At 50.2% G+C, this 121165-nt stretch overlaps 1 protein-coding gene and 1 long non-coding RNA gene across 2 annotated transcripts; one reads left to right on the forward strand and one right to left on the reverse strand.

Moving 5' to 3' along the window:
• Positions 1-365: 365 nt before the first annotated feature.
• Positions 366-17414, forward strand: LOC123330951. Its single transcript, XR_006547301.1, has 4 exons — positions 366-503; positions 7498-7588; positions 16745-16877; positions 17277-17414. It is a non-coding gene; the product is annotated as an uncharacterized LOC123330951 (long non-coding RNA).
• On the reverse strand, positions 10164-61996 carry KBTBD12 (kelch repeat and BTB domain containing 12). The gene is made up of 6 exons (XM_006078840.4): positions 61852-61996; positions 50291-51472; positions 45386-45656; positions 42373-42523; positions 23290-23487; positions 10164-10991 (listed from the first exon to the last, which is right to left on the reverse strand). The coding sequence occupies exons 2-6, from the start codon at positions 51358-51360 to the stop codon at positions 10810-10812; spliced, it is 1872 nt and encodes a 623-aa protein (XP_006078902.1). The 5' UTR covers positions 51361-51472; positions 61852-61996; the 3' UTR covers positions 10164-10809.
• Positions 61997-121165: the final 59169 nt, after the last annotated feature.

Below are 121165 nucleotides of genomic sequence, written 5' to 3' on the forward strand. Positions count from 1 at the left end.
AGGGATACATAGTGGTGTTATATCCATGGTGTGATATATATATATATAGAGAGAGAGAGAGAGAGAGAGAGAGAGAGAGCGCGCGCGCGTGTGCGCGCGCGATTTCCCTGAAGTCAGGGGTTTAGAGTCTTCACTGTTACAAATCACACTGGGATGAATCTCTTCATGACCAAAATGTTGCCTACATACCCTCTTATTATTTCTTTGGAATAGAACTCCGAAGGTGGGAGTTTCTGGGAGGGTCAGCAGCAGCAAACATTTCTCAAGTCCTTGGCGTGTGTTGCGATGTTTCTTGAGGATGAGCCGCACCTGGTTTGACTCTGAAGCAGGTGATAATTTTAAACACGAAAGGCCCGTGTTCTCAGCTGGAATGGAAGAGGGCTGTGTGCGGGCCTCTCGGGATGCAGGCTGACCTGGCCTGCAGGACCGGCCATACCTTCTAGAATATCCTCACCCTGTCCCCACGGCCTCCCCCCGTTCCTGGCGCCTGTGGTTTTCTGCAGGTGGGTGTCCTCCTTACCTGGACAACGTTGCTCCCAAAAGGTTCCAGCCCACCGAAGCCCATCAGTGTTCCCAACACTTTCAAGCTGGTCCCCGGCCAGGGTCCTGCCCTGGGTGGTTGGAGCCCACAGAACGCGCGTGAGTCAGTTCAGAGGCAGAGGAAGCCTTTGCCTTAAGAAGGGAGAGGCGGCTCACGCCCCCAGAGCCCGCACCCCCTGGCCAGCCGTTCTCACGAGAGGGGGTCCGTGCCCCGCGTCTCTCGTGGCCCAAGGTGGTGCGGGGTCCGCGCGGTCGTTACACCAGGACCTCTGAGGTGACGGGTGCGAGGGCCCTGCATGCGGCTTCCTGCGGGCAGGTGAAACTGGGCTAAGCACAAAGGAGAAAAAAAAGTTGGAGCTTTTTAATTACCAGATCCTACTGGTATTTCCTGGGAGTTGGGCGGTTGCAGCGGGCTGAGGCCCAGGGAGTCCCTGACCCTCCGCTGACCCCCGAGCACAGGGGCTGCTTCCAGCACCTTCTGTGGGGACACTGGCCTGGCGTCTCAGGGGAGGGGGCGTCGGGCTCCGCTGGCCTCCCGATGGGGCTGGGGTGCAGGGGAGAGGTGCCCCGAGTGCGGGCTGGCTGAGCCTCCGGTCTGGGCGCTGCCCTGCCCTTGGGCCCCGAGAAGTGGGGCGGCCCTGGCCCTTCTGCACTGGCTTCAAGCAACAGGCACCGGGGGCTTCGGGGCGTATCTGCTGAGGGAGTCGGGCCCCCGGGGGCTGTAGGGCTGGCACTGGGCTCCAGGGGTCGGGTCAGGGGCCATGTCAGCTGCTCTGCCTTGCCCGTCTCTTCCCCGAGGCCAGTTTCCCCCCGGGAGGAGGTGGGGGCCACCGAGGGAAGTGGCTGAAGACCAGAGGGGCTGTGTCTGTTCTTGGGTGCAGGAGGGACTTGGACACAAGGGGGCCTGACGCCAGGCGCCCCGCGGCGTGAAAGGGTCGCCAAGTGCCAGCGGCTCCCAGTGGGTAGATCCAGACCCACGGGGCGGGGGGGTCACCTTCTATCTTCGAGACCTGCCGGGGTCTCAGTGCTCAACCCACTGTGTTGGAAGAGCGCCGTCGTCAGGATTCTGAGCTCAGACTTTGGAGTCAGAAGGCACAGCCTCCCGCCCAGGTCTCTGACGGGCCCTGGAACCAAGGGCGGTAGCCTAGCCCAAGTCGTGCTCACCTGAGCTGTGTCTGGCGCTAAGCACTCAGGGAGGGGAGCGTGTGAGGCACTCAGCACGCCGGGTGCTTCCTCAGGCGTCCATCGGTCAGTACTGCTGGCTCAGGAGTCGATGGAAAGGGGAATCAGGGTCACCCTCTTGCTTCACAAACCTCCTCCGCGTCTTGCTTCCTGCCGTGTTCATACAGAGTCCTTACTTTCCCAATTCCTGGAAATCTGAACCCACCTCACTGCTCTGTTGTGGTCCTCACGTCTGCATCCACTGCGACGTCCAGAGTGCCTTCCGGCCCAGCGTCCACTGCCAGGACGCCCAGTAACTGCCCTCCCACACTCCCAGGCGGCCCCATGCAGCCCACCCGCCACAGGCTTCTAGAGCTCACATGTCCTTCCCGGCATCTGTATCACTTGGGAGTAGGTCTGGCTGCCTGTTACAGAAAACCCCAAATAACAGCAGCTCGCACACTTGGTTTCTCTTGTCAGTTTCCAGGAGTCTGGAGGTAGCTGTCTTAGCGTGGCCGCCAGGCTCCGTGGTCTCAGAGGCCCAGGCCCCTTCTGTTACTGCCCAGTTGCCTGCAACACCTCATTGTCCAGCATAGCTGCTCAAGTGCCAGTCTTGCGTCTACATTCCCGCCAGCCAGCGTGACGGAGGAAGGGAGAGTTGCAGTCCTCCTTTTAAAGACCCTCTCCAGAAACTGCACACACAAACCGTCCAGGTAGCTCTCATAGGCCGGACTCCAGTCCCCCGTCACACAAGGGCGGCTGGGGCCCGCATCGCTGAGCCTAAGTAAGATACACGGCAGGAAAAGCATTCACATGCATTGAGACTCGGGTCACCACGTCCAGGACCAAGGCGGGGACCTCGGTGCCTCCACAGGCTCCTTGCGTGGTCCCAGTTTTGAGACCTCCCCCAGGTACATACTGTTCTAGCCTCTGCTGTCGTTGATGACTTCTGCACGTTCTGGAGCTCTGAGTGCACGGAAGCACTCAGCGTGGCCCCTTGTGTGTCTGGCTCGTTTCATTCACACACGTCTGTGAGAGCCGTCCGCGTCGCTGTGCGTGCAGTGATTTGCTCTTTTTAGAAAATGTATTTATTTTTGGCTGTGCTGGGCCTCTTGCTGTGCGCGCTTCCTCTCGCTGCGGCCGGCGGGGGTTACTATGGTCGCGTGCCGGCCTCATTGCAGTGGCTGTGCTCGTCTCGGGTCCCGGGCCCTGGAGCACAGGCTCCGCAGTCGTGGCCCACGGGCTGAGCTGCCCCGCCGCCTGTGGGATCGTCCCGGACCAGGGGTTGAGCTCGTGCCCGCTGCACTGGCAGGTGGATTCTTTTGCCACTGAGCCACCAGGGGAGCCCCCAAGGCTCACCTTTCTTCCTGGACAGCTGTGCAACGGGCGACGGAAGCATGCAGCCCCTCAGCCCCCACTGTAGTCAAGACACACAAGAGCTAGCTCCACGTGCCCCGTGGGCAGCGCCTCCTGCCCCGTCTCAGCTCCTGCCAACCACGGACGGGTTTTCTGTCCCCGCGGTTTTACCTCCACGGCTCCATATGAACACAGCCGTGCAGTGTGTGGGCTCTGCGACTGGCTCCTCCGGCTCGGCTGATACCCAATTCACCGAGTTGTTGGAGCCTGTCTGCAGAGCTTGCCTCTTCACAGCTTTGCAGACCCACCAGCCGCGTCCGAGAATTCCAGTTGCTCTGCAGCCTCACCAGCAGTTGCTCGTGTCGGGCTTTTAAAAAAATGTCCGTCTTTCTCATGCGGCGTCACCGTGTGTGTCTTACACGGGAGGACGTTGCTGCACGGTGTCGTGCTAGCTTCTGCTGTAGGACAGCGTGACGTGGCTGTACGTATCCACGTGCCCCTGCCTCGTGGGCCTCCCTGCCCGCCCCGCCCAGGTCATCACAGCACCGCAGTGAGCGCCCTGCGCTGCCCAGAGGCCTCCCACCAGCTGTCCGTCCCACGCACAATAGCGTGTACATGTCAGCGCTCCTCTCAGTTCGCCCCCTTCCCTACCCGTGTCCGCAAGTCCACCATCCACGTCTGTGTGTCTGTTCCTGCCCTGTAAGAAGGTGCGTTGGCACCGTTTGTCTAGATCCCACATAGATGTGTTACTATACGGCATTTGCTTTTCTCTCTCTGACGCACTTCACTCTGTACATGTGTGTGCGTTAGTCGCTCAGTCGTGTCCAAATCTTTATGACCCCATGGACTATAGCCCACCAGGCTCCTCTGCCCGCGGGATTCTCCAGGCAAGAGTACTGGAGTGGGTTGCCAGTTGCTTCTCCAGGGGATCTTCCCGACCCAGGGATCAAACCTGGGTCTTCCACGTTGCAGGCAGATTCCTTACCATCTGAGCCCCCAGGGAAGCCCCTCACTGTGTCTAACAGGCTCTAAGTTCTTACTGTGGTTCTAAATTGTATTTTCCTACTGACGCATTCTATTGAGCCTCTCTTCGTGTGCATATTTGCATTTGTAGATCTTTTTTGGGGGGGGGTTACCATCTTTTCAGGCATTTTGCCCGTTAACAAGATGGATTGTTTGGATTTTATTATTGAGTTTTGACAATTCTTTGTAAGTTCTAGCTAAACATCCTCTATTAGAAAAAGCAAGAGAGTTCAGAAAATCATCTACTTTTGCTTTATTCACTACGCCAAAGCCTTTGATGGTGTGGATCACAACAAATTGGAAAATTCTTCAAGAGATGGGAATATCGGACCACCTGACCTGTCTCCTGAGAAATCTGTATGCAGGTTAGGAAGCAACAGTTAGAACTGGACATGGAACAACAGACTGGTTCCAAATAGGAAAAGGAGTACATCAAGGCTGTATATTGTCACCCTGCTTATTTAACTTCTATGCAGAGTACATCATGAGAAACGCTGGACTGGAAGAAACACAAGCTGGAATCAAGATTGCCGGGAGAAATATCAATAACCTCAGATATGCAGATGACACCACCCTTATGGCAGAAAGTGAAGAGGAACTAAAGAGCCTCTTGATGAAGCGAAAGAGGAGAGTGAAAAAGTTGCTGTAAAACTCAACATTCAGAAAACTAAGATCATGGCATCTGGGCCCATTGCTTCATGGCAAATAGATGAGGAAACAATGGAAACAGTGGCAGATTATTTTGGGGGCTCCAAAGTCGCTGTAGATGGTGACTGCAGCCATGAAATTAAACGATGCTTGCTCCTTGGAAGGAGAGCTGTGAGCAACCACTCAGTGCCCTGTCCAGGCCTCCTGGTCGTTTCCCCAGATGTAGGGCTGCCTACAGGCAGCTCCTGGTTGAAATGTAAGACACTGTCGATACTTAGGAAAACACGTCTGGCTGTTCATCAGTGACCAGATGACTAGCGATTAAATGTCAAAATTAAAGGAATGACTTAGGGCTTAACCGTCAAATGTTCTTCATGTGACCTGTCCTGCATGCTTAATCACTCAGTCAAGTCCGACTCTTTGCGACCCCGTGGACTGTATCCCTCCAGGTTCCTCTGTCCATGGGATTCTTCAGACAGGAATACTGGACTGGGTTGCCGTGCCCTCCTCCAGGGGAACCTTGCTGACCCAGGAATTGAACCCGCATCTCCTGTGTCTTCTGCAATGCAGGCACATTCTTTATCCTCTGACCCAGGAATTCCATGCTTAAATATAAGCCTCAAAGAATTAAAAACAGACGTTCAAACAAAAGCTTGCACAGGAGTGTTCGTAGCAGCACTATTCACCATAGTCAAAAAGTGGCGGTAGCCCAGCGAGTAAGGAGGAGGTCAATAAAAATAGACAAATAGGAAGCTCCCTGGTGGTCCAGTGGCCCAGGTTCTGGGCTTCCACTCCAGAGGGCTTGGGTTTGACCCCTGGGCAGGGAGGTTCCACATGCGCTGGTGTGACTGAAAAAGATGAAGATAAAAGGTGGCCCGTTCTTTTGGCTGCAGCAGAAAGAAGTGAAGTGCTGACTTCCTCAGCGCAGCTGGGCCCTGGAAGCATGGTGCTCGGCGAAAGGAGCCAGTGCCCGGGGCGTGCTGTGCGAAGCGTCCAGAACAGGCCGCCCGTGGAGGCAGAGGTCAGGTCAGTGTTTGCCAGGGGCGGGGTGGGGATGCAGGAAGTGAAGGGCACCGGGAGGGTGTGGGGGTCTCTTTTTTCTAACGAGCCCAAGTAGGCTGGTTTCAGCTGCTGTCTGTGTGAGAGCACACAGGCGGAGCAGAGAGCTGTGGTCGGCATGAGGTCTGCCCACCCCAGCCTCGCAGTCCCAAGTGTCTTCTCCCCATTATTTCCTTCTCTCCTTGGGATTTCGTTTCAGGGTGATAAAAAAATGCCCCGCGCTTGGTGGTTGTGATGGTCGCACAGCTCTGAACACTGAATCACTGTGCATTTTCAGTAGGCGAGCGTTGCGATGTGTGAATTTAATCTCAATAAAACCGCTACAAAGCTGCACTGGCCTGTTTCTCTCTTCTGCTGATGATCCGCTCGACTCCTTCGCAGAGGCTTGTTTTTTTTCTTTCTTTGCTGGAAATTCAGCCTTTATGCCCACCAGCCTGGGCTCAGTGGAAGATGTTTCTGGAAGCCGGGGGTACAGTTTCCGGGCTGCCGCAGCCTAGCCGCGTCTTCCGTCTCTGGACCCTGAACAACTCCGACTCCTCCATCCCGCCCCTGCTCAGCTGTGCCCCCTGCTGGCCATCCCGGGAGCCGTTTGCATGTCCCTGCGGCCTCCCTCCCCAAGCTGAAGGGTGATGGAAAGACACGGAGCAGACTGATCGAGGTCTTGGCCCTCTGCTTGCTTGGCTGAGATGTAGGAATGGAATAAAACCTGCAGGGTGAGGGTGGAAGGAGGAAAGGGAACCGCAGGCGGGTGGTGGAGAGCTGAGTGGGGAGGCCCATTGCCCGTCTTGGGCAGGGCTGGGCTTTGGCCAGCAGAGCCACGGTCACACAACCCGTCCGGCTGCCGGCTGTAGGCCATGCCAGGTCTGCAGGGGACGCCAGGCCTGTATCCGGGTGGCTCAGGCCTGGTGGGCCTTCCTGGGGTCCCAGGGGATGGACAGGAGGGGCCAGGGGGACCCCCTCTCCCCGCAGGAGGGTCTGGGTAGGGGTGGGGTGAGCTGGAGGGCAGAGGCTGGGGTAGAGGGAGGCAGCTGCTCTGGAAAACGTGGTCTCGGGCCTTCTGGACTTCCCGACACAGAGCGTCTCGGCTGGGGTCACTAGCCTAGGTCCCTAGGTCCCTAGGGTGCATACCCCAAGTGATCTCTGTAACCCTACAGGCCTCAGTGCAAGAATTGCACTTTTAAAGGATGTGGAAAACACCTCCCCCCCCCTCAACAGAAACCAGCAAAGACTGTGTAACTCAGACCATCTAGCCCACAAAGCCTGAAATATTTGCCATTCAGCTCTTGACGCAGAAAGTTTGCTCATTACTGCTGTAAACCCTGAAGTGTGGGGACCATCCCGCCCACTGAGTGCTTCCTTAGGTTCCCGCCTCCTCTGCCCGATTGTCCTAGAAAGGCTGGTCTTCCAGGTGTAAAGGGAAGTGAGCTCAGGTTGGAGAGAAGGAAAGACGCGTGTGCCCCGTGGGGACCTGTCCTGGACACAGACAGGAGGTTGTAAGTTCGCTGAAAAGGAGCCTCTGTGTCGGGACGCGCCTGTCGTTGCTGGCTGCCCTTGGAGGTGGCCCACGTGGTGGGGGCGTGGGTCAGCTACCGCACTCGCCCCCCCCCGCCCCCAGCCTCGAAGCCTCTGTGTCCACCTTGCCCCCTGCCTGGCTCATCGCAGGCCCCGTACGACTCCCTGGAGGACCGACTCCCTCACTTCTCTCGATAGGGTCAGTCGGAGCGTCTCCCTGACACCAACATGAACAAGTGCAACAAGTTGAGTGACCAGGCCACACGCTGACCAGTGGGCGCCAGGCCAGGTTAGTCCAAGGAGCTCTCGCTGTGTGGGTCTCACTCCAAACAACGTTCGAGAAATGCTGTAACCAAACGATTACAAAATGTATCATAAGAGTAGAAGTATAGAGAACAGGGTAAGAGATGCCATGGAAACCCTGATGCTGGGGAAGACTGAAGGCGGGAGGAGATGGGGATGACAGAGGGTGAGACGGCTGGATGGCATCACCAACTTGACGGACAGGAGTTTGGGTAAACTCCGGGAGTTGGTGATGGACAGGGAGGCCTGGCATGCTGCAGTCCATGGGTCTCAAAGAGTCAGACATGACTGAGCGAATGAACTGACCTGAAACACCCAACACAGATATTACCCCGAGTCGTGTGGCGTGGATCAGAGCCACTGAGGCCCGGGAACGCTCGGAAGGCCCTGAGCCTGCAGAGCCGCCCCTGCGTCATGTACCCCTCCCTCCGGGCCGCCAGCCAGGTCCCAGAGTCCCCCCACCAGACTGTTTCTCTTCCACTTCACGCTGCCTGTGTCTGAGTCGCGCAGGGCGCCCCTGTGTGTTTCCAGCCCGACCACGTGGTGTTGCGCGGCTTCTGGTTTGCTGCCTGTCTGCCCTCGGCGCTGTATTTCCGAGGTTCGCCCCTGCAGACGCGTGCCTGCTCTCATCTGTTTCACTTCTGTGGGGTTTGCAAGCAGGACTGTGCCTGGACGCTCGTGCATTCTCCTGTTCTGGGTGCTGGGTCACCTCCTGACCCCACATCCCAGAAACCCTGCTGTCAGCGTGAGCTCAGGCCACGGCGGCTGCCCGGCCCGCCTGCACGTCCACCACGAGGGGCCAGCCTGGCGCCCCCGGGGGCTGCCTCGCTGCGGCCCGCACGGGCGTGAAGCGGCCCCTCCTCCCGGGTGGACTTGCTGTTCCTTTGGAGCATCCTTGAATCCTCCTTGGATTCATCCGCTGAATCCAAGCGAATGAGCTCCTTTTCCTGGTTTCCTGGCCCATCCAGGCTCCCTTTCTGTGAAGCCTGCTCATCCCTTTCCCTGTTCTCCCAGGTTTGTTTTTTTTTTTTGCTCATCCCCCGTGCGGGCTGTCTCCCCGGGGGCCCGAGCTGCTCCTGAGCGCAGCCGTCCAGGCGGTGTCCTCAGAGGTGGCCCCCCGGCCCTCCGAGATGGGGCGCGTCCCAGCGTCCCCGCTCCGGCTGCGGCCTCGCTGTGGGAACGCCGCCAGGGGGAGCAGCTGCTCCACTGACCGCGCGTCCCCGCCGCGCAGGGCTCCAGGACCCGCCGGCCCAGCCCGGGAGGGCGCAGCGCGGGCGGGCGCCCCAGGAGCGGCCGCCAGGAGAGCACGCGGAGCCGGCCCGCCCAGCCCGGCCACGCCCTTCCCGAGCGGGGCCTGGGCACAGGCTGCCCTTTCTGTCCACCTGCCCATGGGAGGAGCCCCCCAGGACCCCCTACCATGGGCTGCACCCCCCAGCCTGGGCTGCACACCCCACTCCCCCCCTTAGTTAGGGTCATTTTGCTCCAGGAAGCGAGTCACTCACACGACGGCTCAGGGGTAGTGCCAACCTCCTTCTTTGAGTCCCGAGGCCCTTGTTAGAGCCAACTGGAGGTCGCCCCGCAGGCGAGGGGGTCTGTCCCTCACTGTCCCGGAGACCTCATTCCTAGACTCCGAGGGTCAAGGCTGCGCCCCCGCCCCCCTCTGGGCACTGGCCGCAGCAGCCGCTCATCTCAGGGACGCGCAGTCTCTGCGGCTCCTGTCTCTCCCTCTGCTCCTTGGGGTCTTCTGTGATTGGTTCCATCTCCTCTGGGGCTTTGACTGCCCTGGGGACGGGACCACATCCTGTCCTTGGCCACCCACCCATGTCCTGGGCTCTGGGCCTGTCTCCTGATGTCCCTGAAGATGGTCCTCCCTGACTCTGATTCCCGCCCGGGGAGTGCTGAGCACCCCTCTTCAAATGAAAGCTACCCTAAATTGCAGTAGGAGAAACAAAATGAGCGCAACGTTTTATCCATGAGATCTTATTTAATGACTCATTTTACAGCACTTGCTCACCATAAAGTCAGTCAGTGAGAACCATGATGCTTCAGCGCCTGGATCACTACCCCCAGCCCCACCCTGTGCCCCCTGCTCAGCCCCAAACCATCCTGTCTCACACGGAAGAGAACCAGCAACGGTCCCGGTTTTATGAACACCCCCACCCCCACCCCAGCACGCAATGGGACAGCCTTCAACTCGGGTGAGAACGGGGCAGACAGGGAAACACTTGAGGCTGGGTTGCTAACTCTATCAGCAAGGGGAGGTTGTCGCTGCTGTTCAGCCTCTAGGTCGGGTCTTGCTCTCTGCGGCCCCAGGGACTGCAGAGCTCCAGGCTCCTCCATCCTCCACTGTCTCCCAGAGTTCACAGTCACGTCTAGATCCCACCACTCCATCCTAAAGGAAATTGACTGTGAATATTCCTTGGAAGGACTGATGCTGAAGCTGAAGCTCCAATCCTTTGGCCACCTGATGTGAAGAACCGACTCATTGGAAAAGACCCTGATGCTGGGAAAGATGGAAGGTGGGAGGGCAAGGGGACGACAGAGGATGAGATGGTTGGATGGCATCACCGGCTCGATGGACATGAGCCTGAGCAAACTCCGGGAGTTGGTGATGGACAGGGAGGCCTGGCGTGCTGCAGGCCACGGGCTCGCAAAGAGTCGGACACGGCTGAGCAACTGAACACCAACGCCACAGGCACAGAGCTCTGCACCAAAGCTGCCTCTGTCTACGCTGGTCTCCCCTGGGGAAGTTAGAGGGGATCCACTGGCTGTTCCTGCTTAAGTAAGAGTGTTGTGCACGTGAAACTCTTGGGAAATTGGTGAAGGATAGCGACCAGAATGCACTCTTTGCATGCAGTGGGCTTCCAGAAGCAGAGATGACGAGTGAAATAGACGGGTGTCCAAGGGCTGCTCAAACAACATTCCTAAATTATATTTTGAGAGAAGGCTGTTTTCCAATGCTGCTCAACTGTGACTCAAGTGGGCAGCTCCGTCCTTACCCTCCAACCTTGGGGAAGACATTGCAAAGGCTGGGTCCCCTCTGTCTGCATAACCCACATCCCCTGCAGCGCCCAGCACCCGCTGCTCTGCTTGGGGGCCACTATGCATGCACACGCACGTCCCAGGTGACGGATGCACATGTGGACCCCCCATGCCCAGTGCCTCCTCCGCAGACAGCACGGGAGGCCCCCCCGGGTGACGCTGACCTCAGCGCCCCCCGCCCTCCTCCACCAGATCCGATGGCGGGGGGATGAGGTCGCGGGGGTTCATCCTGGCCACCAGGCAGACGTCGTAGCTGTCGTGCATGAGGACGTCGACGGCCACGACGTTCCACTGGTTCTCCCAGGGGTCCAGCTCCAGGATCTCCTTGCAGATAACCTCGTGGCGATCTGAAAAGCAACAGAAGGGCGGCACTGAACCCAGAGGCCATCGTCGCCGTTTCGCAGCTTCCGCTAGAAGGCGCCGCGCTCCAGAAGTCGGCTAACATCGTGAACATCGCACCGCGGAAGACACGGTGCTTCTGACATTTCAGGAATGAAGAAAGGCCGCGTGACACCTCACATTCAGGCGTTCCTCAGACAGGCGATGACTGAGTTGTACACGCACTGTGGAATGGTCCCCACAGTCAAGCTTTTCACACACGCCTCACCCCACATGGTCCCTCTGTGTGTTGAGAACACTTAGCAAATCTCAGGTACACAATGCAGTCTTGTTTTCTGGTTGTTGTTTTCTGCCAAACAGCTTCTAGGATCTTAGTTCCCTGACCAGAGATTGAACCTGGGCCGCAGCTGGGATAGCCCAAGTCCTGACCACTGGACAGCCAGGGGGCTCCCAGTACCGTCAGCTGCAGTCCCCCGCCAGGCCTAAGATCCCAGAATGCCCTCAGCTTGGAGCTGAGGTCTGGACCTTCCGACCAGCATCTCCTCGTCTGCCCTGCCCACCCTCCCCGAGTCCCCGGCACTCCCGTCTCCACTGTCTGCTTCTGTGAGTTTGGTTATTCTGGAGTCCGCGTCTCACTGAGACCACATGGGGATGGCGTTTCGGTCTGGATTGTCCCGCTTAGCACCATGTCCCCCAGGTTCACCCTTGCGTGGAGTCACGAACGGCTCTTTGTGACCCAGTGACTATAGCCACCAGGCTCCTCTGTCCACGGGATTCTCCAGGCAAGAGTACTGGCTGCTGTTTCCTCCTTCAGGGGATCTTCCTGAGCCACTGAACTCATATTTCTGATCTGCTCTGTCTCCTTATTTTTGGATTATTTGAATTTCTCTCTCTCTCCTTTGCTTCCCTGGGTCTCTCTTGCGCTGCGCAGGCTTGCCTCTTTTGGAGCTTAGACTCCAGACCAGCGGGCTCAGCAGCTGCAGCTCATGGGCTTAGTTGCTCTGAGGCATATGGGATCTCAGTTCCCCGATCAGGGATCAAACCGGCGTCCCATGAACTGCAAGGCAGTTTCTCAGCCACTGGACCACCAGGGAAGTCCCTGGATTGCTTGAATATTTTAAATATCCCATTTTAATTTATCTTGAGATTTTAAGCCTCCTTATTTTTCTTTGTTAAAAAATTTTTTTTTATTAAGCATGTTCTTTCTACAGCTATTTTTTTAGTAGTTGTTCTAAGGATTGCAGTACCTTTGAACGGACTGTTTGCATTTATACCTCATCACGTAAGTGGAGCAGCAGGGAGCTCCCCTCACCGCATCTAGACTCTCAGCCTCTCCACCCCTTTCCACTTAATTGTCACGACAGGGAGATGGCCCTCTCTGTGTAACAGTAACCACACTGAGAACACGACCAGACAATGCTAAGTTTTCCAGTCAGCTGCCATTCTCGTGCGCAAGAACTGAAGAGGAGGACGCGTCGCCCATTGCGTTTAGCCCGGCCTCCCCCAGGCTCCTCTGTGTCTCTCTCCTCCAGGACGTCTTCTCAGCTACCGCGCTGCCCTTCGCTCAGAGGATTCTCCTCCTCTCTCTGTCTCTCTCTCTCTCTCTCTCTTTAAAGCAGGCTTGCTGGCAATGCATTGCCGGGAGCCGGCATATTGCATATTGAGTGCATATTGCATATTGAGTGCAGCACTTTCCACAGCATCATCTTTCAGGATCTGGAATAGCTCAACTGGAATTCTATCACTGCTGGGAGCCAGCGTGAGGAACTCCGCCCATGACAAAGGTCATGAGGAAGGAGGCTCGGCATACGCAAAGGCGGGATCGAGCCTCAGGAGTCCCCCTGGAAATTCTCGAGCATCTACCCCCAAAACCAGAGTCTGCCTACTTTCTGCTTTGTGCTTTCACCTACACCTCTGACTTTACGGGGGGCTGTCTCCCACTACCTCTCTCTGAAAAAAGAGTTAGCTTACAGCTCCAGTTAATAATTCTTGGATGTGACAGTGTTTCAACCTACAAACTCCTTTGGAAATCCTCTAGCCTGCCTGAATGGGTTTTTCCGGCCACATGTGATTGTTCAGAGCCTCCCAACTGTAAGAGGCAGGAGATGTTCTAAACTGCCTAAACACAGATTCCTTTGAGTAGTTAAAAGATTGATTAGAAATTGTATTGGTGAAGGGTTTTTCACTTGTTGGGCCAATGTTTGCTGCTAAGTCTCCATACTCCTTACCTACTGTGTCCTTGGCAGTGTATTGATTGATATAATGGGTGTATAGAAATGTAAAATGCAGCTTTGTCCAATGCTTTTTTGGTGCCTGACTTTGGAATAATCACCTTTAGAGAAAAATAAGTTCCTTAAAATGTTAACAGGCCTCCGGGCCAGAAGATGATGTCAATCACCTGAACTTTTGCATATGATAAGTTTGCAGGAAGAAAGCCTGGCTTGCTGCACGACTCTACCCCTTCCCCCATTATCCTCTATGCATAACTTAAGGTATAAAAACTACTTTGGAAAATAAAGTACGGGCCTTGTTCACTGAAACTTGGTCTCCCCATGTCGCTCTCTCTTTCAACTTCCGGCTGAGTCTCCATCTGGAGCGCGGAACCCGCCATGCTTGCTAATTATGCCTGGGCTTCTAAGATCCGACCGGGGAGGCCTCAGTGTCTCCTCTCCTTCGGGAGAACGGAAGGACGCCTGCGGCCTACGTAAGTGGTGCAAACTTCTTGTCTTGAAGTTTTATTGGTCTCCCGCGTAAACCAAGCTACTCAGCCTCTTTTCTCCACTGAATTTTCCTACTGAGCTATCCTTATTTCAGCCGCTTTTCTCCACTGAATTTCCTCACTGAGCTATCCTTATTCTATTACTCTTTGTATCCTTAATTAAAGTGTAATTAAGCAGTTGTTTCCTGACCCTCGCCTATGCCGTCTCTCCTTCGAATACCCTGGATTCTCTTACCTTACCTCCTCCTGAGACAGTTTGATCGTCATTTTGCCCTCAGTTCTGGAGGATGTTTGTGCTGGATTTGTAATTCCAGAGAGCTGGCAGTGTGTGTGTGTGTGTGTGTGTGTGTTTTCTCTGCTTAGATTTTGCTCCATTGGCTTCTGGTCTCTTTGGTTGGAGAAACCTACAGTCATTCTAATAATTTTTCCTTATATGTTCTCTTATTTTTCTCTGGCTCTTAAACATTCAGTTCAGTTCAGTCGCTCAGTCGTGTCCAACTATTTGCGACCCCGTGGACCGCAGCACGCCAGGCCTCCCTGTCCATCACCAACTCCCGGAGCTCACTCAAACTCATGTCCATCAAGTCGGTGATGCCATCCAGCCATCTCATCCTCTGTCGTCCCCTTCTCCTCCTGCCTTCAATCTTTCCCAGCATCAGGGTCTTTTCAAATGAGTCAGCTCTTCCCATCAGGTGGCCAAAGGATTGGAGTTTCAGCCTCAGCATCAGTCCTTCCAATGAATATTCAGGACTGATCTCCTTTAGGATGGACTGGTTGGATCTCCTTATAGTCCAAGGGACTCTCAGGAGTCTTCTCCGACACCACAGTCCAAAAGCATCCGTTCTTCGGCGCTCAGCCTTCTTCACAGTCCAGCTCTCACACTGTTATTGTCTCTTTTAAGGGAGTGGCTCAGCGGTTGCAGCGTGCTCACAGCACTGTCTCACCAGCACCACCATCTGGTTGGAGAGCGTTTCATCACCCCCAGAAGGCAACCCTGTCCCACTAGCTGTAGGTTCCTGTTCACGCCGTCCCCAGCCCCTGACATCCGATCTCCACCCGCTTGCCTTTTCTGGACATTTCGTATGAATGGACTCATCTGGGGTCTTCTGTGACTGCCATCCTTCCCCGAGCACAACGTTTTCAGGGTTCATTTACGCTGTAACCTGTGTCAGCCTCCATTCCTTTATCGCAAGGAACACTGGATGGATGGACCATGTTTTATTTGTCCATTTGCTAGTTTGTTAGTTGATAGACACTCAGGTTGGTCGGGTTTTGCTTGCTACAAACCCTGCAGCTCTGAACACTGGTGCCCGTTTTTGTGTGGACAGATGTGTTCATTTCTCCGGTGTATGTGCTTTGGAGGGGAATTGCTGCTGTCCATGGTGCTACAAAGAGTAACACACACACACACACACACACACACACACACACACACACACACACGATGTGACTCCAAAAACCTCAGGTTTCAAATTCCACAGAAGCTGCTCCATTTTACATTCCCACCAGCCATGTAGGAGGCTCCAATGTCTCCAATCCTTGTCAACACTTGTTATTATTTGTTTCTTTTCCTTACAATCACTCTAGTGGGTGTAAAGGATGATCTCACTGTGGTTTTCATTTGCATTTCCCTAGTGGCTGGTCATGTGACTCCTTGGCCATTCTTTATTTTCATTGGATACATTCAGGTCCTTTGTCAGTTTTTTTTAAAGAGTGTTACTAATAGTTTTCTTTGTATTATTAAGTTGTAAGACTTTTAACAGATTCACAATACAAGTTCCTTATTAGATATGTGATATTTTCTCCCATCCTGTGGGTTGCACTCTCTCTCTTGACATGGCCCTTTGGAGCACAGAAGTTAAAATTTGATGCACAATGCATCTATTTTTTCTTAGTCGTGCTTTAAGTTTATATAAGAAACCATTGCCTAATTCAGGAGGATCACAAAGATTTATGCCTATGTTTTCTTCTGAAAGTGTATAGTTTTTTCCTCTTGGGATTAGGTTTTTGATCCATTTTGAGTTCATTTCTGTGTCTGTGTGAGGTCCAAACTTCATTCATTTGCACATGAATGAATATCCAGTTATTGCATGTGGATAGCCAATTATTCCTGCACCATTTGCTGAAAAGGGGATCGTTTCCCCATTGAATTGTCTAGCACTGTTATTGGAAATAAATTGGCCATTAAAATAAGGGATCGTTTCTGGACTCTCAGATATATCCCCTCGATCTCCATGTCTATCATGGTGCCCGTCGTTGATTATTATATGCGTGAAGGAAGTTTTGAGATTAGGAAGTATGAATCTTCTTTGTTCTTTTACAAGATTGTTTTGAGTATTCTGAGTCTCTTGCATTTCCATGCAAATTTTAGGATCAGTTTGTCAATTTTTGTGTGTGGTGTCTTACCATTTATTTGGGTTTTCAATGTCTGTAATGATGTGCAGTTTTCATTGTATAAGTGCTGAGGTTTTTGGAGTCACATTGTATGTGTGTGTGTGTGTGTGTGTGTTACTTTTTGCAACCCTGTGTACTGAGGCCCGCCAGGCTCATCTGTCCTTGGAATTTTCCAGGCAAGAATACTGCAGTGGGTTGCCCTTCACTTCTCCGGGGTATCATCCCAACCCAGGGGTCAAACCCTTGTCTCCTACACTGCAGGCAGATTCGCTACTGTCTGAGCCACTAGAGAAGCCTCTTATTATTTCTGATACTATTATAAATGGAATTTTTTCTTTTTTAGTAATTTTTGGCTGTGCTTGGTTACAGCACTCGGGACCTTTAGTTGCGGCATGTGGGATCGAGTTCCCTGACCAGGGATCGAACCCAGGCCTCCTGCGCGTGGGAGCAGAGTCTGAGCCACCCGACCACCAGCAGTCCTGGAGTTGCTCTCTCGATGTTATTTTTGAGTAGTCGCTGTGAGCGTATGGAGATTGTGTTGATTTGTGTACATTCGTCTCCTGTCCTACAACCTTGATGAACTCGTGTTAGCTCGGGTGGCTTTTTTCTTTTGTGGATATTTACCTGTTTTCCTGCGTCTGTTCTCAGTTGCAGCACGTGGATCCTCTCTGCAGCAGGCTGGCTTCTCTGTGGTTGGCATGTGGGCTTAGTGGCCCCGTTGCTTGTGGGATCTTGGTTCCCCAACGATCAGGGATCGAACCCACCTCTCCTGCAGCACAAGGTGAGTCCCCAGGCGATAGAGCACTGGCCAGGTCCCTCTCAGAGCTTTTCTGGTGGGTCCCTTCAGGTTTTCCAAATAAAATACCATGTCCTAGGCAGTTACCTATTCCTCTCCAATCTGGATGCCTTTTATTTTTTTTCTTTCCTAACTGCCCTGATTAGTACAATGTTAACTAGAAGTGACGGGGGTGGGGGGACGTCTGTCTTGTTACTGATCTTGAGGGAGAGCTTTCAGTCTGGCCGTATGTCTGGTGCTTCCTGTGGAGTTTCATTGGGTTGTGCAAGTCCCCTTCTGTCCCCGTGTTTTGGGTGTTTATACCATGGAAGGTGTTGGATTTTGTCAAATTCTTTTTCTGACTCTCTGGAGATGATCAACCTGATTTTGTCCTTTCTTCTACAGATGCACTGATGGAATGTCACGTTGACTAATCTCTGTGAGCCGACTTCGGGCCTGGGGTAACTCCTGCTCGCTCACAGTGCGTGACTCTCTCTCCACATTGCTGCGTCCAGTCTGCCAGTCTTCATTGAGAACTTTGGCCTCCGTATTCACTCAAGGATAGTGGCCTGCAGTTTTCTTGCAATGTCTATGCAGTTTTGTTGTCAGGGAAATACTGGACTCATCAGAAGAGCTGGAAATGCTCCCTCCTCTCCTGTGTCCTGTGAGTCTGTGACGCACTGGTGCCATGAGCGCGGATCTTTCTGAATTGTAACCTTGGCCTCCTCAGCCTGTGCTGGAGGTGGACAACAGAGGCTGTGAGTCTGTCTGTTACCCGGGTGAGTCCCAGGACTCCAGGCAAGACCTGTGAAGAGTCTGAGACTCTGCTAGCGAGCTTGCTGCAGCTCCATGGATACCGGCAGACGGCCCGCAACTCCCGGGTCTGGAGGAAGGATCCAGTGCACCTGCATTTTAAAGCTGCCAGTAACTTGAGCCCCAAGCCCCACGGCAGCGCGCAGAGTGCCACCCGAACAGTCAGTGGGCTGCACTGTAGGAGGGGAGCCCCAAGCGCAGCCACTGGGAGCTTTTATAATGGCCCGTAAGCGTGACTGACTGCCCTTGCTGTGTTTAACTCTGTCTCCTGGCCCCCAGCTACGCTTTTTTTTTTTTAAGTATTTTATTTCTATGTGTTTGCCTGCCCTGGGCCTTAGCTGTATGTGGCACGTAGCATCATCAGTCTCCATTGCAGCCTGCAGGGTCTAGTTCCCTGACAAGGGATCGAACCTGGGCCCCCTGTACTGGGTGCTCAGAGTCTTAGCCACCCAGGGAAGCCCCCACTTCCTAGTCTTACTTGACTTGGACGCTTGTTTTTGGTGAAGGAAAACCTAATGAAAGGGAATGGGGGAGACAGATTTTGGGAGACACAGCGTGTCTCACGTCTGAAAACGTGCCCCCACTGGGCGGTTCGGCAGGTATGGCGGTGCGGGGAGAAGGTGACTCCCGGAGGCGTTTGAAGGCATTGGCCTCCCTTTCTTTTGGCCCCGGAGCCCTGCTTCCTAAGGGCGGCTCCTCTGATTCCCGACCCTTTCTACAAGACAAGCCCTTTCTCTCCGGGACTCTCGGGACCCTCCTGTGTCCCCGGCGTCCCGCGCTTGACTTCACGTCCGTTTCCTCCCGCTCCGCTGGGATGGCTGTTTCCTTTCATCGGGGGACTTCAGTTCCAGGAAACTCTCCTCATTTACTGCAGGGGTGTTTCATCCAACCATGGTCTCTATTTCTTTTCTCTCTCTTTTTTTTTTTTTACTAAAACGCCTATTATTCAAATATTGGACATCGCAGACATACTCTGCCTTCCCCTCATTTCCTCTCCAGGTGCTGAGATGTCCCTTCCACCCTGCACCCCAGGTTCTCTGCCGTAGATTTCTCTCCTATCGTGTTCGTAACCTCCAGGAGCCCTCTGGCACCGATGCACGCTCTCTGTCTTCTCTCCAAGGACGCGTCTCCTCCTGGTATAGCCTGTTTGCTCCAGCCTGTTTCTTCGTTTCTGTGTTTTGATTTCTCTCTGTTGTGTACACGCTTTCCGCAGAGGTCTGATGATTCCCAGCTGTTTGCTATCTGTAACAGAGGGACACCACAGAAGCCTTTTCTGTGCGGTTCTTTAGGGGGTGAGTTGCTTTCCCTTTCCGGGGGGGGGGGTGGTGGTGGTTGATCCCCAGGGGAGAATCGTCCATTCTCCTGACTAGAAGGTACAGCACACGTCTGGGAGCCAGAGAAGGAAGAAAGCTGATGTTCTTGAGGTTCGGGATGTAGCTGTTCTCTTAAGTTCCCTGTTTTTATCACTGATCACCTCTCCCACCCCGCCCCATCCTCGGCTTCTGTCTTTGTTGGGGTGTGGGAGGGCATGACTGGGGTCTCCTTCCTGCCTTCTGTCCCCATGTGATCAGCGTCAGCCCACTCCCTTTCCTGTAGTCACGTGTCCGCTCCCGGGGGTCTGAGGTTTGTGCTTCCTTTTCCTGTTGCCAGGTGAGCACTGAGCTCCTGTGTCTGGGCGGCTACTCATCCACCCACTTAAGTGCTTCCAACTCTGTATTGCCGTTGTCCCCTGTCCCCTTCTCTCTGTCTGACTGTGCTCATCCCACGTACTGTCCTTTTCAGGGAGTGTGGGAGAAAACAGAGGTGTCCCACCCACCATTTTAACCAAAACCCTATCACCGTATTTATTATACGCTCTGGTGTCCATCGAGCTGAGCTCAGTTGCTCAGGCACGTCCGCCCCTTGCGACCCCGTAGACTGCGGCCGCCACACTTCTCTGTCCGTGTCTCCTGCAATGGCAGGCGGGTTGTGTACCATGGAGCCACCAAAGAAGCCATAGAAATTTCTTGACTGTGGTTTTCTGAGTAAATACGTGGGACACGCGGGCTTGTGCTGAGTAAGAAGAGAAAATTCAGTGCCTGTGTTCAGGTCTGACCCTGAGATCCCTATTTCATCATGCGCATGCTATTGTATGAATACTTGTTCTGTTTTCCATAAACCCGTGACAACTCACTCATCCAGTCCCGGGCGGTCTACTGTCTTCAAAGCAAATAATTAAAATGGACTTTGAGAGCTTGCCTGGTAAATCCATTTCCCTCTGGCTAGAAGCATTATTAGTCCATTACTGTTCCAGGAGAAGAGGTTGGCTCAGACAGTCTTGAAAAACAGGATATCAATTCTCTAACTCAATATGATACAAAGGAAGATAAGACAAGGAACAAGATGAAGCAGTATATCTTCTGGATCCTTAGACACTGATTACCGGCCACTGCTCCGGAGGTCCCGAGCCTGCCCTGCGTCTTGCCTTCTGCTCCAGAGAAAGCCTGCAGCCAGAGGACAGAGGGCAGGGGTTCTGTGGTTTGTTCTTCCTTTTCCTGTTGCCCGGTTGGCGCTGAGCTCCGTCACTGCTGGAGGGGAGCCCTAGAGGTGGGGGTGGGGGGAGGTCGGGCACGTGGGCTCTCTCCTGCCCCTCCCAGGCCTCCCCACACTCGTGGCTCCAACGAGGACCCTGACAAGATCTCCTTGCCCTGCCAGGGTTCTCGCTACTGTGACAGGAACCGCCTTTATGTGAGTGTCTGATGGTTAATATAAAAGATATTTTGTTGTTCAGCCGGTGAGTCTTGTCTGACTCTGCGACCCCATGGAGTGCAGCACGCCAGGCTTCCCTGTCCATCACCATCTCCCAGAGTTTGCTCAAACTCATGTCTGTTGAGTCGGTGATGCCATCCAACCATCTCGTCCTCTGTCGTTCCCTTCTCCTCTTGCCCTCAATCTTTCCCAGCATTGGGGTTTTTTCCAATGAGTCAGCTCTTCGCATCAGGTGGCCAAAGTATAATAATAAAAGCTATTAGAACCATTAAAAATACATTTTGGAAAATTCTGTGAAGAACAAATAGAGGAAAATGGAAGCTTCTTATTATGGGGCCTTTCACTCATAAAAAACTAGTAAACATGTGCTTTTGGCGGACGTGGTTAGAGTTCCGTGCTCTCACCACCAGGGGCCCAGGTTTGATCCCTGGTTGGGGAACTAAGATCCCACAGCCCACGTGGCCAAGATGAAAGTAAATAAGTCGTAAGTAAAGCCCCTGTAGCCATTGTCCGGTTGTGAAAATACCCGCACATCACAGTGTTGTAAAATCTATTCTTGCCATTCCCAGCACCCGGTCCCCATTCAATTAAAAAAAACATCTGCTACGGTAGATTAACACACATTTCAGAGAGCGTATCATTTTCATCCATAAAACCTTCTACACAGTCTCTACTCGTTCATAACGTTTTTCCTTTTTCTTCCTCTCTTATGTAAAGCTACAGCGAGAAAAGTGAAACCGTTAGTGCCCTGGTTGTGTCCAACTCTCTGCGAACCCCCGGACTATATCCCACCAGGCTTCTCTGTTCATGGGATTTCCCAGGCAAGAATACTGGAGTGGGTTGCCATGCCTTCCTCCTGGGGACCAAACTTGGGTCTCCCGCATCGCAGGCAGATTCGTAACTGTCCCAGCCACCAGGGAAGCCCCTACCACACCGTTATCATCACAGCCTAACAAAACTGCCAGTTCTTTAATACTATCTAGTATTAGATGGTATTAATACTCCAGTCCATTTAACACTCCAGTCCATATTCAAATTCCTCAGATTATCTGAAAAAAACATCTTTCTGCAGAAGATTTGTTTGAATCAAGAGCCTAATAAGGCACACTTGTGTCGGGCTCACAGACCTCCAAAGCCTCTTAGTTGCTAATGGAAATTTTAACTTAAACATATTTATGCGCTTTCAACATGAGGGCAGGCGTGCCGCGGGCTCGGCTTTCTTCAGGGGCTCTGCCATTTTTATCTGGCGTGCGTCCAGAGTTGTGAGTGCTCCCGAGGCATGCTTTTCCTAGACCTGTCCTGGCCTCGAGCGTCCATTAGGGAGGTTAGAGTGGGACTTCTCGCCATTTGCAGTGTAAGTGCTTTCCACCTTAGTTACCAGGGCAACTAATCAAACTCTGGAGACAGCCGCTTATTAGATTTATGCATATTTAAGATTCTTCCTGTTGCATTAAAAGTTATAAATCCATACCGCAGATTGCAACAACGGAAGCAGTGACATTTATGGAGACTGAGTCTGGTGATGAATGCGTGGATTAGGTGTTATCGTAGAAGTGCTTTCACGCAATCTGTCGCGAGTGCCCGCTGTGCAGGAGTAAGACTTCTCTTCGGAGGACGGGCACCGCTGGCACCCAGCACTTCCGGTTACTCCTGTTCCGTGGGCTCCTCGTGTGCTTAAGCTCTACAGTCAGGCATCAGCCTTCCCTCCCCCAGTCCTCCTCCCCTCGTGTTCAACTCCTTCTCATGAGGCCGCCGTGTGCCAGGCACGTTACAGACCCGAGCCCACCCACCGAGGAGGGGGCAGCCCCCACCCCAGGGTGGAAGGCCCAAGGTCAGAGGTCACCGACTTTGAGTCAGTCTCCTGAGAGGGTGACACGCAGGAAGGCTGGGGGTCTCCAAACGGGGAAAACAGGCTGCAAGTGTCAGACACTTTTTCTCTTTTTCTCTCTCTCTAAAGTGGCAGGAGCCAATGAACTACAAGGGTTATGATTTTTCCCTTCCTGATACAAATTTAAAAAGGTTTCTCTTAAAATTCTGTGTCGTCATGACAACACCTGGCTCCACCTGAACGTTTCTCCACCCTTGAGCTAAGCAATGCGGTTTCCTTATGGAAATGTTTGTCTTAAGCTGTGTCAAGATATCTATGCATTTACCCTAGACTCTGCCTGCAAGTCGGTTCCGCCCAAGACTCAGAACCGACTCGACCAACCAGGATGTTTCAGTCATGCATTGGTCTCCTAATCTGTGCTAATGAAACAGTATATTTGCTTAGAAATCTGCCTTAAAGATTTCACGCCGATCATTTGATGGCCCGGGAAGACTCACCTGATGCCAAGGTTATCTCAGTGCATGTTGCGGGTGAGGGGCCTGGTGCCAGTCTCTGAGTTTGAGACACTCCCTTTCTCTAATTAGCGTTCACTTTCATGCATTGGAGAAGGAAATGGCAACCCACTCCAGTGTTCTTGCCTGGAGAATCCCAGGGACGGGGGAGCCTGGTGGGCTGCCTTCTGTGGGGTCGTGCAGAGTCGGACACAACTGAAGCGACTTAGCAGCAGCAGCAGCAGTAACTCTATAACATACAGCTAAGACCAGCAGCGGGGCACTCTTTCTGCCCTCTTCTGATGTCTGTGTCAGAAGCTTTCTCTATCTCTATTATACTGTAATAAAACTTTTATACACAAAAGCTCTGAGCGATCAAGCCGCGTCACTGGCCTCGGATTGAATTCCTTTCCTCCCGCGGCCAAGAATCCCGGCGTCTTTCACCGCTCAGCAGCAGCCTTTCAGCCCACCCCCCTCTTGGGATTGTCCGTAGGGTCGGTTAAGGGCGGTGCCACGGCATTTCCAGCCCCGTGGGTACCTGCTCCGTGGAAGCCCCCGCAGACATAGAGCTTCCCATCCACGGTGCCCGCGCTGGTGGAGTTGGAACGCAGCGCGAGCAGGGGCATGGGCATCGGGGGCCCCTCTCTCCAGAAGTCCCCGTCTGGGTTGTAGATCTCCACCACATCCAGGCACTTCCGGACCTGGCCCTTGTCCCGGCCGACGCAGCCGATCCCACCTGCGGAGGGGACACAGGACAGAGTGACTGGGGTGGGGCGTCCCCGTGGGCATGCCCCCTGCCTGCGTGGCCCGCACCCCAGGCTCATGGCCTGGGCATTCTCGTTCACTGGCGCTTCTCCCGGAGTGCTTTCTTTCTTTTTTAAAATTAATTATTTTAATGGAAGGATAATTGCTTTGCAGAATTTTGCTGTTTTCTGTCAAACTTCAACCTGAATCAGCCATAGGTCTACACACGTCCCCTCCCTGTTGAGCCTCCCTCCCATCCCACCCCTCCAGGTTGATACAGAGCCCCTGTTGGGGTTCCCTGAGAGATATAGCAAATTCCCGTTGGCTCTCTAGTTTACATACAGTGACGGAAGTCTCCACGTTACTCTCTCCACACATCTATCCTGAGATGCTTGCTAAGCAGTGGTGAGGCCCGCTGTGCACACCGCCAAGCCCAACCCCGTTGACCCCCAGTGCCTGTTGGTCTGTGCTCACGTGCGGGGCAGATGCACACTGGCTCTCAGGGACCCTCCCTTGAGAGGAAGACTTTGTCGTCTGAGTGTGAAGGTGGCCCAGTTCCGACATCTACTGTCCTGTGGTCGTTAGGATTCCATGGACCTGGCTATCGAGCAAACATCCTTTCCCCTCCCCATGGTCGCCAGTACATTTCTCCCTCTCCTCCTGTTTTTGTTGTATTTCTGGCAGCACTGACTCCTAGCTTGTGGGATCTTACCTCCCTGATGAGGGGTCGAAAGTCCCCCGTGCAATGCAAGGGCAGAGTCCTAACCACCGGGCCCCCTCTCCCTCTCTTCTCAAGGGGCAGCTATCTTCCCCCTCAGGGCAGGGCCAGCCTTTGGTGAAGTTTAGCTTTAGGGCTCAAAGGGAGGCCCCAAACCCGAATGCCCACTGTGTCTTCCGTTTTCCGTGACACGGTGCATTCAACAGGTGCTGTCTGTCTGCAGCGCGCTCGGGATGAGCTGGGAAAGGACTGAGGCGTGTTTCCTGCCGTTAGGAAGCGAAGGGGCGGAAAGCCACACGGACAAATAAACAGAGAGCAGACATCATGACAGGCACCTCACAGGAGACACGGTTACGCCCGGAAGTCCAGAGGCTGCAACAAGCCAACAGAAACCCCACGTACGTAACTATGACTCTGAGTCCCACCCTGCACCGGGCAGTGATGGCACAAGGGTTTCCACGGTGATAAGAAGCAGGAGCTTCCCCACAGGAGAGGCTGCAAGCGTCGGGCTGTCTCTCCCCCTCTGAAGCGCGGCTCCCGGGAAGCAGGTGAGGTCCCTGGAGGGGAAGGCACTCCTCTCATCGGTGACCTCGCTGCACGCAGACCCCATCGGACGACCTGCTCTGCACGGCCCATCAGAGTCGGAACGGTGCCAGCCTCGGCTACTCCGGAGGGTCCCGGAAGGGTCTCGGCAGTGGGGGGACTTGGCTCTGGTGTTTACAGCAACACCGAGACCAGCGTTGAGACCTCTTGGCTCTCACAGCCTCTGCCCAGAGCGTCGTGCCACTTAGAGACTAATCCCAGGACGCTTGGTGGCGTCTCTTCTGCCATTTAACCCCATGTCCACCCATGTGTGGCCAGCGGCCCTCCCCTCATTGTGTGGCCAGCGACACCCCTGCCCGTGTGCGGCCAGCGGCGCTCCCCGCTGTGTGTGGCTGGCGGCCCTCCCGCCTGTGTGCAGCCCTCCCGCCCGCCACTGTGCGGTTTTCAGTCTTCCTTCTTTCACTGTCGTTCAGTCACTCAGTCGTGTCCAACTCTCTGTGACCCCATGGACTGCAGCACGCCAGACCTCCCTGTCCTTCACCATCTCCTGAAGTTTGCTCAAACTCATGTCCATCGAGTCGGTGATACCATCCAACCATCTCATCCTCTGTCGCCCCCTTCTCCTCCCGCCTTCAATCTTGCCCACCATTGGGGTCTTTTCCAATGAGTCAGCTCTTTGCATCAGGTGGCCAAAGGATTGGAGCTTCCATATCAGTCCTTCCAATGACTATTCAGGGTTGATTTCCTTTAGGATGGACTTGTTGGATCTCCTTGCAGTCCAAGGGACTCTCAAGACTCTTCTCCAGCACAACAGTGTGAAAACACCAATTCTTCGGCACTCAGCTTTCCTCATGGTCCAGCTTTCACATCCGTACTCGTGTTGCAGTGCATGACACTTGGCCCTGAGTGAATGCGAGAGGACTGATGGGAATGGCTTGTTCTCACCCGGGTTGGGCCCACCTAGAGTAGAAGCGATGGAGGAGAGTGCGGGAGGAAGCCTTTTCTTCCCCATTTTGCTGATGGAGTTTGGCCCGTTTCCTGTCTCAGGACACATCCAGGGCTGAAGGCTGTAAGCACAGGAAGCTCTTAGCGCTTTCTCTCTTCTCCGCCTGGATAAATAATTTAGCCCATTACTATGCCAAGTCTGAGTGGCTGCACTTTCAAGGAGGGGCCACGCGGGCCTCAGTCAGCTGCGCTCTCTGACGCTCACAGACCCACTTTCCCCCTGGCGCTGGGGTGGCCAGAAGCTGCTTCGTCCAACAGATCAGGGAGTCTCTGTCCGAGTGGCAGGACGGCTTTAAGGAAGAGGCTTTGTCCGTAGCCGCTGACCCTGGCAACCACCCGTCAGGTAAGAACGAGACCACTTAGCTCCCTGCTCCCTGAGATGGGGAGGGCGGTTACCAGGCTGGTTTCTGTTGTTGATACGAGCACTTGTGATGATCGGTCAGTGGAGGCGAGCAGAGGGCATGCGAGTCGCTGGCCATCAGGCTGGCGCAGTCAGCAGCCAGCGCCCTGGATGTGATCAGAAGTTCACATAAAGCCCGACAGGGAAGCTCTCCCAGCATAATGTACAAGAAGCAGGGGGCTTGTGCTGGAGGTTTTGCTGGGATAATTAGAGTGCTTGTCACTTCCGTCTCCATGTGGCTAAGTGCCTTTAATGGTGCCGTTCAGCCCTTCACGTAGCTGTGCCTGCTGCTTGGCTGGCAGAGCTCACAGGCTCCACTCGCGTGACACGGGCTCTGCCTTTGCTTATGACGCACCCCGTCTCCCCTGGACGTGTCTCCCCTGGTGCGTCTCCGAACGCACCCCGTCTCCCCTGGACGTGTCTCCCCTGGTGCGTCTCCGAATGCACCCCGTCTCCCCTGGATGTGTCTCCCCTGGTGCATCTCCGAACGCACCCCGTCTCCCCTGGATGTGATTCCACCACCAAGCACACTCTCGGTGGCCCTCTAGTCCCAGCGACTTACTGAGCTTAACCTGAAAGTGGAGGCTGATTAGATAAACCATCCCACGAAAGCATGTCTTTATTAATGTCAGCGCCGGCACTAAGAGAGAAGGCTTTTGATCCTGCAATGGGATCAGAGCATCTTCAGAATTTCAATGAGCCGCCCCGGATCTCTCACTTCTGTGCCACCAGAGCCTGACTTGCCTGTATTCAGAAACAGGCACACAGAAGTTCTCTTCACAAGCCCTACGTCAGCAGACCTCTGGGGCAATATACAAACTGTAGTTCTTTTGGGGTGGGAGGGGGTAGATTACAGAAGAGGGTGCCTCTCTCTCCTCTTTTATTTCTACCAAGATGAAGATCTGCTCTTTGTGTGTTTGGTCATCATGGTCTTTCCCTGTTCGGAGATGAAATGTCTCCCCGCACAGAGTCTTGGCCAGGTGCTGGGGGCGGCAGAGCGTGGTCCTTCCCTGACTTCCGCTAGGACCTGCTGTCCACGGGGCCTTGACTGCAGTGTGGGGGTTGCTCCTGTGTCCCTCCCCCACAGGCTGCCATCAGGAGCTTATTCTGCCCCGCTCTGGGCTGGACCCCAAAGGAAGGGTGATTCTGGAGCACTTCTGACAAGCTCTCATAGTTGCTTCCATGGCTCAACAAGCCTTTTTTTTTTTTCGTTTAAAAAAAATTTATTTATTTGGTTGTTTTAGGTCTCAGTTGCAGCATGTGAGACCATGTTCCCTGATCAAGCATTGAACCCATGTCTCCTGCATTGGGAGCTAGGGGTCTTAGCCCCTGGATCTCCAGGGAAGTCCCTTAGCAAGCTTTAATAAATATATTCACCGCGGCCGGCTCCCATGGGCCTTGGAAAAAATCTGTGGGCTTTTGAAAACAGAAGATGAAAGTGCACGTGTCGGTTGCTCAGTCATGTCTGACTCTTTGTGACCGTAGCCTGCGAGGCTGCTCTGTCCATGGAAGTCTCCGGGCAGGAATCCTGGAGTGGGCTGCCATACCCTCTTCCAGGGCATCTTCCCCACCCAGGAACCGAACCCAGGTCGCCCCCATGGCAGACAGATTGTTTACTGTCTGAGCCACCAGGACAGCTTTGGGCAATATAATTTCTCTAAGTCTCAAATTTCTCATCTGTAAGTTTTGGATAATAATTTCAGTTTCGTAAAGCATTGCAAAGATTAACTTACACGTGAAGGAGGAGAGTGGTGAGGAGGAGCAGAAGTATGTTGCAAACCCAAGTATCCACCGCTAGGACAGGAGTTTGATTTCTTCCCATGCACCCGCGACAGCAAGCTGCCGGCTTGCAGCAGGTCCGGGGGGATGGCCATCCCTCCTCCGTGTCCCAGGACGCTGTGTTAGTAAGCCGGTGTTCACGGGAACCGCTGAGGTCTTCAGTTTGCTTGCTCTCAACTTAATTATCTGCATGTCTGTGATTAACGGCTTGCTGACTGAAGGGGCGAATCTCTTAAACGCTTCCTTCGAGTTTGGATGGAGGAGATCAGAGGCTGAAGGGCTGAGCGATAAGCTGAACCTCCGGGCAGGGAGACGGGCTCCCTGACACGGTGCATCAGGTCAAGCGTTTCGGGGGGTGGGAACTGTCAGGTGGCCCCACAGGAGACAGGCCGGAGAATCCTGTTGGGGGGGGGCGTCCGGGAGTGAGGCCGCCTCGGGTCGGGGTGGAGGGGCTGCTCTGACTCACGTGTGGGTGCGGTCTCTTCCCGACAATATAATGCCCGGGCGGCGTCATTCTCACTCAGGCTGCCTGCTGTCTTTCTTTATTCATATTTATTTATGTATGGCTGTGCTGGGTCTTCATTGCTGTGCATGGGTTTTGCTCTAGTTGTGTCCATGGGCTTCTCATCGCGGTGGCATCTCTCGGTGCAGGGCACAGGCTCTAGGGCGTGCGGGCTTCAGTAGCTGTGGCCCACGGGCTTAGTTGCCCCGTGGTTTATGGCATCTTCCCGGGTCAGGAATCAAACCTCTGTCCCCTGCACCGCATTGGCAGACAGATTCGTTGCCACTGAGCCACCAGGGAAGAGCTCTGCTTTTCTTCTGCTCTCATTTAGGAGTTCCAGATGTGAAGCCTGAACCCCAGAAGACATGACCTCACTTCTCATCCCTTGTTAGTTAACGCAGGGCTCTAATGGGTATTTTCAGAAAAGAAAAAAAGCCCTTCAGCACAGGGTGAAAGGCAGGGCCACCTGTCTGCACAAACTCCCCGGCCATGCCCAGGAGTGTCCGGCTCACCACCCGGGCAGCGTTGCTCTCTGTGTGGCACCCTGCTCACCCTCTGAGCCTGCCCGTCCATCAGCAGCCTGCTTGCTCTTCCAAACAGATGATCGGGGAAAATCGAATAAAAGAGCTGAAAGACCGAGTTCCACTGGTTGGCGCTCGACTCTGCTTGACTTTGGAGGGAAACTCAAGTGCGTGAAGTGTGTGACAGTTACCAAGTGGGAATGCAGACGGTTGACAGAAGTTCTGGCTCCAAGTCCCGGGCACCAAAGAAGCTGCAGCCTTATCTGTGGCTGATTCCGGACAACCGCTGGGCTTCCCTCCGGCCCAGGCCTGGGTGTCCGTGGGCCTCAGCGCGCCTTGCCCCTCTGCTCTTCCAGACGCTGACCCATCTCTGCGTCGTTTCTGCCCTGACCGTCCTCCCCAGCTCGTCCTGCAGGTCCCAGCAGGTCCAGGAGCTGAGCCCACAGTGGGGTGAAGGGAACACCTGCCAAGGTCAGAACCTTGAAACTGGCCTCCCGGCACCTCGCCATCCTCAGGCCGGAGCCCCCAGACGTCTCGGGTCTGTCCATCTCCCGGAGGCGTGCCTGGCTTTCAGCCATCCCTCTGCCCACTCCTCCCCTCCCTGCCTGTCTCCCTGGCCACCCTGTTCACGGCACCCTGTGCTCCAGGCTGGCTCAGCCTGGGCCCCGAACAGTGAGGAAGTTCCCCTCTGGGCCTCTGTGGAGGCTGGTCTCTGCCTGGACGGTCTCTCCTCCCCAGGAGGACAAATTCCCACTTCAAGGCTCAGCTCAACCATCACCCCAAAGAAAGGCGTTGTGTCTCTGCAGGCGGCCATCCCCTCCTGCGGGCGCCTGCTCCTCTCTGAACAGAGATCAAGGTTCCTATAAAGATGCTGCTCCTGTGTGTCTTTCTGGGCTGCAGGGTGGACAGCAGAAGGGTGTCTCGTTCACACCCGTGCACCCCATGCTCCTCACTGGGGCAGACAGTCGGGAACCAAAACTTAACTGAGTGCGTGCGTGGTCCAGCCCCTTCCCCACATCGTGGGTACCGTTTTCTTCTTCTACTCTTCTGTCAAAACACAAAGTGACGACTAGCTTTCTGGAACTGGTCAAGCCCTAAGTCCAAACAGCTGAACACTCACTTCCTGTCAGATTATAAACACGGTCTGCGTAAGGATACAGGACTCCCGGGGCAGATATGGAGCTTGTTGGTGTCTGCTGTGGGCTCACCTTTGCCCCCAGGTCTGCCTGCCTGAAGAGTCACTGACCTCCCCTAACTCGGGCTGGATGTACCCTGCAGGACACAGGCTGAGTTTATACTAATAACTCTGTCTGGCGAGCAAGCAAAGGTGCATTAATCAGATGTACTCCTCAGCTTGCAAACATAGACACACAGATGGAAAGTGTGAAGGCAGAGTATGCATCATTCTGTTCCCTGAGGTTCTTCTAAAGGGGGCTTGATAGTGCGTGGTGAATAATTACTGTAGAGAAGATCTCGTGGCTTCCCTGGTGGCCCAGTGGTTAGGACTCTAGCGCTTTCATAGCCGGGGCCCAGGTTTGATCCCTGATCAGTGAACTAAGATCCCACAAGCTATACAGAACAGCAAAATAAAAAGTCTTAATACATATGGCATATTGACCTTGTGTGTAAATAAAATCATTTATAGAAAGTGATAATTTGTGCTCATTCCTATATCTACCCAAGAAAGGGGAAAGGAAGGGAGTATCTAAAAAATTATCACATACATGAGTCAGGATAAACTAGTTGAAGATAATGCATTGTACTCAAAAATGACAGGATTTTAAAATAGATACCTTCTTCTTTAAAGCATTAAAAATTTTCCATTTCAACTCTTCATGCTGTTTTAAAACATATATTACATTACCCCTGCCTTAGTGAGCTGATGATACCAGAGTCAAGGTTTTCTTAAGGACTGAGAAGTGACTACACACTCTACTCCCACAGCATGCCCCAGACTCTGCTCCCACAGCGTGCCCCAGATGTAGATGGCTCTGTACACCAGGGCCGCGTGAAGACAGACCTGGACTTGCTTTGCTGAATGAATGCTTACTTTTGGTGTGGCTTTGAGCAATTTACCTCTTTTCATGAAAGTAAAGCATAGAAAGTGTACTGCCCAGGGTTTTGGCTGCACCCTTACGCTCCTCAGCAAACACAAACAAGTCAGAGACCCAGACAGCGTCCGCCAGACATCTCTCATCTGTTCTTGGTAGCGGCCTCATCCCTGTCCACCCGGGGCTTTCACACCGTAGCAGCTTCTGACATTCTCTGCTTTCAGCGTCAAAATCGCTGTGCACGTCTGGTTGGTTTTATATGTATATATAATTTCATGTATTTATTTTTGGCTGTGCTGGTCTTAGTTGCGGGGCAGGCTTTTCTCTAGTTGCGATTTCTCACTGCAGTGTCTTCTGCTGTTGCGGAGCATGGGATCCAGGGTGTGTGAGCTTCAGCAGTTGTTCCTCACCGGCTCAGTTGCTCCGAGGCCTGTGGGGTCTTCCCAGACCGGGGATCAGAGCTGTGTCTCCTGCACGGGCAGGCAGACTCTTCACCTCTGGGCCACCAGGGAAGCCCCTCCAGTTATCTTTAAGCAATCTGTATGTATATTTTGCACGTTTACTTCCTGTCTCTCCGAGGTGCTAGAGAACAAGTCTAAGGCCTTTGTGTGTGTGGTTTGTGTTTTTTTGTGCATAAAACTCAGTCTTGGGAAATTGAAGGCAAATAAGAAATACAGCATTACAATTATATATCGATCCCACAGAGTGCAAGTTCGCACTAATCGCCACACTGAAATGTGGAACTGCCGACTCTGGGTCTGTAGGAGATCAGTGATTAAAGTGACTAGAGCCGAGCTGTGACGTGAGTTCAGTTCAGTCGCTCAGTCACGTGGACTCTCTGCGGCCCCGTGGACTGCAGCACGCCAGTGAGAACCCCAGGCAAACTCTGCCCTCTGGGAGCCCTTGATTCTGGGCTCCCCAGTGAGGAGGCCAGGTAATCAAGGCGAAAGCCCTTCACAGGGTTCCCTGGAAAGACCTCTCATGGGTACTGACCGCAAAAACACGGCGAGCCCTTCTCTCTGGTTCAAAGCCATTTCGGCTGTTGTGTCTCTAAACTCAAGTCTGCTCTCAGAATAAAGGGGGCACTGGGACTCCCCACTGAAGTGCTTTGGCCGTTGAAAAGGCACCTCCTTTCCTTGTCCAGCATGAGCCTAAGAAGCGTACCTCTAGGCCCAAAAGATGCCCTGAGGACATGCAGACGCGGGGAGCTCTGAGCAGTGCCTGACCTGTGTTCCTGGGACACGTGCTGTGCAGGGGGGTCCCCTGTCCCTTCACCTCTGGTCTTTCCTAAACACCAGCCGGGGCGGCTCATGCACCAGAGGCTTAGTCAGTGTGGTGAGCATATAAAAACACCCTCCATGAACACGGCGTCTCCTCTTCCCTTCCTCACCAGCATCTGAACTTTGCCACATGCATCCCTGCAGGCATTCATACCAGAGTCGCCCAGCACTTCCCACAGACCAGACCCCAGGCCCCACTTCAGACCTGCCAGCCCAGAATTCGCCACAGGTCGGGGCCAGGAATCTGCCATTAATGAATAGCCTGGGTGATGTGAGACATGTTTATATTTTTTAAAACCTGCTTCAAGGGGACTTCCCTGGTGGCCCAGTGGTTAAGACTCTGTGCCTCCAATGCAGGGGGCACAGGTTCAAACCCTGGTGCAGAAACTAAGATTTCACATGCCGCTCGCTGCAGCAAAAAAAAAGTAAAAATAAATAAAAAAAAAAGTTTTTTAAAGCTTACTTTGCAAAACATTAAAAAAATACTGCCTCAAATTTTATCAAAACACATAAAATGGCAAAATCAGAACAATGATGAAGCTTGGTCCTCTCGTAATGTAATTCACCTCTGGTGAATTACTGCTCACTGACACGCGTTTACTGCAGCAACTGGAACCTTCCACGTAACCACCCCCATCGAGGGGTGCCATCACCCGGTGAGAACGACCCCACGGCCCCGTGGGGAGACTTGGTATTAGCTGGCTGCCTGGACAGGAAAGTGAAAAATCTGTGCTTTGCAAAATTCCCTACAACGCCTGGAACTCTGACGCTGTTTGAGGCTTTTTGCCCTGGTGGAGGAGCAGGAGAGAAAGGTCAGTTCCATCAACTGATGTTGGTGAGCACTGGTCACGAGGAGCAGCCAGGCCGGCGGCCAGAACAGGCACACCCAGACGAGCGGGGCAGCTCTCTGCCCCTGGGTGTCCGGGGAACTTGGCCAGAGTCCTGCTGAGAGCAGCACCTCCAATTCACACAAACCACCTCGAGGGGTGGGTCCTGCCAGACCCTGAAGGGTGCACTGGTCTAGACGCAGAGGCTTAAAAGCAGAGGCGAGAGAGGAAACCCAGCCGCAGAAGGGAGGCTTGTTTGGGGGTGACCCCCAGGGCCTGCGGTGTGGCGGACAGGGGTGTGGTCGAGTGGCTGCCGGGGCCGGCCCAGGACAGGTCTCAGCGTTTCCACAAATAGCTCTCCCGGCTCACTTTCTATATTTGACTTCGCCTGACCCATCAAGTTAAAGGAACTTCGGCATCCAATTTGGCTTTTTAAAAACACTTGAGGAAAACCCCAGGTGCATTTATAGTGAACTGTCATTGCAGAAGAAGCACGCTGCACTCAAAGCTGTGGCTGATACTATGGAATCTGAAGTTTGTCTCACAAAAACTGTTTTCAGAGAGAGAACCCTTGGTATCACATTCTGTCAGTATTTTATAACAGAGCATCAAGAGTTGGGTTTAATGAGGTGGAGCCCAGAAGGTTTTATCTTTCTCAGAACTTTACCACAAAGAGTGTACAGAGGACTTCTCTGGCAGTCCAGGGCTTAAGACGTCACCTTCCAATGCAGGGGGTGCAGGTGTGATCCCTGGTCGGGGGGCTAAGATCATGGCATCTGGTCCCATCACTTCATGGAAGTATAAGGGTAAAAAGTGGAAACAGTGACAGATTTTATTTTCTTGGGCTCCAAAATCACTGTGGATGGTGATTGCAGCCATGAAATTAAAAGATGCTTGCTCCTTGGAAGGAAAGCCATGACCAACCCAGAGAGCATATTATTCTGCTGACAAAGGTCCGTCTAGTCAAAGTTGTGGTTTTCCCAGTATTCATGTATGGATGTGAGAGTTGGACCATAAAGAAAGCTGAGCACTGAAGAATTGATGCTTTTGAGCTGTGGCGTTGGAGAAGACTCTTGAGAGTCCCTTGGACTGCAAGGAGATCCAACCAGTCCATCCTAAAGGAGATCAGTCCTGAATATTCATTGGAAGGACTGATGCTGAAGCTGAAACTCCAATTCTTTGGCCACCTGATGCGAAGAACTGACTCATTGGAAAAGACCCTGATGCTGGGAAAGACTGAAGGCAGGAGGAGAAGGGGACGACAGAGGATGAGATGGCTGGATGGCATCACCAACTCGATGGACATGAGTTTGAGTGAGCTCCGTGAGTTGGTGATGGACAGGGTTCTGTTAAGACACAGCCCCTCTTCCCTGCTCTTCCTGAGAACCGGCTGCCCAAGGGAGCTCTCAGGAAAAAGTCAGCGTGGAAATCAGCTCATTTAAAATACCTGGAGTTTGTAATAAGGGCATCATTGGCTCAGTGGTAAAGAATCTGCCTGCAATGCAGGAGATTCGGGTTTGATCCCTGGGTTGAGAAGATTCCCTGGAGGAGGAAAAGGCAACCCACTCCAATATTCTTGCCTGGAGAATCCCATGGACAGAGGAGCTGGGAGGGCTACCATCCTTGGGGTCGCAAAGAGTCGCACACGACTGAGCGTGCATGCACTTTACTCATAAGGCTCCCTGGAGACTATTTAAATTATTTTAAGTGCTCCAGAAAGTCATCCACCAGAAGAGCTTCCCTACTAAATACACATGCAAAGGCATGAACAGTGGAATCACTTCAGCAACAACCTAGACAGATGCTTTCCTGAATTGTTATTTTATTTTTAAACATTTATTTATTTATTTCGTTATGTCAGGTCTTAGTTGCAGCATATGGGATCCAGTTCCCTGACCAGGGATCGAACCCAGACCCCCTGCATTGGAGGTGCAGAGTCTTAGCCACTGGCCCACCAGGGAAGTGCCTGTATTTGTATGTTAAGAAGGAAATGAGTAGTTTTCCAGGAACAACCACCCAATAGCTTACTAATGCACTCTTTGCTAGTCTGTCGTAACTTCTGGGGTCATTTTCATCTAAATTCAAATTATTCATGGTGTCTGTCATGATGTGGTTTTCCAATATAGGCATTTTCACAATAAACATTTAGTGCAGATTTTAACTTAAATCTTTACAACGCGAATCAAACCTCCAGGGGCAGCATTAGCCAGAGAGAGCGCCCGGCAGTCTGACGTGTGCAGCTTTAGCTCCTACAGGAGGAATACGTCCCGGTCAGTATTCCCCCCATGCAGGGGCAGGCTGTGTGAATGGACACCGGGCCACTGCGCGTGTCCTCGAGGGGAGGGCAGGAGGAGAGTAGAAAGACTGGTCCTTTGACTCCAAAGGCCTGGGGACGGGTGATCCCAGCACCAGGACGCCCCCTCTGGGCTGCGAGGCCAGCGCGGAGACCTGCCGGGGCAGGAGCTGGAATACCTCATGCTTCTGAAGATGGGAAATAATCTGGGGCCATGTTAGGACACTACAGTGTAAGGGCACCCCCTGACACTTTTTTAAAAACACGTTTTTAATTGGTGGCTCAGAGAGTCAAGAATCCGCCTGCAATGCAGGAGACCTGGGTTCCATCCCTGGGTCAGGAAGATCCCCTGGAGAAGGCAATGGCCACCCGCTCCAGCATTCTTGCCTGGTGAGTCCCATGGACAGAGGAACCTGATGGGCTACAGTCCACGGGGTCGCCAAGAGTCAGACACGACTGAGCGAGTAACGCGCTGACACACACAGCTGTTTTGTTGTTGTTTTGTTGTGTTTGTTTTTGGTTGCTTTGTGAGGCACATGGATGTTAGTTCCCCAAGCAGGGACCAAACCCATGCCCCCTGCATGGGAAGTGAGAAGCCTTAACCATTGGACTGCGGAGGGAGCCCTCCCTCCCCAACTTATTTCACATGGTAATAATCACCATCTCTACTGTTTATTGGGCACCTGAACACACAGCACAGTGTTCATCTCTCTTAAGTGCCTCATTTTATGAACGAATAAAACAGACTCGGAGAAGTGAACCCACTTGCTGGAAATCATAAAGTGAAGTTGCTCAGTCGTGGTCGACTCTTTGCAACCCCATGGACTGCAGCCCACCAGGCTCCTCTGTCCATGGGACTCTCCAGGCAAGAATGCTGGAGTGGGTGGCCATTTCCTTCTCCAGGGGATCTTCCCGACCCAGGGATGGAACCCAGGTCTCCTGCATTGCAGGCAGACGCTTTACCACCTGAGCCACCGGGGAAAGCACAGGGTATTCATAACTTACAGGGTAGGGTCTATCTGCAGGAGGAACTTTGTTTCAGCCAAGAAGACACCTGGGGAGTTTTTGTACAGATGGGATTAACTCAGAAGACTTATAAAATCATAATACGGTGAAGGTGAGGCCGTTCGTCACACAGCCCAGACTGCCCCTTGTGACTACCTCTCTCCCTGCGGTAGTTGGATCCGAGGTTTCCCAGTCCCTGTGGCTCCAGGTGTATAACAGTCCCCCACACGTAACAGAGGCCAGACTGCGTGCCCAGAACACGGGTGCAAACCCTGAACAGAGGCAGAAGCGGGGCTGTGATGGGCATCGGAACTTTACTCTGCAAAACCTGGAGTCTGTGCTAAAAACACCTGGCCTACTGGCCCCAGAGGACGTTATCAGTACGGTCTGTGCGTCTGCACAACGGCGGACACGGGCAATGCAGGTAGGTTGTTTGCACAGTCTTGTATGGGCGGGGCGTGAGGCAGTGGGAAGTGAAGAAAGCCTAACGGCAGCGAAGAGCAAAGGAAGGACCATAGAGACGCGGCAGCCAGCAGAAGCCGTCCTTCGAACCCAGGGGGGACCGCACGCACACGCAGGGAGTGCGACTTTGGTGCTCATAATGACCGAGTCACTTTTAAAGTTACTTTAGCTTTGAAATAGGACAGATTTGGGTCTGAATCCTGATTTAATCACACTGGGTGATAAAAGTAAACACAGGCCTTCCCTTCCAGGCTGTTGTGAAAACTGAGACCGTGCGTGGAAACAGCACCTAGCGTTCAGTGATTCTTCGGTAACTATTACTTTCCCTCCAAGTAATTTCTCACGAGATAGAGAAGAATGTGATAACTTAACATTGGTATTTTCTAGTTAAAAATGTTGGCCAAAATTTGACACTTAAAGGTGCTGGCACGGGGACTTCCCTGGTGCTCCAGTGGCCGCATGTGCACCCGTGTGGCAAAACTCACCACACTATTGTAAAGTAATTACCCTCCATTAAAGTTGATTAATTTTTTAAAAAGAAAGGAACCAAGATTTCTCAGAGAATCTTACCATGTTTTGCATAAATATCATCTGAAAAATGAAATGGAAAACTTACATAAATACCACGGAAACACACATGAAAGAAAATAATCTCGAAAACTCTGAAAAACAAAGAATCCACCGTGCATTGCAGGGAATGCAGGTTCCATCCCTGGCCGGGGAACGAGGATCCCGCCTGTCGTGGGGCAGCTAAGCCCACGCGTTGTAACTACTGAGCCCCAATGCCACAACTAGAGTCCACGCACCTCAAACAAAAGATCCCAAACGACGAAGCTAAGACCCAACCAGCCAAATAAGTAAAATGGTCAAGATGCTGGTATCAGTTATCTGGAAAATGTAGCTATACAGACTCTCTCAATTTCCAACGCCAGGAAAAGTTTCTCCACTACTGCGAACTCAGACTGCAAAGCTGGACTGTCCACCCACTTAAAGGCAGTGTTCTCCTGTAAGTAAGATGATAAACCTTTTGCAGACAAAGGCCTTGTCCATGTGATCATCTAAGTGCTGCTGGACAAGTAACAATAATACAAAGATTCAAAATGCAAACACCCATTAAGGTGAGCCAGTAGGAGACTTTAAACACAGACTCGAGGAAACTTTCCGCTTTCCTGGATGCACCCAGGAGTTAAGGCACAGAAAACCTTGTCTTTTTTTGGTACCACACCCTGGTGGCTCGGCGGCAAAGAATCTGCCTGCCAACACAAGAGACCTGGGTTCGATCCTTGGGTCAGGAAGATCCCATGGAGAAGGAAATGGCAACCCTCTCCAATATTCTTGCTGGGAAAATACCATGGACAGAGGAGCCTGGCGGACTACAGTCCATGGAACTGCAGAGTCAGACACAACTTAGCGACTGAACAACAAACAACAATTCTTTTTGTAAATGGACTCTAATCTGAAAAACGAGTCTCAGAAAAAATGCACTGGAATGGAAGATTGCTGATTTAGATTTAATGTGGGATGAACATTTTCAGAGTTTCAGAAAGTAAACAGAACCGGACACACACCCGTTAGGGATCTTAAACCGAGGTTCTCCAGATGACCCCCAGAAGCATCTGGTCCGCGGACAATCCTTGAACTAAGAAGTGTGTGTTCAGTTGCTAAGTCATGTCTGACTCTGCGACACCATGGACTGCAGTACATCAGGCTTCTCTGTCCTTCACTATCTCCTGGAGCCTGCTCAAACTCATGTCCATTGAGTCGGTGATGCCATCCAACCATCTCATCCTCTGTCGTCCCCTTCTCCTCCCGCCTTCAATCTTTCCCAGCGTCAGGGTCTTTTCCAATGAGTCAGTTCTTCCCATCAGGTGGCCAAAGAATTGGAGCTTCAGCATCCATCCTTCCACTGAATATTCAGGGTTGATTTCCTTTAGGATTGACTGGTTGGATCTCCTTGTTGTCCTAGGGACTCTCAAGAGTCTTTTTCAGCAACACAGTTCGAAAGCAACAATTCTTTGGCGCTCAGCCTTCTTTATGGTTCAACTCTCACGTCCATACATGATTACTAGAAAAACCATAGCTTTGACTAGATGGACCTTTGTTGGCAAGGTGATATCTCTGCTTTGTTATACGCTATCTAGGTTTGTCATAGCTTTTCTTCCAAGGAGCAAACGTCTTTTAATTTCATGGCTGCCGTCACTGTCTGCAGTGATTTTGGAGTGCAGAAAATAAAGTCTGTCACTGTTTCTGTTTTTTCCCTCATCTATTTGCTATGAAGTGATGGGACTGCATGGAGATCCAACCAGTCCATTCTGAAGGAGATCAGCCCTGGGATTTCTTTGGAAGGAATGATGTTAAAGCTGAAACTCCAGTACTTTGGCCACCTAATGTGAAGAGTTGACTCATTGGAAAAGACTCTGATGCTGGGAGGGATTGGGGGCAGGAGGAGAAGGGGACGACAGAGGATGAGATGGCTGGATGGCATCACCGACTCGATGGATGTGAGTCTAAGTGAACTCCGGGAGATGATGATGGACAGGGAGGCCTGGCGTGCTGCGATTCATGGGGTCGAAAAGAGTTGGACACGACTGAGTGACTGAACTGAACTGAACTGATGGGACTGGATGCCATGATCTTTAGTTTTTTAAATGTTGAGTTTTAATCCAGCTTTTTCACTCTCTTCTTTCACCTTTATCAAAAGGCTCTTTAGTTCCTCTTCTCTTTCTGCCATTAGAGTGGTATCATCTGCATGTCTGAGATTGTTGATATTTCTCCCAGCGATCTTGATTCCAGCTTGTGATTCATCTGGCCTGGCATTTCACATGATGTACTCTGCACAGAAGTTAAATAAGCAGGGTGACAATATACAGAAGATGTACTCCTTTCCCAATTTTGAACGAGTCTGTTGTTCCACGTCTGGTTCTAACTGTCGCTTTTTTTCTAACTGTTGCATACAGGTTTCTCAGGAGGCAGGTAAAGAGGTCTGGTATTTCCATCTCTTTAAGAGTTTTCCACAGTTTGTTGTGATCCACATGGTCAAAAGCTTTAGCATAGTCAATGAAGCAGAAGTTTTTTCTGGAATTCCCTTGCTTTTTCTATGATCCAATGGATGTTGGCAATTTGATCTCTGGTTCCTCTGCCTTTTCAAAATCCTGTTTGTACATCTGAAAGTTCTTGCTTCATGTACTGTTGAAGCCTAGCTTGAAGGATGTTAAGGATTTCCTTGCTAGCACGTGAAATGAGCACAATTGTGCGGTAGTTTGAACATTCTTTGGCATTGACTTTGTTTGGGTTTGGAATGAAAACTGCCCTTTTCTAGTCCTGTGGCCACTGCTGAGTTTTCCAAATTTGCTGGCATGTTGAGTGCAGCGCTTTAACAGCATCTTCTTTTAGGATTTGAAGTAGGTCAGGTGGAATTCCATCACCTCCACTAGCTTTGTTTGTAGTGATGCTTCCTAAGGCCCACTTGATTTCACATTCCAGGACGTCTGGCTCTAGGTGAGTGATCACACCATCGTGGTTATCAAGGTAATTAAGACCTTTTTTGTACAGTTCTTCTGTGTATCCTTGTCATCTCTTCTTAATCTTGTCTACTTCTTTAGGTCCTTGCCATTTCTGTCATTTATTGTGCCCATCTTTGCGTGGAATGTTCTCTTGGTATTTCTGCTTTTCTTGAAGAGATCTCTAGTCTTTCCCATTCTATTCTTTTCCTCTTTCTTTGCACTGATCACTGAGGAAGGCTTTCTCATCCCTCCTTGCTATTCTCTGGAACTCTGCAGTCAGTCGGGTGTATCTTTCCCTTTCTCCTCTGCCTTTTGCTTCTCTTCTTTTCTCAGCTGTTTGTAAAAACTCCTCAGATTTCATTTTGCCTTCTTGCATTTCCTTTTCTTTGGGATAGTTTTGGTCACCACCTCCTGTACAATGTTAGGAGCCTCTGTCCATAGTTCTTCAGGCACTCTGTCTATCAGATCTAATCCCTAGAATCTATTAATCACTTTCACTGTATAATTGTAAGGGATGTGATTTAGGTCCTACTTGAATTGTCTAGTGGTTTTCCCTACTTTCTTCAGTTTAAGTCTGAATTTTGCAATACGGAGTTCATGATCTGAGCCGCAGTCAGCTCCACGTCTTGTTTTTGCTGACTGTATATATTCTTTAGCTGCAAAGAATATAATCAACCTGATTTCTGTATTGACCATCTGGTCCTTTCCATACAAGTTACAAAAACGACCCTGTTTTTACTTCACGTTTAGCTTAGTCGTGTTTTCACGCTGGGGAGGGGCTGGGAATCTCATTGCGCTTCCATCGACAATCACTTCTCTCCCACTTTCGACTGCCTCCAACTGCAATATAATCAGTAGATCGGCCCTGTGCTCCTTGAGCTCCATAGACATCAATCCCAGGAGACTGGTCCCAGGCTTGATGTTATCTCTACTGGGCGATGGCACTGCATGTGGTTATAACAAAAGCAACAAATGTATACCCAGAGGAAAAGCTTAATTATGGTCTCGAGTGAGCCTCCTAACCGAGGCAGTCGTGAATCACGTGCATAACGTTCTTGTGCTTAAAACCACACAACTATTAACGCTGCAGTGCTTTAATAATTTTCCTTCACGCTGTGCTCGCAGCCAAGAGATAATGGCTTCCGTTTAGATTTTAAGAAAAAGAAACTACTCAAAGCCTTGCTCTGCTTTCAGCCCATATTTCTTTTTTTTTTTTTTTTTTTTTTGCCATTTCTCTGTTACCCATTACTTTTGCCAGTTGGCCAGTATTGCAGAAGGGGTTGAAATAAAGAATCGGCATCATTTCACCAGTGCACTCAGCCTGTCTCAGCCCCTGTCTGCCCATGCTCATGGGAAGGCAGGCTGGCGTGACGTTAGGAGGAGGGAAGCAGCTTAGACGAGGGCTGGGAAGGACAGGGAGGCACCAAGGATGCTCTGGGGTCGCTCGGACCCACCTCAGTGGAAGGAACCAGCCTCTCACCAACCCCTATTGGCCAGCGCAAGACCACACACACTCATTCCAGAGATAAGGGGCAAATGCATTCAGAGAAAACATCATTTGATGACACCTTAGTGGAATTCTGGTGAGTGAGGCAAAGTGAAGAGGGCTGGCATACCTGTGGCATTTTTTCAACCCTCTACCTGTTTCTTTAATTAGTGCCGACAACCAGTTGGTTGTTAAAGCCTATGTTTTGATCCACGTAAGGTGGCCAAAGGCTTATTGCCTTTTCACAGCATTTTACCTGGTGGGTATATAATGATGTATCACTACTGGATTCCAGATGACTGAAAAATTCGATAAAAGTATTTTGCTTTCAACACGTCAGTGGACTTTCCTGTCATCTTATCTGACTGTGCTCTAGAAAATAAAAGACAGCTGGGGATAGTGGTGTGTGTAGCTGAACTGGGACGAGAGAAGGAAGAAGATCTCATTGTCATGGAGGCAAACTGCTGAGAAAAATAAAAGGAGGCATTTAGCTTCTCCTTACCCAGAACATAAATCTCACTGTTGACCACGGCTGTGCTGAACCGGTACTTCGAGTACTTCATGGGCGCCCGCTCCGTCCATTGGTCTTGGCTGGGGTCGTATCTCAACAGCTTGTTGCTCAATCGATCAGGTTCTTCGTCAGGAAGATCCATCTATATGAAATATGACAGCCGATATAATAACAGCCCATTTAGAGATCGTTGTGAGCACATGAGTGCAATTAATCAAAGCAGACAGCCAACAAGATAAATAGAGGTTAACTACAGTGACTTATATTCACAGACACACCAAATCCCAAGGCTTGGGATTATAAGTACCCTGTCAATAGCGGAGGGATTTATACTCTGTGCTAATGGGGCTAAGGTGTTGGTTTTAGCAAAGAACCTGTGATTTTAGCAGGGAGACAATACAGCGTTTTTTAAAAAATGAAGCATTGCAAAGCCTTAAAAAATCAAGCCAAGGTTTATTGAACACTATTTAAAGTGTAATTTTATTTTACCAAGCTTTATAGTGGTTGGTTAAATAATACTTGTGAAAAACTAACTTTAATAATTTATAAAGCGTTTTTCTTTATAACATTTTTATAATCGAAATACAGCAAAGCTAAAAAAACAATTGAGTGTTTTAGTAATGAGAGTATTTTTATACCACAGTATAGGAGTGGTTTGAATTTAATTTTAAAGATACATGGATTAATAGAAATTATTTGCAGTTATTTTTATGTATTTATTTTACATTTGTTGTTCAGTCGCTGAGTCATGTCCAGTTCTTTGTGATCCCATGGACTGTAGCCCACCAGGCTCCTCTGCCCATGGGATTTTCCAGGCAAGAATACTGCAATGGGTTGCCATTTCCTTCTCCAGGGGATCTTCCTGGATCAGGGATCAAACCCATGTGTCCTGCATTGGCAGGTGGATTCTTTACCACTGAGCCACCAGGGAAGCCCCATTTATTATGTATATATATAATAAATGTATATAAATATATATATAATAAATGTGTGTGTGTATATATATATATAATGAGTAGAAACATTAGAAGCTAAATACTCATAGATGTATGTGGCTTTCCCTACTCCTAAATTTCCAGCAACAACAGTAACAGACTTCAGGTAAAGCAATATTTTCTGTCTGCAACCTTTTAGGAACTTCTAAGACGTCAAGCTAAAGATGACCAAGTATCTTTTGCTTTTTGTTTTCGTGCAGGTGTTCAACACAGAAATAATTTCCTTGCTTATGAAAGTCATGCAGTTAGTTTTGGCTCAGGGTAATAATCACTATACGCAATCACAGCCCCAGACTATCTTGCAATTTAATGTATTGTATTCTGTACAGATTAGCAAAGGCTTTCATTATCCAGGAAATAGTCACATGTTCAAAGACATTATAAATTAGGAAATACTGACTTTATTGTTTTAATTTTCCTTATAATTTAAGTATTTAATCTCTACTTTAGTGTTAAAAAATCGAAGGAAAGCTTTTCTTTGGAGCATATTCATGCAAAATTAACTACGTAATAAATAGCTCTGAAAAAGCTTAATTACAAATACTCTGTCAGGTTTCAGCTACTAGCTGTGATTAAATCTAAGTTAATTTTCAATGCGTAGCATGAATTTACAACATGTATTAAATGTGGTTTAAAATTTTAAGAACAAGTGTGATACATCCTACAAGGCAGAATGGAAGCTCATGAAACGAGCAAAGAGACGCATCAGACAACTGAGGTGTCATGAAGCAAATCTGGAGAAAGGAGGACTCATACAGGCAAAAATAAAACTAGTCTATGTCGTGTGAAGCTCCAGTGCTTTGGCCACTTGATGCAAAGAGCTGACTCATTGGAAAAGACCCTGATGCTGGGAAAGACTGAGGGCAGGAGAAGAAGGAGGCAGAGGATGAGGTGGTTGGATGGCGTCACCGACTCAATGGACACGAGTTTGAGCAAGCTCTGGGAGACGGTGTAGGACAGGGAAGCCTGGCGTGCTGCAGCCCTTGGGGTCGCAAAGACTCAGACACGACTCAGCGACTAAACAACAACGCCAACGCCGTGGGGACAGGCAGTGAGCAGTGAGGTTAATCTTTTTACGAACACTGGATAGCCGGGGCAGCAGGCAGCTTGGTGAGGCTTCTGTGACAGCCCCAGGCGCTGGCGGGGCCACCAAAGCGCAGAGAAGCCGCCACTGTGGTCCCAGCCCCCGGGCTCCTCCATCCTGCAGCCCTGCCTCGCCGAACTCCAGTCTGGCCTCTGTCTCTCCCTCTGCTGATGCCCAGCAGAGACAGAGGGGCTTAAAATCACTGTGCCCTCTTGTGAAAATGGCTGGGACATCGCAGATAAGTATTTCAATTTCCTGGTTAGAGTGAGAAGCTTTATATGAAAAAAGACCAAAGAGTTACGTGCCCCCGGTCACACAGCTGCAGTGCAGACAGAACCGGGCCGGGGGTCCACTTCTCTGCCTCGAGCTGAGATGTTTCCCACACATAAGCCCTCAGCACAGGCCTCCTTCATCGTCTGCGAGAATGGGTGGGTTTTGAGGGACGCAGCACAAATACTGAGTGAAGTCAGGTGTAGAATAACGCACTTTAAAATTCATTCCCCTAAAAAATAAAATAAAATTCATTCCCCTAAACTGCTTTATCAGGCTTCCCAGGCGGCTCAGTGGTAAAGAACCTGCCTGCTAATGCAGGAGATGCGATTTGAATCCTGATCCAGGAAGACCCCCCTGGAGGAGGGAATGGCAACCCACTCCAGCGTTCTCGCCTGGGAAATCCCATGGACAGAGGAGCCTGGCGGGCTACGGTCCACGGGGTCGCAAAGAGTCGGGCTCGACTTAGTGACTAAACAACGACAGAGGCGCTGTCACGCTTTACAGTCTTCTGTTTAGTGTTCTATAACATAAAGAGCATGTTACCAGAAACGCGAGCCACCCTCTTTTAGTATTCAACGACTGCAACGTTTTTCAGCAGAGCAGCCAGGCTCAGCGCAGCCATACCACGTGGGCACACAGGAGCTCTCTCAACCTGAGGGGTCCAGCCTCCAATCACGTAGAGTTTATTGTTCACTGTGGCAACTGCGTGGCACGCCAGCTGCAGAGGAAGCGGAGACACCCTTTTCCAGGTGTCCCGTTCCACAGAGTACTTATCAACACAGTTTGTGATAAGATACTGGTTTTTAACTTTCATCTGCCCTCCTATCACATAGAGGTCGTTATGGATGGCGCCCAGAGCGTAGAGCTCTCGAAATTCTGCCGTGCATAACTTCTCCCAAAACTGGTTTCCTCTGTCGTGGTACCTGTGAATTAGCAGAGAGACAACCGGGATTAGATTCAACGTGAAAACAAGCTGCCAAAGAAACACAAGTTTCTTCTCCAAAAACAACATGATTTGGTTCTTCTAATCGGAGAGGAAGAAACATCAGTATAAGACAGTGATACGTGCTGGCATTTCATCGCTAAGTCGTGCCTGGAAAACCCCAGGAAAAATATGGCAAATAAGAAAAACAAAGGTTCTGTTTGGAAACAGGTGAAAAACTTACATGTGTTCTACACAGAGAACAGCTTCTGCGTATAGGGTACTCACTGCGCATCAGACGTTTGACAGCTGAACCTGTTACAGGCATTTTCCCCACTTGCTCTAGACCAACTCTTACATTCTTCCCCAGGATGACGTTTTACTTCAGGTTGGGCAGGGAAGTTGGACGATTGTTCTTTTCAACCCAAAGACTGCTCTTTCCCTTCAGGTTTGTCTGGCTGCTCACAAACTGAACGCCGACATTTATCAACCCTCAGGACAGCTGTCTTCTCAGTGATTTTAGGCAGGAAACCAGAGTTCCTAGCATTACAGACAATATTTTCACCACTGCCTTGAACTGTAGGGGATTCAGAGAAGGGAGGATCGCGTGTCTACAGGCGGGGGCTCCGGAAACAGACGGTGAACGTGCCAATAGGATGGAAAATTGGTTTTGGGGTCTGGGGGACCACCCTGGTGGCCCAGTGGTTAGGATTTCACCTTCCAACGCGGGGAGTGGGGGCTCCATCCCTGGTGGGGGAGCTAAGACCCCACACGCCTTAAACCAAAACAGAAAACAGTAACGACGTTGTACCAAACTCAAAAAAGACCTTAAGAACAGTCCACATTAAAAAAAAATCTTCAAAAGCTGAGTTTTCGTTTTTCTGAGACACGGTTTAAGAGGCCAAGAACAAAAATATATCCCCTGAAGGTTGGGAAGTACATGTTTGCCGGGCGACTTGGTAATCGATTTAGCCTTTCGCACTAAGGATGAGGAGCTGAAGCTCCCGGATGAAGCCGTAGAGCTCACTGTTTCGGACGTGTCACAAAGAAGGCAACGGTGGTGGGGAAGCACGCACCGTCCTCGCAGAGGCTGTCGGTCGGAAGACGACTGTCCTCAGCTGCTTGTCTACCGAAGCGTGAGAGACCAAAGAGATGGGAGGTGTACTTTTAAAACAGAAACAACCGACCACAGTGCGAATAATCCACTCCCACCTTTAAGTCAAGAAGAAGGGTGTCTGCGTGGAGGTCTGTGAACTACAGAGTGGAGGCGAACGGAAGAGTGTCTAAAGACGAACACTCAGGACGCGGGCGCGACACAGCGGAGATGCAGACACGCTCGCTCGCATCACGAGCCTCTGCTAGGCCCACACCGTTCCCGCCCTTTGTTGTGCCTATCTTTGCATGAAACGTTCCCTTGGTGAGATGGGAACACCAGACCACCTGACCTGCCTCCTGAGAAACCTGCATGCAGGTCAGGAAGCAACAGTTAGAACTGGACATGGAACAACGGACTGGTTCCAAATAGGGAAAGAAGTACGTCAAGGCTGTATATTGTCACCCTGCTTATTTAACTTATATGCAGAGTATATCATGAGAAACGCTGGGCTGGAAGAAGCACAAGCTGGAATCAAGATTGCCGGGAGAAATATCAATAACCTCAGATATGCAGATGACACCACCCTTATGGCAGAAAGTGAAGAGGAACTAAAGAGCCTCTTGATGAAAGTGAAAGAGGAGAGTGAAAAAGTTGGCTTAAAGCTCAACATTCAAAAAACAAAGATCATGGCATCTGGTCCCATCACTTCATGGGAAATAGATGGGGAAACAATGGAAACAGTGACAGACTTTATTTTCTTGGCCTCAAAATCACTGTGAACAGTGACTACAGCCATGAAATTAAGACACTTGCTCCTTAGAAGAAAAGCTATGATCAACATAGACAGTGTATTAAAAAGCAGAGACAGTTACTTTGCTAACAAAGGTCCATATAGTCAAGGCTATGGTTTTTCCAGTGGTCATGTATGGATGTGACAGTTTGACCATAAAGAAGGCTGAGCACCCAAGAACTGATGCTTTTGAACTGTGGTGCTAGAGAAGACTCTTGAGAGTCCCTTGGACTACAAGGCAATCCAACCAGTCCATCCTAAAGGAAATCAGTCCTGAATATTCACTGGAAGGACTGATGCTGAAGCTCCAGTACTCTGGTCACCTGATGCAAAGAACTGACCCACTGGAAAAGACCCTGATGCTGGGAAAGATTAAAGGCAAAGGAGAAGGGGATGATGTAGGATGAGACGGTTGGATGGCATCACCGACTCAATGGACATGAGTTTGAGCAAGCTCCGGGAGTTGGCAATGGACAGGGACACATGTCATGCTGCAGTCCATGGGGCTGCAGATTTGGACACCACTGATTGACTAAACAAAAACAACAGATCGCAAACCTGGCCCTGACGTGCCCTTAGGGAGCACTGTAAGACCCTAACGATGCGCACAGCACTGGGAACCTCCTTCAAGCCCCAAGCAATGCTTCTGACAATGACAAGGGCCCATGTAGTCAAAGCTCTGCTTTCTCCAGTAGGCATGCACAGGTGTGAGAGCTGCATGGTAAAGAAAGCTGAGCACCAAAGAATCAATGCTTTCCAACTGTGGTGTTAGGGAAGACTCTTGGGAGTCCCTGGACTGCAAGGGGATCCACCCAGTTAATCCTAAAAGAAATCAACCCTGAATATGCTGTTGAAGGACTGATGCTGAAGCTGAAGCTCAAATACTTTGGCCACCTGATGCAAAGAGCCAACTCATTAGAAAACAGGCAGGGGGAGAAAGAGGCAGCAGAGGATGAGACGGTTGGATACCATCAGTGACTCAGTGGACACGAGTGTGAGCAAGCTCCGGGAGTTGCTGAAGGACAGGGGAGCCTGGCGTGCTGCAGTCCACGGGGTCACAAGGAGACACGATGCAGCAACTGAGCAACGATAACAGCAAACGCTTCTGATTATCTCTCTATTCGCCTTGCTGACAGTTTCATCCCTGGGGGAAGTGAGGAGCGAAACTGAGGCTTCACTTCTGCCCAACGTGGGAGAGCCTGTGGGTCACACCAAACAGGGTCAGTTCAAGACAGAGAAGAAAAGGAACACAGGGTGGGTAGTTAGACGAATAGAGAGTGGGTTTTTGAAGACAGTTACAAGGCGAGACATTTAAGGATCAAAACACAGGCTTTGAGAGGACTGGAGATTGTGAAGTATGAACTCTGATGGCAGAATTGCACCTCTTTGAGGAAGAAAGCAGAGACCAAAACAACCTGAGGCTCCAAGGGGAAAAGCAACAGGAAGCGAGTGTCAGGGGCCCAGAGACTGCCCCAGGAGACCCAGGCTCCCTTCCCCCGGGGACCTGGGGTTCGAACCTGCCCCCACTCTGTCGCCGTGGGCAGAGGCCAGAGGGGCAGTCACTGCCTGGGGTTTCCATGCCTGCCCCCACTGCCGGGCAGAAGCGACACGCCTTCAATGCGTGCAGGTGAGGGGCGCCCGTTGGAGCCTGAAGCGGTCCTGCGACGCGAGGAGATGACAGCTAAAGAGAGCCCTCTCCTCTCTCTCTGTGCCCACTCTGCCATTGAGAAGCACTTCCCGAGGGAAGTCTGAGAACATCTGGCTCGAGGGCCCCGAGAGGGGATGGTGGGTGAGGAGAGCTCGAGGAACTGCCTGCACAGTTCTCATTCACCCAGGTCCGTCTCAGGGCTGAGTTCCTGCTGTCTCCACGCACAAGCCCTGGACAGACGCGACTGCTAAGCAGACACCCCTCTCCTCCTGCAGTCCTAGGTCGAAGCACTCTTTGGCTGCCCACGTTAGATGCTATTAGAGGTTTAGGAAGCGGGTGTTAGTCGCTCAGTTGTGTTCGACTCTTTCCGACCCCATGAACTGTAGCCCCTCAGGTTCCTCTGCCCGTGGGATTCTCCAGGCGAGAGTACTGGAGTGGGCTGCCACTTCCTTCTCCAAGAGGTTTGGAGAGACCCACTCATTAAGGGCACAGAATGAAAGCTGACAGGACGTACAGTACATTTTGGCCAAGAAACCAATCACTTCTTACTCTGAATTGTGAACTAGAAAGTGTCAGCACAAAGGAGTCACTGTTAGTAAACATTTCTTCTTGTTAAACGTTATATGCAGCTCTTCAAAAGCAAAGCGATTATAGCATATGGATAAACAGTGAAACCTGGATATAAACAGACAGGAATTGTAACATATACACACTTAACTCACACAGCTTCATCTATACCCTCTCAACAATGAAAGTGAAGTGAAAGTCGCTCAGTCGTGTCTGACTCTTGGCGACCCCATGGACCATACAGTCCATGGGACTCTCCAGGCCAGAATACTGGAGTGGGGAGCCTTTCCCTTCTCCAGGGGATCTTCCCAACCCGGGGATCAAACCCAGGTCTCCCACACCGCAGGTGGATTCTTAACAGTGAACGGGAGAGGGAAAAGAATGTGGATGCTTTCGTTATGAATGTTACCTCTATGTCAAATACATGATCGCGAGGTAATTCAGAACACATGTGATTTAAAACATGCTCTCCCAGCAGTAACGTCTGCTGCTGGTGTCAAAGCCAGATAATGGAAACAAATGCTGGGTACATACCTGTAGATCTCAATGTTCTTGCTCTTCTGTCTGGAGAGTTTAGAGGCGCTGGCCTCCCCAGCCACGATGAGACTGTTGTCTTCCATGACGACCCCGGTACACACGGTGCCCAAACCCTCCCCGTACTTGGGAGACGAGATGAAATAGGTCTTCCGCGACACAGGGTCATAGCAAAAGCTGGCGTCCCCGTAGTTCCTGTGTCTCGACCTGATCCCTGAAGCATTGGTGCCAATGCACAGCAGGAGACTGGTGGTCTCCATGCCGTAACGAAGATTCAGAGCGTGCGGCTGGGGCGTCTTGATGGCTTTGAACGCGTTCTGAATGAGGTCGATGCAGTTCGCGTCACACAGGAGCACCGTGTTCCTCCTCAGGGCTTGTCTCAGAAAGGAAGGGCTGACCAGTTGCAACCTAACCTGCTTCAAAAGCACCACGAGGTGCTCCGTGCGTCGGTCCGGGCGATGATTGACCCACCTCAGGACGAGGTCCAGAATGCTCTCCTCTCTGGACACGTTCAGGTCGTCCGACTGGATAAGCGTCAGGAGCTGGTGCACCTCCACTTCCAGGATCTCTTCGTGTAAGCTCACCTCGGCAAAGTGCCGGTACAAGTATTTCCTCGACTGATCGGCCAAGTCTTCAGCTCCAATCTGCTTTGCAAAATAGTAGATGCCGACACAGTTCGAGGCGTCCATGTGGGCCATCATGTGCTTCTGGCACGCCTGGAAGACGTCCTCCATCTGCATGAAGTAGGCGGCCATGGCCACCGTCTGCACGTTGGCGTTGCTGACCTCCAGAGCCGCGTGGTACATGTAGCGGAGTATCACCGCCACGCTTTCCGCCGTGATGTCGTGAAGCACCACCTCTCTCTGGGTGCACTCGAGGAGCCCGCACGTAAACATGGCTTTGAAATACGGACTAAAGGCAGCCAGGACCAGCCTGTGGCAGGGGAACGTCTCCCCTTCTGCGATGATCACGACATCAATCATCTCCGCTAAATCTTTCATGCTCTTAATTTTATTCAGTAAGTTCAAGCTGTGTTGGTATTTTTCTTTCCCCTCAGACTTGCACTCCATGGTGTCCTCTCCAATGTCTCCGAGTAGGTCTTCTTTAAACGTAGCTTGATTCTCGAGGGCCTGTTTTCATGTCTGATTACTCACCAAGCGACAGGGATGTCATGAAACATTCCTGAGGGGAAGGAAAGAGGCAGGTTTCTTCTAAGAAAGAGATTTTCTGACATTTAAACATGCAGCATTATTTATAAGCAAACACTCATTCCAAGCAGGGACTTTTTATATTAAGCCCACCACTGGGGGGGCCTCCCTGGTGGCTCAGCAGTGAAGAACCCAGCTGCCAAGCAGGAGACACGGGTTCAGTCCCTGGGTTGGGAAGATCCCCTGGAGGAGGAAATGGCAACCCACTCCAGGGTTCTTTACCAGGAAATCCCACAGACAGAGGAGCCTGGAGGGCTATAGTCCACAGGGTTGCAAAGAGTCAGACATGACTTAGTGACCAAACAACACCAAAAAAGACGACTACCGTGGTATCTAAAATCATGGCATTGGTTGTAAAAAAAGAAAAAGAAAAACCAATAAATTATTAACCACAAACAGTATTTCTCTAACTAATGGCAGAGATTTTTCTAGGAGGGCTGGAGAGAGCTTCCTGCCAAGGTGAATGAAGACAGAACAGATGGACACCTTTAAAAAAAACTAATTTTACTTGTCTATCTATGGTGCTGGGTCTCAGTTGCTGGGTGGCTCTCTCCAGCCGAGGGGCGGGGCCGCTTGCTCTCCGACCGTGGGGTGCAGGCTTCCCAGTCCAGGGGTCTCCCGTGCTGCACAGGCTCTAGGCGTGCACATGGGCTTCGTTCCCCACCAAGGCGTGTGGAATCTTCCCAGACCAGTGATTGAACCTGTGTCCCCTGCATTGGCAGGCAGACTCAACCACTGGACCAGCAGGGAGTCAAGATGGGCACCTTTTGTGTGTCCACTTCCTGTTACCAAATTCAGCTGACCCTCAGGTAGAGGACTGGCCTCATCAGGAGACAGTCTCTCTGTGGAGATGCAACCCCACCACCCCAAAGGTTACACGCGCCGTCCCCCCAAACGCACCCAGATGCAATCACGGCCAGTCTGCAAAATCACAAGGGGGCATGCAGGCTGGCTGGAAAAGCAGTCCACTAAAATTCTGCTCAGACTTTGCCGTGGAGTAAATACTTCAAAACAGGGCTTGGGAAAGCAAAGCACAGCCAAGCGTCTGTCGATGTGAGAACTCAGAGCACTTGAAACTTAGAATTAAATCGTCCTAAACTTACAAAACCCACAAGAGTCACCCCCTTTCTCTGACCCTCCCTTGGCTCTTCCCTATCTCCCAGAGGCAGAGGTGGAATTACTTCTTGCCTGAAAAGGCACAAGTCTAATTAAAAATTTCTTTAAGCTTGTCTCAGCTTCACCTTCCCCCGGGGAACGGAAGCTAATTAGCCATTTTGCTGTAAAGAAGGACATTCCCAGAGTCGAAACCCTGGATGGGAGGAGTGGATCTCAAGTCTCCGACACCCCGTCCAGGTGTAGCATGGCCAAGGTTTTACACCTCAAGAATTAACATCGATGGCAGAAAAGTCAGCGAGGAGCTGAGAAAGAAGGGGCGGTGATAATTTCAACATCGCGAAAGCAGAATCTGTCAGCTGTAACGGTTATAATAAACTTTCTAAATTTCTGTAATCCGGTAAAGCATTAGAAATCTCATCTGTCTCAATGAGACATGGCACGTTTTCGATGTTGAATTGAGGTTCATTTCAGGAAACAAGTGTTAAGCATGAAAGGAATGTTTAATGATATACTAGCAACTGTAAGACCTAAAAAACGACTGTGCTCAAGGGTGTGGAATCGTAGTGACTAGCCAGTCCTAGGATCCGTACACTCGAGATGAGAATACAGCCCTCCTTGACGGATTTTCTGGGAGTTGATGGCTCAGCCGGCTTCCCTGATGGCTTGGTGGTAAAGAGCCTCCCTGCCAATACACAAGACACAGGTTCGATCCCTGGGTCTGGAAGATCCCCTGGAGGAGAAAACGGCACCCCACTCCAGTCTTCTTTTCTGGGAAATCCCACGGACAGAGGAGCCTGGTGGGTTACAGCCCATGGGGTCGCAGAGAGTCAGCTATGACTTAGCGATTAAACAGCAATAAGGATAGAACAATGGCTCAGCTATATTTCAATAAGTTAAACTTCTTATGTAAGAGTTTTCAGGCTAAAAGTGAACCTTTGCTTTTTGCTTTGTGGTAGATTTTTACAAAGATAATCCAATTACGGGTAATTAGGCAGTCATTCGGAGAAGGCAATGGCACCCCACTCCAGTACTCTTGCCTGGAAAATCCCATGGACGGAGGAGTCTGGTGGGCCGCAGTCCATGGGGTCGCTAGGAGTCGGACACGCTGAGCGACTTCACTTTCACTTTTCACTTTCATGCATTGGAGAAGGAAATGGCAACCCGCTCCAGGATTCTTGCCTGGAGAATCCTAGGGACGGGGGAGCCTGGTGGGCTGCCGTCTATGGGGTCACACAGAGTAGGACACGACTGAAGCAACTTAGCAGCAGCAGGCAGTCATTATCTTTCTGAGCTCTCCTGCAACACATTTCGAGTGGTGTGAACCACATTATGTAGGCTTCTTTATACATAAACACATCAGTCAGCTTTACAGACGACAGCTGTTGCCTCAACCTAAAAACTGTAAAACCGGTTTTACAAGGAAATAAAGGTTTGAAGATTTCCATTCCGTGTGCTGATACATAAGACTTTCAGAGGGCACCTACCCCCGCAGTGCTAGCAGGCCACGAGCAAGCTTCCCGGTGGCATCACAGGATCTAACGCGATGCAGGCACTCCAGCCTCGCTAACTCCTAAAGCTTATCTGGATGATGCTGGAGGGAACGAGGCACTGGGGGCCCGGGCGCTACGACTGCAGCCCAGGGTTTCGTATCTTTCAGGCAGGAACCAAGCCACCCTTGTTGAACCTTTTGGCTTAGGACTAGTTTCATAAAAACAGAAGTGGCATTCGTTTCAAAGAGCTTAAAAACAGAATTCTTGGTCCCTGATGGACGGGTTTCCTGTTTTTAAACCTCTATCTTGTTTATTTACCATTTGGCTGCGCCACTGCGGAACATGGGTGCTTTGATCTTCAGGTGGCATGCGAAACCTTAGTTGCGACGTGTGGGATCCAGTTCGTGGCCTGGGGGTGGAACCGGGACCCCCTGCACTGGGACCGCTGAGTCTTACCACCAGACCAGTCTTCTTGATAAACACGTCACGGGTAACGTCTTACACGCAGCTCTGTACGCACAGTGCCGGCGTTCCCTCAGCACCCAGCCTGCCTCCCTTGGGGCAGGGCAGGTGGGAGTCCCCGCCAGCGGCCCTCGCCCTGAGGCTGCTTCAGGGCCGGCGGGACCCTGAGCCTGGCCTGAGCGCAGTGACCCTCAGCCTCTGGTGCAGTGGTCGGGGGCGTCCGCGTGCCACACAGATCAGGGGTCTGACCCTCTGCACTGTCTGCCCACAGCCGGCACAAGGATGGAGCCAGTACAGGAAAGGCGGCGGCGCTTCAGACGTGCCCCGTGTCTGGACGTCTCGGTTCAGGGGGAGATGCCGCTGCCTTCGACGTCTGGGCTTGAGCTGCTGGGTGCTGTTGCTGGCGCTCAGGAGGCCTCACCATCACAAGTGGCAACGCGTGAGCGTGCGACAACGTGGCATAAGGAATTGCAAATACATATTTTACAGTTTCACTCTGGGTATACCCTTACCTTCTCTGTTACTGTACTGTGGAGCAAAAGGACTGTGGAAATTTCCAATGTTGCTCATTTCTCCTTGATAGAAGGCGGAAAGCACTAAGTCAACTCTTTTGAATTTACCTCTGCACATTCAGTGACCACAGCATCTTATAACCAGAGGAACTGAGTCCTGAACCCAGACTCCAGAGCCTGCCCTCTTCATCAGCCCTCTAACGCAAGCACCCGACCAGAGCCGGAGAGGAAGCCTCAGGCTTCGTGGGGTTTCTGTCTGAGTTCAGCGCTGCCGCTGCAATGCAGGGCTTCAGTTCAGTTCAGTTCAGTCGCGTCCGACTCTTTGGGACCCTGTGAACCGCTGCACGCCAGGTCTCCCTGTCCATCACCAGCTCCCGGAGTCCACCCAAACCCATGTCCATCGAGTCAGTGATGCCATCCAGCCATCTCATCCTCTGTCGTCCCCTTCTCCTCCTGTCCCCAATCCCTCCCAGCATCAGAGTCTTTTCCAATGAGTCAACTCTTCGCATGAGGTGGCCAAAGTATTGGAGTTTCAGCTTCAACATCAGTCCCACCAATGAACACCCAGGACTGACCTCCTTTAGAATGGACTGCTTGGACCTCCTTGCAGTCCAAGGGACTCTCAAGAGTCTTCTCCAACAACACAGTTCAAAAGCATTAATTCTTAGGCTCTCAGCTTTCTTTATGGTCCAACTCTCACATCCATACATGACCACTGGAAAAACCGTAGCCTTGATTAGACAGACCTTTGTTGACAAAATAGTCTCTCTGCTTTTTAATATGCTGTCTAGGTTGGTCATACCTTTCCTTCTAAGGACTAAGCATCTTTTAATTTCACGGCTGCAATCACCATCTGCAGTGATTTTGGAGCCCAGAAAAATAAAGTCAGCTACTGTTTCCACTGTTTCCCCATCTATTTGCCATGAAGTGATGGGACCAGATGGAGAAGGCAATGGCACCCCACTCCAGTACTCTTGCCTGGAAAATCCCATGGGTGGAGGAGCCTGGTAGGCTGCAGTCCATGGGGTCGTGGAGAGTTGGACACGACTGAGCGACTTCACTTTCACTTTTCACTTTCACGCATTGGAGAACGCAATGGCAACCCACTCCAGTGTTCTTGCCTGGAGAATCCCAGGGACGGGGGAGCCTGATGGGCTGCCATCTATGGGGCTGCACAGAGTTGGACACGACTGAAGCAACTTAGCAGTAGCAGTAGCAGATGGGACCAGATGCCATGATCTTAGTTTTCTGAATGTTGAACTTTAGGCCAGCTTTTTCACTCTCCTCTTTCACCTTCATCAAGAGGCTCTTTAGTTCCTCTTCCCTTTCTGCCGGAAGGGTGGGGTCGTCTGCATACCTGGGGTTGCTGCAGGGGCAGCCACAGACACTGTGTGACAGATGAGCACCGCTCCGTGCCAGAAATAAATGTTTTACAGACACGGAAACTTACATTTCGTACATTTTCACATCATGAAATATTCTTCTTCTTTTGGTTTTAAAAAGCCATTTAAAATGATGACATTCATTCTGAGTTCATGGGCTACACAAAACGGGCAGCAGAACAACAAGCCTGCGCCTCTGTCGGAGGAAACCCGCCGCCCAGACCCTGCCTGGCGCCCGGTCTGCCAGCCTCTGCTTCAGTCCAGCTGGAGAGTTCGAGACGGGGAAGGCTCAGAGTCTTATTTTAAAAAGATCATCTGGTTATCTCCCTGAGATTCCTGAAGATAAATCAATTTTCTAAATAAGTGTTTGGATACAGTTTCTCTGCCCCAAACACTGGCTTCAACAACAGCAACAAATAATACTTTTCACATTCGGAAGAAGCATTTATGACTTTTTTAGATGAGCACATATATTTAAGTATCTGTTCCTTCTAACCGTGGGGCTTCCCAGGTGGCTCAGGCAGTAAAGCGTCTGCCTGCAATGGGGAAGACCTGGGTTCAATCCCTGGGTTGGGAAGATCCCCTGGAGAAGGAAGTGGAAACCCACTCCAGTGTTCTGGCCTGGAGAATCCCATGGATGGAGGAGCCTGGTGCGCTACCGTCCATGGGGTCACAAAGAGTCAAACACGGCTGAGCCACTTCACTGGTTCACTTTCCTTCCAACCACCTTTTATTTCACTCCTGAAAGCTACTCTAATTGCTATGGATTTACAGACCAAATGACTTTCCTGGTGAGACCCTGGAAAACGCTTGGGCAGTTAAATGCTTCAGTAAGCGTTCCTCGAGTTGTTTCTTGTATGCATAATCTGCATAGAAGACACTGGTATTGCAGACGGGGGCTTTAAAGTGAGGCAGTCCTGGGTCTGGGATTCCCTGGTGGCTCAGACGGTAAACAATCTGCATGCAGTGTGGGAGACCTGGGTTCGGTCCTTGGGTCGGGAAGAACCCCTGGAGAAGAGAACGGCAGCCCCCTGCAGTATTCATGCCTGGACAATTGCATGGACAGAGGAGCCTGGCAGGCTACAGTCCATGGGGTCGCAAAGTGTCGGGCATGACTGAGCGGCTCACCCCCCCAGTCCTGGGTCTCAGTCAAGACATTGCTGTCATCCTAGAACCATGGAACCTCTCTGCACGTCGGTTTCTGCATCAGGAAGATGCGGGCGCTGTATGTAAATAAAGTATTCACAGCTGGATCAGTCCTTTGGGCCAAGGTGCTCGTGGCGGGGTAGCAGTGTGCCTCAGAGGTGAGGAACATGGGCTTTCTCTTGGGTTCCTGAGACCTGGGTTCTGTGACCCTGCTGTGCCATTTACAACATGAGCAAGTTTCTTAGCCTCTTTCTAATTCCTGATCTGAGACTAGTGTTGAGAATTATATAAGAATAGTTGGAGAAATAAATAAGGCCATGCATCTCCCATATGTAATTTGCTTGGTGAAGCTGAATACACCTGTGCAAATAATTTTTGAACAATAAAAATGTTTGGGCTCCTAGACAAACTGCTTGTGGGCACAGACACGGCAGTGGGCACAGTTCTCAAGTGAAAGAACTGAGAGCAACTGTGCCTGGGGGTTGGGGCACAGAGGGCATTCTCCTTTCATCAGCAAAATAAAACTGTACAAATGTTCTCAATGATATCAATGGGAAGTTATTCTCTGCTCCGATTTATAGAAGACTGAATTGGTACACTCATATTAATAGTGCCCATAACAATGGGGAGAAATGAGTAGCAAAGATAAATATGTCACAAGAATAAAGCCTAATTACTCTGCAAATCCAACAGGCAGTTTCACCCACGTCCAGAATACTTAGTTTTAAGAAGTGGATTGCTATAAAGTTTAACGGGACATAAAGATGTTAATTTACTTAAACTGCTAGTGTTGTGCTTTTATGATGTTTAGTTTTATAATCTTTATATTAGCTTTAAAGTTGCTCAGTTTGGTTCAGTTGCTCAGTCGTGTCCAACTCTTTGCGACCTCATGGACCGCAGCACGCCAGGCCTCCCTGTCCATCACCAACTCCAGGAGTTTACTCAGACTCATGTCCATTGAGTTGGTGATGCCATCCAACCCTCTCTGAATAATGATTCATACGTGACCATGCCTCTATATTTTGCTGAAGTCAAAAGTAGTTTAAATTCATAGCAGCACTGTTTGAATTAGCAAAACTTTGGAAAGAGCCTAAATAGCCAATAACAGGAGAACAGATAGACTATAGCATATTCCCTCAAGAGAAAATTGTACGGTATTTAAAAAGAGCTTGTAGAAGCTGAAGAAAAGAATGAGCTAGGGCTATGTGTATTGTTCGTTATGCCTTTTTGCATGTCTTAAATATTGCATAAACTAAGTTTAAAATTAAAATTTGTATTAACATTAGAGAAACTTACAAACTTTGAAAATGTAACCTACATCGTAAACCACATTAGTGTATGTGTATAGAGAGAGACAGACAGACAGGACATATAGATACATCATGAATCTCCTTTCAAACCTGTCATGCTGTAGGCAACCTAACTTACGAGTCACTGGAAAATCCAAAAGCTTACACCCTACTTCTCCAGTCTGAATGAGAACTGCCTTGGGAGAAAGGCAGGAACAATGTCTTCCTACATCTGCTTTGGTGGGAAAAGAAGTTACTACATTCCCGAATTAGTGTATATATTTTTTTCCCCATAGACATGTTCAGTATGTGAGGAGGTTCTAATCTGAAATGATAAGAGTTGGTCAACAGCAAAGCCTTCAATTTTATTGATGAAAAAGACTGACGACCTAAGAAATTACGTGGTTAGGGTCCCAGATTCCAGCCTAAAACCCCTTTGAACAAATTTTGGTTGGCAAGCCCAGGAAGGTCAACGCGACCTCAGAAAGTGATGCCTGAGTTCCAGAGTTACCACACAGCCCTTCTGGGAGCTGGTGACTCTGTGCATGAAATCAGTCTCCCCACATTCACAGAAGTTATCTTGAGCCTATTTTCCCCAGCACCAGCACCAGCCAGGTATCAGAAGGCCCTCTCTGAGAGGGCCCTTCCAGCCCTGCCTGCCTCACGGCTGACTTGGCCTCCTTGTATTACCAGGCTCTTCGTGACGGTGAACCCCTGGCTGTTCCAGGGCGGTCAGCCTCACATGTTCTTCTCTGTGTCTGCAGCACCCTTCATCCACTTCTGCCTCAAAAAATGGACTGGCTCTTCAAAATTCAGCCCAGTCATCACTCTCAGTGAAGCCTTCAAGGCTCTTCCTTGCTTTTTACCTTGAGCACAGCAGTGACCGGGCTGTTGTTCAGTTCAGTTCAGTCGCTCAGTCGTGTCTGACTCTGTGACCCCATGGACTGCAGCACGCCAGGCCTCCCTGTCCATCACCAACTCCCGGAGTTTTCTCAAACCCATGTCCATTGAGTCGGTGATGCCATCCAACCATCTCATCCTGTTGTCCCCTTCTCCTCCTGCCCTCAATCTTTCCCAGCATTGGGGTCTTTTCTAATGAGTCAGCTCTTTGCATCAGGTGGCCAAAGTATTGGAGTTCCAGCTTCAGCATCAGTCCTTCCAATGAACACCCAGGACCGATCTTTAGGATGGACTGGTTGGATCTCCTTGCCGTCCAAGGGACTCTCAGGAGTCTTCTCCATCACAGTTCAAAAGCACTGCTGTTACTGCAATTTATTTATGTATCCACCCTCTTCCCTTTTCACTGGAGATCACAGTGATGGTAGGACTCCGATCTTAACCCTTCTGTATTCTTTTTAAAAAACATTATTTACTTATTTGGCTGTGCTGGGTCTTCGCTGCGGCATGTGAGATCTAGTTCCCTGTCCAGGGATCAAACCTGGGCCCCCTGCGTTGGGAGAGCAAACTCACAGCTACCGGGCCACCTGGGAAGTGTCTCCTTTTGTATTATTAACATCTGTCTGTGACATTGCCTGGCACAGAGGAGCTGCTCAACATGGTTTGTGCAATTAAATGAATGCTTTGCTTAGCCCTAAATGACAAGTTCATAGCTTTTATGCATGTTATTAACCAATATCTTGAAGATGTTTTCTTTCTATGTATAAAAGTGGCGCTTGATTCTCTAAGTTGCTATCCCTTTGTCCAAGGCAAGTAAATGTTGCAGAATCATTACCTTGATTTCCTTGCCTACAGCTTGACACACTCTGACATCCAGGTCTCCGGCCCTCAAAATCAGCCCCCAGTCACCGTGTGCTCAGGAATTTGGCCCCGGCCCCTCTTCTTAGGGACCTGAAGCCAGAGATAGCAGATTGGCAGCTCACAGACTTTTTTGGTAACTTGTCAACATGCAAAGCTGACATATTCCAGCATCCATTGAAAAAAAAGGAAGACAGCAACGGGGGCTTCTTAATTTGCATGGCAAGGCCCACTGGCAGGCCTTGGCAACCCCACCTCTCAGACCGCGCTTCCCTGGTGGCTCAGTGGTGAAGGATCTGCCTACAATGCATGAGACCCGGGTTCGATCCCTGGGTCGGGAAAATCCCCTGGAGAAGGGAATGGCGACCCACTTCAGTATTCTTGCCTGGAGAATCCCATGGACAGAGGAGCCTGGTGGGCTGCAGTCCACGGGTCACAAAGAGTCAGACACGACTAAGCGACTAACACACACACGCACACCTCGGAGACCACTAGCAGGCCTTGAGTAGCCCCCTCCTCAGAGGGGACATGCCTCCCCCGTTCCCCACGCCCCCATCTGGACCTGACCCCGCCCTCATTTCTAACTCCTCCGAGGCTGTGGCTTTTCTCGCCCCTATAGCCGTTACCTTCGTGGCCCCTGGCTTCCCCCACTAGTCTCCAACCTTATTGCTTTTCGGCATCACCGTCTTGTTCACAGCCTGGCAGAAATGGCTCCTGACCGGCCTGAGTGCAGGGAGACTCCCGGGGGTACTGACAACCCTGGATTTACTGCATGGTAATGAACCACACCAGGGCCTCAAGGCCGACCAGGAGGGAGATAAGCTAAAGACTCCTCTCCTTTGCTCCTTCCTTTGTGGCCTCTTTGCGTTCTCCTCGGAGCCTTTAGCTGGCCCAGAGCTCCTCAAGAATCCCCCCGGGGTCCGGGCGGGAGGGAGGCGCAGGGCGGTTAGAATATTCAATTTGCAGTGAGGACTCTGGCCGTGTGCTGTGCCAGGCACGTCCTCAGGTTCCAGGAGGAGCCCCGGGCCGGCAGGCGCCCCCGTCCCAGCGCTCACGGCCGGCGAGGAGGGCGCCCCAGGGCCGGGCGGGTCCCAGCGCAGGGCTGCGCGGGGCTGCCGCGCGCGCGGCGGAGGCGCAGGGCCGGAGGGACCCGGGACGCGCAGGTCGTTCCCCCGCCCCCAGGAGGGTCGCCGCTACTTACGGGGCTGCCCGGCTGGAGGCGCGGCCGCACTCGCTCCTCTGGGGCCGCGGCGATGGCGCCTGACCGGCCGGGCGCCTAACCAATATGGGCCGAGCCGGGGCGCCTATAAATAGACGCCGCGGGGAGGGCGCGCAGGGTCCTCGGGCAGGGAACCGACCTGGCAGCTCCGCGCGGACAGCTGCTCTCCCTCCGCGCCCGACCCGGAGCAGGCACCAAGCGCCGTCGTGCCTGCGTGTGTGCGTACACGCGTGTTGCTGGCCCGCGGGGGCCTCGTGTCCGAGCCTCATGGTGAGCACGGGAGGTCCCAGCCGTCGCCACACAGTCGTTTCTTGTCCTTTGTGGCTGTTCCGGCCTGACGCGCTGGGAGCCCTGCGGTCTGTCTCGGCACACGGTGCTCACCCTAGAGCCACACTGCAGCCAGGTGCCAGCACCTCCCCAGAGGCCACGAGCTCTGCCCTGTCCGCCTTGGCATGCTGGCCCTGCAGAGAGCTCATGGTCAGGGAGTGGGCACTGACGAGGGTGATGGTGGGCAGAGCTGGGGAGAGGCAGGAAGCAGGCGTCCTAACTGGCCTCTGCTCCTGGAGGCCCCGTGACCTTCTGTGAGAGCTCAGACTCTTGGGGGACAGCAGTCGTTGCTGTTCAGTCGCTCAGTCCTCTCCGACTCTTTGCGACCCCCTTGACAGCAGCCCGCCAGGCTTCTCTGTCTATGGGATTCTTCCAGGCAAGACTACTGGAGTGGGGTCACCATGCCCTCCTCCAGGGGATCTTCCCGACCCAGGGATCGAACCTGCAGTCTCCTGCATCGCAAGGAGATTCTTTACTGTCTGAGCCACCAGGAAAGCCCCAGGGACGCCCCGGGGACAGCAGACCTGCTGCTAAGGCGTCCAGCTCACACCCTTGTTACTAAAGAGCTGATGCTTGCAGATGCTGTGATAGCCACCCTGTTCCCCGAGTGGCCTTCTCCTGAGGAGGCAGGTGTCCTTAAAGGGGAGGGTGGAGGATTTAAGAGAATCACCGAAACGTATGCAGGACCATGTGATAAACAGATGACCAGCGCGACCTCAAAGAAGCATGAAGCGAGGCACCTGGAGTCGGTGCTCTGGGACACCTAGAGGGGTGGGCTGGGGAGGGAAGTCAGAGGGGGTTGAGGATGGGGGGGGCGACCCATGTATATCTGTGGCCGATTCATGTTGGTGTATGGCAAAAACCATCACAATGTAACTATCCTCCAATTAAAATTAATACATTAATTAAACATTAAAAAAATGCAGACTTCTCTCCCCACAGGTCTTGAATTCAGGCCACGGTCACCTCTCACTGCTGATACTGACCGTGTCGTGTCCTAAGCCAGAGAAAGGAACCACATGTCTTTTGGAGGCTCTCCCGCTGCAAGAACCTGTCATGTGGAGAAAGGAGTGCCGTCTGTCTGCTAAGCTTTGCCTTCCCACTCCTGGGGTGACGAGCCCTTAGACAGCCTGGCCTGGAGTGGCCGGGGCTGCACACAGCTTAATCTAATAGATGTGAGGGGGTTTGGAAAGGTCACGAACCTTCTAGAAGCCAAACTTCTCTCCACATCCCGAGATGATTTCATTTCTCCAGCAATGAGTTCCTCAGATCCTGAGTACACAAACAATCAAATCGCTTTTGAGGCAGAGTCCAACTTGTTTCTCAACAGACCTGACTAATTGTTACTGTCTGTGGGATTATTAAGCGACCGTTCAGTTCATTTCCGTTGCTCAGTCGTGTCTCTTTGCAACCATAGGAACTGCAGGACGCCAGGCCTTCCTGTCCATCACCAACTCCTGCAGTTCACTCAGACTCAGGTCCATTGAGTCAGTGATGCCATCCAACCATCTTATCCTCTGTCGTCCCCTTCTCCTCCTGCCCCCAATCTTTCCCAGCATCAGGGTCTTTTCCAATGAGTCAGTTCTTTGCATCAGGTGGCCAAAATATTGGAGCCTCAGCTTCAGCATCAGTCCTTCCAATGAACACCCAGGACTGATCTCCTTTAGGATGGACTGATTGGATCTCCTTGCAGTCCAAGGGACTCTCAAGAGTCTTCTCCAACACCACAGTTCAAAAGCATTCATTTCTTTGGCAAAAGAAAGCTAAGCGACTGTTAGTATCTTCCAGATGTGTGCATTAAGAAGTATCAGTTCGGGGACTTCCTGGGCACTCTGGGTTAAGAATCTGGAGACATGGGTTCGATCCTTGGTCGAGGAACTGAAATCCCACATGTGTACTAAGTTGCTTCAGTCGTGTCTGACTCTGTGTGACCCCATGGACTGTAGCCCATCAGGCTCCTCTAGGCAAGAACACTGGAGTGGGTTGGCATGCTCTCCTGCAGGGGATCTTCCTGACCCAGGCATCGAGTCCGCGTCTCTTGTGTCCCCTGCACTGGCCTGCGGGCTCTTCACCACACACCCGGGGCAGCTGAGCCCACATCACAGTTATCGAGTCCACATGCCACAGCTCGAGTTTGTGTAGCACGAAGAAAGTCTCGCGTGATGCAGTGAGATTCTGTGCGCTGCAACTAAGACTTGACCCAGACACATAAATAAGGCTCATTCTAAAAAAAAAGATGAGTGTAGTTGCTCCCACAGAGCGCTCCAGTGATAGTTCCCTAAGAAGGGAGAAGTCCGTTTCTCGTTCACATGCCTACCTGGGGAGGCTTCCCGGGCTCCGAAGGCAGCTCCAGCATCAGGGCCCTGGGGCCCCTCGCCTCCCTGGAGCATCGCCGTGGTCCATAGGCTCCAAGACGACTCACCACCACCTCCAGTGGGGGAGCAAGATGAAAAAAGGGAAGGGAAAGAAGTCCCTCCTTCAGGGACGCACTCAGGAACCATACCCCAGATACTGTTGGCCGTGACTTGGTCATGTGGTCAAACCTCGCCCCTGAGGGTGGACCCGGGCAGTCTGGTCTCCCTTGGGCGGCCGGCAGCTCTGTTATTTACACTCTGGTCCAGCCCGCAGTCTCTGCCCTCCACGTTCTCCATAGATCCATCAGTGTACACACGGTTTATTCTCCTCCGGGAAAGCCTGGCACCGCTCTGTCTTTGCCTTGGTTTCGGATTTAGGTTGTACATTTGTTGGCGTGCTCGTGAGGCTGATGGCACTTCTCCCCGGGGAGGCGAGGGCAGGGCTGTGTCTGTCTCTGCCCACCCTTATGGCCCAGAGCCTGGCACAGGGTCAGAACTGAGTACCAGTTGCAGAGTGAGTGGATGCCCTTAATAGGGGGATCTTCTCCCAGGAGGAGCCCAGGTGTCAGCGATTCTGTGCATCTGTCCCAGTGCGCGTCTCCGGCAGGGTGACCGACACCGCCCTGTGTGCCCAGGGCCGTCCCGCCCTGCTGTTGGCAGGTAGCGTTTAGCGCATGGCCTCATGGTCGTGGTTTGGGTCCGACGTGCTGCTGGGTGGTGGGCTTCTCTGGGCACAGAGTGGCCGCTCTCAGCCGTGTGTCCCCAGGGCGCCGCAGTGGCTGGCATGTAGCAGACCCTCCGCTGCAAGGACGGCCAGACGTGGAATTTTTCAAAAGCAGTCGGCTCTGCAGGGAACAGGGCTTTTGCTCTCCTGTTCTGTGTCCTCCCCCCACTGCTCACATGGCTCCTCTCCTGAAACGTTCTTCCATGCTCATGCCCCAGCCCTTTCCTTCCCCCTGCTGGCGCCCGCTGGCGGCAGAGACCCACACGCCACATTGCACGAGAAAGTGGTGTTGGGCAGCGCCCTGCCTCCCCAGTGACACCCCGAGATCTCGATTCCTCTCTAAACTCCCAGCTGAGCTCTGGATTTTGTCCTTCTCCATCACTGGGGCTAACTGGGCTTTGACACCGGAAAAGTAACGCCTCCCTTTACGTCTGTTCATTTGTCTAGTGGAGCTTCCCAGGTGGCGCTAGTGGTAAAGAACCTGCCTGCCAATGCAGGGGACTTAACGGATGTAGCTGTGATTCTCCCCGGGGAGGCGGGAAGACGCCCTTGAGCAGGGAATGGCAACCCACTGAAGTATTCTTGCATGAAGAATCCCAAGGACAGAGGAGACCCGGGGGGTAGAGTCCATAGGGCCGACATTTGTCTGGTCATTTAACAGACACTGGACTTCCCTGGTGCTGCAGCCGCAGGACCCGCCTGCCAGTGCAGAGGATGCAAGTTCAATCCCTGGTCCTGGAAGATCCCACCTGCAGAGCAACTAAGCCCTGGGGGCCACTGCTGCTGAAGCCCGCACGCCCAGAGCCTGTGCTCCGCAAAGAGAGGCTGCCGCAACGAAGAGAAACTCCCGCTCGCTGCGGCCAGAGGTAGCCCCGGGCAGCAACGAAGACCCTGCACACCATAAATAAAAATAAATACATAAATAAAGAAAAATGAATGATGTTCATTGAGCATCTATTCTGTGCCAGGCATAACTAGAGGCTAATAAACAGCTGTGAACAAAACAAGCTTCTTTCCTGGAAGAATATGCCCTGGTGAGGTGACAGTTAAATTCTCCTTTCTGCTTCTGCTTCCTTGGATGAGATGGTAGACACCACGAGATCAGAGATGAAGCCGCGTCAGGGAGAGAAGCCAAGGACAGGGACACACCCAAGCTGGGGGTGGAGATGGAGGGACAGGAGAAAATATTCTGAGAATCGAAGTGATGGAAACGGAATCTGGCTGCGGATGCCAGCCAGGAGGAAGTGCTGGGAGGAGGGTCGGGCTATGGGAAGAACTAAGAACCCAAGTCGGACCCCAGGACCTGGCGGAAACATCATGGGCACATGGTGGTCGTCTTGTGGCAGGTGGGGAGCGGAGGCCGGATAACAGAAGATGAGGATGCGCGGCATGGGGGCTGGGTGGCGGCAAGAACCGGCCGCAGCAGCCCAGGGCTTGGCACGGATGGGCACGCGCACCTCCCGTTTCTGCGGCGGCCCGGCAGGCGTGTGCGTCGTCCAGGGGCTCCTCCGCCCGTTGGCTGTTCAGACACCCGCCCTGTGGCGGCGGTGTTGAGTCGCGTCCGCTGGGGGTCCAACTCCAGCCAGAGGGACAGCGTGTGGGAGCGAGCACACAGCAGGTTTGGGGGGTCGGGGCTGGAGAAGGCACATCTCACGCTGGGAAGATGGAGGCCACGTGGTCACAGCTCGCTGAGAGGGAGGCTGGGAAACCGAGTCCAGCGCTGTGACCAAGAGGAAGGGAAGAGGATTTGCTGGACAGACGGCTGTGTCCGTCCCACACCAGCTGGACCCAGAGACACTGCGTGCTGACCAGCACTCGTGAAAGCGGACGTTCTCCCTCGAGACGTTCCAAAAGATGGAGTTCTGAACCTGTGTTAGAACAGCATGGGGAGTGCATTTCAGACCCAATATTTTTGGAGAATTAAAGGCTCTGATGATTCCTGCAGGAAAGATGATTCCTGCATTTCCTAACTGCGCTTGGCTTTGCGACCCTGGGCCTGTGCCGTGACTGTGGTCCGTGTGGCACACCTGGGAAACGCTGATGGGCAGAGGGGGAGCTCAGGGTAAATGAGGACGTGTTAGGGTAGGAGCTTTACTCTGTACAAAGGCACAAGCCAAGACACCCTTGCGAAGGGGAGGATCCACGTGTTAGAGGGGAGAGAGGCCTGCAGGATCGAGGCTGGAGAAGGGGGAGGAACAGAAGCCAACGTGGAGACAGGAGCCTGGCTGTCTTTGCCGGGTGCAGAGAAAGTGGCTCTTCCTGGAAAGTAAGTGTGAGGCCCTCCTGCTGATTGAGGGGTAGCTGGGGGTCTGCGAAGACACGCTCTAGAAGGAGGCCGTGGAGAACCTCTTCAAGGACTGCATGGCTGCACTTATCTGGAAGAGTGTGGAAACCTCCTAAGTATGTTTACTGAATTAGCACACAGTTGGATTTGTAAATGAGTAGCCCCCTGTCTCCAAAAGTGATTAAGATGACTGTGAAGAAGTGACGTTGGATCTTGCCTGCAGACCCTGTCTCCACCCGGCCAGCTCCAGCTCATGGGCGGTGTCTTGTTTAAAATATGCAAAACAGTATTATATATTCTAATAGGGTAAATGAAGAGGGTGTGTTGTGACAAAGAATCTGGTAAAGGGTCTATGAGAGTTTTTGTACTTCTATTAGAACTTTCCTGTAAGTTTGAAATTATATCAAAACGAACAGTTCTGGGGAGAATGGATGCATGTATGGCTGAGTCCCTTTGCTGTCCACCTGAAACTGTTGTAACATTGTTAATCGGCTATACTCTGATTTAAAATAAAAAGTTTAATAAAAAGAAAAAAGTCGTGGGATTTGCCTGGGGCTGCCTGAGGTCAGGGGGCTGACGTGGGCTTGCCGTTTGCACGAAGCCTTTGCCCGTTTCCCCATCTAACGCTCACGCCACCAGGAGTGCACTGAGTCTCAGGCTGGCCGGTGGTGAATGACCGGGGGGCACGTGGATATTTGAGGGAGCTGGCCTTGGACACCCCCGCCCCCGGTCCACGACTGCTTTACCAGCTGCCTCATCAACACTGAGATAGGGTCAGTGCGGGGCTAATCCGGTTAGGATGAGGTCATTAGGGTGGGCTCCCATCCAGCATGACTGGCATCCTTTTAAGGAGGAGGAATTTGGAGACAGACACCGCAGGAGACACCATGTGAATATGAAGACAGTGTCTGTAATGGGGAAGGACTAATCTGGCTCCGTGTTGGGTCTGTTTCTTTTAACCTTTGTTTTCTATCTCTTTGGCTAAAAGGTAATCGCTGAAGGGATGTTGCCTAGAAGCTTAAGTGATGCATCATGGCCCGTCTCTGGGAACCCTGCCTGGCCAGGAAATGAGCATTAGGCTAAAATTATGTAGTTTAGCTTAGAAAACATCCTTGCCAGCTGACTGACCGGTGAACGGCTACAGAAAGGGCGACATGAACCCTTCCCCCTTCATAAGGGCTGGAAGCAGGACTTTACTCCCTCCCCTTTTAAGTATAAAAGGCAGTGTTAGTCGCCCAGTCCTGTTCCGACTCTGTGATCACTGTGGACTGTAGCCCACCAGGCTCCTCTGTCCATGGGGTTCTCCAGGTAAGAATACTGGAGTGGGTTGCCATGCTCTCTTCCAGGAATTGAACCCGTGTATCCTACATTTCCTGCATCGGCAGGTGGATTCTTTACCACTGAGCCACCTGGGAAGCCCCTATGTCATAAACAGCTTTCTCCAAAACTTTGCCAAAATCAAGACACACTGGGCTGAGGACCATTTCTCTAATTTACTTTAGAAAAGGAAGTGAAGCTTGTTGCTGTTCACTCACTAAGTCATGTCCGACTCCTTGAGACCATGGACTGCAGCACGCCAGCCTTCCCTGTCCTTCACCATCTCCCGGAGCTTGTCCCAACGCATGTCCGTCGAGTCGATGATGCCATCCATCCATCTTGTCCTCAGTTGGCCCCTTCTTCTCCCACCTTCAATCTTTCCCCAAATCAGGGTCTTTTCCAATGAGTCGGCTCTTCGCATCAGGTGGCCAAAGTATTGGCGCTTTAGTAGCTTAAAAGGTGCTTAGTAGCCTAAGTAGCCTAAGTATTGTAGCCTCAGTCCTTCCAATGAACAGTCAGGGCTGATCTCCTTCAGGATGCGCTGGCTGGATCTCCTTGCAGTCCAAGCAGCTCTCAAGAGTCTCTCCACAGCACAGACTGACAGCATCAATACTTCGGACCATTTCTGTAATTTATTTTAGAAAAGAAAACAAAACTGGTTTGATCGAATTTGCATTTATTTATTTGCTTAGAGAGGGAAGCGCAAGTTGGCCACTAGAGAGCCTCACCACCCTTAAAAAGCACTTGTAATCTATCCAGCTGGGAAACACAGTCCAGAGGTTTGGCCAGGATCACTTCAAGGTGACAGTCTGTGCCGACGACAGCCAATTTCTGCGAGTCCTCAGGAGCTGTATCAGACCTGACTCCTGAGCAGGGCTGGTGGTCTCATCCCGCTGGCTTTCTACCTGGGGGACTGTTTCTGTTTTTCCTTTTATTTTGAGAGAACTTCAAGCATGCAAAACAGTCACGAGAACACTGCATTGCACTCTCGTTTACCTGTCACCTCTGTCCTGTTTACTTTCTCTCTGTCAAGACTTACACACACACACACTCAGACTCACACACACACTCACACACACACACACACACACACACTCACACACACGCACACACACACACTCTCACACACATGCTCACATGTGTTCTTTATCCCTGAGCCGCCAGGGAAGCCCCAAAATAAATACAATTATATATTTATATACATACAACTTGGGGCTTTCCCAGTGACTCAGTGGTAAAGAATCCGCCTGCAATACAGGAGCCGCAGGAGACTTGGGTTCAGTCTCTAGGTCGGGAGGATCCCCTGGAGGAGGGCATGGCAACCCACTCCAGTATTCTTGCCTGGGGAATCCCACGGACAGAGGAGCCTGGCGGACTACAGTCCACGGGGTTGCAAAGAGTCAGACACAACTGAGCAAGCAACTTAGCACACAGGCATATATAAATATATATTTTATATTTTTAATTTCACATATAGTTTTATTTTTTTTCTGAATATTTGGGAGGAAATTCCAGATATCCTTTGCCCCTAAACATTTGCTCATAGGATCCGAAGGACAGGATTTTATTTAACATCCACACCGTGATTATGAAAGTCAGGAAGTTTAACACCAATAATCAGTCGCAGTGAGAGGAGCGCTGCCGTCTCTTCCCTGCCCGGCGGAGGCTCTCCCACCGCTGTTTGAAAGGCCGCCCTGGTCGCACCCGGGCTGCCCGCCTGCCGCTGCATCACTCTCTGGGCTCCCTGTTCGCTCCACAGGGAGCCTCAGTCCACAGTCTGGCCTGGCTTTTCTTACCTGCTCATTCCTAACTGTTTTCTCTTTTGAAAATGTTGTTTATGGAAAATGTGTATGTGCGCGTAGTGAACTGGTCAAGGTGCCAAACAGATAAGCACAGCGCCCTTTGGACAAGCCTTGTCCTGAGCCCAGGGCCGTGTGCTCTTGGAGACAGACACACTCGTCTGCGCGGTTTTGTTAGGCAGGAAATCCTGCCCTGTTTTTATTTTCTGGGATCGTTACCAAAATTGAACATCTTTTCCTCTTGCCTGTTTGTAGGCCTTTTTCTTGTTCAACTTCTTTGTTTTTCCTTTTGTAAGTTTGCTTTATTATTGGTTTATTTGAGGTTTCAGACATAAATGCTATTAAATTACCTTTCCTGTAGGAAAAGCATGTTACAAATACGCTTTACAAACGTCCCCGCGCCCTCTCCTGTTGTCTTTCAGCGTTATGGACTTTTAAAAAGAGCTTTTCGTTCTTTACTGGGCTTTGCAACGTGATTAGAAATGTTTTTTCTGTCGCAAGATCATTTAAAATTGCATCAGGGTTTCTTGTGTGTTTATGGGTTTCTGTTTTAAAAATCTTGACATGCTAACCTGCTCGGGGTTTGTTTTGCTGTAACGAGCGATGTGGCATCGTGTTTATCTTGTGTTTTACTCAGTGTTGAGCTGGTTGTGCCAGTCCTGCCCTGAACGCTCGCTCTGCAGTGTCTGCTTGGAAATTCTGACTTTTTCCCGTACCACCTCTCCTTGCTTACTTCTGTGCATTTCTATGCTCTTTTTCTTCCTACCAGGAGATCTGTTTATCCTGTCTCAGTAGCATTCTGCTTTACCTCATGCAACTTTGTAGTGCTCCTTCTTCCTCTCTCACTGCCCCGTCCCATCCCCCGTCCCTCCCCCTCTCTCCTTCTCTTCATTTGGCTGTCCCAAGTCTCGGTCGTGACCTCGGTCATGACGCAGGACCTTTGATCTTTGCTGCATCACGTGAACTCGTCCTTGCAGCCTGTGACCTCTTGGTGCAGCATGTGGGATCTCATTCCCTGACCAGGGATTGAACCCAGGCCCCCTGCATTGGGAGCGTGGAGTCTTAGCCACTGGGCCACCAAGGAAGTCCCCGTGTCGCTCTTTAACTTGTTACGGAACCTGGTTTTTTGTTGGCTTGACAGGCAGCAAGTCAGATGCTGAGATACTGAGTTTTGCCGCAGAAAAACGGATTATTTGGAAGGCAGCAAGTGAGAACACGGGAGAACCAGTCTCAGATATGAGTCCCTGCAGGTGAGGGGTTCAGGACACTTATGAGTGGAGAATCTAGGGTGAGTGGAGAATCTAGGGTGATTGGAGATGCAGGGAGCAGTGGGAGAGGCAGGGAATGGAGGGGTCGTCAGCGGTCCCTGCAGGTGTAGCTGGGTTTCAGGCTTCTCCATGGGAATTGGTTCAGAAGGCAGCAGCGTCAGCATGATCCGAGGGTGGAGTTTTGATGTCAGACATCATCTGTCAAACACTCGCACAGGCCCAGTCGAGTGGTCTGTGACCTTGACCCGTTCGAACTGGGAAAGACCGGTTCCCTGTTCCTGAGAAACCACTGAAGCAGCTGTTGCTATAGAGACCCGAACGTTCAAGGTGTTACCTTTTGGGAGTCCTGCCAGCCTTCCCTAAGCTACGTGAGCCTTGTCTTTCGGGAGTCCTGCCATGCCTTCTCTAAGCTGTGTGAGCCTTGGAGGGGGAGCAGGTAGTCAAGGCAGGCTACAGGAGATGGTTTATTGAGCAATAATAGTAGGTTATAGTTTAAGCGATCTCACTGAGGACTGCTCTCTCTTTTCAAGCTCATGTTGGGATAAGTTTCTCTTGTTTTTCAATATCTCTTGACTACCATTATATAACTATTTTACTTCAATTTTAGAGTCATTTTGACAGGTTTCCAAGATAATCTCTTTGTAATTTTATTTAGAATTGCAAAAAGCTCCAACATGCTATTTTGGGAAAACCAAGTAATTTTGCAGTCCTGAGTATTCTAAGATCCAGACGTGCCTTTCCATCTGGGTGAGTTACCTGGTGTGTCACTGGGCAGGGGTACTTTTCTTTTGGCGGAAAATGCCTGGGTGTTGTCACTGGGGGCAGGCACTGCACGCATAAGCTAGGTCATGCTCCTTGGAGGAAATGTGCCTCCCAGCTGGCTCAGTGGTAAAGAATCCACCTGCCAATGCGGGAGAGGCAAGAGATACTGGTTCGATCTCTGGGTTGGGGAGATCCCTTGGAGGAGGAAATGGCAACCCACTCCAGTATTCTTGCCTGGAAAATTCCATGGACAGAGGAGCCTGGCGGGCCACAGTCCATGGGGCCGCAGAGGGTCGGACACGACTGAGTGCTCACACACAAACAAGGTGTTTTCTGTGTGTTTGGATGCCTGACTTTTTCCACACATGCAAGCTCAGGACCTAACCCGCCTGGGTCCACGATCATGTCCGCCATTCCAGTGACCTCTGGACGACCGGGGGAGGGGGGAGGGCTACAGGTGTTTTCATTCTTGTTTTTAATCTTTGTGTTTGTTTTAAAACGACCCTAAGCAGAGAACAGTTGAGAAAAACAGGGACCTGTCTGGATATCATTTACTCGCTGGTGTTCACGTGTAGCAGTTTGGGGTAGGGGTGGGAGCTGTAATTTACCACCATTGGCTCCATGGCGCCCTCTGGTCCGCAGGGAACTCACTGCAACTCTGTGGCTTCTGGGGACAGGTGTGCTGTGCTCTGTTGAACCTGTGCACGCCTGTCTTGCCCTAAGTCTATGCAGCAGCAACCAGGCTGTGAAACGCAGGATACAGCTTGTCGCCACCGTGAGTGAAAGGGTATCTTGTAACCTTAGCCTGTGCCAGCCCCTGAACCCCCCGAGCACTTCAGAGCTTTCCTTGTTAGTGTGGCTCCAGCCGCTGGTCCAAGACCCAGTGTCACGGCATGGATATCAGATTGTTGCCTCATAGGCCTGGGAGATTTGTTCCGCTCGAGAAGTGTTTTCACTAATTATTTCTGACCTGTTTTGTGGCTTCTTACCCATTCCTCCCCCATCCTTTCCAGCCCTTCCTGTGTGCCGCGGCCGTAAAAAGGGCCGCCAGGGTGGTCAGTTCAGGGCCAGGAAGGTGGAATAGAAATGTAACTGCCAGGGTGATTCAGTGCTGGGGAGGTCACTGAGAATGAGCAGAAACTCTGCAGCCGTTCCGTGGGCTGCTGTCAATCATGCCAATGCCCTAGGCACAAGAGGTTCTCAGCGTCCCGGGGCCAAGTTGGCCCAGGACAGGCGGTGCACTGCTCCCACCCTCAGAGCTTTACAATGTGCTCGTTAGTTAGCGTCTTACACGTGCCGAGGAGCGCCGCGGTGGAGCAGGCAGCTTCAGCCCTGCTGAGTGATGCAGCAACTGCGTTAGTGCAGGAACGCAGTTCTTCTGGGCTCCCCAGGTGGCTCGGTGGTAAAGAATCCCTGCCAGTGCTGGAGATTCAGGTTCGATCCCTGGGTTGGGAAGGTCCCCTGGAGGAGGGCAGGGCTACCCACTCCAGGACTCTTGCCCGGAGATTCCCTTGGACAGAGGAGCCTGGTGGGCTACAGTCCTCGGGTGGCTAAGAGTCAGACACGGCTGAGCACACAGCACTCACAAAATTCTTTTCGGCCGAGCAGGTCTCTCTTAGAACTGACTTCAGAAGGGCCGGAGGGCAGCGAGTGTCCCAGTCCAGCCACCCCTACAGCTGACGTCAGTGCTGGACTCCGAGAGCTAGATGTTAAACGAGGTGCGGTCACCATCAGATTCCCCGAAAATATAATTTTGTTTCTTTTCCACAATGTCAGGGATATATTTAGCTGCATCACATGCCATCAATGGTGGACCTTCTAACTCACGTGACACTTTCAGAAAATGGCCTTGCAATGCGTTCGCTGATTAATTTACTCAAACAATAGGTACGAAGGCACTCCTGTGTCTTTAGCGCTGTGCCAAGCAGGGGTGATTTATTAGAGGCTGGGAGTGATGGAGACTGAGAGAGTGGAAGGAATAAAGGAAGCCCACAGCCTTCTGGGGCTCCTGGCTGCTCCCAGGCGGAACCCTGCGGTCAGCTGTGACCCCAGAGGCTCCAGCCTGGGCTGAGAGGGGCGTGTTCCAAGCCAGAAAGTAGGTCATCTTTTCACTGGGGCCCCTGAGGGTGTTACCAGCACTCACAAACTCCATTTTTAATGACCATAACACTGCTGTTCAACAAACTGCCTCACAACTCAGCGGCTTAAGACAATGCCCAGCGTGGCCGGGTGGCTCTCCTGGCCCGGCTGGCTGAGCTGAGGGCCCCCTTTAAGGGCAGCTCTGTTCGCAGGCCCCGCGGCTTCCCTGGACCAACAGCCTGGCCAGGAGCGTTCTCCTCCGTTCAGAGGCAGAGTCGGCAGTCCAGCCACGTGAGCACCTCCAAGCCTCTGCTTGCGTTTCCTCCGCTGACATCGCGTCGGCTAAAGCACGTCAGAGGCGAGGAAATACCTCACTGTTACAGGTGGACAGCTCCCGCTGTACCCAGGCAGCTCGGGACAAGTTGGAGCAATGCTGCAGTCCATCTCTGCAGGAGACATGGGGTGGTGAGGCTGGCTCCCGTGAGGAGGTGGAGATTCTGCCCTCGCACCTGGACGCACCTGGACGTTCTTGGATGCGAGAGTTCTGTTTCCATCCAGTGAGACTGGGGGCTGGCAGCTGACCTTTGGTTTTTGCTTGTTTTCCTTTGGCTGTGCCAGGTCTTATCTGCAGTGTGTGGGACCTTTAGGTGTGGCCTTCATGATCTAGTTTCCTGACCAGGGATTGAACCTGGGCCCCCTGCTCTGGGAGCACAGAGTCTCAGCCACTGCCAGGGAAGCCCCTGGCAGCCAACTCTGCGTAAGACACGGCAGTCCAGGGGTGGAGCTTGGCCGGGTGAGTGGGTGGAGCCCCGGCCTGGGCGTTCTGGCCGCATCCTCCTCGTCCACAGACTCGGGGCCTGTCTTCCGAAGAGCTGGAGGTCAGGGCTGCAGCCAGCACATGCACCCTGATGGTCAGAAGAAGGCTTGTCTCCCCACCCCACACTCTGGAGAACAAACCCCATCCAACCGCAAGATGACGGAGGAACCGTCAGAACGGGATGGAATGTTGAACATGTCTGCAAGAGACATTAGGCCAGAGCGAAAATGGAAGGGAGCGTGGGGCAGACTCTGCAAGACGGCCCTTGTCCTGCGCGGACTGTGGGCTTGGTCACGCGCCCCTTTGGTCAGGGGAACACAGTCATGCGATGCTGGCAGGGGGACAGGGCGGGCGCCCGGAGCTGGGCTCGCCCTCTCTTGCTGCCAAGCACCCTTCCGCTTGCACCTGGACAAGCCCAGGCTGGCCAGCTGGGTGATTAAGGGCAAGGCTGGAGCCTCGCTGATGTCAGGTTTATGCCAGACCTGCCAGTGGGGCCTCTAGGGACCAAGCCCACTGCCAACCTCATAACTAGATGAATCGGGCAAGCTGGCCCCTCACGGCTGCTCAGCTGCGGCGAATGATGACTGTTGACTGTTGAAAGCCTCCACGTTTAGAGGCACGTTGCTCCACAGTGCTGCCGGGTATAAATGCTTACGCCAGGCAGGGAAAACAGGGCAAGCGTGGGGGTTGCCTTGCCTTCAGTGCTGAGAAGTCATGCCGTCCACATTTAAGAATCTTTAAGAATGAAAAGATAAACATGAAGGCTCACGGTGTTTCTGACTAGCCTATTGGGTAGCCGTCATAAATGAGGATATGGTTCTAAATGAAGAGTGCGCCGGGCTTCCCTCGTGGCTCAGGGGTAAAGAACCCAGCTGGCAAATCGTAGAGACGTGGGTTTGATCCCTGGGTTGGGAAGATCCCCTGGAGGAAGACATGGCAGCCCACTCCAGTACTCTTGCCTGGAGAATCCCATGGACAGAGGAGCCTGGAGGGCTGCCGTCTATGGGGTCGCAAAGAGTCAGACACGACTGAATGAGCAAGGCTGATACTTGCCCATGTGAGGGTCTGTGTAGGAATGTTTAAGCATGAAATAAAGTCATTTATAAATTAGGTCATCATATGACTAACCTCAGAGCATCCGACTTAAAATTTAAAACGTTAGATTTGACAGTAAGAATGTAACGGGGACACTGAGTCAGACATGGGCTTCCTGTTTTGTCTTCTCTAAACATGAGCCTTGACCCGGGAAGAGTGTTTCCTACCAACCAGTCTTTCATTGTAGTCTATGCTGCTGCTGCTGCTGCTAAGTCGCTTCCGTCGTGTCCGACTCTTAGCAACCCCCTGGACTGCAGCCCACCAGGCTCCTCCGTCCATGGGATTTTCCAGGCAAGAGTACTGGAGTGGGTTGTCATTGCCTTCTCTGATTGTAGTCTATAGCACTCAGCTAAAAGAATGTAATTATCTGAAATAAATACATCAAGTTCCCAGAGAATTACAGACTTGTAGGCCTGGGGGTGGATAAAATAGCAGAAATCTGAGAAATCGTTTGGTTTCCAACAAGGAAACTAAGACAAGTCATGTTATTTCTTTTTTCTTTTTATTTATTTATTTTTTTTTTTGTGGCTGTGCTGGGTCTTAGTTGTGGCATGTGGTACCTAGATCTCTGACCAGGGTTGGAAACCGGGCCCCCTGTGCTGGGAGCACAGAGGGTTATTTCAACGATTTACTTATGTTTACACGACTAGATAGGAGCAGGGTTGAGATTAGAACAAAATTAGGGCTTCCCTGGTGGCTCAGATAGTAAAGAATCTGCCTGCAATGCAGGAAAGACCTGGGTTTGATCCTTGGGTTGGGAAGATACCCTGGAGAAGGAAATGGCAACCCACTCCAGTGTCCTTATCTGGAGAATTCCATGGACAGAGGAGCCTGGTGGGCTGCTGTCAATGGGGTCGCATAAACACTTTGGCTGCTTTCCAAGAAGAAAATGTTAAATTTCTTCCACTCCACCACCCGAGTGTTTATTAGCCTCAGAACTTAGCATGTTTTCAGATAAATGTTACATTACACATGAGTCATTTTACATACGTACACATATCCATGAAGCATTGCCAACATATTTGTGATTTTCTGAGCCTTTAAGGGACACCGGGGACTTCCCTGGTGGTCCAGTGGCTAAGATTTCTCCTCCCAGTGCAGGGGGTGGCGGTTCAGTCCCTGGTAGAGGGGCTAAGATCCCAGATGCCTCAGTGCGCGGGGGAAAAAAACAAAACATTACACAGAAACATTATTGTAACAAGTTAAAGACTTTAAAAATGGTCCACGTAAAAAATCTTAAAAAAAAAAAAATAGCGTTGCATGGAAGTCTCACACTGGACATCTTACATCGAGTTGCTGCCTCCTCGAGATCTCTCTAGTACAGCATCAAGCCTTTCCTTTGGTTCTCGCTCGTGGCTGTTGGCCCCTTTTTCATGGTTGCAGCTGTTTCACTGACCTTATTTCCTGACTGGGAGTCTGCCCAGGCAGCTGTGGAAAACAAAAACCCCAGAAGCACAGAATTTAACAGTTGCATACATTTATTTAAACATAACAATGCGGGCAGGGCTCCTTATGTTAAAAATCTTCTGTACACGTGTTTCGAAGCCAAAGATTACCGAATTTCTGAAATAAAGCTTGTGGAAACATTGGCAGGCGTGAGTGGACTTGGTAAGCTGATGGTCCCGAGAGCCAGATGTGACGATAAAATGCTTCTTAGAGACGCATTTTCCAAGTTAAACAAGATTTGTGAAGACAGTCAGCACAGTGGCAGGATAAGAACTCAGGTCAACAGGGAACCAGGGAAGAGTCTGTGTGTGGTGCCTGAAGAGAAGCCTGCTGTGAGCGCTGCCTAAAGATTTGTGTTATACACATTCACTCAGAAATATCTGGAAGCACCTAGAGTTGGTCTAAGGTTGCATGTGCATGCCTGCCTGTGTGCTCAGTCGTGTCTGACTCATTGTGATCCAAGAACTGTAGCCCGCCAGGTTCCTCTGTCCATGGGATTCTCCAGGCAAGATACTGCACTGGATTGCCACTCCCTTCTCCAGGGGATCTTCCCGACCCAGGGATCGAACCCAGGGTCCTGCATCGGCAAGTGGAGCCGATGAGCCACGGAGCCACCAGGGAAACCCCAGAATAGCATACAACGAATTGTTAAAGCTGCGAAATGGTCACTGCTTTCCATGTTAGAGATTCTTTGTGATAAACTTTCAGTCCCAACCTTAACTTGAGCTGGTAGATTGGGAATATTACCCCCCCCCCCCCCCACACACACACACACTCTCAGTCTCCAGCTGAAACAGATCTATATTTTCTGTTTTTCTGTTACGAATTGCAGAGTTGCTTTGAATTGCCATTTGTTATTGCCATTCCTCCACTAGGGTGCAGTTGTCCGGAGGGTTTCTGCCTTGTTAAAGTGCAACGCAAGCCAACAGCTCTCCCGGTTTCTATTTCTCACGTTGCATTAGGCCTTCAACAGGATGCATTCCTCTGCTTAGAAGCCTTTGTCCTATTGCCAGATTATATAATCTTTGTATTTTGAGACCTTTCTGGAGACTTTTCGCTGAATGTTGCTTTCCTCCAAACAAAGGCCATTGTTTAATTCCTGAGTCTTGGGGAGGGCTCAGAATGAAAGGAGAAGGGGCGTCAGATGGAATGTCAGCCTGAATGGGACTGAATGTCACTGGCCTGGGGAAAGAAGGGGAGGCTGGGACCTGTGCTCGGGGCGGGCCCAGCGGGAAGTGGGCAGCTCATGGTGCTTTGCTTTGTTTTGGTTTATCCGGCTGCGCCGAGCCTTCATTGCCCATGTGGGGTCTTTGGGGTGGCACGCAGGCTCTCGGTTGCAGCATGTGGGATCTTAGTTCCCTAACCGGGGATCAAACTCAGGCCCCCTGTGTTGGGAGCATGGAGTCTTAACCACTGGGCCACCAGGGAAGTCCCAGCAATGTAGTTTGGGGCCATGGGGCCTCGAGCCAAGGGCTGCCCTCAGGGTGACCTCCGTGTTTATCTTGGCTTCTTGCTGGAGGGGTGGTGTGCAAATACAGCCCAGGGAAGTCCAGTCCAGTGGAGATGACCAGCTTCCTGGGCAGAGGAAACAGAGCGGAGAGCATGGCTGCTGAGACGGCTGCAATCCGTGGATCGGTACCAGATGGAAGGGGAATTCCTTAATGCTAGAGAAGGTTCCCTGTCAGGTACCTGGCCAGACCCTCAACTGGACACATTTAGGGCGAGACACCACGAGGCCCAGGAGACAGCAGCTCCCAGGGAGCAGAGAGTTCAGAGGTCACACGGTGCTGGAGGATTCCAGCCAGCCTAGCCAGCGGCCTTGGTGGACATCCCTTCTGGGCATTCGCTTAAAACCCCAAAAGGCCTAGTTCACATATCCTGAACATCCTCATGAAGACCAGCCATCACGCCACGGGAACAGAGGGCCCATAGGACAGTATCAGGTTATCTGAAGTATGCACAGGTGACATTCCAGAGGGAGAAGAGGGACAGAGCAGAGAAACAGCTGAGGAAACAATGGTGAGTACTTCCTGAAACTGATGAGTTAGCCCAGGGATCCCAAGAGGCCAGTGAGCTCAGAAAACTCACAAAGACCAAGAAGGAGCATCTGAGCACGTTGCAGTCGAGGTGATGGAAACCGAACGTGGAGAGAGGGGTCTTGAAAGCAGGCAGAAAATCAAGAAATTGCATCCAGAGGAACAGAAAACAGATACCTGTGAGGGGAACGGTAGAACGTTGGCTCCCCCAGGGCTGGCGGAGGAGACAGCAAGTGAATGGCATCCGAAGGGTGATGAAAGGAGAAGACGCAGAGTGCTAAATCCAGTCAAACGCCTTTCAAAAATGCAGGTGAAATAAAGACATTTTCCCAAAAGTTAAAGCTAAAATAAATTCTGGCTAGAAGGGCTGCACTGTAAGAATTACCAAAATTCTCCAGGATGAAGAGAAAAGACCCCGGTTAGAAGTCCATATATTCGCAAAGGAATCAGGACCACTGGAAAATAGATGGCCATATAAGCATAAAAGATGAGTTTAAAAAACACATTGGAAAATTACTGACCGTTTAAAAACAAATGGTAAGAATGTGGTGGGATTTATGTCATAGGTAGAATTCAAAGATCTGAGGTGGAGTGTGATGAAGTCAGGATGCATGCCGTTATCTCCAGAGTAGATACGACAGTGTAACACGAAGAGTTATAACTAAATCCAAGAGCGGAGGCACCTCCCTGGTGGTCCAGGGTGAAGAGTTCCCCTTCCCATGCTTGGGATGTGAGTTTGATCCCTGGTTGGGGAACTAAGACCCCACAAGCTGTGGGACAACTGAGTTCATGTGCCACTATGTGGCTCCGCTGGTGAAGAATCCGCCTGCAGAGCAGGAGGCTGGGTTCAGTCCCTGGGTTGGGAAGATCCCCTGGAGAAGGGAATGGCTACCCACTCAGTATTCTGGCCTGGAGAATCCCATGGACCATATAATCTATGGGGTCTCCAAGAGTCAGACACAACTGAGCGACTTTCACTTTCACCAGAGAGAAGCTTGTGGACCGCAACAAAGGTCTTGCATGCGGCAACAAAGACCCACTGCAGTCAAATTCATTAATTAATTTTTAAAAATCCAATAGAGGAGATAAAAAGGAACACAAAAAAGCTTGAAGAGTCTGGAAAGGAGGAATAGAGGATCAGAAAGGACACATGGAAAACAAATAGCAAGGTGGGAGACTTAAACTCAGTCATGTGGGAAACTTACATGTACATGGAATAAACCCCAGTGAAAAGGGCAGAGATTGTTAGATTTGATAGGAAGCAAAGACTCAACTCTTCATTAACAAGTGAAGTGAAGTCCTCAGTCGTGTCCGACTCTTTGTGACCACATGGACTGTAGCCTATCAGGCTCCCGTGTCCATGGGATTTTCCAGGCAAGAATACTGGAGTGGGTTGCCATTTCCTTCTCCAGGGATCTTCCCCACCCGGGGATTGAACCAGGGTCTCCCGCATTGTAGGCAGAGGCTTTTACTGTCTGAACCACCAGGGAAGCCTTTGTTAACAAAACACTCTTTAAATATAAATACAAATATAGGGAGGTTAAAAGTAAAAAAATGTAAAGAGAAATTTAAGACAGCTGATTCAGCCATATTAATACATTGCTGTTTTTTAATATAGCTGATGTAACTTGTCAACTTTAACAATACAATAGGCAGCTATTTCACCAGCAGAAGCAAGTTTATCTGGGAAGAGCAGAGAGATTACTATTCAGAATATGTGAACCAGGGTGAACCGCAGGCAAATCCAGAGAATAAGGAAGGGAACTTGCTTTTATAGGGAAAAGGGGGGAGTTGGGAGGGGCTAGCCTAGGTATCCCGTAACACAATCAGCTATATAGTACTGCCCTGTAACAGGTTTATAATACTTTCCACACAAGTAATACATAGCAAACATAAGAAAGAGCGGCATTTTCAATCCCACAGGACCGAACCCTGGAAAGCACAGCACTGCAGCCCGACAGCTGGACGGCGGCTGCCTCGGGTGCACAGGCGAGAAGAGGCACCGCCTGGCGGAGGGACAGCAGGTGGAGGATGGTGCAGCTGAAGGCTCGTCGGCAGTAGGGGACAGGGAGGTTGATGGCACAGGCTCCAGCTCCTTGCTGGAGCCAGGTACATGTTCACACCTTTGAATGTTTGCAACTTGGAAGTTTGTGCGTAGGGAACTCACTGTAAGTGAAAAGACCGCAGGTTGTCAGGAGATATTTGCTGTAACCGGGGTGCCTACTCTTTACTTTTATGCAATTGGGTATCTGCTTCCCCAGAGGCATTTATGAATGTGCAGCTATTGCAAAATAGTGATACCACCTTGGTTGGTGAACAAAGTGGCTGTTGCTGGAAGAACACCTGGAAGTTCTTGAGAAGGTGGTTACAGAGGCTCAATGGGACTGACCTGTGAGCTAGTCTGTTTGGTTGCTGTTCAGTCTCTCAGTCGTGTCCAACTCTTCACAACCCCGTGGACTGCAGCACGCCAGGCTTCCCTGTCCATCACCAACTCCCAGAGTCCACCCAAACCCATGTCCCTCGAGTCGGTGATGCCATCCAACCATCTCATCCTCTGTCATCCCCTTCTCCTCCTGCCCTCAATCTTTCCCAGAATCAGGGTCTTTTCAAGTGAGTCAGCTCTTCCCATCAGATGGCCAAAGGATTGGAGTTTCAGCTTCAACATCAGTCCTTCCAGTGAACACCCATCTCCTTTAGGATGGAGTGGTTGGACCTCCTTGCAGTCCAAGGGACTTTTAAGAGTCTTCTCCAACACCACAGTTCAAAAGCATCAATTCTTCGGTGCTCAGCTTTCTTTATAGTCCAACTCTCACGTTCATACGTGACCACTGGAAAAACCATAGCCTTGACTAGCGGACCTTTGTTGGCAAAGTCATGTCTCTGCTTTTTAATATGCTGTCTAGGTTGGTCATAACTTTCCTTCCAAGGAGTAAGCATCTTTTAATTTCATGGCTGCAATCACCATCTGCAGTGATTTTGGAGGCCAGAAAAATAAAGTCTGACACTGTTTCCACTGTTTCCCCATCTATTTCCCATGAAGTGATGGGCCCAGATGCCCTGATCTTCGTTTTCTGAATGTTGAGCTTTAAGCCACCTTTTTCACTCTCCTCTTTCATTTTCGTCAAGAGGCTCTTTAGTTCTTCACTTTCTGCCATAAGGGTGGTGTCATCTGCATATCTGAGGTTATTGATATTTCTCCCGGCAATCTTGATTCCAGCTGGTGCTTCTTCCAGCCCAGAGTTTCTCATGATGTACTCTGCATATAAGTTAAATAAGCAGGGGGACAATATACAGCCTTGACGTACCCCGTTTCCTATTTGGAACCAGTCTGTTGTTCCATGTCCAGTTCTAACTGTTGCTTCCTGACCTGCATATAGGTTTCTCAAGAGGCAGGTCAGGTGGTCTGGTATTCCCATCTCTTTCAGGATTTTCCACAGTCTATTGTGATCCACACAGTCAAAGGCTTTGGCATAGTCAATAAAGCAGAAATAGGTGTTTTTCTGGAACTCTCTTGCTTTTTCGATGATCCAGCAGATGTTGGCAATTTGATCTCTGGTTCCTCTGCCTTTTCTAAAACCAGCTTGAACATCTGGAAGTTCACGGTTCACGTACTGCTGAAGCCTGGCTTGGAAAATTTTGAGAATTACCTTACTAGCGTGTGAGATGAGTGCAATTGTGCGGTAGTTTGAGCATTCTTTGGCATTGCCTTTCTTTGGGATTGGAATGAAAACTGACCTTTTCCAGTCCTGTGGCCATTGCTGAGTTTTGCAAGTTTGCTGGCATATTGAGTGCAGCACTTTCACAGTGTCATCTTCCAGGATTTGAAATAGCTCAACTGGAATTCCATCACCTCCACTAGCTTTGTTCGTAGTGATGCTTTCTAAGGCCCACTTGACTTCACATTCCAGGATGTCTGGCTCTAGGTGAGTGATCACAGCATCGTGATTATCTGGGTTGTGAAGACCTTTTTTGTACAGTTCTTCTGTGTATTCTTGCCACCTCTTCTTAATATCTTCTGCTTCTGTTAGGTCCATACCATTTCTGTCCTTTATTGAGCCCATCTTTGCATGAAATGTTCCCTTGGTATCTCTAATTTTCTTGCAGAGATCTCTAGTCTTTCCCATTCTGTTGTTTTCCTCTATTTCTTTGCATTGATCGCCGAGGAAGGCTTTCTTCAATGATACCATCCAGCCATCTCATCCTCTGTCATCCCCTTCTCCTTTTGCCTTCAGTCTTTCTCAGCATCAGGGTCTTTTTCAATGAGTCAGTTCTTTGCATCAGGTGGCCAAAGTATTGGAGTTTCAGCTTCAGCATCAGTCCTTCCAAAGAGGCATGGCTCACAACTTCAGTGAGTTGCGCGAGCCCCTTCCCCACGACAAGGCAGTGCTCCGTGCAGGGTCTGGCTGTGCAGGGAGAAAAGGGCACCGCAGGACTCAGTGCACTGTGCTCTCCAGCTATCAAGGCAATAAGTTTTCCAAGCATGAGGGGCGTCCCCAAACTTCCACCGGTGAAGGCGTAACCAGGGGATATGCACCAGCCCCTCCCACAAATGATACTGTCTACGGATTTCTGGCACAGAGGCTGAGCATTACTTAGCCAGACCCCGACTTCCGTCAGATAGTCAAGATCTTGTTTTCCCATCTCAGGGCAGGGTCAAATTGAAGCAAGTAATAAATTTAGGTGGGCTTAGCTCCCTGGCTCTATAAAGTGGACCTGTGGGATAACCTGGACTGCCCACAGCGCCTGAAACCCCTGTGAGGTCACTTACAGGGTGAACCAAAGGGCCATTGGTGTTCTGGATGGACTGAGGTTTCTGACGGCTAATCTAGCCATCAGAGAGGTTTTTGCAAGGGGTTGGGCAGTGTGGACAGGAACCTTGTTCCTCGGTGGAGGTGAGGAGGACACAGGTGAGATGCAGTGTGGGAAGAATGGTCTTCAGGCCTCTTCGGATGTCTTGGGAAAGATGTTGGCCTCTGACGTCCACTCCCCAGGTCTCGAGGGCTCTGTCTTCAGGCTGCTGGGCGGCAAGAAGGTCCACGTGGGGCTCAGGTCTTGCTGTAGGGCAGCTTGTGGACCCGGGAGTCCCCTTCCTGGAGGGGGCGGCACAGACGTCAGTCAACAGCAGTTGGTGGGGCCCTTCCGGCGGGGCTAGACACAGTCCTTTGGGACGTAGGTTCTGGGTGTGATGTTAATATTGGTTTTCATTTCACTGTGCAAAGAGTGCTCCACGTGGTTATTTTTTGCTACTTTTTACTTTAAAAATCTGTTTTATGTTTGTACGCACTACTGTATGTATGTATTTTTTTAATTTATCTGAGGCTGTGCCGGGTCTTTGGCTGTGTGCAAGCCCTCTCTAGTTGCGGTGAGCGGGCTTCTCGTTGCGGTGGCTTCTCTCTCGTGGAGCGCAGGTGCTCGGCCCGTGGGCTTCAGTACCTGCAGCCTGTGGGCTCCGTGGCTGTGGCTCGCTGGCCTGGGAGCGTGCAGGTTTCAGTAGCTGTGGCACGTGGGCTCAGCTCTCTGTGGCACGTGGAGCCTTCCCAGACCAGGGATTGAACCCATGTCCCCTGCACTGGCAGCTGGGTTCTCATCCACTGTCCACCAGGCACGCCTCGCACGGGTATTTCTAACAGAAGCAGTTAAGCCTCTGCAACACAGATGTGTGTCTCCATTTATCAGTTGTGGATGAAGCGGGAGGCAAGTGCCTTGGGCGTCTTGAGATGATGTCAAAGGGTAAGGGTTTGTGATCCCTAAAGGGGGAAGGCCTAGGATTCAGGAGGACCAGCAGCTGTGCTGTTAGCCACACACTCTACAGACGTCCAACCTAGACAGCATATTGAAAAGCAGAGACATTACTTTGCCAACCAAGGTCCGTCTAGTCAAAGCTATGGTTTTTCCAGTAGTCATGTATGGATGTGAGAGTTGGACTATAAAGAAAGCTGAGTGCCAAAGAATTGATGTTTTGAACTGTGGTGTTGGAGAAGACTCTTGAATCCCTTGGACTGCAAGGAGATCCAACCAGTCCATCCTAAAGGAGATCAGTCCTGGGTGTTCATTGGAAGGACTGATGCTGAAGCTGAAACTCCAGTACTTTGGCCACCTGATGTGAAGATCTGACTGACTGGAAAAGACCCTGATGCTGGGAAAGATTGAGGGCAGGAGGAGAAGGGGATGACAGAGGATGAGATGGCTGGATGGCATCACCGACTCGATGGACCTGAATTTGAGTAAGCTCTGTGAGTTGGTGATGGACAGGGAAGCCTGGCGTGCTGCAGTTCATGGGGTCGCAAAGAGTTGGACACGACTGAGCAACTGAACTGAACTGATGTTGTTACTGGATTCAACCAGCCCAGGGGATCGAGGATGAGACGCACAGTGAAACCGCTGCAGAACCAGTCACACAGCACAGACGCACTGTAGTATTTGCTGGTAAAGTGAGTTCCCCGGTCACTGAGTTTCAAGAGAGGTTCCCTGGGCGGGAGTGGTCTCCACCTGGACTTGGGCCACAGCAGAAGCAGTAGCTTATCCCTAGAGGAAGCTTTCAGTCCATGAGAAAACATACCCACCACAACCAGAGCATATTTATGTCCACGAGGTGGGGGAGGCTGGATAAAATCAGCTGCCAAGCCTTGAAGTGGCCTGGAACAGTACAAGCGTGCGTGCGTGCTCAGTCGCTTAGTCGTGTCCGACTCTGTCTGACCCCATGGACTGTAGCCCACCAGGCTCCTCTGTCCATGGGATTCTCCAGGCAAGAATACTGGAGTGGGTTGCCATGCCCTCCTCCAGGGGATCTTCCCAACCCAGGGACTGAACCTGCATCCCTTGAGACTTCTGCATTGGCAGGAGGGTTCTCTACCAGCTGCACCACATGGGATTCCCACTGGGCTAGAGTAACCGAACCAAGGGCATTGTTTTAAGTAGACCAAAACGCACAGTACCGAAGAACCAGAGCAGCGTTGTCCTTATTCTCTTGAAGAACCGTCAGTAAGCCATGAGATGTCAGCATTACTCAGAAGCTTCTTAAAGGTCGTTGGGGGTGGGTGTCAGGAGGCATCTGTCAGTGTTAACAGCTGTGGGGGGACTGTAGGAGGGGAGGGGAGCGGGATTGAGGTTATAAAAAGGAGAGAAAGTTATACAAGAAGTGGTTAATATAAGAATTTCGTAAGAAGGGAGACAGCTGGCAAAGAGATGTGTGTGGCGAGATTTTAGAGGGGCTCCCACCACGTGAGACGTGAACGTGGTCACAGGCAATCCCATAACTGTTTCCTCGGTGGCCTTGACCAAAGGGGCAGCTGGCAGGGGGGATGGCTTTAAGGCAGGAAGGGCACTCTTGGGCGACAAGGTCTGGTTTTGGTACCCCGTGGGCTGATGGGGAGACCCGTGCTTTGGAGGGAGAACCCCAAGAGCACTCCCTTCTTTCCTGCTCACAGAAAGGAAAAAAAGACATTGATTCATGGGAGGCCCAAGGGCAGAAGGGCTCATTACATTTTCCTTCAAGGCTTTAAAGACTATGTCCTCCTGTTCTCCCCGTAGAATTGAGTTGGTCATTTTTTTTTAGTGAAACATGAGGGGCCTTGGCCATGAGAGAAAAATCTGGAATCCAATTCCAACAATAGCCTGCCTCCGCGCCCCCCACGCCCCGCCTGGCAAACTTCCTAACTATGAGGTTTATTTGGAGGTTTCAGACAGCTCAGGGTGCCATGAAGTCTTTCTGATCTAGGTGGAGCTCTTATCCTGGTATAAAGTGAAGTCGCTCAGTCTGATTCTTTGCTACCCCATGAACTGTATAGCCAACCAGGCTCCTCTGTCCATGGGATTCTCCAGGCAAGAATACTGGAGTGAGTTGCCATTTCCTTCTCCAGGGGATCTTCCTGACCCAGGGATCAAACACGGGTCTCCCGCATTGCAGGCAGATGCTTTACCCTCTGAGCCACCAGGGAAGCCCAATCAGGGAAGCCTTTTACCAGCCCTTATCCCGGTATGAGGTGACCCAAACACTGAGCCTGGCTTTGGACAGGCTGAAGTGTCTCCTTGGTGGCCTCGCACTCTTTTAGGGCTAGCGTCTTGGTCAGTGGATGCCGCCTTCCTGTGAGGGGACCTGGGACAGGGAATGAAAAGTGAGCTATCTAAGTAGAAGCTCTGCTGCTGCTAAGTCACTTCAGTCGTGTCCGACTCCGTGTGACTCCATAGACGGCAGCCCACCAGGCTCCCCCGTCCCTGGGATTCTCCAGGCAAGAGCACTGGAGCGGGTTAAGTAGAAGCTCTAGGAAACGTTTTATCATCTGGATCAGCCTTCAGGACACAAGTAAGACGGGATTTTGGGAAAAGACCGAAACACTGCCCAGGGGGACTGTGTTCCCTCCCAAGAGGCGGCGAGCTCGTCACCCAGAGCACAGGAGAAGGCAGCGTCTGCATGGGTGACTCAGCAGGATTTGCTTCCTCCTGGGGTGGACGCCGGAAACGCCAGAGGACCAGGACCAGCTGGGTGCTGAGCAAGGGCAGCGTTTCTCACCGCCTGGAGGTTCTGGACGAATCGCCACCTCGGCCACTGGGTTTCTTGCCTTTAATGAATCAATTTCCGGCCGCCCTGGGTCTCTGTTGCTGCCTGCAGGCTTTCTCTGGTTGCGGTGAGTGGGGGCTCCCCCTTGTTGAAGAGCCGGGGCCCTAGGACGCACAGGCTCGGTTGCTCCAAGGCACGTTGCATCTTCCAGGACCAGGGATCAAACCCACGATGTCCCCTGCATTAGCAGCTTGATTCTTATCCACGCTGCCTCCACGGAAGTCTGGCCGTTGGGTTTCTTTCTCCTGCCCTGGAGAGGGGCTTCCGGGGCTGATTCAGGAGAGGGCTTGGACCAGCCCCTGCAGCTCCTTGGGGTTCAGGCAGCCTGGAACCCTGAGGCTTGTAACACTTCCTCCTCCAACATCCTGGCTTCTTGCACGTAACGGCAGAGACCAGAGAGGCTTTGATTTTGTTCAGGGGCCTCCACTTGTTGCAGCTGAAAACTGAGGATTTGACCAAAAAAAAAAAAATCCATTTCTTTGTTTGGCCGTGCCGGTCTTTGTTACGTCCTGCGGGATCTAGTTCCCTGACCGGGGTCAAACCCAGGCCCCTCGCATCGGGAGTGCGATGGGGAAGCCACCGGATCACCAGGGAAGTCCTGAAAATTGGGGATTTTTATGACTCTTCTTGGTTGATGCTGAACCGCCGAAGGTGCGAGTGAGCTGATCTGCCACGTCGGGTGGACGAGCCTCCTGTTCCCTCCACGTCCTTTTCACCAGGAGGAGAAGGTGCCTGTTGGGCGTGTGAACACAGAATGCAAAGCCTCCATAGGGAGACTGGGGTTTGCAAGATTCGAAGCCAGTTGTGATCGTCACGGACTGACTCATCACACCTCTGCACACAAGCTGGAATTTTGTCCCAGGCCACAGGCTCGGGAAAGGCTGTGGTGACTGCCGGTGAAGCTCTCTGCCGGGGTTTCCACACCTTCCCCCAAACAAGGCTTGTGTCTCTAAATCCCTTTTGGGGTGTTGCCACTGAGCCAACTCCATCCATCGCTAAGCCTGACTTTCACCCACAAGCGCGTGAATCAACCGATACAAATCTGAAAAGCCCGGCGAGCGGGTCTGAGTGACCCCCTTAAATTCATCAGCGCGTCTGTGGGGTCTTCTGGCGCTTTTGGAAAATCCTGAACCACAGCTCGCACTTTTGGCCACAGCGTGTGGCTCAGCTCGGTCCAGTTCAAGAGGCTGAGAGACTTCAGGGCTGATGCTTGAAAGAAGCTTTTCAGGGAGATAAAGTGCAGTTTAACACATGAGGGTTGATATGCACAGAACAGAGGCTTTTGCTTTCTTTGTCCTTTTCATGGCGGCGGGAGGGGTGCCACTCAGTGTAAGAGCATGTATCTGCCCCTGTAGAGTTCCATTCCATTATTAAAGTAGTGTTTCTGCCAACCTCCCCAGCCTGAAGCTCGACACAGTAACTATCTTGTACAACTATCTTGAAGACAACTTTGTCAGCTGCTTTACTTTAAAAAGGTTATTTTTAAATCCTGTTCTTTTGACTAAAGATTGTACATTTCCAAGAATCCTTTGAAAAACTTCAGTTGTGATGCTTACAGTTTTTTTCTATAATAGATCATTTTGGTGATTAAGTTTGTCCCCTTTGACAGAAAACACATCAGTGAATTCCTAAGGTTCAGGGGGGAGTTTGTTGCATAGGGTTTTAGGTAGGGGGGCTACAGAGGAAATCAGTCCTGCATATTCACTGGAAGGACTGATGCTGAAGCTGAAACTCCAATACATTGGCCACCTGATGGGAAGAGCTGACTCATTGGAAAAGACCCTGATGCTGGGAAAGATTGAGGGCAGGAGGAGAAGGGGACGACAGAGGATGAGAGGGTTGGATGGCACTACCGACTCGATGGGCATGAGTTTGAGTAAGCTCTGGGAGTTGGTGATGGACAAGGAGGCCTGGCGTGCTGCGATTCATGGGGTCGCAAAGAGTCGGACACGACTGAGTGGCTGAACCGAACTGACCTACAGAGCTGTTCTACACTGAGATTATGGTGATGATTTCGTTTGTCAAACTTCACGGAGACTTTTAGGGAATATAAATTCTACTTCAGTAAACGTGACCTTAAAACCTTAAAGAAAACAAACTAACAACAGCTTGGAGTGCAGTCTTAGTGCAAATATAGAGAATTGGAGGTTCATTTGGAAATTCAGATGGTCTAACCCTAAAATGGCAGGTTCTATGCATTCAGAAGGGCAGAGAGCGAGGGTGGGCTCAGAGGGGGTGCAGGGCAGGGGGTGCAGGAGGCTGGTGTCGGGCTGGACTGGTGGCCACCTGGTGCAGTCTGGGACAAGAGGAAGACACACAGGCTGGCACCCGGGACAAAGAACTGGGGGGAAGGGAACACAAGGGGCATGGGGACTCAAAAGCCATCTTGCTCTTTTCTAGTTTTTTAATAATTTTGTCCATGTGTGTGTTTATTACTGGCTGTACTGGGTCTTCACTGCTGCGTGGGCTTTGCTCTAGTTGCAGTGAGTGGGGCTATGCTTCAGTTGTGGGGTGTGGACTTCTTGTTGCAAAACACGGGCTGCAAGGCACAGGCTCAGTCGTGGCGCTCGGGCTTAGCTGCTCCGCGGCACGTGGGTCTTCCCGGACCAGGGATCGAACCTGCGTCTCCTGCACTGCAGGCAGATTCTTTACCACGAAGCCACCAGGGAAGCCCTCTCTTCTAGTTTTTCAGTTATATGGGCCAATTTAGTAACAGAATCTTGCAAAGAGGCCATTTTAGAGTTTTGTGCACATTTGGAAGCCTCCAGATACCAGTGAAGAAAAATACCCCATTCACGTTATTTAATTTTCGAGTCCTTCAATTTAATCTTAAGAAAAGCAAGTCTGGGGAGATCGAAAGTTCCCCGCATTGGCCCTTGTAATCCTGGATTACCTTTAGTTTGTTTGGCCGACTTAGTTAAAGGCCTGTGGGTGGGTGGGTGGGAGAATGTCCATAGTTTTTAAACATAAAACAGGCCAGATCCCCAGAAGGAGGGCTGCCTCAGACCATTTAGATGACTGGGATCCTGTTTTCCTAAGTTCTCTTGAAAACTCAAGCTGCTAGAGGCCTAGCCCAGACTCTGAAAGGGATATAGAAACTACGAAACAAGGGCCTGGATCCCAGTTGGCTCAGTCCCCAAAGAGAGCCTCAATTTCACACACTTAGCTCTTTTTCTTTAATGTTTTAATTAAAAAATAAGAAAATTGTTTTGCTTGTAATTGTTTTTACTTTTTATTTTATATTGGGGTATAGTTCATTTGGACTGCAAGGAGATCCAGCCAGTCCATTCTAAAGGTGATCAGTCCTGGGTGTTCATTTGAAGGAATGATGCTAAAGCAAAAACTCCAATACTTTGGCCACTTCATGGGAAGAGTTGACTCATTGGAAAAGACTCTGATGCTGGGAGGGACGACAGAGGATGAGACGGCTGGATGGCATCACTGACTCAATGGACGTGAGTCTGAGTGAACTCCGGGAGTTGGTGATGGACAGGGAGGCCTGCCATGCTGCGATTCATGGGGTCGCGAAGAGTTGGACACGACTGAGCGACTGAACTGAACTGATAGTTCATTTGGGCTTCCCTAGTGGCTCAGATGGTAAAGAGTCTGCCAGCAATTCAGGAAACCTGAGTTTGATCCCTAGGTCAGGAAGATCCCCTGGAGAAGGGCATGGCAACCCACTCCAGCATTCTTGCCTGGAGAATCCCATGGACAGAGGGGATGAGCTACAGTCCATGAAGTTGCAAAGAGTCGGACATGACTAAGGGACTGACAGTTGTTTTCATAGCTGATTTACAATGCTGTGTTATGTCAGGCGCATATAGAATGTTCAGTCACACGTATACACATATCTTCTCTTTTTCCGATTTTTTTTCCCGTTTGGTTATTACAGAATATTGAGTAGAGTTCCCTGTGCTATGTCACAGGTCCTTGTTGATTAACCAGTTCATATATGACAGTGTGTGCATGTTAATCCCGACCTCCTACTTTATTCCTCCCCACCACCTTTCCCCTTTGGTCACCATAACTTTATTTTCTAAGTCTGTGAGTCTGTCTCTGGTTTGTAAATAAGCTCATTTGTATCATCTTTTTAAAAAAATTTTATTTTTAGTTGAAGGATGATTACAGTACTGTGTTGGTTTCCGCCATACGTCAACATGGATCGGCCACAGGTATGCATACAAGCTCGCCCTCTTGAGCCTCCCTCCCGCCTCCCACCCCATCCCAGTGCTCTGAGTTGCTGCAGAGCCCCCGCTGGGGTTCCCTGAGCCACACAGCAGATTCCCACCGCCTGTCTAGTGTACACATGAATCGCATAAGTTTCCACTTTACTCTCTCCGTCTGTCCCACCCTCTCCTTCTTACCCCCTCCCTTCCGTGTCCGTAAGTCTGTTCTCTGTGTCTCTGTCTCCACTGCTGCCTGCAAATAGGTTCATCAGGACCATCTTTCTGGATGCCATATATATGGGTTAAGATACGGTATTTGTTTTTGTCTTTCTGACTTACTCCACTGTGTATAATAGGCTGTAGGTTGATCCACCTCATTAGCGCTGACTCAAACGCACTCCTTGTATCATATTTTTAGATTCCACATATAAGTGATGACATATATTTGTCTCTGTCTGACTTCCTTCACTTAGTATGATAATCTCTAGGTCCATCCATGTTGCTGCAAATGGCATGATTTCATTCTTGTTTATGGCAGAGCAATGTTCCACTGTGTGTGGTGTGTGTGTGTGTGTGTTTACACACCGCACCTTCCTTATCTGTTCCTCTGTTGCTGGGCACTCTGGTGGCTTCCATGTCCTGGCTGCTGTAAGAAGAGCTGCAGCGAGCACTGGGCTGCGTGTGTCTGTTTTGAACTATGGTTTCCTCTGGATGTATGTCCAGGAGCAGGATTGCTGGATTGTACGGTAGCTCTATTTTCAGTTAGTTTTTTTTTTTCTTGTTTTAAGGAAACTGCATACTGTTCTCCATAGTGGCTAAATCAATTTCTATTCCCACCAACAGTCTAGGAGGGTTCCCTTTTCTCCAAACCCTCTCCAGCATTTATTGCTTCTAGACTTTTTAATGATGGCCATTCTGACCAGTGTGAGGTGATACCTCACTGCAGTTTTAATTTGCAATTATTTTAACTTTAATTTCTCTGGTAATTAGTAAAGTATAGCATCTTTTCATGTGCTTTTCGGCCATCTGCGTGTCTTCTTTGGAGAAAAGTCTATTTAGGTCTTCCGCCCAGTCTTGATTGGGTTGTTTGTGGGTTTTCTTTGTTTGCTTTGATACTGAGCTGCTTGAGCTGTTTTAATTTTGGAAATCAATCCCTTGTTGGTTACTTTGCAAGTAATTTCTCCCATTTTGTGGGGTTATCTTTTTATTTATGGTGTCCTTTGCTTGCAAAGGCTTTTAAGGTTAATTAGGAGAAGGCAATGGCACCCCACTCCAGTACTCTTGCCTGGAAAATCCCATGGACGGAGGGGCCTGGTGGGCTGCAGTCCATGAGGTTGCACAGAGTCGGACACGACGGAAACGACTTAGCAGCAGCAGCAGCGGGCCCCATTTGTTTCCTTTTGTTTTTATTTTCATTACTGTAGAAGTGAAGTCAAAGTTGCTCCTTTGTGTCCAACTCTGCGACCCCATGGACTATACAGTCCATGGAATTCTCCAGGCCAGAATGCTGGCGTGGGTAGCCTTGCCCTTCTTCAGGGAAATCTTCCCAACCCAAGGATTGAACCCAGGGCTCCCTCATTGCAGGCGGATTCCTTACCAGCTGAGTCACAAGGGAATGCTTCCAAAAAGATGTTGCTATGACTTATGTAAAAGACTGTTCTGCCTATGTCTTCCTCTAAGACTTTTGTAGTGTCCGTCTTGTATTAGGCCTCTAATCCATTTTGAGTTCATTTTCGTGTACGGTGTTAGAGAATGTTCTAATCTGGGGAAGCTGACAGCTGTCCAGCGTTCAGGACACCACACTTCCACTGCAGAGGCACAGACTCCACCCCTGATCAGGGAACTACACGTGGCATGGCCAAGCCAAAAAACAAGTTCTACTTTCTTTTTTTTTTTACATGTGGCTGTCCAGTTTTCTAATTGAGGATAATATTTACTGTGTGTTTGTCATATATGACATTTATTATGTTGAGGTAGGTTGCTGCTAAGTCGCTTCAGTCGTGTCCGACTCTGTGCGACCCCATAGACGGCAGCCCACCAGGCTCCCCCGCCCCTGGGATTCTCCAGGCAAGAACACTGGAGTGGGTTGCCATTTCCTTCTCCAATGCATGAAAGTGAAAAGTGAAAGTGAAGTCAATCAGTTGGGTCCGACTCTTAGCCACCCCATGGACTGCAGCCTACCAGGCTCCTCCATCCATGGGATTTTCCAGGCAAGAGTACTGGAGTGGGGTGCCATTGCCTTCTCCTGAGGTAGGTTACCCTATGCCAAATTTCTGGAGATTTTATCATAGATGGGTATTGCATTTTGTTGAAAGTTTTTTCTGCATCTATTGAGATAATTGTACAGTTTTTATTCTTCCATTTTTGATGTGGTGTGTCATATCACATTGGTTGATTTACGTATCTGGAAAAATCCTTGCATGCCGAGGTAAATCCCACTCAGTCCTGGTGTATGATCCTTTTACCATACTGTTGAATACGAATTGTTAGTATTTTGTTGAGGATTTTTGCATCTGTGTTCATCAGTGATATATTGGCCTGTAATTTTCCTTCTTGTGGTATCTTTGTATGGTTTTTGTATCCGGGTGATGGTGGTCTGAAAGAATGAGTTTGGGAGTTTTCCTTCCTCGGCAACTTCTGAAGAGTTTCAGAAGGATAGGTGTTATCTCTTCTCTAAGTGCTTGATAGAATTCACCTGTGAGGCCATCTGGCCTTGGACTTTTGTTTGTTGGAGGTTCTTAAACCATAGTTTTAATTTCAGTACTTGCAACTGGTGTGTTCATATTTTCTGTTTCTTCCTGGCTCAGTCTGGGAAGACGGTACCCTTAAGAACGTGTCCATCTCTTCCAGGCTGTCCATTTTATTGGCACACAGTTGCTTGTAGTAGTCTCTGATCCTTTGTATTTCTGAGCTGTCCCTCGTCAATTCTCCTTTTCGATTTCTAATTTTTATTATTTGAGCCACTTCCCCTTTTCTTTTCTTGATGAGTCTGGCTAAAGGTTTATCAATTTGTTTGCATTTCAAAGAACCAGCTTTTAGTTTCATTGATCTTTTCTAGCTTTTTCTTCATCTCTAGTTCATTTATTTCTGCTCTCATCTTTATGACTTTTTTCCTTCTACTAACTTTGAGTTTTGTTTGTTCTGCATTCTCTAGCTGCTTTAGGTGTAAGGTTAGGTTGTTCCTTTGAAATTTTTCTTGTTTCCTGAAGTAAATTTGTCTTGCTAAAAACTTCCCTCTTGGAACTGCTTTTGCTACGTCTGAAAGGTCTTGAATTGTGTTTTCATTTATCTCTAGGCACTTTTTGATTTCCTCTTGCCTTTTTTCACAAAAGCATGCTACAGAATAGTTTAGTCTAAAAATTAAAGGCCAACTGTTAACACAGGATTTCTTCTTGACGTGTGATATAAATTGTTTAGAAAGAGGTAGAAAAAGACCAGGGGCTACAAACTGTATAATCTAATCTCTTTATCTGCGACATGGATAAAGAGGTAGGTTTAAGGTAGGATAAAGACAGTAGGTTCCGTCTCTTGGAGCTGTTATGAGGCCAAAGCCCTGAAAGCTCCTAGGACAGGCACAGCAGCGGATAAGAGCCATGGAACACCTGCTGCCCTCAGTCCCAAAGGAAGCCAGTAGCCCTGCTTCCTCCGAGACCGTCCCCCCTGTTCTTACAGTGGCCGCGTTCAGGTCAGTACTGAACCGAGGCAGTGAAAGCGAAGATCTGAAGAAACAGACTCCCAGACTTCGCCAGCCACCTTCCTGTTGCTGGGGCGAAGGAGGGGAAAGGGATCGCTGGGGGGCGTGTCCGGATGCACATGTGCACACTGCCCTATTTAAAACGGACAACCAACAGGGGCCTAGTGTACAGCACAGGAGACTCTGGTTATGGTATGTGGCAGCCTGGACGGGAGGGAGGTTTAGGTGAGAACGGGTACATATGGGCTTCCCTGGCAGCTCAGACAGCAAAGAATCTGCCTGGAATGCAGGAGATCTGGGTTCGATCCCTGGGGTTACATATATGTGTTTATATATATATCTATCTATATTTATATATAGATATATATTTATATTTTATAAATTATTTATATAAATAAATTATATATAATCATATATTCATAATGTATTTTTAATATATAATATATTAATATATTATATCAATACAATATATTATATAATTAGTATATTATATGTTAATATATTAATTATTATTATATATAATTATATGATTTATATATAATGTTTTTTAAATTATTGTTTATATTTATATATCAATATATTGATAATATATTTATTAATATATTAATGATTATATTATTCTATATAATTATGTAATTTATATTATATATTATTATATACTTATATTTATATTTATATAAATATATACTTATATATTATTATATATAAATAAATTATTATATACATATAAATATATTTATATTAAATATATATAATTATTAAATATATTTATATATATAAACATATAGATGTATATATAATATATGTATAATATAAACAATATAATATAAATTATATTATAATATAAATATATAATTTATTTATTTATATTATTTTATATAAATTATCATATAAATAAATACTATAATATAATTTATATATAATATATTGGTATATTATTAATTAATTATATATATATATATAGTTGCACCCATTTGCTTTTCACCTGAACCTGTCACAATATTGTTTGTTAATCAGCTATATCCCAATACAAAGTAAAAAGTTTTAAAAAACTAAAAATAAAAGACCTGTTCAAATCACAAGAAAAGAAAGCAATAACCTGAACAGTTAACATAAGCGCACTTTCTAAGGCAGGGGCCCAGTACTGGTCAATTCTCCCTGTAGTTTGAGTTTCATCGTCGTGTCCCCTGAAGTTGGATCGAGGTCAGCGTGGATGGAGATGTTTTGACGCCCTGGTGGGGCTGCCCTTCAGCTCTGAAGGCTCTGTGAACGCATGTTAATCAAGGTGCTCACGGTTGCCTGGGTCAATCTGCAGGAATCGAATTCCTCAGAGACTGGTGTGTACCTCAGTAATCTCCAACGGGGTCTACAACTTCCCAGTGAGTGACACCCTGTTTCTGGTCTCAAGACCCCTGAGAAAACGGAACTAGGCATCCAGAGCTGTCTGGCAAGCTGGGAGTCAGAGTAAGTAGAGGTGAATTGCCTCCTGAGGCTGAGAGTTGTGTTGCTTTCATTCAGTCTGATACCCGGAAGCCTGAAGCCTGCCCGGTGTATCAGAGGCGCTCGTCCAATGCATCGTTTCTCTTGGAGCGTGTCTGACAGCACTGTGTAGGTTCCTGCTGTGTCTCGAGGGGTCAGCTGCGTGTGTGCTCCCTCCCTCTGGGGCGCCCCCACCCCATCCCCGTCCCCGCTTCTAGGCCGTCACCGGGCGCCGAGCTGGGCTTCCGGTGCTGCCCGGCAGCTCCCCACTAGCTGCTATTTTTACCCGCAGTGGTTTCCATACGTCACCGCCACTCTCTCAGCCCATCCCACTCTCTCCTCCCCCAGCTGGGCCCACGTCTCTTCTCTACGTCTGCATCTCTATTCCTGCCCTGAAAATGGGTTCACTGATACCAGTTTTCTAGATTCCAAATGTATGCATAAATAAGCAGGATTTGTTTTTTTCTTTCTGACTTTACTTCACTCTATGACAGACTCTAGGTCCATCTGCGTCTCTGCAAGTGAGTCAGTTCCATTCCCTTTTTATGGCTGAGTAATAGTCCAGTGTGTCTGTGTGTGTGTGTGTGTGCATGCATGCGTGTGTGTGCGTGTGCATGTGTGTGTGTGCGTGTGTCTGTGCCACACCTTCTTTACCCATTCATCTGTTGATGGACATTTAGGTTGCTTCCAAGTCCTGGCTGCTGTGAACAGCGCTGCGATGGACATTGAGGGTCCATGTGTCCTTTTGAATTACAGTTTTCTCAGAGTGAACGCCCAGTAGTGGGATTGCTGGGTCATCATCTAATATCTTTTTAACAAATGAGGGAGCAGAAGGTCAGTACTGATTATGGTGGTTCATTCAGGCCAGCAGCATGCAGCTTAAAATGCCACTTCCTTGGCCCCACCAAGACATGTAGGTTCAGTAAACACCTGTTGTATTGGGATGAGGTTTGATTAAGCAGCAGAAGTAGCAGTGGTTTATGGAAGATAGAAATGTGTTTCATGTGCAAGAAGTTTGAATGTGGGCAGTGCAGAGCTGGTGGAATATTCTGCACCAAGGGCCCTGTTACATTTCACCTCGTTCAGCTGTGATAGGCTTCCGTTCGCAAGATCACCTCATGGTCTACAATGGCTGCTGGAGCTCCAGCCATTATGTTGGCTTTCCAGCCAGGAGGAAGGGAAAAAGAGGCAAAGGGCAAACGTGAGTCACATATGAGAAAGCTTCCTGGAAGCTGCAGCATGACATCTCCATTTACATCTGATTGCCAAAATAGAGGCACCTATGCAGCTGTATCTTTCTGTCTGAAGGATAAGAAAATTAGTTTTCTGTCCTGGGCAGTCTTGTGCTGAGAGATGGAGTGTGCATTGCAATGAGAAAGGAAGAGGGGATGCATGAAGGGACACACCCCAAGGTCACCACACTCAGGAACCTGCATCCTCAACCAGCAGCCTTGGTGGTTCCAGTAAGTGCGACTCGGGTGTTCCCAGAGAAAAGGCAGGTGCCCATGCTCCTCTCTCCTTGCCGTGACTCAGTGAAACGCTCCTCCTCGCTCCCCTTGCTGAAGAACCTTTCTGTTATCCGGCTTGTGCCTAAACTCCCTGCATGGTGCGGTCTGACTTCGGTCATCCCTTGAGTATCAGGTGTGGGCCAGATTTTGACTCCTGGCCCACCACATAATGGTAAAGAACCCACCTGCCAATGCAGGTCCCATCCCTGGGTCAGGAAGATCCCCTGGAGAAGCAAATGGCAAACCCACTCCAGTACTCTTGCCTGGGAAATCCCACGGACAGAGGAGCCTGGTGGGCTGCAGTCCATGAGGTTGCGAAGAGCTGGACATGACAGAGCGACTGAACGCACGGGCACACTCGAGGCTTGCAAGCAGGGGCCAGAGGATGCCACCCCGAGAACTTAGTGGGCTACAGTTCTATAATCAGAGGGAAAGCGGGGAGAGGGAGGGGTCCACTTTCTTCCTCATTTTCGGAAGAAAGTCACGTCTCCATCCTCAGCTCCTCCTCCAGGTTGGGTGGCGGAGTTTTCTAGTCCCTACGCGGTCAAGCCAGGACTATCACGGCACAGTGGAAATATTATTTCAGGTCTCAGTACAATGAGGGTCTTTACTTGGAAATGTGCCCTTTCCATAAATTACTGTTTCTTTGATGTGTTCAGAGGGCGTGTCCTAGGGATCTTGTACCTACTGAGCTCCCGGGGCAGGACGTAGGTCTCATGCCAGGACCATGTTGTTGTCTGGGGGCGTGTTTCATGCTTTTGTCCTGTGGTTTTGTTACTAAGTGGCCTTCCTGGTTCTGTGGTTTAACAAGCCTGCTTTTTCGAGTAATCAGTAACTTACAGGGGTCTCCTGTGTTATTTCTGCTTACAATCTGCTTGTGGGATTAACTATTTAATTACAAACTTTGTCCCTATCAACACTGTCTGCAGGTTTCTTTTTTTCAGACTTTAAACTTTTTGTTTTATTTTGTATTGGGATACAGCCAGTTAACACTATTGTAGTAGTGAGTGAACAGCCAGACATACGCATGTATCCATTCTCCCCTAAACTCCCCTCCCTTCTGGGCAGGCACATAACCTGGAGCAGAGTTCCATGTGCTGTTCAGTAGGACCCTGTTGGTTACCCATTCTGAACACAGCAGAGTGTGCATGACTTTCCCAAACTCCCCAACCACCCCTTGCCCCGGCAACCGTAAGTTTGTTTCCTAGGTCTGCGAGTACTGACCGAGGGTGAGTTCGAACCACTGGGCTCGTGCGGCCAGACTGCAAAGCCCCCTGACTGGCGCGTGGAGCCAGGCGGCTATCCAGCAGCCAAAACCTTACTGCAGCTTTGCTCCTCCCTGGGCCTTGTCCCAAAGCCGCCCACGTGGTGAGTTACTGAAGTTAAATGTTTGTGACGTCCACAGTCCTGGGGGCGCTGGAGCTGAACCTCTCTCTTTTCTTCTGGATCGGAATGAGGAAGGCCGTTTAACCCTGGGAAGGTTTTGGCTGTTGCCTTGGGGCCCTGGAGGAAAATAGTTTGCCTTAGGAAATATTTGGTACCATGGAAGACAGAGCAGAGAGATGAAAGAGCTCTAGAGTAGATGCCAGAGTCCAAGTGAGCGATACTTAATGGCCAGCGGAAAGCTTTAAATAACATTTTCTTTACAAAAGACCAACCCAGACAGCATATTAAAAAGCGAGACATTACTTTGCCAACAAAGGTTCGTCTAGTCAAAGCTATGGATTTTCCAGTAGTCATGTATGGATGTGAGAGTTGGACTATAAAGAAAGCTGAGTGCCAAAGAATTGATGCTTTTGAACTGTGGTGTTGGAGAAGACTCTTGAGAGTCCCTTGGACTGCAAGGAGATCCAACCCGTCCATCCTAAAGAAAATCAGTCCTGAATATTCATTGGAAGGACTGATGCTGAAGCTGAAACTCCAGTACTTTGGCCACCTCATGCGAAGAGTTGACTCATTGGAAAAGACCCTGATGCTGGGAGGGATTGGGGGCAGGAGGAGAAGGGGACGACAGAGGATGAGATAGTTGGATGGCCTCACCAGCTCAATGGACATGAGTTTGAGTAAGGTCCAGGAGTTGGTGATACCAGGGAAGCCTGGCGTGCTGCAGTCCATGGGGTCGCAAAGAGTCGGACACGACTGAGCGACTGAACTGAACTGAACTGTGAAAAATATTGAATTTCGTTATTCACAGCAATTCCACTCCTGAGACATTCTTGCCTCTGTGCAGCAGAAACCTTGTATAAGAAAGTATATGGTGACATTGTTCACAACCACAGAAACCCCATAAGTAACCCAAATGTCCATCAACAGGAAATGTATAGTAAATTGTATTCTTTTCAGGATGGAACATTACACAGCAGTAATATTACAGGATGGAATATTACAGAGCAGGAAATGAGGGGACCATTGCCAAATGCAGCAGCGTGGATGAATCTTAGAATCATAATATTGAGTTGAAAAGGCAAGTCACAATATGATAACTCTTGGAAAGACAAGAAAATTATATGACATAAAGTTTAGGGAGATAACTTATAAATGATAAAACAATTTTTTTTTAAGTGAGGAAATGAACAGTGGATGTGGACAAGATGGAGTAGTTACACTTTTTTCTGTTCCTCCCGATAAGTATAACTAAAAACCCTGAATGTTATTTATAAAACAGGTGGGATAAGTGTGAAAGGTGGAGGGGGAAAAAGCAGGACATCCAGGAACCCTGGGGGCTGGGAAGCGACATGGCAGTGAGTTCTCTGGGTTTTCCTTTTGCCTCATATGCCCTGGAATGGGTGCTGGAGAAGATGACGACCTGGGGATACCAATGAGAACAGATACCTGTCCAAAAATAAACCTTGATAAAATCCTCTTTAGGCAAACAACCAAGAAAAGCACAGCTTAGCTAGACAGAAAACTTTCAGGTAATAATCATTCTCCTACCAAATACCCTAGAGAAACGATGGTTCCACTTCTATCCTGTAACAAAGGCTCACTAGAGAGCCTGGGCTTTCACTCTGGCTCAGTTGTTACGAGATGGCATCCTTCCCAACTGGGGGGAATCAGAGAAGGCTGAGTGGGGAGCCAGGACCTACACCCAGTGGTAATAAGCCTGTCTCCCTGCAGCATTAACAGGAGCCACACAAGAATCAGTGCTAGGGTGTCCCTCTCTCCCTGGCCAGGGAGGATCTGTGGGGGTCTGAGTGAGTGAGTGCTCAGTCGTGTCTGACTCTCTGGGACCCTGTGGACTGTAGTCCACCGGGCTCCTCTGTCCATGGAATTCTCCAGGCAAGAATACTGGAGTGGGTTGCCATTTCCAGATCCAAGATTCTTCTCCCGACCCAGAAATTAAACCCACATCTCCTGCATTGCAGACAGCTTCTATACCATGAGCCACTGGGGAAGCTCCCCATGGAGGTCTAGTTGGGAGCCTAAACCCCGACCCCTGCTCAGCGGTGACGAGGTCTCCCCACACTGGAGGGGTCAGTAGAGGCTGAGTGTGGTACTGCTGTAAGAAGGGTACATCCTCAGTCCCTCACCAGCAGCAGGGGAGGCTTCCTGCAAACAGAGGAGTGAAATAAGATCCAGACACTCAGAACATAACACGCAAAATGTCCAGGACACAATAAAAAATCATGAATCATTCCAAGAACCAGGAAAATATCAACTTGAATGACAAAGGACAATCAGCAGACGGCACGACCAAAATAATACAAATGTGGCCATCATCTGCGATGGGTGTAAGTCAGCCGTCATAAAAAGTGCTTCAGTAAGCAGCTGGAAATGTGCTCAAAACAACTGAGAACATAGACAGTCTCAGCAAAACGTAGAAGGCACACAGAACCAAGTGAAAAACTTAGAACTGCAAAATGTAATGATAAAAAATCAGTGGATGGGCCAAGTAGGAATGGAGAAGACCAAGAAGAGAGTCTGTAAACTTGGAGCTAGAGGGAGACAGATTCCTCAGTCTGGAAAGTAGAGAGAATGGACCGAAAGAATGTGCAGGGCCCTGGGACCCCCGGAAGGTGATCCTGGAAGATCTAACAGCTGTGCCTTTGAAGTTCCAGAAGGAAAGGAGGAAGAAGACGGGCCTGAAGAAGTACTCAAAGAGACATGACTCAAACATTTCCCATTTTGGCAAAATACACCAACCTACAGATTCAAGAGGCTGAGGAAACCCCTAACAGAATAAACCCAGAGAAATCCATGCCAAGATGCATGGTTTGTGTGTGTCTGAAATAAAACCCTGAGAACTAAAAATTAAAAATCTTGAAAGCAATGAGAGATCAATGACACCTGATCTATGTGGGAAAAATAATCTGAAAGTGAATTTCTCGAAAATCCATGATGGTCCAAAAAAAAAAAAAAAAAAAGCCATCAATACTGAATTCTATATCCAGCAAACATCTTTCAGGGAAATTATGATATATTCAGATGAAGGAAAACTAAGAGAATATGTCGCCAGCTAAAAAATAGCTAGAGAGACTTCTTGAAACAGAAAGGAAAGGATAAAAGAAGGAAACTGGGGAGGATCAGGAAGGAAGAGAAAACAACAGAAGGGTCAAAATAGGGGTGAATGCCACAGAGTTTCCTTCTCCTTTCCTTCTAGCTTTTTTCCATTTTATTTATTCGTTTTAACTGGAGTGTGATTGCTTCACAATGTTGCGTTAGTTTCTGCTGTAAACACAGCATGAGTCAGCCGTGCATACACATCCCTTCTTCTTGAGCCTGCCTCCCACCCTCTCTGCTCCTTTTTAGTTTTCCAAATCACGTTTGATGACTGGGAGAAAAATTAAAACCATGTTTGATGTGATTCTCCAGTTTTGTAGAGTATACAAAATATGTAAAACGGTCATGAACGGGGAATACAAGCAAGGTTAGGTTCCTACAGGTCACTCGAACAAGTCACATGTCAACATGTACTACTTAGAGTGTGATGGCTTATGTATATAATTTAAGACAACCACTAAAAAAACTGATGTCAAGTGATACACTTAGAATGGTCTAGATAGGGAGCTCCCTGGAGTCCACGGGGCAGGACTCGGTGCTTTCACTGCTGAGGGCCTGGGTTCAGTCCCTGGTTGGGGAACTCAGATCCCATAGGCCTTGTGGTGTGGTCCAAAAAAAGGAGTACTGATACATTTAAATGGAATTCTGGAAAACATCAGTAAGTCAGGAAAAAGAAGACAAGAATGGAGAGGAAACCAACAGAAGACATTTCTACACCCCAATTCCAGACTCAATCCATGATGTACCCAAATTATACCAAATGGAAATGGTCTAAATGCAGAAATTAAGAGAGGCTGACAGAGTAGATATACACCCAACTCTATATTGTATATAAGAACTTCACTTTGACTATAAGGATGTATGTAGGTTAGAAGTAATTAAAGCCTGGAAAACCATACCACGCAAATATTAATCAAAAGAAAGCAAGAGTGGCTGTACCAATATCAGATAAAGCCGGATTCAGAACAGCAGCAATGAAGGTTGCCAGAGACAGACAAGGACATTACACAACTCTTCAAGAAGAAAGAACCACCCCAAATGCGTCTGTACATCAAAACCAGAGTCGCAACACGTGGTGAGGCCAGCTCTCCTCTGCACGGGCGTGGCTGAGAACAGCGAGGTTGCACAGGTTGTTCCGTGCTGAAATCTCAGAGCCAGACCGGGGAGGCAAGTCCAGCTCCGTTGTGAGTAGGAGCGCCTGGTCTGGGAATCCCACGTGTACTACTCAGGGGGAGTACTGCATGTTCACCTGGAAAGAGAAAATCTGTGCCGTTGTAGTGAAAAGTCCCCCACCGTTCCATGTTTTTTTCAGTCATGTTTTTCCTATGTAAATTCAGAACTCTATTCCAGCTGAATTCTACCTTCTATTTGACTAGTCTACCAACTTCCTGAGGTCTTTCTTAGAATGCATTTGGCTAAAATATGAATTATTTTTCATAGTTCAGCGTTCTGTGGAAATATGAATATAATGCTATCCTTTTTCTCATCCGTGCTTCATTGACCTAGTTAGATATTTGCGTGAGCGTCATAGCTGAGAGTCAAGTCCAGAACTTTGACAACTTCACTGCAGTTTGAAATTAGCCATTGAAGCCGTTCTCTGAATTCAACGAGGTTCAGTCATCCGGGGAGTTGTCATTCATTACGTGTCGTATGTAGTATATTGTATTGTCCAAGAGTATGTTATAATTTGTGACTTTAGATTATGATTTATGAGTATTCCTTAAGTAACCTTCATACAATCTCATCCTAAACATGTAGGAAAGGTCGAAGTTGACCTCAGAAAGGAGGCCAGTTTCCCTGATAAGCTGTGCTCGTCACTGTCATGAAGATTATAGGGGACCTCACACTCAAGCTTGAATTTTCCTTGGAAGTATTTTTCTCATTCATTTAGGGGTGCGTTTACACTCAGTCATGTTCACTCTTTGCAACTCTGTGGACTGTAGCCTGCCAGGCTTCTCTGTGTGTAGAATTCTCCAGGCAAGAATACTGGAGTGGGTTGCCATTTCCTTCTCCAGGAGATCTTCCCAACTGGGGATCGAACCTGCCTATCGCATCTCCTGCACTGGCAGGGGCATTTATTTACTCAGTATTATAGAAATAAAAATTTACACTGTGCAGAAGGCTGAGAAGTAGAAAGCACAAGTCCCATGGGCTCCTGCAGTTTTCACATCCGAAGAATCACCAGGAGCGTGGACAGTCTCTTCCGGACCTGTCCAGACAGTTGCCGCTGCGTGAGCTGTGCCAGCGCTGGGACTCAGGCGGGCTCCTCCTGGAGAACAAAAGGCAGGGAGCTAAGTCTAGTCCGGTGGCTGGAGAAACTGGAGCTGGGGCTCGTTTTGTGAGAGGCCGGATTGGGGAGCTCGGGACTCTCGCCAAGACCCGCCTTCTCTCCCCCTTTCTGTCTGCTTTGGAGGGGGTCTCCTTCTGTCCTGTCTGGCTACTGCTAAGACCCCATGACACCTTATTCACACCCAGCAGGAGAGAGGGGGACTGCTCTTTGTCCCGTGTTTCCAGTAGAAGCCCAGAGATTGCTCAGAATGGACCGGCTAAGACGGCGATCCCCAAAACACTCATGACTGGACTTGTTCTCTGCATGTATTCAGCCGCTTGTGTTCTCACTTGATGTGACTTGGACATCTTCAGTGCATGTGGCTCCAAGCAGCTCAGGAACATGGAGACACAGGAGGAAACGTGCTAAGTTATACAGCACGGGGCACTGGGCAGGCTACCAGGCTGGGAGCCATGGCTTCTCGTGCTAAGGGTGCTCAGCCGGCGCTAGTGGTGAAGAAGCCACATGCCAGTGCAGAAGACCGAAGAGATGCGGGTCCAGTCCCAGGGTCGGGAAGAGCCCCTGGAGGACGGCATGGCTGCCCACGCCAGGATTCTTGCCTGGGGAATCCCCTGGACAGAGGAGCCTGGTGGGCTGCGGTCCGTGGGGTTGCAAAGACGCGACTCACAGTGACTGACGTGACTTGGCACCACGCACACACGCGCCAGGCAGCCCTCTGTGCCTCGGTGTCCCTGGCACAAATGAAGCAATTCCGACACCAAGTTGCCTCAAAGAGCTCATTACTAGTAAAGACATCGGTCTCGTGGAAGAGAGAAATTATCTGGGGCATGGGCTAGCTGCTACTACTGCTAAGTCACTTCAGTCGTGTCCGACTCTGTGCGACCCCAGAGACGGCAGCCCGCCAGGCTCCCCCATCCCTGGGATTCTCCAGGCAAGAACACTGGAGTGGGTTGCCATTTCCTTCTCCAATGCATGAAAGTGAAAAGTGAAAGTGAAGTTGCTCAGTCGTGTCCGACTCTTAGCGACCCCATGGACTGCAGCCCACCAGGCTCCTCTGTCCATGGGATTTTCCAGGCAAGAGTGCTGGAGTGGGGTGCCATTGCCTTGTCCGATGGGCTAGAGTTCATGTGCAATCATAAATTGTAATTAATGTGTCACACTAGACAGTGGGTCTTGTCTCTATTTCACTAAAATGCTCAGTTTCCAGTGCTCCAGGCGCCCTCCTTCAGAAGGCACTTCAGAACTGTTTTTCCTTCAGAAGCTCTGGACTCTGGTAGAGTAGCTGTTTTATTTACGATCCAGGACTTAAAGCCATTGACCTGAGACTCAGCACATCTGGTAAATGGTTCTGGCTCCAACTTCTTGGGAAACTAGGCTCTTACAATCCCGGGGACCTTTCCCCAGAGTCCCTCCTTCTCTTTCCAATTTAGGGTAATAGGGCCTGATTGCAAAATATCTGTGCAAAGGACTCCTTCTCTGGAGGCAGAAGGGAGAGTCTCGTGGGTCCAGGAGGAGAGTGGCGGTTCTGACTCCCAAAGGGCTAGGAATCAGTTTTAAAGGAAGTCCATGCTCATTAAGGATCAGTTCATTTCAGTTGCTGTCATGGATGACTCTGTGACCCCATGGACTGCAGCACACCAGGCCTCCCTGTCCATCTCCAACTCGTGGAGCTTGCTCAAACTCATGTCTATCGAGTTGGTGATGCCATCCAACTATCTCATCTTCTGTCGTCCCCTTCTCTTCCTGCCTTCAATCTTTCCTAGCTTTGGGGTCTTTTCTAGTAAGTCAGTTCTTCACATCTGGTGGCCAAAGTATTGGAGCCTCAGCATTAGTCCTTCCAGTGAATATTCAGGACTGATCTCCTTTAGGATAGACTGGTTGGATCTCCTTACAGTCCAAGGGACTCTCAAGACTCTTCTCCAACACCACAGATCAAAAGCATCAATTCTTCGGTGCTCAGCTTTCTTTATAGTCCAACTCTCACATCCATACATGACCGCTGGAAAAACCATGCCTTGACTAGATGGACCTTTGTTGACAAAGTAATGTCTCTGCTTTTTAATATGCTGTTTAGGTTGCTCATAGCTTTTCTCCAAGGAGCAAGCGTCTTTTAATTTCATGGCTGCAGTCACCATCTGCAGTGATTTTGGAGCCCAAGAAAATAAAGTCAGCCACTGTTTCCACTGTTTCCCCCATGTATTTGCCATGAAGTGATGGGACCAGATGCTATGATCTTGCTTTTTGAATGTTGACTTTTAAACCAGCTTTTTCACTCTCCTCTTTCGCTTTCATCAAGAGGCTCTTTAGTTCCTCTTCACTTTGTGCCATAAGAGCGGTGTCATCTGAGTATCTAAGGTTATTGATATTTCTCCCGGCAATCTAGATTTGAGCTTGTGCTTCCTCCAACCATTTCACATGATGTACTCTGCATATAAGTTAAATAGGTAGTGACAATATACAGCCTTGATGTACTCCTTTCCCAATTTGGAACCAGTCTGTTGTTCCATGTCTGGTTCTAACTGTTGCCTCTTGACCTGCATACAGGCTTCTCAGGAGGCAGGTCAGGTGGTCTGGGATTCCCATTTCTTTAAGAATTTTCCACAGTTTGTTGTGATCCACACAGTCAAGGCGTTAGTGTATTTAATGAAGCAGAAGTAGATGTTTTTCTGGAACTCTCTTGTTTTTACTATGATCCAGTGGATGTTGGCAATTTGATCTCTGGTTCCTCTGCCTTTTCTAAATCCGGCTTGAACATCTGGAAGTTCACAGTTCATGTACTGTTGAAGCCTGCCTTGGAGAATTTTGAGGATTATTTTGCTAGCATGAGAAATGAGTACAATTGTGAAGTAGTTTGAGCATTCTTTGGCATTGCCTTTCTTTGGGATTGGAATGAAAACTGACCTTTTCCAGTCCTGTGGCCACTGCTGAGTTTTCCAAATTTGCTGGCATATTGAGTACAGCACTTTCACAGCATCATCTTCCAGGATTTGAAATAGCTCAACTGGAACATCTCCACTAGCTTTGTTTGTTGTGATGCTTCCTGAGGGCCACTTGACTTCATACTCCAAGATGTCTGGCTCTGGGTGAGTGATCACACCATGGAGGTTATCTGGGTTATTGAGATCTTTTATGTACGGTTATTCTGTGTATTCTTGCTACCTCTTCTTAATATCTTCTGCTCTGTTAGTTCCACACCGTGATGCTTGTAATCAATTGCTCCAGTCTCAAGTGTTTGTATTAACTTTCTGAAAATTTTCTTTACACACCACATGTAAAACGTCAAAGCCTAAATTTGTGTGTACTTATGGTGACGTATCTGGAGAAGGTGATGGCACCCCACTTCCGGTACTCTTGCCTGGAAAATCCCCATGGGCGGAGGAGCCTGGTGGGCTGCAGTCCATGGGGTTGCCAAGAGTCAGACATGACTGAACGACTTCATTTCACTTTTCACTTTCATGCGTTGGAGAAGGAAATGGCAACCCACTCCAGTGTTCTTGCCTGGAGAATCCCAGGGATGGGGGAGCCTGGTGGCCTGCTGTCCATGAGGTCGCGCAGAATTGGCCACAACTGAAGCAACTGAGCAGCAGCAGCAGCAGCTGGAGGGGTCCCTGTGGCTCCGCCCTGGCATCACTGTCGGGCCTCACTGCACGTGCTGGTTCCCGCCAACATTCAGAGGAAGAGCGGACGTCGCGTCTGGGACTTCTTCCCACTGGTCCACAGCAACCACCACCCCCTTGTGCTGTGGGTCTGGCTCCGTCCCTGCACCCCGTGGGGGAGGGGTGGCGAGGAGACGGACCAGTCGCCTGGCCCTTCCTGCGCCCTTGCTGCAACCCGGGAATGCCAGGCCCCGACTGGCTCGGGCAGGGGGCACAGGGTGCGCCTGGCCACCTCCTGGGGGCAGCGGCCCCTGTGGGACCCGGATGAAGCTGGAGGCAGGCTTCTGAGAGAGGCCAGGCCTGGGAGGCAGGGCGGGGAGGGGTGGTGGAGCCCACCGCATCCTCCCCAGTCGAGGGTCCCGGCAGAAGTCAGGTGCCTGCAGGGAGCAGCACCTAGAGAGGTTCTCTGCTTCAAGCTGCTGGGAAATGGTCAGCATGGCTTTTCTTGTGAATTGTAGCAAAAATGAAAATGAACAAGTTTTGAGGTTTTACCATCCATTTCCAGTTGAGTTGATCGCTGCATCATGATCTGTTCCTTTTGCTGAGCCTGACTGTGCTGGTCTCTGGCTTGCGCCCCCCGGGGCCCCGGCTTCTGTGGGGCAGCAGCTCCCTGTGCCAGCAGCCGCTTGGACTGTGCCCCCGTTTGTGGGAGGCTCCCAGCCACAGTGGCCCCCACTCGTTTGGGACCAGCTGCGGGTGCTGAGTAGCCCACCCCAACCCTACCGGCTCTGTGACTCTGGGCGAGGCGCTCAGCCTCTGTTGTGTCTCTGTTTGTGTGTCTGGTATAGATTTATGTACACACACAACTAAAAATTAGCACCTTCTTCATAAGGTCGTGGTTGTGACCAAATGTGTTAATACATGTGTTCGGAACAGTGAGTGACGTTAGCGAGTGCTCCTGACGTGTCTGTTGTTTTTCTCATTGTTGTTTTATCATAATTAGTGAAGCCATTCTTTGCCTATGAGACCAAGACGTCTGGTTTTAGCAGTGGTTGGAGAACTGTGTGGAGAATGGGGGCTGGGGCACATGACCCTCTTTCTGGCCCCTGTAAAATTCCTCCTCGTATTTCTCTTTTTTTAACTGTGCTAAATACACATGACAGAAATTACCCTTTTAACCATTTAAAAGTCTCCAGTTCAGTGGCATTACATATGTTCACAACGTTGTCTAGTCATCACCTCCATCATCTCCAGAACCTTCTCATCTTCCCAGACGGCATCTCATTCCGTCAGACACTGACTCCCCTCTCCGACCCCGTAACCTCTCGTCTACTTCCTGTCTGTGAAGTCACTTATTCCATCCCCTCCATCATCTCCAGAACCTTCTCATCTTCCCGGACGGCATCTCGTCCCGTCAGACACTGACTCCCCTCCCGCACCCCCTAACCTCCGTGAGGTCGCCTGTTCTGAGTTGTTCTTGCGAGTGGAATCCTGCAGCCTTTGTCCTCTGGCATCTGGCTTACCACTTAAGCACAGCGTCCTCTGCGTCATCCACGCCGTCGAAGGCGCCGGAGCTCTGTGACTGTTTGAGGCTGGGCTGGATGCACAGCAGTCTGAGGCACAGACGACATCCTCGTTCCCAGTGGCCTGTGGATGGAAACTCGTGTCTACACGGGCTCTTCTGACCAGTGCTGCACTGCACACGGGAGCAGATTCCTATCCCCGCAGAAACCCAGCACTCCCCTTCCAAAGCTCCCCTTTCTCTCAGCATATCCAAAAGTAGGCTGCAGCTTCCAAAAAGACCTCATTAAATATCGAGGAGAACAGAAGAGAAAACCATGGACATATGAGAAGCAAGAGACGGGTTCAGCTCCCACGAGACCTTGGTGACCTTGATGGGGACACAGGTCCCGTGTGGCCCCTGCTTCCCTCCAGGCCCCCAGGGGCTGGCACCACCAGACGGACCCGTGTCCCTGCAGCAGCCACGGCCCACGGCCCATGACTCACCCTCACACACGGGTTGTGCTGCCCGTCGCCTGGCCAGGACAGTGATCCTGCTTTATCCGCCTCTCAGTTGGGTCCATGTAGCTCTTGTTTGGGGACAGACTTGTCTCAGGCCCCAGGTGGAGCGTAGAACTTTAATAATCATGGCAGTCCTCATGTAAGGCCCGGCCCGAGGGATGCAAGTCCAACAGGTGCCAGCATCCGCAGGAGAAGCAGCGAGCTCGTCACAATGGTGGGTCTGCCTGCAAACATGTGCTGCAGACGTGAGCCACCAGGATGTCCCCCTGCTGTTCTCTGACGCTGTTTCACGGGGTGACAGACCACCCCGAGGCAGCAGTCTGAAAAGGAGCCCCGTCCACTGTGCCCATGAGTCTGGGCTTTGACTGAGTCAGCTGGGCAGTCCTTGCTTGGGGTCTCTCATGAGGTCGTAGGTGGAAGGTGACTGGCTGGGCTACCTAAAGGTCTCACTTGTCACGTGTCTGGCACATGGACGGTTGAACAGCCGGGCCCGTGGGCATCTCCACCTCCGTCTGTCATCTTTCCACGAATGTCTCTCCAGCGTGGCCAGGCTTCTTATGTGGCCTCCTTTGACTAGCGGCTTGCAAGCCTCTGCATTTCCTGTTCCACTTGAACCTCGGGGATAAAGAACTGCTGATGCTCAGATACACATATGGTCTTTGATCAAGGCCATAGCAGTTTAAAAATCTATATAGTCAGGAAGAGAAATTTCAACAAGGCCCCCCGTGTGTCAGATGCAGCCAGTCCCAACTGTGCGTCAGGCTTTGTGAGCCAGGAGCCCACGCTGCCTCCTGGCAGGGCTGGAAGGAGGGTCTGAACCCCCTGGGTGCTGGGAGCTGGTGGTGACCCCCGTGGGAGGCAGGAGTGCAAGGCAGGGACCTGGGCTCCGGCAGCCTGAACTTAACTCCAGCTCCACCATGTCCGCGGCGGCAACTTTCTCAAGCCCTCTGACCTCCTCACCGTCCTCTGGAAAGGGAGAACCCTAGTGGCTCCACCTTGTGACTGGCATGAAGATGAGATTAGCCTTTTTTTTTTTTTTTTTTTTACCAAAATCCCTGAGAAACTTGTCTGTCCCTGAGTAATGCTCAGAAAAGCCATTAGCTAGTCTTACCATTTACACGAGATGTTAGAATGTTCTCCATGAAGCAGAGCATTTTTATTGACAAGATTTTGGCCCAGAAAACATCGACGCGTGTATACATGAGTAGATACAAATAGAAAGAGGAATAAAAATGTTCCGATGGGTTGGACACAAAGGCAGCCCTCCTTGGGCAATTATGAGGCTATAAAAAGAAAGAAAGCAGTGCGTCTCCTCAACACATGCCCAGAACAACTCGGCTCGGGGGTGAATTACAGTACAGATAAGCACTGAGTACCCTGGGAGCTCCTTTGTCAGCCCCATGGAAGTTTCGGGGCTGAATGCACTTGTTTTTTTGGCAGCAAGAAAACCTGTCAAGCAGGAGTGTGAAAATGGGGATCGCCAAGCCTGAAACAAAAAGCAAACACATTTCAGCGTTTTGAGGAGGAATCAAGGCCGGGCCCGGCAGCTGTTGTCCTGGAGGAGAGAAAATAGATGCCCCTGGCTGGGAAAAAAATGGAACGTAATGATGTTATGATGAGCTGGGAGAGGGCGGCGAGGAGCAATTGCAATGCAGAGCATGATGGACGCTGTTCTGTCCGCTGGAGCTGCCGGAACGCGCTGGACGGTGGAGCCGCACAATGGCTTGCTTTCTCCCTTCCAGTTTGGCAAGCAGAGGCGTGGCAGCACACCACGCCTCGGGTTTTGCTTTTTTTTCCCTTGACATAATTATGTCAGGTTTGTAGAACGGCTTGGAGGTAAAGTGGATGAACCCCTTGGAGGCACAAAGCTGTGCTTCTATCCAGGAGAGATTTCCTCTTGCTGATTTATACTTGGCAAATCGCATTGGAATCTTCTCTTGGGGTTGTTGACATGATGGCCAACTATTTGTCTTTGCCAATGTGGCTTCCGGGAAGTGTGGGTTTTGTTTACATCGTTGCTAATCACATTTTAAATCAGGATTTATGTCACAGGCAGGAAGATGCGACTCAGATCATCCATCAAGGAGACTCAATTTGTTGTTGGCTTCTTCTGCAGTCTAGAGGCTTGGTCTGGTGGGAAGTTAATGTTCTTCACAGAGGCAGGAGGTGTATTCTGTCTTCCTGCCATATTTTCTTTCAAATTTGATAATTTTGTAGCTAAGAAAAATGAGTGGTGATTCAGATGTCTCAAGCAAACTATTCAAAGCATATTCTTTTATTTACTGGGAAATTAATAACCTCTAACTTAACAGAACTACCATGGATATATGGTGAATATATTCTGCCATACCATATGAAAGAAAATCAATGTGTAAGAAACATTTTGTGTAGCAGAAATAACAAGTATATATTACACATGCAGGTGTATGCTTTTAAAAGTAATTTTGGAGTCCAGCATGTGTGTTGAATTAGCAGCTGAAGACCTGGGTGTGCAAAGACCAGTTAGGATATTATTACAGGTCCAGCGAGGAGGTGAGCAGCACCCGGCTCCAGGAAGTACTGGCCGGTCGGGGCCCAGGGCACCGCTGTGATGGCCAGAAAGGAGAGACTCCCGAGTAGAGCGGGCAGTGAGTGTCGGAACAAGCCCTGGAGCGTGGGGGTGGACAGCATGCTTTACCCAGGATGGCAGTCAGACTAAAATCTTGTTTCCAGTATCGCTTTATTTTCCACTGAAAGTTGCTGTGTGATGCATGTGAGTGCAGTTGTGTCCAGCTCTTGACGACCCCCTGGACTGTAGCCCGCCAGGCTCCTCTGTCCGTGGGATTCTCCAGGCAAGAAGACGGGCGTGGATTGCCATTGCCTCCTCCAGGGGATCTTCCCAACCCAGGGATCGAACCCAGGTCTCTTGAGTCGGCTGCATTGGCAGGCGGGCTCTTTACCACTGTGCCACCTAGGGAACTCTGGGAGAGTTGCTGCTGCTGCTGCTGCTGCTAAGTCGCTTCAGTCGTGTCCGACTCTGTACGACCCCATAGATGGCAGCCCACCAGGCCCCCCCGTCCCTGGGATTCTCCAGGCAAGAACACTGGAGTGGGGTGCCATTTCCTTCTCCAATGCATGAAAGTGAAAAGTGAAAGTGAAGTAGCTCAGTCGTGTCCGACTCTTAGCGACCCCATGGACCACAGCCCACCAGGCTCCCCCGTCCATGGGATTTTCCAGGCAAGAGGACTGCTACTGCGCTTAAAAGTCAAATCACCGATTTCATAGAACTGGGAGCTCCTGAGTGTGCAGTTGCTCTTATCCATTTAGCGTTTACAGTGCACTTTTCCCACTCGGTGATCCATCTTTTACCAGTTCATTGAGAATGCCAGAAGTTTTAAAAATCACACAAATATAGTTTCCTTGACTATTTGCATAAAAACATTCACATTTTATATGTATGTGAAATGTATTTGCATATAAAACATTGCAAGGAGAAATTAAAGATCTATATGGAGAAATATACCCAACTTAGAAACAGGAAGACTTGATTTAGCTAAAATGTAAAATCTTCCCCCAGTTAATCTACAGATTTAATGTGAATCTAATCAAAAATACAGCAGACCCTTGGCAAAAATTGATAAATTCTTAAGCTTATATGAAGCACAGAGATTATAGAGGAGTCAAAACAATCTTGAAAAAACTCAGCAAAGCTGAGGACTCACGCAGGATGATTTCATAGCTTACCATAGAGCTAAAGAGATCAAAAGACAGCATTCTACGGCCATAAGCCAGGACCAGTGGGTCATTGGAAGAGAACAGGGAGTCCAGAAATAGACTCGTACATAGTCAGTTGATTTTTCATCAAATGTTGCTGGCAGATACTTCAAAAAGAAGAATTCAAATAGCCAACAAGCACGTGAAGAGATGCTCACATCTTCGTCATCCGAGAAGTGCTGTTCAAACCAAACGAGGCCCTGTTGCCTACCAGCAGAACAGCGAATATGCAGACAGCATCGGCAGAGGCGAGGAGCAGCCAGACCACCCTCACCGCTGGCGGGAGTGCACAGCGGCACAGCCGCTGCGGAAAGCTGGTGTTTTCCTACGAAGTTGAGTACACACACCTGCCAGAAATTCCACCTCTGAGTTCTACCCAAATGAAACAAAAATGTTTGTTCGCAAGAAGACACAGAAGAAAACGGCTCAAACCTGGAAATAGTGTAGCTGTCTAGCAATAAGAGAACAGACAGCCTGCAACGTATCCGTGCAGGAGAACACTGATCGGTAACAGAAAGGCACAAAGTAGTGACGCTCCAACAGTGCGGGGATTGACGAGCCGAGGAACCAAAGGGCCTGCGCTGTGTGAGTCCCGTCATGGGACGCGCCAAACCAGGCGAAATAACCTACAGAAAAACTCAGAGCAGTAGCTGCTTGGAATGGGAGAGAGGAGCAGAAGAGGGCACAAGGGAACTTTCTGGGGCTTCTAGAGAGGTTCTGAATCTCGAATGTTGGCTACGTGGGTAGAGATATTTTTTGATGTGTATTGAATTGCGTTCTAAGATCTGTGCAGTTCACTGTATGTAAATTTTACTTCAATTAAAACATGCAAAAATCCCCAATGAATAATAGTTTTATCGAATATTTACATATGAAAGGTCTTTAGAAGTCCTCTGATGTAGATTCTACATGAATAATTTAGCAAGCCCCGATAATAACAATTCCACATATCAAGACAAGAAAACACGGGTGTGGTGCAAACTGTTTCAAGGAAAACCTGTAGCTTTTGCTCCGGAACGTTGGTGGCTCTGTGTCAGTTCAGTTGACAGCTGGCTGTGTCTGTACAGCCAGAACAGCTGTCGGTACTGTATGGCCAGTGAAAGTCACCCCGTCTTCCTGTGGCTGGAAAGAAAGCTGGAAACCTGCTTTCCCCGGCCGACATTTTCATGGTTTAATAGGGGGACTAACTCTCCTGATCATGCCTGCCTTTGAGACGTCCACCGAATCTCTGATCTGTGTTCTAGACTTCGCTTCCTTTTTTTCACTGCTGGTTTCTTTTTCTTGGACACCACCCAGAACACCACAGCTTCCCTGATATCCCAGCTGCTAATGAATCTGCCTACAATGCAGGAGACCCCGGTTCAATTCCTGGGTTAGGAAGATCCGCTGGAGAAGGGATAGGCTACCCACTCCAGTATTCTTGGGCTTCCCTTGTGGCTCAGCTGGTAAAGAATCCCCTGGCAATGTGGGAGACTGGGTTCAATCCCTGGGTTGGGAAGATCCCCTGGAGAAGGAAATGGCTCCCCACTCCAGTATTCTGTCCTGGAGAATTCCGTGGACTGTATAGTCCATGGGGTCGCAAAGGGTCAGACACAACTGAGCGACTTTCACTTTCATAACGCCAGCAGAATATTGTCATTCTTCTAAGTACCCCTGATTTCAGGTTGCCTGTCAAGCCTGCTGCTGCTGCTGCTGCTGAGTCGCGTCAGTCGTGTCCGACTCTGTGCGACCCCAGAGACGGCAGCCCACCAGGCTCCCCCGTCCCTGGGATTCTCCAGGCAAGAACACTGGAGTGGGGTGCCATTTCCATCTCCAATGCATGAAAGTGAAAAGTGAAAGGGAGGTTGCTCAGTCATGTCCGACTCTTAGTGACCCCATGGACTGCAGCCCACCAGGCTCCCCCGTCCATGGGATTTTCCAGTCAAGAGTACTGGAGTGGGGTGCCATTGCCTTCTCTGGCGTGTCAAGCCTATAGACTGGAATTTTGAAGCCTTAGAGTAAGTAGTTCAATATCACAACACAGCACATCAAATGATCAATAGACTCCGCTGGATCTTTCACTATTTTTTTACATTTTGTATCCAGTATCTGGCCGTATAGCCAGGCTCTCTCCTTTCCACTGTTAGTATTCTGTCATCTTGTCCTTAGCTGGCTGCAGTCCCCAGCTCCCCGCTGCAGAGTCTTTCTTCTCATCAATCTACGCTTGATTCTGAGGTCCAACTTCTGACGTGTCAAATGGTTCAGTAAAATGTTTTACTGAAATACCCCCAGAGGTACTTGAAACTGATGAATATCCTCCGCTTCTCCTCCTCCCACAGAAAGAAGCATGGAAACTTTCACAAACATCCTCCAATTGGAAGAAAAATGGATGGAGTGGTAGCTAGGAAACCCTGGCGAGGAGAGGATGGAAAACTTACAGGCGGGAAATGTTACGCGTCAGCCCCAGGCTACAGAGAGCCCACTGTCTCAGAGAAACAGCTCAGAGCCCCCAGGAGGGAGGGAGGCTGTTTCAGAATCAAGACCCCAGATGAGTGCTCAGGAGAGAGCCGGTGCCCGATACGGGCTGCTAACAGCTCAGCTGACTCCACACCGACCCCATCCGCGCCACGTGCCCTCAAGTCACACAGAGCGTAACATAAGCTGAGTCTTGGGAAGAATATCAAGGAGAACGCATCCACACAACAGCAGAGCAAATAGAAGCTCTGGGCAGATGGGCACCATCATAAGAGTGTGCAAGATGAAGGAAGTGGCTTGCAGCTATGCAGGTTTATAACAGGCAAAATGCATAGAATACTGCGCAGAGTATCAAGGAACCCAGTCTGGAGGAAGACGTAGTCTAAGGAACAGAAGAAAACTTCCAGGTGCGCTTCGTGATATGGAGCAACTGGAGAGGATACGAATGCAGTAAAACCTAGCTCGATGCTGAGGCAACAACACAGACGACAGACGAGCCTCCAGCGCGATCACAGACCCAACACGTAATTTGGAAAGAGCAAGACATCAAACTCCTGATCTAGAACATGGAGTTTGAGACAACACAGCTATTTCAGAAGGAAAATACGAAGACGCGGTAGCAGTTGAGGTGATGGATTTGAAGGTATGACTGAATGAACCAACACGAGGATAACCCGAGTAGCTCAAAAACAGAACCCAAGACACTGGACAGAAAGGATGGCCGTGAATATAATAGAGTCAAGGAACCCTGTAATGAAGAAACCATTAAATCTTTGGCTCAAAGGAGCACATAGTGTTTTGGGGGAAACTTATACAGAACAATCAATATCTTCTCTGTAGCCGCTAAGTCGTGTCCAGCTCTTTGTGACCCATGGACTGTAGCCTGCCAGGCTCCCCTGTCCATGGGATCCTCCAGGCAAGAACACTGGAGTGGGTTTCCACTTCCTCCTCCAGGGGATCTTCCTGACCCAGGGCCGTACCCACATCTCCTGCGTTGGCAGGTTCTTCACCAGCGAGCCTCCAGTGAAGCCCCTAAACCTGCGTTTGTCTCTATTCCGCATGTGCGTTCATTCATATTGCTTGTCAGCGGCACCTAAGTGATATCATAGTGTCACACAAGTCTCTTCTTCACTCTCGGCTGCCCTAAACCCGGTGCAGTGCTTGGCATGGAGGTAACAGAGCATTACCAGGGAGATAGTGGGCTCATTCACAGGAAATCCATCAACGTTGCTTCCCGGTGGATAGTCGTGGCCGCTGAGCGTGGGGTGCAGTGTGTGAGCAGGGCTCTTGAGGAGGCGAGGGGAGGGCAGGGACAGAGGGAAGGCTAGGTGTCCTTTCAGTTCCCAGAGCTGGGTTGGAAGGAAAAGAGGATTACAGTGACCAGGCTCCCCTTGTCCTGAAATAGGCAAGCTGACCCCGAATTCCCAAATACCTGTCTGTTGCTGGGAGACGATAATTAGAAGACACACCCTCCCGGTGCCTCAAATTCCTCCCTAGAAACGGCCCATCTGCTGCCTGGTGACGGCCCCATGTCCTCCACGCTGTTACCGCGCCAGGCTCCACCAACCCCAGCGCTGTCCTCCTAAGCTGCACTCGTAAGGCCCTTCCTCCAGTGTGAGCTCTCTGATGACCAAAGAGACCTGATCTGCTATTAAAAGATTTCCTGCCTTCACTGCGCTCCTAAGGCCTTGCTCCACTGTGGACTCTCTGTTGATACCGGAGGCCGCAGCAGCAGTAAGAGATTCCCCATATTCACTGCGCTCGCAAGACTCCTCCAGTGTGGATTTTCCTATGGGAACTGAGGGGGTGCATTTGAGTAAAGGTGGTGCGTTTGATTAAATACCTTAGACCTTGTGAAATTATTGAGACGTAAGACTGAACACGTAATCCTCCCAGCATCCAGGTGGATAAACAAGTCATTTATCCGGGAGGAGGTCAGCAGCATTCGTGAGCAGGGAACATTGTGTGTGGTGGGGGGTGGTGGGGCTTCCCTCTAGCTCAGTTGGTAGAGTCTGCCTGCAATGCAGGAGACTTGGCTTCAATTCCTGGGTTGGGAAGATCCCCTGGAGAAGGGAATGGCACCCACTCCAGTCTTCTTGCCTGGAGAATCCCATGGACAGAGGAGCCTGGTGGGCTACTTGTCCACAGGTTGCAAAAGTTGGGCTTAGCGACTACGCCATCACCGCCGAACACTGTGGGGAGGGGCAATGTTAGCGATGTTTGGGGGGAAGAAGGTGGTCCCTGGATACTTGTCACCAGCCAAGAAAGGAAACAGGGCGCCACACACCATCATGAAAGGACGCAAGAAATGTTGTGTATGGCACTTCTCATTAAAAAACACACACACACAAAAAGAATGACAATAAACGGAACCGATGATGAGATGAAAATGGTATAAAAAATTTTATGCAGTTTAAAAAAAAAGAACAGGTCAGTGTTATGTGCTAAATTCATATACTAAATGTGTTATAACACTTGACAAAATAAAAATTAAAATATAAGTAACAAAGTGCTAGTGGAGAAAGAAGTTTAAGAATACAAATCTCCTCCTGCATAGCAAGGAATCCACAGCTTTCATCTGAAACTGAGACATGTAGACACAAACATATAATATATTCAAGTTATTAATTGTTTTATAACCTCAGAGAAATATTTTAGGGACATCTTATTTTTAAAAGCCCTTTTTTTTCTGAAGTTCAGCGATTTTTTCAGTTTCACACAGGTTTTCATTCTTCTCTCATGATTAAAATTTCAACAAAATCCTTTCATTTGCATACATACAGCTTTAGACATATGTTTGAAATGATATTCACCCCATAGTTAACACTATTTTCTTTCCTGCTTGGTAGCATTTTGGGTAGTTTATTTACACTTCCTTTTATAAGATTTTCCATATTTCTTGTTTAATTTTTAGTTTTCTGCTTTTAATTTAAATAAAATAATAATTTTTTAAAGAAATACAGAAATGG

Source organism: Bubalus bubalis, chromosome 21 (genome assembly GCF_019923935.1).
Source record: "Bubalus bubalis isolate 160015118507 breed Murrah chromosome 21, NDDB_SH_1, whole genome shotgun sequence".
Taxonomy (NCBI): Eukaryota; Metazoa; Chordata; class Mammalia; order Artiodactyla; family Bovidae; genus Bubalus; species Bubalus bubalis.

What these genes read in the sequence shown, in the direction of transcription:
- KBTBD12 (XM_006078840.4), bottom strand. Translation starts at nt 51,360, where the DNA reads ATGGAGTGCAAGTCTGAGGGGAAAGAAAAATACCAACACAGCTTGAAC. An exon ending in AAGAACATTGAGATCTACAG is followed by an intron (nt 45,657 to 50,290) that starts GTATGTACCCAG and finishes GCTAATTCACAG; the next exon opens with GTACCACGACAGAGGAAACC. An exon ending in TTGGAGGCTGGACCCCTCAG is followed by an intron (nt 42,524 to 45,385) that starts GTTGAGAGAGCT and finishes TATTTCATATAG; the next exon opens with ATGGATCTTCCTGACGAAGA.